Genomic DNA, 130,784 nt, shown 5'->3' with positions numbered 1-130,784 from the left:
GTCGTCATGTTGTCATAACTAACATGCCGACCACACTGCTCACGCACGCCAACGAGTGTCTGCGTTGCCAAACGCTAACACAGAAGTCAGTTCTATTTGTGACGCAAGTCCTGCCTCTCTCATCTAAAATCAAATCAAATCAAATTTATTTATATAGCCCTTCGTATATCAGCTGATATCTCAAAGTGCTGTACAGAAACCCAGCCTAAAACCCCAAACAGCAAGCAATGCAGGTGTAGAAGCACGGTGGCTAGGAAAAACACCCTAGAAAGGCCAAAACCTAGGAAGAAACCTAGAGAGGAACCAGGCTATGTGGGGTGGCCAGTCTTCTGGCTGTGCCGGGTGGAGATTATAACAGAACATGGCCAAGATGTTCAAATGTTCATAAATGACCAGCATGGTCGAATAATAATAAGGCAGAACAGTTGAAACTGGAGCAGCAGCACAGTCAGGTGGAAGTTGAAACTGGAGCAGCAGCATGGCCAGGTGGACTGGGGACAGCAAGGAGTCATCATGTCAGGTAGTCCTGGGGCATGGTCCTAGGGCTCAGGTCAGTTGAAACTGAAACAGCAGCATGGCCAGGTGGACTGGGGACAGCAATCATCTCCTCGTTGGCTTTTAGAAGCACATACCCACGTGCCATCTTGGTTATATCCATGTGGGTGATTGAAAGATGAAGAGGTCGGTCAGTCGGTCGTGGTAATACTATGAAAGTTAGATGCCAATCGCCATGCAAAGTCCAAAGAAGAAAAAGCCTGTAAGGTTAACCATTTTATGTGTTGATTAATTGTCAGAGTAGAGTACCTTGTGCACTTCAGGTAAAATAACAACTCAACATTTACATCCCAGGACAAATTAGCTAGCAACAGCAAGCTAGCTAGCTAAACTGCCATAAAAGTTTAGTGCTTTTCGACCTGTCGCCAAAATGATATAATTGGTTCAGAGTTTGTTTTGATATTTCAACCTGCGTGTTGTGATCGCGTTTGGTGTGGGGGGACAAAATCAATTTGCGCACAATGGCGCACACGCGCGTGTCCGGTCTAGACATGGTGCAACCCTCCTTCTGTACCAACACCACCACCTCCTCCTCAGCCTCAGCCTCCTCCACCACCACCTCCACCACCTCCTCTTCAGCCTCCCCCACCACCTCCTCCTCAGCCTCCTCCACCTCCTCCTCAGCAACCTCCACCACCACCTCCTCCTCACCCTCCACCACCTCCTCCTCCTCCACCACCTCTTACTCCTGCACCACCACCACCTCTTCTTCCTCCTACACAACCACCACCTCTTACTCCTCCTCCACCTTCACCACCACTTCCACCCCCACCTCCTCCTCCTCATCCTCCACCAACTCCTCCACCAACTCCTCCTCCTCCACCTCCTCCACCACCATCTCCTCCTCCACCTTCACCACCACCTCCTCCTCCACCACCACCTCTTCCTCCTCCAACACCACCTCTTCGTCCTCCACCACCACCTCCACCACCTCCTCCTCAGCCTCCTCCACCACCACCACCTCCTCACCCACCACCACCTCTTCATCCTCCTCCACCTTCACCACCAGTTCCACCCCACACACAACCACCTCCTCTTACTCCTCCTCCACCTTCACCACCACTACCACCCCCACCTCCACCTCCTCATCCTCCACCAACTCCTCCTCCTCCACCACCTCCTCCACCAACTCCTCCTCCTCCACCACTTCCTCCTCCTCCACCACCACCTCTTCCTCCTCCACCACCACCTCTTCGTCCTCCACCACCACCTCCACCACCTCCTCCTCAGCCTCCTCCACCACCACCACCTCCTCACCCTCTACCACCACCTCTTCATCCTCCTCCACCTTCACCACCACTTCCACCCCACCTCCTCCTCCTCCACCACCTCCTCCACCAACTCCTCCTCCTCCATCTTCACCTCCTCCTCCTCCTCCTCCACCACCAGCTCCTCCTCAACCACCAACATCACCACCTCCTCCACCACATCTTCCTCGTCCTCCACCACCACCACCACCTCATACTCCTCCTCCACCTTCACCACCACCTATTCCTCCTCCTCTACCACCACCACCTCTTCCTCCTCCACCTTCACCCCCTCTTCCATCTCCACAACCTACTCCTAAACCACCTCCTCCTCACTACCTTCACCACCTCCTCCTCCTCCACCACCACCTCTTCCTCCTTCTCCACCACCACATCTTCCTCTTTCTCCTCCTCAACCACCCCCACCACCACCACCTCTTCCTCCTCCTCTACCACCACCACCTCTTCCTCCTCCTCCACCTTCACCACCACCACCTCTCCCTCCTCCACCTTCACCTCCTCCACCACCACCTCCTCCTCCTCCACCTTAACCTCCTCCTCCACCTTCACCTACTCCTCCTCCACACCACCTCTTCCACCACCACCAACACCATCACGTATTCCTCTTCCTCCACCACCACCACCACCTCTTCCTCCTCCACCACCACCTCCTCCTCCACCACCTCCTCCACCTTCACCTTCACCTACTCCTCCTACACCTTCGCCTACTCCTCCTCCACCACCACCTCTTCCACAACCACCACCAACACCATCACGTATTCCTCTTCCTCCACCACCACCACCACCACCACCTCTTCCTCCTCCTCCTCCACCACCACCAACACCACCACCTCCCACACTTCTACCACCTCCTCCACCTCCCTCACCTCCTCCTGCACATTCCACCTCCTCCATTTCAACCTCCTCCACCACCACCACCACCACCACCTCTTCCTCCTTCTCCACCACAACCACCATCTCCTCCTCCTCCATCACCACTTCTTCCACCTCCTGCACCACCCCCACCACCCCCTCCTCCACCACCACCACCTCCTCCTCTTCCTCCTCCACCTCCTCTTCCACTTTCTCCTCCTCCACTTCCAGCTCCTCCTCCACCTCAACCATGTCCTCCTCCTCCACTTCCTCTTCCTCATCCACCACCTCCTCCACCACCACCACCTCTTCCTACTCCACCACCACTTCTTCCTCTTTCTCCTCTTTCTCCTTCTCAACCACCCGCACCACCACCACCTCTTCCTCCTCCTCTACCACCACCACCTCTTCCTCCTCCTCCACCACCGCCACCTCTTCCTCCTCCACCACCACCACCACCTCTTACTCCTCCTCCACCACCTCCTCCTCCACCACCACCCTTTCCTCCTCCTCCACCTTCACCACCATCTCCTCCACTTCCTCCTCCACCACTGTCTGTCTGTCTGTCTGTCTGTCTGTCTGTCTGTCTGTCTGTCTGTCTGTCTGTCTGTCTGTCTGTCTGTCTGTCTGTCTGTCTGTCTGTCTGTCTGTCTCTCTCTCTCTCTCTCTTGCTCTCTGTGTCTCTCTCTCTCTGTCTCTCTCTCTCTCTATCTCACTGTCTCACTGTCTATCTGACTGTATGTATGTACCCCTCAGAGCCTGGTTCCTCTCTACCCGGCACAGCCAGAAGAGGACGGGCCACCCCTCAGAGCCTGGTTCCTCTCTACCCGGCACAGCCAGAAGAGGACTGGCCACCCGTCAGAGCCTGATTCCTCTTTAGGTTTCTTCCTAGGTTCCTCCCTTTCTAGGGAGTTTTTGTAGCCAACATGCTTCTACGTCTGCATTGCTTGCTGTTTGGGGTTTTAGGTTGGGTTTCCTTATAGCACTTTGTGACATCAGCTGATGTAAAAATGGATTTATAAATACATTTGATTGATTGAATGATCTGCCAACCCCCATGGTCATTGATCTGGGCCTCCCCCAAGCCATATCTGCCATGTACACATAACTATTGTGGTATCTCTAATGTAAATAAATACCATACTTGTAATCCACAGGAGGATGGTGGCACCTTAATCAGGGAGGACGGGCTTGTGGTAATGGCTGGAGCAGAATAGGTGGAATGGTATCAAATACATTAAGCACATGGTTTCCATGTGTTTGATTCCATTCTTTAAAAAAAAGGATTAATAATGTATTTAACTAGGCAAGTCAACTTCTTATTTTCAATGACAGCCTAGGAACAGTGGGTTAACTGCCTTGCTCAGGAGCAGAACGACAGATTTGTACCTTGTCAGCTCAGGGATTCGATCTTGCAAACTTTCGGGTTACGAGCACAACACTCTAACCACTAGGCTACCTGCCACCCCTCCAATCTAACCACTAGGCTACCTGCCACCCCTCCAATCTAACCACTAGGCTACCTGCCACCCCTCCAATCTAACCACTAGGCTACCTGCCACCCCTCCAATCTAACCACTAGGCTACCTGCCACCCCTCCAATCTAACCACTAGGCTACCTGCCACCCCTCCAATCTAACCACTAGGCTACCTGCCACCCCTCCAATCTAACCACTAGGCTACCTGCCTCCCCTCCAATCTAACCACTAGGCTACCTGCCACCCCTCCAATCTAACCACTAGACTACCTGCCGCCCCTCCACTCTAACCACTAGGCAACCTCCACTCAACCACCAGGCTACCTGCCCCCTCCACTCTAACCACTAGGCTACCTGCCTCCCCTCCACTCTAACCACTAGGCTACCTGCCTCCCTCCACCTGGCTACCTGCCTCCACTCTAACCACTAGGCTACCTGGCTACCTGCCCCCCTCCACTCTAACCACTAGGCTACCTGCCGCCCCTCCACTCTAACCACTAGGCTACCTGCCACCCCTCCACTCTAACCACTAGGCTACCTGCCACCCCTCCAATCTAACCACTAGGCTACCTGCCACCCCTCCAATCTAACCACTAGGCTACCTGCCACCCCTCCAATCTAACCACTAGGCTACCTGCCACCCCTCCAATCTAACCACTAGGCTACCTGCCACCCCTCCAATCTAACCACTAGGCTACCTGCCACCCCTCCACTCCTAACCACTAGGCTACCTGCCTCCCCTCCAATCTAACCACTAGGCTACCTGCCACCCTCCAACTCTAACCACTAGACTACCTGCCGCCCTCCACTCTAACCACTAGGCAACCTGCCCTGCCACCCCTCCACTCTAACCACTAGGCTACCTGCCTCCCCTCCACTCTAACCACTAGGCTACCTGCCTCCACCTAACCACTGAGGCTACCTCCACTCCACTAACCACTACCTGGCTACCTGCCGCCCTAACCACTCCACTCCACTCTAACCACTAGGCTACCTGCCGCCCTCCACCACCACTCTAACCACTAGGCTACCTGCCGCCCCTCCACTCTAACCACTAGGCTACCTGCCTCCCTCCACTCTAACCACTAGGCTACCTGCCGCCCCTCCACTCTAACCACTACCTGCCACCCTCCACTCTAACCACTAGGCTACCTGCCACCCCTCCACTCTAACCACTAGGCTACCTGCCACCCCTCCACTCTAACCACTAGGCTACCTGCCACCCCTCCACTACCTAACCACTAGGCTACCTGCCACCCCTCCACTCCCACTAGGCTACCTGCCACCCTCCACCCAACCACTAGGCTACCTGCCACCCCTCCACCCAACCACTAGGCTACCTGCCACCCCTCCAATATAACCACTAGGCTACCTGCCACCCCTCCAATCTAACCACTAGGCTACCTGCCACCCCAATCCACTGGCTCCTAACCACCACTAGGCTACCTGCCACCCCTCCACCCCTCCACCTAACCACTAGGCTGCCTGCCCCCTCCACCTAACCACTAGGCTACCTGCCTCCTCCAATCTAACCACTAGGCTACCTGCCACCCTCCAATCTAACCACTAGACTACCTGCCGCCCCTCCACTCTAACCACTAGGCAACCTGCCACCCCTCCAATCCACTCTAACCACTAGGCTACCTGCCTCCCCTCCAAACCACTCTAACCACTAGGCTACCTGCTCCACTCCCACTGGCTACCTGCCCCTCCACTCCCACTATACCTGAACCACTAGGCTACCTGCCACCCCTCCAATCTAACCACTAGGCTACCTGCCACCCTACCTGCCTCCAATCTAACCACTAGGCTACCTGCCCTCCAATCTCCACTAGGCTCTAACCACTAGGCTACCTGCCACCCTCCACTCCCACTAGGCTCCTAACCACTAGGCTACCTGCCACCCCTCCAATCTAACCACTAGGCTACCTCCACTCTAACCACTAGCTACTCCCCCTCCAATCTAACCACTAGGCTACCTGCCACCCTCCCACTATCTAACCACTAGGCTACCTGCCGCCCTCCACTCTAACCACTAGGCAACCTGCCACTCTAACCACTAGGCTACCTGCCTCCCTCCACTCTAACCACTAGGCTACCTGCCTCCCTCCACTCTAACCACTAGGCTACCTGCCGCCCTCCACTCTAACCACTAGGCTACCTGCCTCCCCTCCACTCTAACCACTAGGCTACCTGCCGCCCCTCCACTCTAACCACTAGGCTACCTGCCGCCCTCCACTCTAACCACTAGGCTACCTGCCACCCCTCCACTCCACTAACCACTCCAGGCTACCTGCCTCCCCTCCACTCTAACCACTAGGCTACCTGCCGCCCTCCACTCTAACCACTAGGCTACCTGCCCCCTCCACTCTAACCACTAGGCTACCTGCCTCCCCTCCACTCTAACCACTAGGCTACCTGCCGCCCCTCCACTCTAACCACTAGGCTACCTGCCGCCCCCACCCCTCTCCACTCCACTAGGCTAACCACTAGGCTACCTGCCGCCCTGCCACCCTCCACTCCACTAACCACTAGGCTACCTGCCACCCCCCCTCCACTCTACCTAACCACTAGGCTACCTGCCGCCCCTCCACTCTAACCACTAGGCTACCTGCCTCCCCTCCACTCTAACCACTAGGCTACCTGCCTCCCTCCACTCTAACCACTAGGCTACCCTCCACTCTAACCACTAGGCCGCCCCCTCCACTCTAACCACTAGGCTACCTGCCACCCCTCCACTCTAACCACTAGGCTACCTGCCACCCCTCCAATCTAACCACTCCACTCCACCCTAACCACTAGGCTACCTGCCACCCTCCAATCTAACCACTAGGCTACCTCCACCCCTCCAATAACCACTAGGCTACCTGCCTCCCCAATCCACTAGGCTAACCACCCCTCCAGGCCCCTCCACTCTAACCACTAGGCAACCTGCCGCCCTCCACTCTAACCACTAGGCTACCTGCCTCCCCACTCCCACTCTACCTGCCTCCTCCACTCTAACCACTAGGCTACCTGCCTCCCCTCCACTCTAACCACTAGGCTACCTCCTCCACTCTAACCACTAGGCTACCTGCCACCCCACTCCACTCAACCACTAGGCTACCTGCCCACTAGGGCCCTCCACTCTAACCACTAGGCTACCTGCCACCCCTCCACCCTAACCACTAGGCTACCTGCCACCCCTCCAATCTAACCACTAGGCTACCTGCCACCCTCCACCTAACCACTAGGCTACCTGCCACCCCTCCAATCTAACCACTAGGCTACCTGCCACCCCTCCAATCTAACCACTAGGCTACCTGCCTCCCCTCCAATCTAACCACTAGGCTACCTGCCTCCCCTCCACTCTAACCACTAGGCTACCTGCCTCCCCTCCACTCTAACCACTAGGCTACCTGCCACCCCTCCACTCTAACCACTCTAACCCCTCCACTCTAACCACTAGGCTACCTGCCACCCTCCACTCTAACCACTAGGCTCCACCCCTCCACTAACCACTAGGCTACCTGCCTCCCTCCAACCACTCTAACCAACCAGGCTACCTGCCCTGCCCCCCTCCACTCTAACCACTAGGCTACCTGCCACCCTCCACTCTAACCACTAGGCTACCTGCCACCCCTCCACTCTAACCACTAGGCTACCTGCCACCCCTCCAATCTAACCACTAGGCTACCTGCCACCCCTCCAATCTAACCACTAGGCTACCTGCCACCCCTCCACCCTCTAACCACCCCTCCACCCAACCACTAGGCTACCTGCCACCCACTCCTGCCACCCTCCAATCTAACCACTAGGCTACCTGCCACCCCTCCAATCTAACCACTAGGCTACCTGCCACCCCTCCAATCTAACCACTAGGCTACCTGCCACCCCTCCAATCTAACCACTAGGCTACCTGCCACCCCACTCCACCTGCCACCCTCCAAAACCACTAGACTAACCACTAGGCTACCTGCCTCCTCCACTCTAACCACTAGGCAACCTGCCGCCCCTCCACTCTAACCACTAGGCTACCTGCCTCCCTCCACTCTAACCACTAGGCTACCTGCCTCCCTCCACTCTAACCACTAGGCTACCTGCCTCCCCTCCACTCTAACCACTAGGCTACCTGCCTCCCCTCCACTCTAACCACTAGGCTACCTGCCCTCCACTCCTCTAACCACTCCACTCTAACCACTAGGCTACCTGCCGCCCCTCCACTCTAACCACTAGGCTACCTGCCTCCCCTCCACTCTAACCACTAGGCTACCTGCCTCCCTCCACTCTAACCACTAGGCTACCTGCCACCCTCCACTCTAACCACTAGGCTACCTGCTACCCACTGGGCTACCTGCTCCACTCTAACCACTAGGCTACCTCCACCTACCTGCCACCACCACTAGGCTACCTGCCTCCACTAGGCTACCTGCCACCCTCCACTCTAACCACTAGGCTACCTGCCACCCCTCCACTCTAACCACTAGGCTACCTGCCACCCCTCCACCCACTCCCTGCCACCCCTCCAATCTAACCACTAGGCTACCCACTGGCCCTCCCCCTCCACTCTAACCACTAGGCTACCTGCCTCCTCCAATCTAACCACTAGGCTACCTGCCACCCTCCAATCCAACCACAGGCTACCTGCCACCCCTCCACTACCTGGCCCTGCCACCCTCCTCCACTAGACTCCTAACCACTAGGCTACCTGCTGCCGGCCCTGCCACCACTCTAACCACTAGGCTACCTGCCTCCCCTCCACTCTAACCACTAGGCTACCTGCCACCCCTCCACTCTAACCACTAGCTACCTGCCGCCCCTCCACTCTAACCACTAGGCTACCTGCCACCCCTCCACTCTAACCACTAGGCTACCTGCCACCCCTCCACTCTAACCACTAGGCTACCTGCCTCCCCTCCACTCTAACCACTAGGCTACCTGCCACCCCTCCACTCTAACCACTAGGCTACCTGCCTCCCCTCCACTCTAACCACTAGGCTACCTGCCTCCCCTCCACTCTAACCACTAGGCTACCTGCCACCCTCCAATCTAACCACTAGGCTACCTGCCTCCTCCAATCTAACCACTAGGCTACCTGCCTCCCTCCACTCTAACCACTAGGCTACCTGCCTCCCTCCACCCCTCTAACCACTAGGCTACCTGCCACCCCTCCAATCTAACCACTAGGCTACCTCCACCCTAACCACTAGCCCTGCCACCCCTCCAACCACTCTCCACCCTCCAATCTAACCACTAGGCTACCTGCCACCCCTCCACTCTAACCACTAGGCTACCTGCCACCCCTCCAATCTAACCACTAGGCTACCTGCCTCCCCTCCACTCCCCTCCACTCTAACCACTAGGCTACCTGCCACCCCACTCCAATATAACCACTAGGCTACCTGCCACCCCTCTACCTGCCACCCCTCCACTCTAACCACTAGGCTACCTGCCGCCCCTTTTTCAGATCTCTCCATTTGTTTATTACCAGGTATTATGAGTTGTCCGCGGGGTCTAGGAAGAGTCTTGGTGGTTCGAAACTTATTCAATTTAAGAATGATCCAGGCCACTTTCAATGCTGCAGACATTTCAGTTGTTTTTTTAATATAAATTTGCAAAGAAAATCTAAAAACCTGATTTTGCTTTTTCATTTTGGGGTATTGTGTATTAATCAGTTTTAGAATATGGCTGTAATGTAACAACAAAATGTGGAAAAGGGAAGGGGTCTGAATACTTTCTGAATGCACCGCATATTCCTCCCATGTTTGTGTATATAATATTGAGTTGTTGCTGGGTTGAATTTAAGGGTGTAAAATATAATAACATTATTCAAACGTGATAATCTATTCAACAATGTTTCCACTGTAAAGAAAGGTAAACTGGTTATGTATAAGTCTAAATGTTCGTGTGTGTCTTATGAATGAATAAATCCAATTTTAGATTTAAAACGATATCCCAGAGACTTTTCATGAAGAGCATACTGTGACTATGCATTTTTATAGCGACTTCTCTAGAGTTGTCGTCCTATCAACAGAGATTTTCACTGGAGGAAAAACAGAACGTTTAACATTCATGGAGAATTAAATTGTAAATTTGCTAAACATGGCATATTCTTCCTGATAGAATAGGATAGAATATAATAGAGAGTTGTACGCCACACCTCTTTTTGGGTCGTAACTAGTTACCACAGCCACAAAGTCATAATTACGTCTGAACCACGCTTATTTCCACCATTTATCTTCTTAAAATCTGATTTTAAACCTAATCCTAACCGTATGTGTAACCCGAATGAAGAGCAAAAAACACATGTTTGTTTTCATGAATTTTTAGGATAGCCATTTCGACTTTGTCGCTGTGGTAACTAGTGAGCACCCTCTTTAGCCACACTCAACATGGTGTGGCTATTGTAAAACAATCTACTTTACAGCAACTACGATCTACTGTCGTAAATTGCATTTGGCATCCCCATGCTATGGATACAAGCTTGCTGACAGAATTATGTGTCTACACGTGGGTAAGTTTCTTTATCAACCAATGTTTTTTTTGTATGTATCATGACACTCGTATTTAGCTAATAAGATCCAGTTTGTTTGTGATACTAACGTTAAGCTAGCTACGTTTTGTCAAGCACACTAGTTTCAAGAATGCTAGCTACCAAAACTCATGTTAGCGCCAGTTAGCTAACGTTAACTAACTCGAATTATCTAAAGTGAACTAGAGTAGTACAATCTCTCTGTCTCTGGCAGTTGTGTACCGGTGATTTACTGAAGCAATGTCATATGTTAAATATGAACACAGTAGGAACTGCATCTCAATTCGCACTGTCAATACAGTAGGAACTGCATCTCAATTCGCACTGTCAATACAGTAGGAACTGGATCTCAATTCGCACTGTCAATACCTCCTGCAACATTGCAGGGAACCAACAGCTATTGGCAGTTAGGACAGGGGCATGTTGAAGACCTGTCAGTGCCCAGGCTCGCTGATGGAGCCCTACAGATGGGACCGGTGCGCCAACTCAGTGGAGGTGGTGGGCATTCGGCTGTGGTATCTGGTGCGTGTGGCTCATGATGCCATTTTTGTTGTCATGAAGAAAGTTATCTAATATCTGCAAAGGGTTGACTTTGTCTCCCTCTGCTGGACATATGGCTTCTACTTTTGGTGTGTCAATAAAGCTATGTGAATAAAAAATTTCTGCGTATGCATTACACAGTATATACAACTAATAAGTTATTATCCTTCTCTTCTTCTACCTCCCTCATTCTCTTCCTCCTCAACCGCCTCTTCCACTTCCTCGTCCTCCTCCACGTCCCCTTCCTCCACCTCCTCTTCTTCCACCTCTTCCCCCACCGCCTCTTCCTCCTCCCTCCAGAGAAAGGAGAGCTGCTGGTGTGTGGCCAGAACCACAGAGGTCAGCTGGGACTGGGTCACTGTTTAGAGGTCACCACCTTTCAACTCTGTCCTCTCATTGGTCAGAGGGTTGCACACGTGTCCTGTGGTTGGGATTTCACCCTCGTCCTCACTGGTGAGTGGAAGAGAATGTACAGTAGTGAACTGGAGCAGCAGCTCTGACCTGGGTCGGGTCTCTGTGACATCACAACACCTTAGTTGTCAACCAGAGACCTGAATGTCTTGACATATATCTAGGTGTTCATGCTTGTCATTTTATATCAACATGTTTTGTTTCTCCTCTTTCAGATCATGGCCAGGTACTGACGTGTGGATCTAATGCATACGGCCAGTTGGGTGTCTCAGAGCCAATCCCTCATTCTGTGGTGCTGTTGCCCATTCAGTCTGTAAGGGAGCCAGTGATCAGAGTGGCAGCAGGACTCAGACATTCACTAACTGTCACTGGTAAGACATACCTGTCACTGAGAGCGTCTGCTAAATGACTTAAATGTAAAAAAATGTAATGTAAATGATAAGACATACCGTTCACTGATAAGACATACCTGTCACTGATAAGACATACCTGTCACCGATAAGACATACCTGTCACTGATAAGACATAATAAGACACCTGTCACTGATAAGACATACCTGTCACTGGTAAGACATACCTGTCACTGATAAGACATACCTGTCACTGATAAGACATACCTGTCACTGATAAGACATATCTGTTCTGTCACTGGTAAGACATACCTGTCACTGGTAAGACATACCTGTCACTGATAAGACATACCTGTCCACTGATAAGACATACCACTGATAAGACATACCTGTCACTGATAAGACATACCTGTCACTGGTAAGACATACCTGTCACTGGTAAGACATACCTGTCACTGATAAGACATACCTGTTCACTGATAAGACATACCTGTCACTGGTAAGACATACCTGTCACTGATAAGACATACCTGTTCACTGATAAGACATACCTGTCACTGATAAGACATACCTGTCACTGATAAGACATAATAAGACATACCTGTCACTGGTAAGACATACCTGTCACTGATAAGACATAATAAGACATACCTGTCACTGATAAGACATACCTGTCACTGATAAGACATACCTGTCACTGATAAGACATAATAAGACATTCCTGTCACTGATAAGACATAATAAGACATACCTGTCACTGGTAAGACATACCTGTCACTGGTAAGACATACCTGTCACTGGTAAGACATACCTGTCACTGATAAGACATACCTGTCACTGATAAGACATACCTGTCACTGATAAGACATACCTGTCACTGGTAAGACATATATGTTCACTGACTTCACAGCCACGGAGCCGCCAAATGACATTCATAAATATGTTATTCTGACTACAGATCCAATCTCTGAATTTAACTTCTACACTCACTCTGGTCTTCATTGCTGTGTGTGGTTCTGTGTAGTGTGTCCTCATTGCTTTACGTGGTTCTGTGTAGTGTGTCCTCATTGCTTTACGTGGTTTCTCCTCATTGCTGTACGTGGTTCTGTGTAGTGTGTCTCATCCACTGGTTCTGTGTAGTTGTCCTCATTGCATCCGCTTCTGACCATGGTGCCTCATTGCTGTGAGCTGTGAGGGTGTCCACCATTGCCTCCAGGCTCTGATCAGGCCCTCATTGCCAAACAAGGGCACTGTAGTGTGTCCTCATCCTGTACGTGGTTCTGTGTAGTGTGTCCTCCACTGAGGAAGTACAGTTCTGTGTAGTGTGTCCTCATTGCAAAACTGTTCGCTGCTCTGGTCCCCAATGGTGGAACAAACTCCCTCACGATTGCTGTGTGGGTTCTGTGTAGTGTGTCAATCACGTGGTTTGTGACACCTGAAACCCCATTCTTTAAGTGGTACCTGGATAGTAAAGTAATCCTCATTGCACCCCCTGTGTGTGTCCCCTGAAAAGGTTTAGATGCCTCACTGTTCCACTGTGGTTCTGTGTAGGTGAATGTCATTGCTTTGTGGTTCTGTGTAAGAGTCCTCATTGCTAAATTCTGTGTACTTAAATGTAAATGTTCTGTGTAGTGTGTCCTCATTGCTGTGTGTGGTTCTGTGTAGTGTGTCCTCATTGCTGTGTGTGGTTCTGTGTAGTGTGTCCTCATTGCTTTACGTGGTTCTGTGTAGTGTGTCCTCATTGCTTTACGTGGTTCTGTGTAGTGTGTCCTCATTGCTGTGTGTGGTTCTGTGTAGTGTGTCCTCATTGCTTTACGTGGTTCTGTGTAGTGTGTGTCATTGCTTTACGTGGTTCTGTGTAGTGTGTGTCCTCATTGCTTTATGTGGTTCTGTGTAGTGTGTGTCCTCATTGCTGTGTGTGGTTCTGTGTAGTGTGTGTCCTCATTGCTGTGTGTGGTTCTGTGTAGTGTGTGTGCTATGTAAATAGTTCAGTCTTCTTCTCAGTCACTACAGAGCAGGTGGTTAATAGTGGTTAAGAACGTCAGGCCACTAACCGAAAGGTCTCTGGTTTGAATCGCCGAGTAGGTGAGAAATCTGTCAGTCTTGAGGAATGCACTAAACCCTAATTGCTCCTGTAAGTCGCTCTGAATAAGAGTGTCTGCAGGGTAGCCTAGTGGTTAGAGCATTGGACTAGTAACCGAAAGGTTGCAAGTTCAAATCCCCGAGCTGACAAGGTACAAAATCTGTCGTTCTGCACTTGAACAGGCAGTTAACCCACTGTTCCTAGGCCGTCATTGAAAATAAGAATTTGTTCTTAACTGACTTGCCTAGTTAAATAAAAGTTAAAAATTTAAAAAATGGCTCAAATGTTAATGCTTTCTTTCTTATGGGGGCACAACAATCACCAATACGTCTTACTCCTTGTGTTGTTCTATCTCCAGCTACAGGTAGTGTTTACCAGTGGGGTATGGGTCTCTCTGGCCAGGCTAAGAGAGCTCTGAGTCCACAGCCTGTCCCAGAACACTTCACCTCCAAGGTACCTTGTCTGGTCCCAGGTCTGGAACAGGTGATTTCACACAGTGTTGCTGCAGGCTCCGCCCACTCTGTGAGCCTTACTGGTGAGTGACTGTTATTGCTCTCCAGTCTGCTGTTCTGCTAGTCTCCAGTCTGCTGTTCTGCTGTTCTGCTAGTCTCCAGTCTGCTGTTCTGCTAGTCTCCAGTCTGCTGTTCTGCTAGTCTCCAGTCTGCTGTTCTGCTGTTCTGCTAGTCTCCAGTCTGCTGTTCTGCTAGTCTCCAGTCTGCTGTTCTGCTGTTCTGCTAGTCTCCAGTCTGCTGTTCTGCTAGTCTCCAGTCTGCTGTTCTGCTAGTCTCCAGTCTGCTGTTCTGCTAGTCTCCAGTCTGCTGTTCTGCTGTTCTGCTACTCTGCTGTTCTGCTGTTCTGCTACTCTCCAGTCTGCTGTTCTGCTACTCTCCAGTCTGCTGTTCTGCTAGTCTCCAGTCTGCTGTTCTGCTAGTCTCCAGTCTGCTGTTCTGCTAGTCTCCAGTCTGCTGTTCTGCTAGTCTCCAGTCTGCTATTCTGCTAGTCTCCAGTCTGCTGTTCTGCTAGTCTCCAGTCTGCTGTTCTGCTGTTCTTCTAGTCTCCAGTCTGCTGTTCTGCCAGTCTCCAGTCTGCTGTTCTGCCAGTCTCCAGTCTGCTGTTCTGCTAGTCTCTAGTCTGCTGTTCTGCTAGTCTCCAGTCTGCTGTTCTGCTGTTCTGCTAGTCTCCAGTCTGCTGTTCTGCTAGTCTCCAGTCTGCTGTTCTGCTAGTCTCCAGTCTGCTGTTCTGCTAGTCTCCAGTCTGCTATTCTGCTAGTCTCCAGTCTGCTGTTCTGCTAGTCTCCAGTCTGCTGTTCTGCTAGTCTCCAGTCTGCTGTTCTGCTAGTCTCCAGTCTGCTGTTCTGCTGTTCTGCTAGTCTCCAGTCTGCTGTTCTGCTAGTCTCCAGTCTGCTGTTCTGCTAGTCTCCAGTCTGCTAGTCTCCAGTCTGCTCTTCTGCTAGTCTGCTGTTCTGCTAGTCTCCAGTCTGCTGTTCTGCTAGTCTGCTGTTCTGCTAGTCTCCAGTCTGCTGTTCTGCTAGTCTCCAGTCTGCTGTTCTGCTAGTCTGCTGTTCTGCTAGTCTCCAGTCTGCTGTTCTTCTAGTCTCCAGTCTGCTGTTCTGCTAGTTCCAGTCTGCTGTTCTGCTAGTCTCCAGTCTGCTGTTCTGCTAGTCTCCAGTCTGCTGTTCTGCCAGTCTGCTGTTCTGCTAGTCTCCAGTCTGCTGTTCTGCTAGTATCCAGTCTGCTGTTCTGCTAGTCTCCAGTCTGCTTTTCTGCTAGTCTCTAGTCTGCTTTTCTGCTAGTCTCCAGTCTGCTGTTCTGCTAGTCTTCAGTCTGCTGTTCTGCTAGTCTCCAGTCTGCTGTTCTGCTAGTCTCCAGTCTGCTAGTCTCCAGTCTGCTGTTCTGCTAGTCTCCAGTCTGCTGTTCTGCTAGTCTGCTGTTCTGCTAGTCTCTAGTCTGCTGTTCTGCTAGTCTCCAGTCTGCTGTTCTGCTAGTCTCTAGTCTGCTGTTCTGCTAGTCTCCAGTCTGCTGTTCTGCTAGTCTCCAGTCTGCTGTTCTGCTAGTATCCAGTCTGCTGTTCTGCCAGTCTGCTGTTCTGCTAGTCTCCAGTCTGCTGTTCTGCTAGTCTCCAGTCTGCTGTTCTGCTAGTCTCCAGTCTGCTGTTCTGCTAGTCTCCAGTCTGCTGTTCTGCTAGTCTCCAGTCTGCTGTTCTGCTGTTCTGCTAGTCTCCAGTCTGCTAGTCTCCAGTCTGCTGTTCTGCTAGTCTCCAGTCTGCTGTTCTGCTAGTCTCCAGTCTGCTGTTCTGCTAGTCTCCAGTCTGCTGTTCTGCTAGTCTCCAGTCTGCTGTTCTGCTAGTCTCCAGTCTGCTGTTCTGCTAGTCTCCAGTCTGCTGTTCTGCTGTTCTTCTAGTCTCCAGTCTGATGTTCTGCCAGTCTCCAGTCTGCTGTTCTGCTAGTCTCCAGTCTGCTGTTCTGCTAGTCTCCAGTCTGCTGTTCTGCTAGTCTCCAGTCTGCTATTCTGCTAGTCTCCAGTCTGCTGTTCTGCTGTTCTGCTAGTCTCCAGTCTGCTGTTCTGCTAGTCTCCAGTCTGCTGTTCTGCCAGTCTGCTGTTCTGCTAGTCTCCAGTCTGCTGTTCTGCTAGTATCCAGTCTGCTGTTCTGCTAGTCTCCAGTCTGCTTTTCTGCTAGTCTCCAGTCTGCTTTTCTGCTAGTCTCCAGTCTGCTGTTCTGCTAGTCTCCAGTCTGCTGTTCTGCTAGTCTCCAGTCTGCTGTTCTGCTGTTCTGCTAGTCTCCAGTCTGCTGTTCTGCTAGTCTCCAGTCTGCTGTTCTGCTAGTCTCCAGTCTGCTGTTCTGCTAGTCTCCAGTCTGCTAGTCTCCAGTCTGCTCTTCTGCTAGTCTGCTGTTCTGCTAGTCTCCAGTCTGCTGTTCTGCTAGTCTGCTGTTCTGCTAGTCTCCAGTCTGCTGTTCTGCTAGTCTGCTGTTCTGCTAGTCTCCAGTCTGCTGTTCTTCTAGTCTCCAGTCTGCTGTTCTGCTAGTCTCCAGTCTGCTGTTCTGCTAGTCTCCAGTCTGCTGTTCTGCTAGTCTCCAGTCTGCTGTTCTGCCAGTCTGCTGTTCTGCTAGTATCCAGTCTGCTGTTCTGCTAGTCTCCAGTCTGCTATTCTGCTAGTCTCCAGTCTGCTGTTCTGCTGTTCTGCTAGTCTCCAGTCTGCTGTTCTGCTAGTCTCCAGTCTGCTGTTCTGCTGTTCTGCTAGTCTCCAGTCTGCTGTTCTGCTAGTATCCAGTCTGCTGTTCTGCTAGTCTCCAGTCTGCTTTTCTGCTAGTCTCCAGTCTGCTTTTCTGCTAGTCTCCAGTCTGCTGTTCTGCTAGTCTCCAGTCTGCTGTTCTGCTAGTCTCCAGTCTGCTGTTCTGCTGTTCTGCTAGTCTCCAGTCTGCTGTTCTGCTAGTCTCCAGTCTGCTGTTCTGCTAGTCTCCAGTCTGCTGTTCTGCTAGTCTCCAGTCTGCTAGTCTCCAGTCTGCTCTTCTGCTAGTCTGTGTCTGCTAGTCTCCAGTCTGCTGTTCTGCTAGTCTGCTGTTCTGCTAGTCTCCAGTCTGCTGTTCTGCTAGTCTGCTGTTCTGCTAGTCTCCAGTCTGCTGTTCTTCTAGTCTCCAGTCTGCTGTTCTGCTAGTCTCCAGTCTGCTGTTCTGCTAGTCTCCAGTCTGCTGTCTGCTGTTCTGCCAGTCTGCTGTTCTGCTAGTCTCCAGTCTGCTGTTCTGCTAGTCTCCAGTCTGCTGTTCTGCTAGTCTCCAGTCTGCTGTTCTGCTAGTCTCCAGTCTGCTGTTCTGCTAGTCTGCTGTTCTGCTAGTCTCTAGTCTGCTGTTCTGCTAGTCTGCTGTTCTGCTAGTCTCTAGTCTGCTGTTCTGCTAGTCTCCAGTCTGCTGTTCTGCTAGTCTCTAGTCTGCTGTTCTGCTAGTCTCCAGTCTGCTGTTCTGCTAGTCTCCAGTCTGCTGTTCTGCTAGTATCCAGTCTGCTGTTCTGCCAGTCTGCTGTTCTGCTAGTCTCCAGTCTGCTGTTCTGCTAGTATCCAGTCTGCTGTTCTGCTAGTCTCCAGTCTGCTTTTCTGCTAGTCTCCAGTCTGCTTTTCTGCTAGTCTCCAGTCTGCTTTTCTGCTAGTATCCAGTCTGCTGTTCTGCCAGTCTGCTGTTCTGCTAGTATCCAGTCTGCTGTTCTGCTAGTATCCAGTCTGCTGTTCTGCTAGTATCCAGTCTGCTGTTCTGCTAGTCTCCAGTCTGCTTTTCTGCTAGTCTCCAGTCTGCTTTTCTGCTAGTCTCCAGTCTGCTGTTCTGCTAGTCTCCAGTCTGCTGTTCTGCTAGTCTCCAGTCTGCTGTTCTGCTAGTCTCCAGTCTGCTGTTCTGCTAGTCTCCAGTCTGCTAGTCTCCAGTCTGCTGTTCTGCTAGTCTCCAGTCTGCTGTTCTGCTAGTCTGCTGTTCTGCTAGTCTCTAGTCTGCTGTTCTGCTAGTCTCCAGTCTGCTGTTCTGCTAGTCTCCAGTCTGCTGTTCTGCTAGTCTCCAGTCTGCTGTTCTGCTAGTCTCCAGTCTGCTGTTCTGCTAGTCTCCAGTCTGCTGTTCTGCTAGTCTGCTGTTCTGCTAGTCTCCAGTCTGCTGTTCTGCTAGTCTCCAGTCTGCTGTTCTGCTAGTCTCCAGTCTGCTTTTCTGCTAGTCTCCAGTCTGCTTTTCTGCTAGTCTCCAGTCTGCTGTTCTGCTAGTCTCCAGTCTGCTGTTCTGCTAGTCTCCAGTCTGCTAGTCTCCAGTCTGCTGTTCTGCTAGTCTCCAGTCTGCTGTTCTGCTAGTCTCCAGTATGCTGTTCTGCTAGTCTCCAGTCTGCTGTTCTGCTAGTCTCCAGTCTGCTGTTCTGCTAGTCTCCAGTCTGCTGTTCTGCTAGTCTCCAGTCTGCTGTTCTGCTAGTCTGCTGTTCTGCTAGTCTCCAGTCTGCTGTTCTGCTAGTCTCCAGTCTGCTGTTCTGCTAGTCTCCAGTCTGCTGTTCTGCTAGTCTCCAGTCTGCTGTTCTGCTAGTCTCCAGTCTGCTGTTCTGCTAGTCTCCAGTCTGCTGTTCTGCTGTTCTGCTAGTCTCCAGTCTGCTGTTCTGCTAGTCTCCAGTCTGCTGTTCTGCTAGTCTCAGTCTGCTGTTCTGCTAGTCTGTCTGCTAGTCTCCAGTCTGCTCTTCTGCTAGTCTGCTGTTCTGCTAGTCTCCAGTCTGCTGTTCTGCTAGTCTGCTGTTCTGCTAGTCTCCAGTCTGCTGTTCTGCTAGTCTGCTGTTCTGCTAGTCTCCAGTCTGCTGTTCTGCTAGTCTCCAGTCTGCTGTTCTGCTAGTCTGCTGTTCTGCTAGTCTCCAGTCTGCTGTTCTGCTAGTCTCCAGTCTGCTGTTCTGCTTCTGTCTGCTAGTCTCCAGTCTGCTGTTCTGCTAGTCTGCTGTTCTGCTAGTCTCAGTCTGCTGTTCTGCTAGTCTCCAGTCAGTCTGCTGTTCTGCTAGTCTCCAGTCTGCTGTTCTGCTAGTCTCCAGTCTGCTGTTCTGCTAGTCTCCAGTCTGCTGTTCTGCTAGTCTCCAGTCTGCTCTTCTGCTAGTCTCCAGTCTGCTGTTCTGCTAGTCTCTAGTCTGCTGTTCTGCTAGTCTCTAGTCTGCTGTTCTGCTAGTCTCCAGTCTGCTGTTCTGCTAGTCTCCAGTCTGCCAGTCTCTAGTCTGCTATTCTGCTAGTCTCCAGTCGGCTATTCTGACTTGAGATCCACGTGCTTTACTTGAATTTTCCCATGTTCACAAATGAATGATTTAAGAGAGTGTGAATTGCGCCCACAGAAAAGCATTTTACCTCAAAACAACAGAGACCATTTGATGCTTGTGTATTTTTCTTTATTATGTAGTAGAGCAGTGAGTCCCAAACTTCTCTTTTTTTTTTTTAAATTCAAAACTCAGTCCGGCCTTCAACTTCCTCTTTTATAGTTGTAATAGTAGAAAGCACAAGGTGTGATATCTAGATTGGGTAGTACATCATCAGTTCCTCTCATCATGTTAGTCATTACAGACCTTACAGAGATATTTATAACTAGTCAGAAATGTCCAGATCAACTAGTCCCATGTCAACTAACGTTTTTTTAAGCCAATAGATTTCGTTGTAACTCTTGAGTCACTCAAATATCACATGAATACACATTAGACATGGAAAAATGTGTAGAATTGCAAGAAAATTACATTTTTAAAACTGTGTTCTCGACAACCCCATGACAACATGTGTAGAATCGCAGGAAATACTGTAAACGTTAAACCTGACAGTTTGTGTCATGAACAGTGCTTGTCCCTATAGAAAGACATGGTGGGGGGGTTGTGTGTGTGTTATATTACTCACTGTGAAAATGAATCAGCATTTACCCACCTCTTTCTACCACGACGTCACTGGTTTACATACATTCTCCATTGATTGACGCTTTCCTTGGTGATGGTCTTTATGCTTGCATTCATCTTGGCACGTTGGTCTGTGTCTCAGTGTTATGTTATAGCAGGGGGTCATGTGTTATAGCAGGGGGTCATGTGTTATAGCAGGGGTCATGTGTTATAGCAGGGGGTCATGTGTTATAGCAGGGGTCATGTGTTATAGCAGGGGTCATGTGTTATAGCAGGGGTCTGTGTTGTGTTATAGCAGGGGTCATGTGTTGTGTTATAACAGGGGGTCGTGTGTTATAACAGGGGTCATGTGTTATTGCAGGGGTCATGTGTTGTATTATAGCAGGGGTCATGTGTTATAGCACGGGGTCATGTGTTATAGCAGGGGGTCATGTGTTATAGCAGGGGTCATGTGTTATAGCAGGGGTCATGTGTTGTGTTATAACAGGGGGTCATGTGTTATAACAGGGGTCATGTGTTGTGTTATAACAGGGGGTCATGTGTTATAACAGGGGTCATGTGTTATAACAGGGGTCATGTGTTATAACAGGGGTCATGTGTTGTGTTATAACAGGGGTCATGTGTTATAACAGGGGTCATGTGTTATAACAGGGGTCATGTGTTATAGCAGGGGTCATGTGTTATTGCAGGGGGTCATGGTTATAGGGGGGTCATGTGTTATAGCAGGGGGTCATGTGTTATAACAGGGGTCATGTGTTGTGTTATAACAGGGGGTCATGTGTTATAACAGGGGTCATGTGTTATAACAGGGGGTCATGTGTTATTGCAGGGGTCATGTGTTATAGCAGGGGGTCATGTGTTATAGCAGGGGGTCATGTGTTGTGTTATAACAGGGGTCATGTGTTATAACAGGGGTCATGTGTTATAGCAGGGGTCATGTGTTGTGTTATAGCAGGGGTCATGTGTTGTGTTATAGCAAGGGTCATGTGTTATAGCAGGGGTCATGTGTTATAGCAGGGGGTCATGTGTTATAGCAGGGGGTCATGTGTTGTGTTATAACAGGGGGTCATGTGTTATAGCAGGGGGTCATGTGTTATAGCAGGGGGTCATGTGTTATAGCAGGAGGTCATGTGTTATAGCAGGGGGTCATGTGTTATAACAGGGGGTCATGTGTTATAGCAGGGGGTCATGTGTTATAGCAGGAGGTCATGTGTTATAGCAGGGGGTCATGTGTTATAACAGGGGGTCATGTGTTGTGTTATAACAGGGGGTCATGTGTTGTGTTATAGCAGGGGGTCATGTCTAGGATAGTGAGTAACACCAGTCTATCTGTATTCTGTTCTAGCTGAGGGAGATGTGTTCCTCTGGGGCAGTAATAAGCACGGCCAGCTGACCAGTAGCAGTACAGACTCCTTCCTACCCAGACCGGTCCTCCTAGACCGCTCACCACTGGGTGGAGAGAAGGTTACCCACGTTCACAGTGGCTGGACACACCTGGTGGTCCAAACAGGTGAGAGAGAGAGACACGAAGACCTGTTTTTAGTAGGGAGAAAATGTTTTGGAATGGGCAGGGACTACCTGAACGTGTCTAATGAGAAGTGATTGTTTTCAGTAGCAAAATTGTTCAAATCGCTGTGCCTTATGGGACACACATCAATCCATTTTTTGGGGGGCATTGACTCTTAACTAGAGAGTTTAAATATCAGTATTAATGGTGCTCTGGATGATACTGTTGAAAGAGGGAACTCTTGATGATACTGTTGAAAGAGGGAACTCTGGATGATACTGTTGAAAGAGGGAACGGATCCTAAAGCCTGAAGATATGATGCATTATAAATGGGCTATAATGAGAGGGAACTCTGGATGATACTGTTGAAAGAGGGAACTCTGGATGATACTGTTGAAAGAGGTAACTCTGGATGATACTGTTGAAAGAGGGAACTCTGGATGATACTGTTGAAAGAGGTAACTCTGGATGATACTGTTGAAAGAGGGAACTCTGGATGATACTGTTGAAAGAGGTAACTCTGGATGATACTGTTGAAAGAGGGAACTCTGGATGATACTGTTGAAAGAGGTAACTCTGGATGATACTGTTGAAAGAGGTAACTCTGGATGATACTGTTGAAAGAGGGAACTCTGGATGATACTGTTGAAAGAGGGAACTCTGGATGATACTGTTGAAAGAGGGAACTCTGGATGATACTGTTGAAAGAGGGAACTCTGGATGATACTGTTGAAAGAGGGAACTCTGGATGATACTGTTGAATACTGAAAGAGGTAACTCTGGATGATACTGTTGAAAGAGGGAACTCTGTTGAAAGAGGGAACTGATACTGTTGAAAGAGGGAACTCTGGATGATACTGTTGAAAGAGGGAACTCTGGATGATACTGTTGAAAGAGGTAACTCTGGATAACTCTGGATGATACTGTTGAAAGAGGTAACTCTGGATGATACTGTTGAAAGAGGTAACTCTGGATGATACTGTTGAAAGAGGGAACTCTGGATGATACTGTTGAAAGAGGGAACTCTGGATGATACTGTTGAAAGAGGGAACTCTGGATGATACTGTTGAAAGAGGGAACAGATCCTAAAGCCTGAAGATATGATGCATTATAAATGGGCTATAATGCATCGTAAGACACAGTATGACCGTGTTAGTGTCTACTGTCTATATACAGTATGACCCTGTTAGTGTCTATCTACTGTCTATATACAGTATGACCCTGTTAGTGTCTGTATACAGTATGACCCTGTTAGTGTCTGTATACAGTATGACCCTGTTAGTGTCTATATACAGTATGACCCTGTTAGTGTCTATATACAGTATGACCCTGTTAGTGTCTATCTACAGTATGACCCTGTTAGTGTCTATATACAGTATGACCCTGTTAGTGTCTATATACAGTATGACCCTGTTAGTGTCTATATACAGTATGACCCTGTTAGTGTCTATCTACAGTATGACCCTGTTAGTGTCTATATACAGTATGACCCTGTTAGTGTCTACTGTCTATGTCTATACACTATATACAGACCCTGACCAGTATGACTGTTAGTGTCTATATACAGTATGACCCTGTTAGTGTCTGTATACAGTATGACCCTGTTAGTGTCTATATACAGTATGACCCTGTTAGTGTCTATATACAGTATGACCCTGTTAGTGTCTATCTACAGTATGACCCTGTTAGTGTCTATCTACAGTATGACCCTGTTAGTGTCTATATACAGTATGACCCTGTTAGTGTCTATATACAGTATGACCCTGTTAGTGTCTATATACAGTATGACCCTGTTAGTGTCTATATACAGTATGACCCTGTTAGTGTCTATATACAGTATGACCCTGTTAGTGTCTATATACAGTATGACCCTGTTAGTGTCTATATACAGTGTCTATCTACAGTATGACCCTATCTATCTACAGACCCTGTTAGTGTCTATCTACAGTGTCTATATACACTATGACCCTGTTAGTGTCTATATACAGTATGACCCTGTTAGTGTCTATATACAGTATGACCCTGTTAGTGTCTATCTACAGTGTTATGACCCTGTTACTGTCTACAGTATGACCCTGTTAGTGTCTATATACAGTATGACCCTGTTAGTGTCTATATACAGTATGACCCTGTTAGTGTCTATATACAGTATGACCCTGTTAGTGTCTATATACAGTATGACCCTGTTAGTGTCTATATACAGTATGACCCTGTTAGTGTCTATCTACAGTATGACCCTGTTAGTGTCTATATACAATATGACCCTGTTAGTGTCTATCTACAGTATGACCCTGTTAGTGTCTACTGTCTATATACAATACGATCCTGTTAGTGTCTACTGTCTATATACAGTATGACCCTGTTAGTGTCTATATACAGTATGACCCTGTTACTGTCTATATACAGTATGACCCTGTTACTGTCTATATACAATAGGATCCTGTTAGTGTCTATATACAATAGGATCCTGTTAGTGTCTACTGTCTATATACAATGCGATCCTGTTAGTGTCTATATACAGTATGACCCTGTTAGTGTCTATATACAGTAGGACCCTGTTAGTGTCTATATACAGTATGACCCTGTTAGTGTCTATATACAGTATGACCCTGTTAGTGTCTATATACAGTAGGACCCTGTTAGTGTCTATATACAGTATGACCCTGTTAGTGTCTATATACAGTAGGACCCTGTTAGTGTCTATATACAGTATGACCCTGTTAGTGTCTTACTACCAGTTTATAATGATCCGCAACTCTCTTCCAGAGAGCGGCCGTGTCTTCACTTGGGGCAGAGGCAATTATGGACAGCTGGGGAGGACAGAACTGACCAATCAGAGTACAGATCAGCAGTCAAGTAGTGCATTGAGAGGAGCTGCCAGCCAATGGACATGTGTCCCTGCAGAAGTCAAGATCCTCTGTGGAGCCTCACAGGTGAGACGGGTCACGGGCGTCTCGGGTCACGGGTGAGACGGGTCACGGGTGAGACGGGGTCACGGGTGAGACGGGTCACGGGCGTCTCGGGTCACGGGCGTCTCGGGTCACGGGCGAGACGGGTCACGGGCGTCTCGGGTCACGGGCGAGACGGGTCACGGGCGAGACGGGTCACGGGCGTCTCGGGTCACGGGTGAGACGGGGTCACGGGCGAGACGGGGTCACGGGCGAGACGGGTCACGGGCGAGACGGGTCACGGGCGTCTCGGGTCACGGGTGAGACGGGTCACGGGCGAGACGGGTCTCGGGTCACGGGCGAGACGGGTCACGGGCGTCTCGGGTCACGGGCGTCTCGGGTCACGGGCGAGACGGGTCACGGGCGAGACGGGTCTCGAGTCACGGGCGAGACGGGTCACGGGTGTGTTTGCGACAGCAGTCGCGCTACAGAAATGAATGATCAATGATTTCACAAACCTCTTGAAGAGAACTTCGGCCCCAGTCCAGCAGCAGAAACTAAAACACGGAGTCCCTGGATATAAAGGTGGTTTTCCACAGAGTAAACGTCTTGATGTCAGGTTGGTGTACCGGTGCGTTGGTTGTTACCTGCATCACTGTCTTGATGTCAGGTTGTTGTACTACCTGCATCACTGTCTTGATGTCAGGTTGTTGGTGCATTGGTCTGTTACCTGCATCACTGTCTTGATGTCAGGTTGTTGTAAATCACTGTCTTGATGTCAGGTTGTTGTACTGGTGCGTTGGTTGTTACCTGCATCACTGTCTTGATGTCAGGTTGGTTGTACTGCATCGTTGGTTGTTACCTGCATCACTGTCTTGATGTCAGGTTGTTGTACTGGTGCGTTGGTTGTTACCTGCATCACTGTCTTGATGTCAGGTTGTTGTACTGGTGCGTTGGTAGTTACCTGCATCACTGTCTTGATGTCAGGTTGTACTGGTGCGTTGGTTGTTACCTGCATCACTGTCTTGATGTCAGGTTGTTGTACTGGTGCGTTGGTTGTTACCTGCATCACTGTCTTGATGTCAGGTTGGTTGTTACCTGCATCACTGTCTGTTACCTGCATCACTGTCTTGATGTCAGGTTGTTGTACTGGTGCGTTGGTTGTTACCTGCATCACTGTCTTGATGTCAGGTTGTTGTACTGGTGCGTTGGTTGTTACCTGCATCACTGTCTTGATGTCGGGTTGTTGTACTGGTGCGTTGGTTGTTACCTGCATCACTGTCTTGATGTCAGGTTGTTGTACTGGTGCGTTGGTTGTTACCTGCATCACTGTCTTGATGTCAGGTTGTTGTACTGGTGCGTTGGTTGTTACCTGCATCACTGTCTGTTACCTGCATCACTGTCTTGATGTCGGGTTGTTGTACTGGTGCGTTGGTTGTTACCTGCATCACTGTCTTGATGTCAGGTTGTTGTACTGGTGCGTTGGTTGTTACCTGCATCACTGTCTTGATGTCAGGTTGTACTGGTGCGTTGGTTGTTACCTGCATCACTGTCTTGATGTCGGGTTGTTGTACTGGTGCGTTGGTTGTTACCTGCATCACTGTCTTGATGTCGGGTTGTTGTACTGGTGCGTTGGTTGTTACCTGCATCACTGTCTTGATGTCTTGACTGGTGTCACGGGTTGTTGTACTGGTGCGTTGGTTGTTACCTGCATCACTGTCTTGATGTCAGGTTGTTGTACTGGTGCGTTGGTTGTTGCATCACTGTCTTGATGTCAGGTTGTACTGTCTTGATCACTGTCTTGATGTCGGGTTGTTGTACTGGTGCGTTGGTTGTTACCTGCATCACTGTCTTGATGTCGGGTTGTTGTACTGGTGCGTTGGTTGTTACCTGCATCACTGTCTTCCCTACTAACCGTGTAATAAAGGAACAGTCCAGTGAAAATCTCACTTCTTTTTAAACACTTAATTACCATTTCACTCGTATTGTGATTAATTATTGGTCAAATCTGGGAACACTGGACAGATTTATAGCGAATGAAAACACCCCAGAGACCCACACCTGTATCATCAGTCTTTTATTTAACTGGGCAAGTTAGTTAAGAACAAATTCTTATTTACAATGACGGCCTACCAGGGAACTGTGGGTTAACTGCCTTGTTCAGGGGCAGAACGACAGATTTACACACTGTTGCTGACAGGTGTATAAAATCGAGCACACAGCCATGCAATCTCCATAGACAAACATTGGCAGTAAAATGGCCCGTACTGAAGTGCTCAGTGACTTTCAATGTGGCACCGTCATAGGATGCCACCATTCCAACAAGTACGTTTGTTCAATGTCTGTCCTGCTAGAGGTGCCCCGGTCAACTGTAAGTGCTGATATTGTGAAGTGGAAACGTCTAGGAGCAACAACGGCTCAGTCGCGAAGTGGTAGGCCACACAAGCTTCACAGAACGGGACCGCCTACCAAGTTCCAAACTGCCTCTGGAAGCAACGTCAGCTCATGAACTGTTCGTCGGGATCTTCATGGAATGGGTTTCCATGGCCCGGGCAGCTGCACACAAGCCTAACTTCACCATGCTCAATGCCAATCGCCTGCTGGAGTGTAAAGTACACCGTCATTGGAGCAGTGGAAACGCGTTCTCTGGAGTGATGAATCGCGTTTCATCTGGCAGTCTGACGGACAAATCGGAATGTTGACTGTCCTTGGGGAGAGTGCGTTTCCTGTCTAGCCTACATGACCTATGTGAGGAATAGACAGGTTGACATTCAACCAATTCATATGATGTAAAGACTTCATCAGATATTTAATTTCTCTCCACAGATTGCCTGTGGATCTGAACATAACCTTGCCATCGTAGGTATGTATTTATATATTGTTCAATGCAGTCATTGAAACTACAAATTATTGGTGGTGTTATTCTACTGTATTTGGCTATAAATATACTTTCCACAAAATAATTGGATGATGAATGAATGTTAAAATGTACTCTGTCAACCCACTAAGAGGAAGCTAGGGGAGAGGAGGGGACAGGGGAGTTTGGAAAATGGGTCAGCAACTCTTTTTTAAATTTTTTTAAAAGCATGTTGTTTTCACTATACTAAGTGCAAGTGACTGAAATGGGACCGCGTCCCAAATGAGACACTATGCCCTATATAGTGCACTACTGTTGACCAGAGCCCTATGGATTGCAGCTGGCTCTTATGCGTGACTCATGTTTAGTTACTACAGTACACTGTGCTCTTACTTCCTGGTTTGGGGAACCAACCAGAATACAAAAATACATGCGAGGCTTAATGTGGCATTATGGGGGAAAATGAATATATGATGTGGTTTTCCTCGCCTTCTTCTTCTTCAATAAGTGAATGATTCTCCCGTCTAAGACAAACCTCTGGGTGGAATGTTAAAATAATTAGTGGTTGAGGGGTAAGTTTGTCTGCTGGAGACTGAGCATCAATCCCTGCATCCTCCCCACTGTTTCTTCCACTACCTGTCTCCCCTTCCGATTTCCATTCTGCCTCAATACAATGTAAAATACCTTAAGAAATGTATTGAAATTTAAATAATTAGTTAGCTATGAAACCCCCCCTTTTTTTTTTATCCAAATGTTGGTGAGGTTAATTACAGTTGACGTGACACATGTCCAAATATGGAATGGAATTGATGGATAGAATTATATGCATAGAATTCAATAGAAATCACACGTTTGATTGGACAGTGTTACGGTTTTCTTCCGGTGAAAGAGAGGAGGACCAAAATGCAGCGTCGTTATTTATAAACATCTTTAATAACGATGAAAATACGAACTATATACAAAACACAAGAAACGTGATGAACCGAAAAACAGCCATATCTGGGTGCAACAAACACAGAGACAGGAACAATCACCCACGAAATACTCAAAGAATATGGCTGCCTAAATATGGTTCCCAATCAGAGACAACGATAAACACCTGCCTCTGATTGAGAAACACTCTAGGCAACCATAGACTTACCTAGAATACTATACTAAACACAATCCCATAAACTACAAAACCCCTAGACAAAACAAACCACATAAATCACCCATGTCACACCCTGGACTAACCAACATAATAAAGACAACACAGAATACTAAGACCAGGGCGTGACAGACAGGACCTTTTTAAAGAATTAGTAAGAGAGAGAGAGATATATTATTATATTATATTACAGTTTAACATCAGGGTGAAATGTTAATTCTTTTGTTGACGCTTGAGGCGAATTCAAGGGTTTGGATTATAACTATGTCGCCCTATAGGGATTATAATCTTTGGCTACAGGAAGTAATTACTTCTAGGGAAGACTAGTATCACTGACCGAGTCTAATCACTCACACACACACACACACAGTATATGATAAGCAGAATATGTGTCACTGACAGGGTTAATTAACCAAGCTGCTCTGTGTTAATGAGAAGAGTCAAACACAAGAACAATCACACGGAAGTTTTCACTTTAGACCAGAGCCCTATAGAACCCTATTCCCTATATAGTGTACTACTTTAGACCAGAGCCCTATAGAACCCTATTCCCTATATAGTGTACTACTTTAGACCAGAGCCCTATAGAACCCTATTCCCTATACAGTGCACTACTTTAGACCAGAGCCCTATAGAACCCTATTCCCTATATAGTGCCCTACTTTAGACCAGGGCCCTATAGAACCCTATTCCCTATATAGTGCACTACTTTAGACCAGAGCCCTATAGAACCCTAATTCCCTATATAGTGCACTACTTTTGACCAGAGCCCAATGGGTCCTACTCCAAAGTAGTGTACTATATAGGGAACAGAGTGCCATTTGGGGACGCAGCCCTGTACAGTGTGTGAATAGAGTTTAAATACAGGCTGAATAGAGTTTAAATACAGGCTGAATAGAGTTTGAGTAGAGTTTAAATACAGGCTGAATAGAGTTTAAATACAGGCTGAATAGAGTTTAAATACAGGCTGAATATAGTTTAAATACAGGCTGAATATAGTTTAAATACAGGCTGAATAGAGTTTAAATACAGGCTGAATAGAGTTTAAATACAGGCTGAATAGAGTTTGAGTAGAGTTTAAATACAGGCTGAATAGAGTTTAAATACAGGCTGAATAGAGTTTGAGTAGAGTTTAAATACAGGCTGAATAGAGTTTAAATACAGGCTGAATAGAGTTTAAATACAGGCTGAATAGAGTTTAAATACAGGCTGAATAGAGTTTAAAGTTTAAATACAGGCTGAATAGAGTTTAAATACAGGCTGAATAGAGTTTAAATACAGGCTGAATAGAGTTTAAATACAGGCTGAATAGAGTTTAAATACAGGCTGAATAGAGTTTGAGTAGAGTTTAAATACAGGCTGAATAGAGTTTAAATACAGGCTGAATAGAGTTTAAATACAGGCTGAATAGAGTTTGAGTAGAGTTTAAATACAGGCTGAATAGAGTTTAAATACAGGCTGAATAGAGTTACAGGCTGAATAGAGTTTAAATACAGGCTGAATAGAGTTTAAATACAGGCTGAATAGAGTTTGAGGCTGAATAGAGTTTAAATACAGGCTGAATAGAGTTTAAAGTTTAAATACAGGCTGAATAGAGTTTAAATACAGGCTGAATAGAGTTTAAATACAGGCTGAATAGAGTTTAAATACAGGCTGAATAGAGTTTAAATACAGGCTGAATAGAGTTTAAATTTAAATACAGGCTGAATAGAGTTTAAATACTGAATAGGCTGAATAGAGTTTAAATACAGGCTGAATAGAGTTTTAAATACAGGCTGAATAGAGTTTAAATACAGGCTGAATAGAGTTTAAATACAGGCTGAATAGAGTTTAAATACAGGCTGAATAGAGTTTAAAAATACAGGCTGAATAGAGTTTAAATTTAAATACAGGCTGAATAGAGTTTAAATACAGGCTGAATAGAGTTTGAGTAGAGTTTAAATACAGGCTGAATAGAGTTTAAATACAGGCTGAATAAATACAGGCTGAATAGAGTTTAAATACAGGCTGAATAGAGTTTAAATACAGGCTGAATAGAGTTTAAATACAGGCTGAATAGAGTTTAAATACAGGCTGAATAGAGTTTAAATACAGGCTGAGTAGAGTTTGAGTAGAGTTTAAATACAGGCTGAATAGAGTTTGAGTAGAGTTTAAATACAGGCTGAATAGAGTTTAAATACAGGCTGAATAGAGTTTAAATACAGGCTGAATAGAGTTTAAATACAGGCTGAATAGAGTTTGAGTAGAGTTTAAATACAGGCTGAATAGAGTTTAAATACAGGCTGAATAGAGTTTAAATTTACAGGCTGAATAGAGTTTAAATACAGGCTGAATAGAGTTTAAATACAGGCTGAATAGAGTTTAAATACAGGCTGAATAGAGTTTTTAAATACAGGCTGAATAGAGTTTGAGTAGAGTTTAAATACAGGCTGAATAGAGTTTAAATACAGGCTGAATAGAGTTTAAATACAGGCTGAATAGAGTTTAAATACAGGCTGAATAGAGTTTAAATACAGGCTGAATAGAGTTTAAATACAGGCTGAATAGAGTTTAAATACAGGCTGAATAGAGTTTAAATACAGGCTGAATAGAGTTTGAGTTTTAAATACAGGCTGAATAGAGTTTAAATACAGGCTGAATAGAGTTTAAAGTTTAAATACAGGCTGAATAGAGTTTAAATACAGGCTGAATAGAGTTTAAATACAGGCTGAATAGAGTTTGAGTAGAGTTTAAATACAGGCTGAATAGAGTTTAAATACAGGCTGAATAGAGTTTAAATACAGGCTGAATAGAGTTTAAATACAGGCTGAATAGAGTTTAAATACAGGCTGAATAGAGTTTAAATACAGGCTGAATAGAGTTTAAATACAGGCTGAATAGAGTTTAAAGTTTAAATACAGGCTGAATAGAGTTTAAATACAGGCTGAATAGAGTTTAAATACAGGCTGAATAGAGTTTAAATACAGGCTAGAGTTTAAATACAGGCTGAATAGAGTTTAAATACAGGCTGAATAGAGTTTGAGTAGAGTTTAAATACAGGCTGAATAGAGTTTAAATACAGGCTGAATAGAGTTTAAATACAGGCTGAATAGAGTTTGAGTAGAGTTTAAATACAGGCTGAATAGAGTTTAAATACAGGCTGAATAGAGTTTAAATACAGGCTGAATAGAGTTTAAATACAGGCTGAATAGAGTTTAAATACAGGCTGAATAGAGTTTAAATACAGGCTGAATAGAGTTTAAATACAGGAATAGAAAATAGAATAGTTTAAATACAGGCTGAATAGAGTTTGAGTAGAGTTTAAATACAGGCTGAATAGTTTAAATACAGTTTAAATACAGGCTGAATAGAGTTTGAATACAGGCTGAATAGAGTTTAAATACAGGCTGAATAGAGTTTAAATACAGGCTGAATAGAGTTTAAATACAGGCTGAATAGAGTTTAAAGTTTAAATACAGGCTGAATAGAGTTTAAATACAGGCTGAATAGAGTTTAAATACAGGCTGAATAGAGTTTAAATACAGGCTGAATAGAGTTTAAATACAGGCTGAATAGAGTTTGAGTAGAGTTTAAATACAGGCTGAATAGAGTTTAAATACAGGCTGAATAGAGTTTAAATACAGGCTGAATAGAGTTTAAATACAGGCTGAATAGAGTTTAAATACAGGCTGAATAGAGTTTAAATACAGGCTGAATAGAGTTTAAATACAGGCTGAATAGAGTTTAAATACAGGCTGAATAGAGTTTAAATACAGGCTGAATAGAGTTTAAAGTTTAAATACAGGCTGAATAGAGTTTAAATACAGGCTGAATAGAGTTTAAATTAAATACAGGCTGAATAGAGTTTAAATACAGGCTGAATAGAGTTTAAATACAGGCTGAATAGAGTTTAAATACAGGCTGAATAGAGTTTAAATACAGGCTGAATAGAGTTTAAATACAGGCTGAATAGAGTTTAAATACAGGCTGAATAGAGTTTAAATACAGGCTGAATAGAGTTTAAAATACAGGCTGAATAGAGTTTAAATACAGGCTGAATAGAGTTTGAAATACAGGCTGAATAGAGTTTAAATACAGGCTGAATAGAGTTTAAATACAGGCTGAATAGAGTTTAAATACAGGCTGAATAGAGTTTAAATACAGGCTGAATAGAGTTTAAATACAGGCTGAATAGTTTAGTTTTTAAATACAGGCTGAATAGAGTTTAAATACAGGCTGAATAGAGTTTAAATACAGGCTGAATAGAGTTTAAATACAGGCTGAATAGAGTTTAAATACAGGTTTAAATACAGGCTGAATAGAGTTTAAATACAGGCTGAATAGAGTTTGAAGAGTTTAAATACAGGCTGAATAGAGTTTAAATACAGGCTGAATAGAGTTTAAATACAGGCTGAATAGAGTTTAAATACAGGCTGAATAGAGTTTAAATACAGGCTGAATAGAGTTTAAGTTTAAATACAGGCTGAATAGAGTTTGAGTAGTTTAAATACAGGCTGAATAGAGTTTAAATACAGGCTGAATAGAGTTTAAATACAGGCTGAATAGAGTTTAAATACAGGCTGAATAGAGTTTGAGTAGAGTTTAAATACAGGCTGAATAGAGTTTAAATACAGGCTGAATAGAGTTTGAGTAGAGTTTAAATACAGGCTGAATAGAGTTTAAATACAGGCTGAATAGAGTTTAAATACAGGCTGAATAGAGTTTAAATACAGGCTGAATAGAGTTTAAATACAGGCTGAATAGAGTTTGAGGCTGAGAGTTTAAATACAGGCTGAATAGAGTTTAAATACAGGCTGAATAGAGTTTAAATACAGGCTGAATAGAGTTTAAATACAGGCTGAATAGAGTTTGAGTAGAGTTTAAATACAGGCTGAATAGAGTTTAAATACAGGCTGAATAGAGTTTAAATACAGGCTGAATAGAGTTTAAATACAGGCTGAATAGAGTAGAGTTTAAATACAGGCTGAATAGAGTTTAAATACAGGCTGAATAGAGTTTAAATACAGGCTGAATAGAGTTTAAATACAGGCTGAATAGAGTTTGAATAGAGTTTAAATACAGGCTGAATAGAGTTTAAATACAGGCTGAATAGAGTTTAAATACAGGCTGAATAGAGTTTAAATACAGGCTGAAAGAGTTTAAATACAGGCTGAATAGAGTTTAAATACAGGCTGAATAGAGTTTAAATACAGGCTGAATAGAGTTTAAATACAGGCTGAATAGAGTTTAAATACAGGCTGAATAGAGTTTAAATACAGGCTGAATAGAGTTTAAATAAATACAGGCTGAATAGAGTTTAAATACAGGCTGAATAGAGTTTACAGGCTGAATAGAGTTTAAATACAGGCTGAATAGAGTTTAAATACAGGCTGAATAGAGTTTAAATACAGGCTGAATAGAGTTTAAATACAGGCTGAATAGAGTTTAAATTTACAGGCTGAATAGAGTTTAAATACAGGCTGAATAGAGTTTAAATACAGGCTGAATAGAGTTTGAGTAGAGTTTAAATACAGGCTGAATAGAGTTTAAATACAGGCTGAATAGAGTTTAAATACAGGCTGAATAGAGTTTAAATACAGGCTGAATAGAGTTTAAATACAGGCTGAATAGAGTTTGAAGAGTTTAAATACAGGCTGAATAGAGTTTAAATACAGGCTGAATAGAGTTTAAATAGAGGCTAAATACAGGCTGAATAGAGTTTAAATACAGGCTGAATAGAGTTTAAATACAGGCTGAATAGAGTTTAAATACAGGCTGAATAGAGTTTAAATACAGGCTGAATAGAGTTTAAATACAGGCTGAATAGAGTTTGAGTAGAGTTTAAATACAGGCTGAATAGAGTTTAAATACAGGCTGAATAGAGTTTAAATACAGGCTGAATAGAGTTTAAATACAGGCTGAATAGAGTTTAAGAGTTTAAATACAGGCTGAATAGAGTTTAAATACAGGCTGAATAGAGTTTAAATACAGGCTGAATAGAGTTTGAGTTTTAAATACAGGCTGAATAGAGTTTGGCTGAATAGAGTTTAAATACAGGCTGAATAGAGTTTAAATACAGGCTGAATAGAGTTTAAATACAGGCTGAATAGAGTTTGAATACAGGCTGAATAGAGTTTAAATACAGGCTGAATAGAGTTTGAGTAGAGTTTAAATACAGGCTGAATAGAGTTTAAATACAGGCTGAATAGAGTTTAAATACAGGCTGAATAGAGTTTAAATACAGGCTGAATAGAGTTTAAATAAATACAGGCTGAATAGAGTTTAAATACAGGCTGAATAGAGTTTAAATACAGGCTGAATAGAGTTTAAATACAGGCTGAATAGTTTGAGTTTTAAATACAGGCTGAATAGAGTTTAAATACAGGCTGAATAGAGTTTAAATACAGGCTGAATAGAGTTTAAATTTAAATACAGGCTGAATAGAGTTTAAATACAGGCTGAATAGAGTTTAAATACAGGCTGAATAGAGTTTAAATACAGGCTGAATAGAGTTTGAGGCTGAATAGAGTTTAAATACAGGCTGAATAGAGTTTGAAGTAGAGTTTAAATACAGGCTGAATAGAGTTTAAATACAGGCTGAATAGAGTTTAAATACAGGCTGAATAGAGTTTAAATACAGGCTGAATAGAGTTTAAATACAGGCTGAATAGAGTTTAAATACAGGCTGAATAGAGTTTAAATACAGGCTGAATAGAGTTTGAATAGAGTTTAGGCTGAATAGAGTTTGAGTAAATACAGGCTGAATAGAGTTTAAATACAGGCTGAATAGAGTTTGAGTAGAGTTTAAATACAGGCTGAATAGAGTTTAAATACAGGCTGAATAGAGTTTAAATACAGGCTGAATAGAGTTTAAATACAGGCTGAATAGAGTTTAAATACAGGCTGAATAGAGTTTAAAGTTTAAATGAATAGAGTTGAATAGAGTTTAAATACAGGCTGAATAGAGTTTAAATACAGAGCTAATAGAGTTTAAATACAGGCTGAATAGAGTTTAAATAGAGTTTAAATACAGGCTGAATAGAGTTTGAGTTTAAATACAGGCTGAATAGAGTTTGAATAGAGTTTAAATACAGGCTGAATAGAGTTTAAATAAGTTTAAATACAGGCTGAATAGAGTTTGAATAGAGTTTAAATACAGGCTGAATAGAGTTTAAATACAGGCTGAATAGAGTTTAAATACAGGCTGAATAGAGTTTAAATACAGGCTGAATAGAGTTTAAATTTAAATACAGGCTGAATAGAGTTTAAATACAGGCTGAATAGAGTTTAAATACAGGCTGAATAGAGTTTAAATACAGGCTGAATAGAGTTTAAATACAGGCTGAATAGAGTTTAAATACAGGCTGAATAGAGTTTAAATACAGGCTGAATAGAGTTTAAATACAGGCTGAATAGAGTTTAAATAAATAGGCTGAATAGAGTTTAAATACAGGCTGAATAGAGTTTAAATACAGGCTGAATAGAGTTTGAGTGAGAGTTTAAATACAGGCTGAATAGAGTTTAAATACAGGCTGAATAGAGTTTAAATTTAAATACAGGCTGAATAGAGTTTGAATACAGGCTGAGTTTAAATACAGGCTGAATAGAGTTTAAATACAGGCTGAATAGAGTTTAAATACAGGCTGAATAGAGTTTAAATACAGGCTGAATAGAGTTTAAATACAGGCTGAATAGAGTTTGAGGCTGAGAGTTTAAATACAGGCTGAATAGAGTTTAAATACAGGCTGAATAGAGTTTGAGTAGAGTTTAAATACAGGCTGAATAGAGTTTAAATACAGGCTGAATAGAGTTTAAATACAGGCTGAATAGAGTTTAAATACAGGCTGAATAGAGTTTAAATACAGGCTGAATAGAGTTTGAGTAGAGTTTAAATACAGGCTGAATAGAGTTTAAATACAGGCTGAATAGAGTTTAAATTTAAATACAGGCTGAATAGAGTTTAAATACAGGCTGAATAGAGTTTAAATACAGGCTGAATAGAGTTTGAGTAGAGTTTAAATACAGGCTGAATAGAGTTTAAATACAGGCTGAATAGAGTTTAAATACAGGCTGAATAGAGTTTAAATACAGGCTGAATAGAGTTTAAATACAGGCTAGAGTTTAAATACAGGCTGAATAGAGTTTAAATACAGGCTGAATAGAGTTTAAATACAGGCTGAATAGAGTTTAAATACAGGCTGAATAGAGTTTGAGTAGAGTTTAAATACAGGCTGAATAGAGTTTAAATACAGGCTGAATAGAGTTTAGTAGAGTTTAAATACAGGCTGAATAGAGTTTGAAATACAGGCTAGAGTTTAAATACAGGCTGAATAGAGTTTAAATACAGGCTGAATAGAGTTTAAATACAGGCTGAATAGAGTTTAAATACAGGCTGAATAGAGTTTAAATACAGGCTGAATAGAGTTTAAATACAGGCTGAATAGAGTTTGAATAGAGTTTTAAATACAGGCTGAATAGAGTTTAAATAGAGTTTAAATACAGGCTGAATAGAGTTTAAATACAGGCTGAATAGAGTTTGAAATACAGGCTGAATAGAGTTTAAATACAGGCTGAATAGAGTTTAAATACAGGCTGAATAGAGTTTGAGTAGAGTTTAAATACAGGCTGAATAGAGTTTAAATACAGGCTGAATAGAGTTTGAAATACAGTAGAGTTTAAATACAGGCTGAATAGAGTTTGAGTAGAGTTTAAATACAGGCTGAATAGAGTTTAAATACAGGCTGAATAGAGTTTAAATACAGGCTGAATAGAGTTTAAATACAGGCTGAATAGAGTTTAAATACAGGCTTTGAATAGAGTTTGAGTAGAGTTTAAATACAGGCTGAATAGAGTTTAAATACAGGCTGAATAGAGTTTAAATACAGGCTGAATAGAGTTTAAATACAGGCTGAATAGAGTTTAAATACAGGCTGAATAGAGTTTGAGTAGAGTTTAAATACAGGCTGAATAGAGTTTAAATACAGGCTGAATAGAGTTTAAATACAGGCTGAATAGAGTTTAAATACAGGCTGAATAGAGTTTGAGTAGAGTTTAAATACAGGCTGAATAGAGTTTAAATACAGGCTGAATAGAGTTTGAATACAGGCTGAATAGAGTTTAAATACAGGCTGAATAGAGTTTAAATATAGGCTGAATAGAGTTTAAATACAGGCTGAATAGAGTTTAAATACAGGCTGAATAGAGTTTAAATACAGGCTGAATAGAGTTTGAGTAGAGTTTAAATACAGGCTGAATAGAGTTTAAATACAGGCTGAATAGAGTTTAAATACAGGCTGAATAGAGTTTAAATACAGGCTGAATAGAGTTTAAATACAGGCTGAATAGAGTTTGAGTAGAGTTTAAATACAGGCTGAATAGAGTTTAAATACAGGCTGAATAGAGTTTAAATACAGGCTGAATAGAGTTTAAATACAGGCTGAATAGAGTTTAAATACAGGCTGAATAGAGTTTAAATACAGGCTGAATAGAGTTTAAATACAGGCTGAATAGAGTTTAAATACAGGCTGAATAGAGTTTGAGTAGAGTTTAAATACAGGCTGAATAGAGTTTGAGTAGAGTTTAAATACAGGCTGAATAGAGTTTAAATACAGGCTGAATAGAGTTTAAATACAGGCTGAATAGAGTTTAAATACAGGCTGAATAGAGTTTAAATACAGGCTGAATAGAGTTTGAGTAGAGTTTAAATACAGGCTGAATAGAGTTTAAATACAGGCTGAATAGAGTTTGAGTAGAGTTTAAATACAGGCTGAATAGAGTTTAAATACAGGCTGAATAGAGTTTAAATACAGGCTGAATAGAGTTTAAATACAGGCTGAATAGAGTTTGAGTAGAGTTTAAATACAGGCTGAATAGAGTTTAAATACAGGCTGAATAGAGTTTAAATACAGGCTGAATAGAGTTTAAATACAGGCTGAATAGAGTTTAAATACAGGCTGAATAGAGTTTGAATAGAGTTTAAATACAGGCTGAATAGAGTTTAAATACAGGCTGAATAGAGTTTAAATACAGGCTGAATAGAGTTTAAATACAGGCTGAATAGAGTTTAAATACAGGCTGAATAGAGTTTAAATACAGGCTGAATAGAGTTTAAATACAGGCTGAATAGAGTTTAAATACAGGCTGAATAGAGTTTAAATACAGGCTGAATAGAGTTTGAGTAGAGTTTAAATACAGGCTGAATAGAGTTTAAATACAGGCTGAATAGAGTTTGATAGAGTTTAAATACAGGCTGAATAGAGTTTAGTAGAGTTTAAATACAGGCTGAATAGAGTTTAAATACAGGCTGAATAGAGTTTAAATACAGGCTGAATAGAGTTTAAATACAGGCTGAATAGAGTTTAAATACAGGCTGAATAGAGTTTGAGTAGAGTTTAAATACAGGCTGAATAGAGTTTAAATACAGGCTGAATAGAGTTTGAGTAGAGTTTAAATACAGGCTGAATAGAGTTTAAATACAGGCTGAATAGAGTTTAAATACAGGCTGAATAGAGTTTAAATACAGGCTGAATAGAGTTTAAATACAGGCTGAATAGAGTTTGAGTAGAGTTTAAATACAGGCTGAATAGAGTTTAAATACAGGCTGAATAGAGTTTAAATACAGGCTGAATAGAGTTTAAATACAGGCTGAATAGAGTTTAAATACAGGCTGAATAGAGTTTGAGTAGAGTTTAAATACAGGCTGAATAGAGTTTAAATACAGGCTGAATAGAGTTTAAATACAGGCTGAATAGAGTTTGAGTAGAGTTTAAATACAGGCTGAATAGAGTTTAAATACAGGCTGAATAGAGTTTAAATACAGGCTGAATAGAGTTTAAATACAGGCTGAATAGAGTTTGAGTAGAGTTTAAATACAGGCTGAATAGAGTTTAAATACAGGCTGAATAGAGTTTGAGTAGAGTTTAAATACAGGCTGAATAGAGTTTGAGTAGAGTTTAAATACAGGCTGAATAGAGTTTAAATACAGGCTGAATAGAGTTTAAATACAGGCTGAATAGAGTTTAAATACAGGCTGAATAGAGTTTAAATACAGGCTGAATAGAGTTTAAATACAGGCTGAATAGAGTTTGAGTAGAGTTTAAATACAGGCTGAATAGAGTTTAAATACAGGCTGAATAGAGTTTGAGTAGAGTTTAAATACAGGCTGAATAGAGTTTAAATACAGGCTGAATAGAGTTTAAATACAGGCTGAATAGAGTTTGAGTAGAGTTTAAATACAGGCTGAATAGAGTTTAAATACAGGCTGAATAGAGTTTAAATACAGGCTGAATAGAGTTTAAATACAGGCTGAATAGAGTTTAAATACAGGCTGAATAGAGTTTAAATACAGGCTGAATAGAGTTTGAGTAGAGTTTAAATACAGGCTGAATAGAGTTTAAATACAGGCTGAATAGAGTTTGAGTAGAGTTTAAATACAGGCTGAATAGAGTTTAAATACAGGCTGAATAGAGTTTGAGTAGAGTTTAAATACAGGCTGAATAGAGTTTGAGTAGAGTTTAAATACAGGCTGAATAGAGTTTAAATACAGGCTGAATAGAGTTTAAATACAGGCTGAATAGAGTTTAAATACAGGCTGAATAGAGTTTAAATACAGGCTGAATAGAGTTTAAATACAGGCTGAATAGAGTTTAAATACAGGCTGAATAGAGTTTAAATACAGGCTGAATAGAGTTTAAATACAGGCTGAATAGAGTTTGAGTAGAGTTTAAATACAGGCTGAATAGAGTTTAAATACAGGCTGAATACAGGCTGAATAGAGTTTAAATACAGGCTGAATAGAGTTTGAGTAGAGTTTAAATACAGGCTGAATAGAGTTTAAATACAGGCTGAATAGAGTTTAAATACAGGCTGAATAGAGTTTAAATACAGGCTGAATAGAGTTTGAGTAGAGTTTAAATACAGGCTGAATAGAGTTTAAATACAGGCTGAATAGAGTTTAAATACAGGCTGAATAGAGTTTAAATACAGGCTGAATAGAGTTTAAATACAGGCTGAATAGAGTTTAAATACAGGCTGAATAGAGTTTAAATACAGGCTGAATAGAGTTTAAATACAGGCTGAATAGAGTTTAAATACAGGCTGAATAGAGTTTGAGTAGAGTTTAAATACAGGCTGAATAGAGTTTAAATACAGGCTGAATAGAGTTTGAGTAGAGTTTAAATACAGGCTGAATAGAGTTTGAGTAGAGTTTAAATACAGGCTGAATAGAGTTTAAATACAGGCTGAATAGAGTTTGAGTAGAGTTTAAATACAGGCTGAATAGAGTTTAAATACAGGCTGAATAGAGTTTAAATACAGGCTGAATAGAGTTTAAATACAGGCTGAATAGAGTTTGAGTAGAGTTTAAATACAGGCTGAATAGAGTTTAAATACAGGCTGAATAGAGTTTGAGTAGAGTTTAAATACAGGCTGAATAGAGTTTGAGTAGAGTTTAAATACAGGCTGAATAGAGTTTAAATACAGGCTGAATAGAGTTTAAATACAGGCTGAATAGAGTTTAAATACAGGCTGAATAGAGTTTAAATACAGGCTGAATAGAGTTTAAATACAGGCTGAATAGAGTTTAAATACAGGCTGAATAGAGTTTAAGAGTTTAAATACAGGCTGCATAGAGTTTAAATACAGGCTGAATAGAGTTTAAATACAGTAGAGTTTAAATACAGGCTGAATAGAGTTTAAATACAGGCTGAATAGAGTTTGAGTAGAGTTTAAATACAGGCTGAATAGAGTTTAAATACAGGCTGAATAGAGTTTAAATACAGGCTGAATAGAGTTTAAATACAGGCTGAATAGAGTTTAAATACAGGCTGAATAGAGTTTAAATACAGGCTGAATAGAGTTTAAATACAGGCTGAATAGAGTTTGAGTAGAGTTTAAATACAGGCTGAATAGAGTTTAAATACAGGCTGAATAGAGTTTAAATACAGGCTGAATAGAGTTTGAGTAGAATTTAAATACAGGCTGAATAGAGTTTAAATACAGGCTGAATAGAGTTTAAATACAGGCTGAATAGAGTTTAAATACAGGCTGAATAGAGTTTGAGTAGAGTTTAAATACAGGCTGAATAGAGTTTAAATACAGGCTGAATAGAGTTTGAGTAGAGTTTAAATACAGGCTGAATAGAGTTTGAGTAGAGTTTAAATACAGGCTGAATAGAGTTTAAATACAGGCTGAATAGAGTTTAAATACAGGCTGAATAGAGTTTAAATACAGGCTGAATAGAGTTTAAATACAGGCTGAATAGAGTTTAAATACAGGCTGAATAGAGTTTGAGTAGAGTTTGAGTAGAGTTTAAATACAGGCTGAATAGAGTTTAAATACAGGCTGAATAGAGTTTAAATACAGGCTGAATAGAGTTTAAATACAGGCTGAATAGAGTTTAAATACAGGCTGAATAGAGTTTGAGTAGAGTTTAAATACAGGCTGAATAGAGTTTAAATACAGGCTGAATAGAGTTTAAATACAGGCTGAATAGAGTTTAAATACAGGCTGAATAGAGTTTAAATACAGGCTGAATAGAGTTTGAGTAGAGTTTAAATACAGGCTGAATAGAGTTTGAGTAGAGTTTAAATACAGGCTGAATAGAGTTTAAATACAGGCTGAATAGAGTTTGAGTAGAGTTTAAATACAGGCTGAATAGAGTTTAAATACAGGCTGAATAGAGTTTAAATACAGGCTGAGTAGAGTTTAAATACAGGCTGAATAGAGTTTAAATACAGGCTGAATAGAGTTTAAATACAGGCTGAGTAGAGTTTAAATACAGGCTGAGTAGAGTTTAAATACAGGCTGAGTAGAGTTTATATACAGGCTGAATAGAGTTTAAATACAGGCTGAATAGAGTTTAAATACAGGCTGAATAGAGTTTAAATACAGGCTGAATAGAGTTTTAATACAGGCTGAATAGAGTTTGAGTAGAGTTTAAATACAGGTTGAATAGAGTTTGTCGAATGTAAATAGATTGTTTACAGTAGAGCCTATTAAAGTGGAATTTACAGCATTTGAACTACTTTGCAGATATGCAACAGACAATCATAATATTAGTTAAATGTCAAATTCTCAGTTTATGCAACAACTTTATAACAACTTTTTTAATTATAAGTTATATTCGACTCACAATTCTATTACGTGAAGTAAGGCATTGTTGTCCGAATAGATGGATGCAGTTCAATGCATGATAACTATAATTCACCAATACATTTCTTGGTAGTCCCCCCCAAAAAATGATCACAAGTCAGTCATAATGTGGCTAATAGGCTAACTTATTTATTTATGAAGCTATTTATGTAGCAAGCTAAAACCAACCGAGCCTAACGTAAGCTAGCTAGCTGCTGGGATGATGTCATGGCAACATTGAATCATTTTTTTTCAATGGCCTCAGTTAGACGCAGGTGTCGTTTGGTTAGCAGGAAATGTAAATCGCTTTGCTAGCTAGTTATGCAGAACTGGAACGACTGTAATCCATCTCTTGTGCAGTGGCGTAAAAATACTTTAAAGTACTACTTAAGTAGTGTTTTGGGGGTATCTGTACTTTACTATTTATATGTTTGACAACTTTTAGTTTTACTTTACATTATCTTTCCCCCCCAAAATAATGTACTTTTTACTCCATAAAATGTATGACACCCAAAAGTAGTCGTTACATTTTGAATGCTTAGCAGGACAAGAAAATGGTCCAATTCACACACTTCCATGTATCAAGAGAACCTCCCTGGTCATCCCTACTGCCTCTGACCTGGCATGTATCAAGAGAACCTCCCTGGTCATCCCTACTGCCTCTGATCTGGCATGTATCAAGAGAACCTCCCTGGTCATCCCTACTGCCTCTGACCTGGCATGTATCAAGAGAACCTCCCTGGTCATCCCTACTGCCTCTGATCTGGCATGTATCAAGAGAACCTCCCTGGTCATCCCTACTGCCTCTGACCTGGCATGTATCAAGAGAACCTCCCTGGTCATCCCTACTGCCTCTGACCTGGCATGTACCAAGAGAACCTCCCTGGTCATCCCTACTGCCTCTGATCTGGCATGTATCAAGAGAACCTCCCTGGTCACCCCTACTGCCTCTGACCTGGCATGTATCAAGAGAACTTCCCTGGTCATCCCTACTGCCTCTGACCTGGCATGGATGAAGAGAACCTCCCTGGTCATCCCTACTGCCTCTGACTTGGCATGGATGAAGAGAAGCTCCCTGGTCATCCCTACTGCCTCTGACTTGGCATGTATCAAGAGAACTTCCCTGGTCATCCCTACTGCCTCTGACTTGGCATGGATGAAGAGAACCTCCCTGGTCATCCCTACTGCCTCGGCCTTGGCATGGATGAAGAGAACCTCCCTGGTCATCCCTACTGCCTCTGATCTGGCATGTATCAAGAGAACTTCCCTGGTCATCCCTACTGCCTCTGACCTGGCATGTATCAAGAGAACCTCCCTGGTCATCCCTACTGCCTCTGATCTGGCATGTATCAAGAGAACCTCCCTGGTCATCCCTACTGCCTCTGACCTGGCATGTATCAAGAGAACCTCCCTGGTCATCCCTACTGCCTCTGACCTGGCATGTACCAAGAGAACCTCCCTGGTCACCCCTACTGCCTCTGACCTGGCATGTATCAAGAGAACTTCCCTGGTCATCCCTACTGCCTCTGACCTGGCATGGATGAAGAGAACCTCCCTGGTCATCCCTACTGCCTCTGACTTGGCATGTATCAAGAGAACTTCCCTGGTCATCCCTACTGCCTCTGACCTGGCATGGATGAAGAGAACCTCCCTGGTCATCCCTACTGCCTCTGACTTGGCATGGATGAAGAGAACCTCCCTGGTCATCCCTACTGCCTCTGACTTGGCATGTATCAAGAGAACTTCCCTGGTCATCCCTACTGCCTCTGACTTGGCATGGATGAGAGAACCTCCCTGGTCATCCCTACTGCCTCTGACTTGGCATGGATGAAGAGAACCTCCCTGGTCATCCCTACTGCCTCTGATCTGGCATGTATCAAGAGAACTTCCCTGGTCATCCCTACTGCCTCTGACTTGGCATGGATGAGAGAACCTCCCTGGTCATCCCTACTGCCTCTGACTTGGCATGGATGAAGAGAACCTCCCTGGTCATCCCTACTGCCTCTGATCTGGCATGTATCAAGAGAACTTCCCTGGTCATCCCTACTGCCTCTGACCTGGCATGTATCAAGAGAACCTCCCTGGTCATCCCTACTGCCTCTGATCTGGCATGTATCAAGAGAACCTCCCTGGTCATCTCTACTGCCTCTGACCTGGCATGTATCAAGAGAACCTCCCTGGTCACCCCTACTGCCTCTGATCTGGCATGTATCAAGAGAACCTCCCTGGTCATCCCTACTGCCTCTGACCTGGCATGTATCAAGAGAACCTCCCTGGTCACCCCTACTGCCTCTGATCTGGCATGTATCAAGAGAACCTCCCTGGTCACCCCTACTGCCTCTGATCTGGCATGTATCAAGAGAACCTCCCTGGTCATCCCTACTGCCTCTGATCTGGCATGGATCAAGAGAACATTCCTGTGGCAAATGCCTTATTTGCTTAAAGGCCTGCTGTAGTTATGATTGGCTATGGAGCAGTCATGGAAGAGACAGATGTTTTTTAGGTTGAATTAATTTACTGCAGTGTCTATTTTCACAAACGCCTTACGCCCAAACCGGGCGCGCGTAAATTGATTTTGACCCCACACACCAAACGCGATCACGACACTCAGGTTGAAATATCAAAACAAACTCTGAACCAATTATTTAAATTTGGGGACAGGTCGAAAAGCATTAAACATTTATGGCAATTTAGCTAGTTAGCTTGTAGTTGCTAGCTAATTTGTCCCGGGATATGTTATTTTACCTGACATGCACACACAAAACAGTCAACCGAGTCGTTTCTAGTCATCTCTCCTCCCAGGACTTTTCTTCTTTGGACTTTTATATTGCGATTGGCAACTAACTTTCATAAGGTGTATTACCACCACAACCTCAGTTAATCTTTCAATCAATGGGCAAATGCTTCTAAAAGCCAATGAGGAGATGAGAGAGGCAGGACTTGCAGCGTGGTCTGCGCAACAAATAGTAGAAACTTCTATTTTAGCGCCTGGCAACGCAAGACGCTCATTGGCTCGCGCGATCAGTGTGGTTGAATAACATGTATGTGTATATTCATTTTGCACGTGACGCGAATGTTGTGGTCAGCATGTTTAGTATACGTAATTCGCAAACATTAAGAATTCATGAAAACGTGAAAATGAACATATCTAAGTGCTCATCAACAAAAAGTATCATTCTTCATGAATAAGATTGAATGTTTCTAAAAAATGCCGTCAGTTCCACTTTAATATCATGTTCAAATACACCTGTTGTTTTGGCTCTGTACTCCAGCAGTACTTTGGATTTGAAATTATACACTTATGAGGTTTAACGTGGAGACTGTCAGCTTTAATTTGAGGGTATTTTCATCCATGTTGGGTGAACCGTTAATAAATTACAGCACTTTTTTTTTGTAAATAGTCTCCTGATTTTTAGGGGACCAACTGTATTGGGAGAAATTCACTTATGTTTATTAAAGTAGTGCAAAGTTTACTATTTGTTTGCTGCTGTTCTGGTTGTTTTTCAGATTATTTTGTGCCCAATCGAATAATACCAAAGTAGCTGTTACCATGTTTTACGGATAATCCTAAATTAATTGTGAATAATGATGAGTGAGAAAAGTTACAGACAGACCAATATCATACCCCCAAGAGATGCTAACCTCTCATCATTATAATCACATGGGAGGTTAGCATTTTATATCATACCCCCAAGACACGCTAACCTCTCACCATTACAATGACATGGGAGGTTAGCATTTTATATCATACCCCCAAGACATGCTAACCTCTCACCATTACAATGACAGGGGAGGTTAGCATTTTATATCATACCCCCAAGACTTGCTAACCTCTCACCATTACAATGACATGGGAGGTTAGCATTTTATATCATACCCCCAAGACATGCTAACCTCTCACCATTACAATGACAGGGGAGGTTAGCATTTTATATCATACCCCCAAGACTTGCTAACCTCTCACCATTACAATGACAGGGGAGGTTAGCATTTTATATCATACCCCCAAGACACGCTAACCTCTCACCATTACAATGACATGGGAGGTTAGCATTTTATATCATACCCCCAAGACATGCTAACCTCTCACCATTACAATGACAGGGGAGGTTAGCATTTTATATCATACCCCCAAGACTTGCTAACCTCTCACCATTACAATAACAGGGGAGGTTAGCATTTTTAGAGGGTATGATATTTGTGCGTCGTATTCACAGCGTACATTCTGAAAGTATTCAGACCCCTTTACTGTCTTTGTTACGTTACATCCTTATTCTAAAATGGATTCAAATGGGGGGGTTTCCCCCCTCAATTTACACACAATACCCCATAATGACAAAGCAAAATCATGTATTTATTTTTTCGCTCATTTATTACAAATACAAAAAACAGAAATCACATTTACAAAAGTATTCAGACCCATTACTCAGTATTTTTTGTTGTTGTTTATTGTATTAAATGTTTTCTTGAATATCCAAAACGCATACAATATAGCTGCAGTGAAGCCGCTCAACCACTACATCATTACCAGTCATCCAACACCAACAGACTCCCATTCAGAGCCACGCACCGTAGCATCCAGGGTCAATGCCTCCACAGTCCCCCAATAGCGCAACCATTCGAGACCCCTCCCACAGCCCCCCCCCCCCCAGAAAAAATAAAATAAAATAATAAAAATACAATTTAATTCCATTCCCCACCCCAAGACCCCCCCCGCCAATGCATCGGGGCGGCAGGGTAGCCTAGTGGTTAGAGCGTTGGACTAGTAACCGAAAGGTTGCAAGTTCAAACCCCCGAGCTGACAAGGTACAAAATCTGTCGTTCTGCCCCTGAACAGGCAGTTAACCCCACTGTTCCTAGACCAGTTAACCCACTGTTCCTAGACCAGTTAACCCACTGTTCCTAGACCAGTTAACCCACTGTTCCTAGACCAGTTAACCCACTGTTCCTAGACCAGTTAACCCACTGTTCCTAGACCAGTTAACCCACTGTTCCTAGACCAGTTAACCCACTGTTCCTAGACCAGTTAACCCACTGTTCCTAGACCAGTTAACCCACTGTTCCTAGGCCGTCATTGAAAATAAGAATTTGTTCTTAACTGACTTGCCTAGTAAAATAAAGGTAAAAAAAAAAAAATGTTTTTGTTTTTTTTAAACACAAAAACAGAATGAACTAAAGAGAAAAAAAGAAAACAGAAAAACAACAATGCAATAAAAAAAACCACGACATCAAGGACAACTAAAATCATAACAGCCTACTATATATGTTTGTGTGCATGTCTGGCACTATTACATGTATGTGTGTGTTCTTGTATGTGTTTATTTTAATGAGAGTGTGTACAAACCCCTGCACGGCATCAGCCTCAGGCAAACCGACATTAGCTGTAAAAAACACTGCCCCTCAGTGTCATTCAAACATACTTTTAATTATGTTTTTATTTGACTTTTATTTTCTGCTTTTATCTTTGACCATCATTCTGTCTCCCGCACAGCAACTCCCCTCCCACTGTCTCCCACACAGTAACTCCCCTCCCACTGTCTCCCACACAGCAACTCCCCTCCCACACAGCAACTCCCCTCCCACACAGCAACTCCCCTCCCACTGTCTCCCACACCGCAACTCCCCTCCCACTGTCTCCCACACAGTAACTCCCCTCCCACACAGTAACTCCCCTCCCACACAGTAACTCCCCTCCCACTGTCTCCCACACAGCAACTCCCCTCCCACACAGTAACTCCCCTCCCACACAGTAACTCCCCTCCCACTGTCTCCCACACAGCAACCCCACTCCCACTGTCTCCCACACAGTAACTCCACTCCCACTGTCTCCCGCACAGCAACTCCACTCCCACTGTCTCCCACACAGTAACTCCACTCCCACTGTCTCCCACACAGCAACTCCCCTCCCACTGTCTCCAACCCTCAGCCCATCCCATCTATCTCTGCTGGCCACCCTCAGCCCATCCCATCTATCTCTGCTGGCCACCCTCATCCCATCCCATCTATCTCTGCTGGTCACCCTCAGCCCATCCCATCTATCTCTCCTGGCCACCCTCAGCCCATCCCATCTATCTCTGCTGGCCACCCTCAGCCCATCCCATCTATCTCTGCTGGCCACCCTCAGACCATCCCATCTATCTCTGCTGGCCACCCTCAGCCCATCCCATCTATCTCTGCTGGTCACCCTCAGACCATCCCATCTATCTCTGCTGGCCACCCTCAGCCCCTCCCATCTATCTCTGCTGGCCACCCTCAGCCCATCCCATCTATCTCTGCTGGCCACCCTCAGCCCATCCCATCTATCTCTGCTGGCCACCCTCATCCCATCCCATCTATCTCTGCTGGCCACCCTCAGCCCATCCCATCTATCTCTGCTGGACACCCTCAGCCCATCCCATCTATCTCTGCTGGACACCCTCAGCCCATCCCATCTATCTCTGCTGGACACCCTCAGCCCATCCCATCTATGTCTGCTGGACACCCTCAGACCATCCCATCTATCTCTGTTGGACACCCTCAGACCATCCCATCTATCTCTGCTGGCCACCCTCAGCCCATCCCATCTATGTCTGCTGGACACCCTCAGACCATCCCATCTATCTCTGTTGGACACCCTCAGACCATCCCATCTATCTCTGCTGGCCACCCTCAGCCCATCCCATCTATCTCTGCTGGCCACCCTCAGCCCATCCCATCTATCTCTGCTGGCCACCCTCATCCCATCCCATCTATCTCTGCTGGTCACCCTCAGACCATCCCATCTATCTCTGCTGGCCACCCTCAGCCCATCCCATCTATCTCTGCTGGCCACCCTCATCCCATCCCATCTATCTCTGCTGGCCACCCTCAGCCCATCCCATCTATCTCTCCTGGCCACCCTCATCCCATCCCATCTATCTCTGCTGGTCACCCTCAGCCCATCCCATCTATCTCTGCTGGCCACCCTCAGCCCATCCCATCTATCTCTGCTGGCCACCCTCAGCCCATCCCATCTATCTCTGCTGGCCACCCTCAGCCCATCCCATCTATCTCTCCTGGCCACCCTCAGCCCATCCCATCTATCTCTCCTGGCCACCCTCAGCCCATCCCATCTATCTCTCCTGGCCACCCCCTTCTGATTTCTACGCAACATCTTTCAACTATGCTGTGATGTTTAACGTACAATTTCACTCTCTCTAATCGAATAGAATCCACAGATTGCGAGTTAAAGATAAATACTTTTACTAAGAGTATTAGTATATTAGTAATTGACTGACCAGGTCTCTCCAGATCTCCTAACTATTTCTAGGGTCAATTTTAGATCAATGCGTTTTCAGCCATTCCTGAACTTGAGACCAGAAATGGGTTACCGTAGGGCAATTCTGTATCGTCACAACAGAATCTGCAGAGCTTTGACGATTTTATGCCCCAAATATTCAACATTTTGTTGGTGGCAAGAATTCTATATGATCATTTTAGCTGAAAAGCACGAAGTCTTGAATCTTGCGTTTTATATATCAACTCATACATCCTGTACCATGGAATCGGTACATCAAAAATCTCTTCCCTCCTATTTTGCAATCTGTATGGCTCATATGTCAACATCCTGGTCCTCAAATGAAACTGGTATAACTTTCCTAAATATGCTATTTACATTCCTCCTCCAGTATTGATCCTTTATATTGGGCAGACAGACCAGTTCCCTACCTCCTCCAGTATTGATCCTTTAAATTGGGCAGACAGACCAGTTCCCTACCTCCTCCAGTATTGATCCTTTATATTGGGCAGACAGACCAGTTCCCTACCTCCTCCAGTATTGATCCTTTATATTGGGCAGACAGACCAGTTCCCTACCTCATCCAGTATTGATCCTTTATATTGGGCAGACAGACCAGTTCCCTACCTCCTCCAGTATTGATCCTTTAAATTGGGCAGACAGACCAGTTCCCTACCTCCTCCAGTATTGATCCTTTATATTGGGCAGACAGACCAGTTCCCTACCTCCTCCCACCTGCCTCCTCCAGTATTGATCCTTTATATTGGGCAGACAGACCAGTTCCCTACCTCCTCCAGTATTGATCCTTTATATTGGGCAGACAGACCAGTTCCCTACCTCCTCCCGCTGCCACCTGCCTCCTCCAGTTTTGGGGTAATGCTGTAATCAATTGGTTGTACTCTTGGATTGAGCAGACCTTCCCATACAGTTCTGATAACTCCATGAAGAACATAACTCTACCAGTACAATTTACAATATAATTTAAGAACAAAATACCCTTTTCAAAAATCTTTCCCATAAATACAGGTATTTTATCATCCAGCCCAGTTGAGTTCAGCCACAATATTTGTTGTAATATTTGTTCTATCTTTTCAGGGGGATGAAATTGAAATTGTAGCCAGCTCTGCAATGCTCGTTTAAAAAAGAGAGAGACTTTTTTTCAAAGCATCATTTTCAAGTAATCGAAAATGAGACATGGCAATCTGCACAAAGGTTAAAAGGCCTTTTTTGTTTTTAAATGGATGAGCTTTTCTTAGTAATCTACTTGAGGCTCTTTACTCAGTACTTTGTTGAAGCTCCTTTGGCAACGATGACCGCCTCGAGTCATCTTGGGTATGACGCTACAAGCTTGGCACACCTGTATTTGGGGAGTTTTTCCCATTCTTCTCTGCAGAGTCTCTCCAGAGATGTTTGATCGGGTTCTAGCTGGGCCACTCAAGGGTTCTGGCTGGCTGGGCCACTCAAGGACATTCAGAGACTTGTCATTGTTCTGTTGGAAGGTGAACCTTCGCCCCAGTCTCGGTTCCTGAGAGCTCTGAAGCATCAAGGATCTCTCTGTACTTTGCTCTGTTAATCTTTCCCTCGATCTCATTTCTCCCAGTCCCAGCCTCTGAAAAACATCCTAAAAGCATTATGCTGTCACCGTAGGGATGTTGCCACCACCATGCTTCACCGTAGGGATGTTGCCAGGTTTCTTCCAGACGTGATGCTTGGCATTCAGGCCAAAGAGTTAAATTTGGGTTTCGTCAGACCATAGAATCTTGTTTCTCATGGTCTGTGTCCTTTAGATCCTTTTTTGGCAAACTCCAAATGAGCTGACGTGCTTTTTACTGAGGAGTGGCATCCGTCTGGAGTGCTGGGTGTAAGTGTTGCAGAGATGGTTGTCCTTCTGGAAGGTTCTCCCATCTCCACAGAGGAACTCTGGAGATCTGTCATCTCATTTCTGTCCTCCCTCCTCTTTGTCTAATATTTATCCTAGTCGCTCATCCCATACGCACCACCAGCCCAGACAGAGACAGAGGCTAAACGCTTTTGAAAGCAGAACATTCCTTCGGCATTAACGTTCTTCTGCCTCTGTGTTGGTACCAGAGTGTACTAGGGAAACATGGACTCTGATTGGTCGCTTTCCTCCTGAAGTGTTCATTGTGTTGGTACCAGAGTGTACTAGGGAAACATGGACTCTGATTGGTCGCTTTCCTCCTGAAGTGTTCATTGTGTTGGTACCAGAGTGTACTAGGGAAACATGGACTCTGATTGGTCGCTTTCCTCCTGAAGTGTTCATTGTGTTGGTACCAGAGTGTACTAGGGAAACATGGACTCTGATTGGTCGCTTTCCTCCTGAAGTGTTCATTGTGTTGGTACCAGAGTGTACTAGGGAAACATGGACTCTGATTGGTCGCTTTCCTCCTGAAGTGTTCATTGTGTTGGTACCAGAGTGTACTAGGGAAACATGGACTCTGATTGGTCGCTTTCCTCCTGAAGTGTTCATTGTGTTGGTACCAGAGTGTACTAGGGAAACATGGACTCTGATTGGTCGCTTTCCTCCTGAAGTGTTCATTGTGTTGGTACCAGAGTGTACTAGGGAAACATGGACTCTGATTGGTCGCTTTCCTCCTGAAGTGTTCATTGTGTTGGTACCAGAGTGTACTAGGGAAAACATGGACTCTGATTGGTCGCTTTCCTCCTGAAGTGTTCATTGTGTTGGTACCAGAGTGTACTAGGGAGGAAACATGGACTCTGATTGGTCGCTTTCCTCCTGAAGTGTTCATTGTGTTGGTACCAGAGTGTACTAGGGAGGGGAAACATGGACTCTGATTGGTCGCTTTCCTCCTGAAGTGTTCATTGTGTTGGTACCAGAGTGTACTAGGGAAACATGGACTCTGATTGGTCGCTTTCCTCCTGAAGTGTTCATTGTGTTGGTACCAGAGTGTACTAGGGAGGAAACATGGACTCTGATTGGTCGCTTTCCTCCTGAAGTGTTCACTGTGTTGGTACCAGAGTGTACTAGGGAGGGGAAACATGGACTCTGATTGGTCGCTTTCCTCCTGAAGTGTTGGTACCAGAGTGTACTAGGGAGGGGAAACATGGACTCTGATTGGTCGCTTTCCTCCTGAAGTGTTCATTGTGTTGGTACCAGAGTGTACTAGGGAGGGGAAACATGGACTCTGATTGGTCGCTTTCCTCCTGAAGTGTTCATTGTGTTGGTACCAGAGTGTACTAGGGAGGGGAAACATGGACTCTGATTGGTCGCTTTCCTCCTGAAGTGTTCATTGTGTTGGTACCAGAGTGTACTAGGGAAACATGGACTCTGATTGGTCGCTTTCCTCCTGAAGTGTTCATTGTGTTGGTACCAGAGTGTACTAGGGAGGGGAAACATGGACTCTGATTGGTCGCTTTCCTCCTGAAGTGTTCACTGTGTTGGTACCAGAGTGTACTAGGGAGGGGAAACATGGACTCTGATTGGTCGCTTTCCTCCTGAAGTGTTGGTACCAGAGTGTACTAGGGAGGGGAAACATGGACTCTGATTGGTCGCTTTCCTCCTGAAGTGTTCATTGTGTTGGTACCAGAGTGTACTAGGGAAACATGGACTCTGATTGGTCGCTTTCCTCCTGAAGTGTTCATTGTGTTGGTACCAGAGTGTACTAGGGAGGGAAACATGGACTCTGATTGGTCGCTTTCCTCCTGAAGTGTTCATTGTGTTGGTACCAGAGTGTACTAGGGAGGGGAAACATGGACTCTGATTGGTCGCTTTCCTCCTGAAGTGTTCATTGTGTTGGTACCAGAGTGTACTAGGGAGGGGAAACATGGACTCTGATTGGTCGCTTTCCTCCTGAAGTGTTCATTGTGTTGGTACCAGAGTGTACTAGGGAAACATGGACTCTGATTGGTCGCTTTCCTCCTGAAGTGTTCATTGTGTTGGTACCAGAGTGTACTAGGGAGGGGAAACATGGACTCTGATTGGTCGCTTTCCTCCTGAAGTGTTCACTGTGTTGGTACCAGAGTGTACTAGGGAGGGGAAACATGGACTCTGATTGGTCGCTTTCCTCCTGAAGTGTTGGTACCAGAGTGTACTAGGGAGGGGAAACATGGACTCTGATTGGTCGCTTTCCTCCTGAAGTGTTCATTGTGTTGGTACCAGAGTGTACTAGGGAAACATGGACTCTGATTGGTCGCTTTCCTCCTGAAGTGTTCATTGTGTTGGTACCAGAGTGTACTAGGGAAACATGGACTCTGATTGGTCGCTTTCCTCCTGAAGTGTTCATTGTGTTGGTACCAGAGTGTACTAGGGAGGGGAAACATGGACTCTGATTGGTCGCTTTCCTCCTGAAGTGTTCATTGTGTTGGTACCAGAGTGTACTAGGGAGGGGAAACATGGACTCTGATTGGTCGCTTTCCTCCTGAAGTGTTCATTGTGTTGGTACCAGAGTGTACTAGGGAGGGGAAACATGGACTCTGATTGGTCGCTTTCCTCCTGAAGTGTTCATTGTGTTGGTACCAGAGTGTACTAGGGAGGAAACATGGACTCTGATTGGTCGCTTTCCTCCTGAAGTGTTCATTGTGTTGGTACCAGAGTGTACTAGGGAGGGGAAACATGGACTCTGATTGGTCGCTTTCCTCCTGAAGTGTTCATTGTGTTGGTACCAGAGTGTACTAGGGAGGGGAAACATGGACTCTGATTGGTCGCTTTCCTCCTGAAGTGCTCACTGTGTTGGTACCAGAGTGTACTAGGGAGGGGAAACATGGACTCTGATTGGTCGCTTTCCTCCTGAAGTGTTCATTGTGTTGGTACCAGAGTGTACTAGGGAGGGGAAACATGGACTCTGATTGGTCGCTTTCCTCCTGAAGTGTTCATTGTGTTGGTACCAGAGTGTACTAGGGAGGGGAAACATGGACTCTGATTGGTCGCTTTCCTCCTGAAGTGCTCACTGTGTTGGTACCAGAGTGTACTAGGGAGGGGAAACATGGACTCTGATTGGTCGCTTTCCTCCTGAAGTGCTCACTCGTCCGTTACTCCACACAAATTTAAAAGCATTTTGGATCGGTGGAAACAACATGGGCTAGACTAGAGGGAGGTTCCACCACATTGGATCGGTGGAAACAACATGGGCTAGACTAGAGGGAGGTTCCATCATATTTCAGTTCCTTTCAAGTCTGTGAAGGGAAGTGAACAAGTGCACATTTTGGGAGATGGGAGAGATATTTGAGACGTAGACTTAGGTTTGGGAGCATCAGCCGCGTCCTATTAGAGAGATGTTAGTTGGAGAGAGAACCATAGGGATCCTATTAGAGAGATGTTAGTTGGAGAGAGAACCATAGGGATCCTATTAGAGAGGAGATGTTAGTCGGAGAGAGAACCATAGGGATCCTAATAGAGAGGAGATGTTAGTTGGAGAGAGAACCATAGGGATCCTAATAGAGAGGAGATGTTAGTTGGAGAGAGAACCATAGGGATCCTATTAGAGAGGAGATGTTAGTTGGAGAGAGAACCATAGGGATCCTATTAGAGAGGAGATGTTAGTTAGAGAGAGAACCATAGGGATCCTATTAGAGAGGAGATGTTAGTTGGAGAGAGAACCATAGGGATCCTATTAGAGAGGAGATGTTAGTTGGAGAGAGAACCATAGGGATCCTAATAGAGAGATGTTAGTTGGAGAGAGAACCATAGGGATCCTATTAGAGAGGAGATGTTAGTTGGAGAGAGAACCATAGGGATCCTATTAGAGAGATGTTAGTTGGAGAGAGAACCATAGGGATCCTATTAGAGAGGAGATGTTAGTTGGAGAGAGAACCATAGGGATCCTATTAGAGAGGAGATGTTAGTTGGAGAGAGAACCATAGGGATCCTATTAGAGAGGAGATGTTAGTTGGAGAGAGAACCATAGGGATCCTATTAGAGAGGAGATGTTAGTTGGAGAGAGAACCATAGGGATCCTAATAGAGAGGAGATGTTAGTTGGAGAGAGAACCATAGGGATCCTATTAGAGAGGAGATGTTAGTTGGAGAGAGAACCATAGGGATCCTAATAGAGAGGAGATGTTAGTTGGAGAGAGAACCATAGGGATCCTAATAGAGAGGAGATGTTAGTTGGAGAGAGAACCATAGGGATCCTATTAGAGAGGAGATGTTAGTTGGAGAGAGAACCATAGGGATCCTATTAGAGAGATGTTAGTCGGAGAGAGAACCATAGGGATCCTATTAGAGAGATGTTAGTTGGAGAGAGAACCATAGGGATCCTATTAGAGAGGAGATGTTAGTCGGAGAGAGAACCATAGGGATCCTATTAGAGAGGAGATGTTAGTTGGAGAGAGAACCATAGGGATCCTAATTGTTAGTTGGAGAGAGAACCATAGGGATCCTATTAGAGAGAGATGTTAGTTGGAGAGAGAACCATAGGGATCCTATTAGAGAGATGTTAGTTGGAGAGAGAACCATAGGGATCCTATTAGTGTTAGAGAGAGAACCATAGGGATCCTAATAGAGAGGAGATGTTAGTTGGAGAGAGAACCATAGGGATCCTAATAGAGAGGAGATGTTAGTTGGAGAGAGAACCATAGGGATCCTAATAGAGAGGAGATGTTAGTTGGAGAGAGAACCATAGGGATCCTAATAGAGAGGAGATGTTAGTTGGAGAGAGAACCATAGGGATCCTAATAGAGAGGAGATGTTAGTTGGAGAGAGAACCAACCTATTAGGATGTTAGTTGGAGAGAGAACCCTATTAGAGAGATGTTAGTTGGAGAGAGAACCATAGGGATCCTAATAGAGAGATGTTAGTTGGAGAGAGATGTTGTTAGTTGGAGAGAGAACCATAGGGATCCTATTAGAGAGGAGATGTTAGTTGGAGAGAGAACCATAGGGATCCTATTAGAGAGGAGATGTTAGTTGGAGAGAGAACCATAGGGATCCTAATAGAGATGAGATGTTAGTCGGAGAGAGAACCATAGGGATCCTATTAGAGAGGAGATGTTAGTTGGAGAGAGAACCATAGGGATCCTAATAGAGAGATGTTAGTTGGAGAGAGAACCATAGGGATCCTATTAGAGAGGAGATGTTAGTCGGAGAGAGAACCATAGGGATCCTAATAGAGAGGAGATGTTAGTTGGAGAGAGAACCATAGGGATCCTATTAGAGAGGAGATGTTAGTCGGAGAGACAACCATAGGGATCCTAATAGAGAGGAGATGTTAGTTGGAGAGAGAACCATAGGGATCCTATTAGAGAGGAGATGTTAGTCGGAGAGAGAACCATAGGGATCCTATTAGAGAGGAGATGTTAGTCGGAGAGAGAACCATAGGGATCCTAATAGAGAGGAGATGTTAGTTGGAGAGAGAACCATAGGGATCCTATTAGAGAGATGTTAGTTGGAGAGAGAACCATAGGGATCCTATTAGAGAGATGTTAGTTGGAGAGAGAACCATAGGGATCCTAATAGAGAGATGTTAGTTGGAGAGAGAACCATAGGGATCCTATTAGAGAGATGTTAGTTGGAGAGAGAACCATAGGGATCCTATTAGAGAGGAGATGTTAGTTGGAGAGAGAACCATAGGGATCCTATTAGAGAGGAGATGTTAGTTGGAGAGAGAACCATAGGGATCCTAATAGAGATGAGATGTTAGTTGGAGAGAGAACCATAGGGATCCTATTAGAGAGGAGATGTTAGTTGGAGAGAGAACCATAGGGATCCTAATAGAGAGATGTTAGTTGGAGAGAGAACCATAGGGATCCTATTAGAGAGGAGATGTTAGTCGGAGAGAGAACCATAGGGATCCTAATAGAGAGGAGATGTTAGTTGGAGAGAGAACCATAGGGATCCTAATTAGAGAGGGATCCTAATAGAGAGGAGATGTTAGTTGGAGAGAGAACCATGTTAGTTGAGAGGAGATGAAGAGAGAACCATAGGGATCCTATTAGAGAGGAGATGTTAGTTGGAGAGAGAACCATAGGGATCCTATTAGAGAGGAGATGTTAGTTGGAGAGAGAACCATAGGGATCCTATTAGAGAGATGTTAGTTGGAGAGAGAATCATAGGGATCCTATTAGAGAGATGTTAGTTGGAGAGAGAACCATAGGGATCCTAATAGAGAGGAGATGTTAGTTGGAGAGAGAACCATAGGGATCCTATTAGAGAGGAGATGTTAGTTGGAGAGAGAACCATAGGGATCCTATTAGAGAGGAGATGTTATTTGGAGAGAGAACCATAGGGATCCTAATAAGAGAGGAGATGTTAGTTGGAGAGAGAACCATAGGGATCCTAATAGAGAGATGTTAGTTGGAGAGACAACGGAAACTACAATCACCCATACAAGCCTTGTGCCCAATACAATTCAATACAACTTTATTTGTCCGGCGTTACATTAACAATGTGTGTTCTGCTCCGCTGTCCTCTCAACCCGCCGTTCAGCCCCCTCTGTTGTCCGTGGATTATCAATGGCTGTCTCCTCTAAACCCGCCTTTCAGCCCCCTCTGTTGTCAGTGGATTATCAATGGCTGTCTCCTCTAAACCTGCCTTTCAGCCCCCTCTGTTGTCAGTGGATTATCAATGGCTGTCTCCTCTAAACCCGCCTTTCAGCCCCCTCTGTTGTCAGTGGATTATCAATGGCTGTCTCCTCTAAACCCGCCTTTCAGCCCCCTCTGTTGTCAGTGGATTATCAATGGCTGTCTCCTCTAAACCTGCCTTTCAGCCCCCTGTTGTCAGTGGATTATCAATGGCTGTCTCCTCTAAACCCGCCTTTCAGCCCCCTCTGTTGTCAGTGGATTATCAATGGCTGTCTCCTCTAAACCCGCCTTTCAGCCCCCTCTGTTGTCAGTGGATTAGCAATGGCTGTCTCCTCTAAACCCGCCTTTCAGCCCCCTCTGTTGTCAGTGAATTATCAATGGCTGTCTCCTCTAAACCCGCCTTTCAGCCCCCTCTGTTGTCAGTGGATTATCAATGGCTGTCTCCTCTAAACCCGCCTTTCAGCCCCCTCTGTTGTCAGTGGATTATCAATGGCTGTCTCCTCTAAACCCGCCTTTCAGCCCCCTCTGTTGTCAGTGGATTATCAATGGCTGTCTTCGTTCATCCACCTCTGGCCTGCTCGCCTCCCTACCACTGAGGAAGTACAGTTCCCGCTCAGCCCAGTCAAAACTGTTCGCTGCTCTGGCCCCCCAATGGTGGAACAAACTCCCTCACGACGCCAGGACAGCGGCTCAATCACCACCTTCCGGAGACACCTGAAACCCCACCTCTTTAAGGAATACCTAGGATAGGATAAAGTAATCCCTCTCTGAAAAGATTTAGATCAGTTCCACTGGAGGTCATAAGGTGAATGCACCAATTTGTAAGTCGCTCTGGATAAGAGCGTCTGCTAAATGACTTAAATGTAAAATGTAAATGTCTCCTCTAAACCCGCCTTTCAGCCCCCTCTGTTGTCAGTGGATTAGCAATGGCTGTCTCCCAAATGGTAAACTGTTCCTGTTTATATAGTGTACTACAGTACTTTTGCCCGGAGCCCCATGGTTCCTGGTGAAATGTAGCGCTCAAAATGTGGAGTATGGTGCCATATTGGGACGTAGCTAATGATATTACAGAGCTTCTCCTCACGGTTGCCAGCAGCATACCACCCTGCATCTCACTGCTGGCTTGCTTCTGAAGCTAAGCAGGGTTGGTCCTAGTCGGCAGCATACCACCCTGCATCTCACTGCTGGCTTGCTTCTGAAGCTAAGCAGGGTTGGTCGTGGTCAGTTCCTGGATGGGAGACCAGATGCTGCTGGAAGTGGTGTTGGAGGGCCAGTAGGAGGCACTCTTTCCTCTGGTCTAAAAAAATTATATCCCAATGCCCCAGGACAGTGATTGGGGACATTGCCCTGTGTAAGATGCAGTGTTTAGGATGGAACATTAAACGGGACTCCTGGTTCTGGTCACTAAAGATCCCATGGCACTTATTGTTAGAGTAGGGGTATTAAACCTGGTTTCCTGGCAACATTCCCAATTTGGCCCTCATACCATCACGGTCACCTACTCATCCCCAGCTTCCAATTGGCTCATTCATCCCCCCCTCCTATCCCCTTTAACTATTCCCCATGTCGTTGCTGTAAATGAGAATGTGTTCTCAGTCAATTTATACATTTAATCTGGTAAAATTAGGGTTAAATGCTTTAGAAACACTGTCACTGCCAGGGATTAGAGAGGAAACTAGAAGAAGAACCGGGATTAGAGAGGAAACTAGAAGAAGAACAGGGATTAGAGAGGAAACTAGAAGAAGAACAGGGATTAGAGAGGAAACTAGAAGAAGACCTGGGATTAGAGAGGAAACTAGAAGAAGAACCGGGATTAGAGAGGAAACTAGAAGAAGACCTGGGATTAGAGAGGAAACTAGAAGAAGAACAGGGATTAGAGAGGAAACTAGAAGAAGAACCGGGATTAGAGAGGAAACTAGAAGAAGAACAGGGATTAGAGAGGAAACTAGAAGAAGAACCGGGATTAGAGAGGAAACTAGAAGAAGAACCGGGATTAGAGAGGAAACTAGAAGAAGAACAGGGATTGCAGAGGAAACTAGAAGAAGAACAGGGATTGCAGAGGAAACTAGAAGAACAGGGATTAGAGAGGAAACTAGAAGAACAGGGATTAGAGAGGAAACTAGAAGAAGAACAGGGATTACAGAGGAAACTAGAAGAAGAACAGGGATTAGAGAGGAAACTAGAAGAACATGGATTGGAGAGGAAACTAGAAGAACAGGGATTAGAGAGGAAACTAGAAGAAGACCTGGGATTAGAGAGGAAACTAGAAGAAGAACCGGGATTAGAGAGGAAACTAGAAGAAGACCTGGGATTAGAGAGGAAACTAGAAGAAGAACAGGGATTAGAGAGGAAACTAGAAGAAGAACCGGGATTAGAGAGGAAACTAGAAGAAGAACAGGGATTAGAGAGGAAACTAGAAGAAGAACAGGGATTAGAGAGGAAACTAGAAGAAGAACCGGGATTAGAGAGGAAACTACAATAACATTTCCTGAAGAAAATGTGTATGTTTGCGTTGGCTAACAAATGGATGGATGAAGGGAGACTAGAGAGGTGAAGGGAGACTAGAGAGGTGAAGGGAGACTAGAGAGGTGAAGGGAGACTAGAGAGGTGAAGGGAGACTAGAGAGGTGAAGGGAGACTAGAGAGGTGGAGGGAGACTAGAGAGGTGGAGGGAGACTAGAGAGGTGGAGGGAGGTTAGAGAGGTGGAGGGAGACTAGAGAGGTGAAGGGAGACTAGAGAGGTGAAGGGAGACTAGAGGTGGAGGGAGGTTAGAGGTGGAGGGAGACTAGAGAGGTGAAGGGAGACTAGAGGTGGAGGGAGACTAGAGAGATGGAGAGAGACTAGAGAGATGGAGGGAGGTCCACCAGCCCTTACCGTTGACACCACCTCCACCAGCCCTTACCGTTGACACCACCTCCACCAGCCCTTACCGTTGACACCACCACACCACCTCCACCAGCCTGTACCGTTGACACCACCTCCACCAGCCCGTACCGTTGACACCACCTCCACCATCCCGTACCGTTGACACCACCTCCACCATCCCGTACCGTTGACACCACCTCCACCAGCCCTTACCGTTGACACCACCTCCACCAGCCCGTACCGTTGACACCACCTCCACCAGCCCTTATCGTTGACACCACCACACCACCTCCACCAGCCTGTACCGTTGACACCACCTCCACCAGCCCTTACCGTTGACACCACTTCCACCAGCCCGTACCGTTGACACCACCTCCACCAGCCCTTATCGTTGACACCACCACACCACCTCCACCAGCCTGTACCGTTGACACCACCTCCACCAGCCTGTACTGTTGACACCACCTCCACCAGCCCATACCGTTAACACCACCTCCACCAGCCCGTACCGTTAACACCACCTCCACCAGAGCCCGTACCGTTGACACCACCTCCACCAGCTTGTACCGTTGCCCACACCACCTCCACCAGCCCGTACTGTTGACACCATCTCCACCAGCTTGTACCGTTGACACCACCTCCACCAGCCTGTACCCACCTCCACCAGCTTGTAGTTGACACCACCTCCACCAGCCTGTACCGTTGACACCACCTCCACCAGCCTGTACCGTTGACACCACCTCCACCAGCCTGTACCGTTGACACCACCTCCACCAGCCCTTACCGTTAACACCACCTCCACCAGCCCATACCGTTAACACCACCTCCACCAGCCCGTACCGTTAACACCACCTCCACCAGAGCCCGTACCGTTGACACCACCTCCACCAGCTTGTACCGTTGACACCACCTCCACCAGCCCGTACTGTTGACACCACCTCCACCAGCTTGTACCGTTGACACCACCTCCACCAGCCTGTACCGTTGACACCACCTCCACCAGCCTGTACCGTTGACACCACCTCCACCAGCCTGTACCGTTGACACCACCTCCACCAGCCTGTACCGTTGACACCACCTTCACCAGCCCTTACCGTTAACACCACCTCCACCAGCCCTTACTGTTGACACCACCTCCACCAGCCTGTACCGTTGACACCACCTCCACCAGCCCTTACCGTTAACACCACCTCCACCAGCCCGTACCGTTAACACCACCTCCACCAGAGCCCGTACCGTTGACACCACCTCCACCAGCTTGTACCGTTGACACCACCTCCACCAGCCCGTACTGTTGACACCACCTCCACCAGCTTGTACCGTTGACACCACCTCCACCAGCCTGTACCGTTGACACCACCTCCACCAGCCTGTACCGTTGACACCACCTCCACCAGCCGCTGTACCAGCCTTGACACCACCTCCACCAGCCTGTACCGTTGACACCACCTCCACCAGCTTGTACCGTTGACACCACCTCCACCAGCCTGTACCGTTGACACCACCTCCACCAGCCTGTACCGTTGACACCACCTTCACCAGCCTGTACCGTTGACACCACCTTCACCAGCCCTACCGTTAACACCACCTCCACCAGCCCTTACTGTTGACACCACCACACCACCGTCACCATCCCTTACTGTTGACACCACCTCCACCAGCCTGTACCGTTGACACCACCTCCACCAGCCCGTACCGTTAACACCACCTTCACCATCCCTTACTGTTGACACCACCTTCACCAGCCTGTACCGTTGACACCACCACACCATCCCTTACTGTTGACACCACCTCCACCAGCCTGTACCGTTGACACCACCTCCACCAGCCTGTACCGTTGACACCACCTCCACCAGCCTGTACCGTTGACACCACCTCCACCAGCCTGTACCGTTGACACCACCTCCACCAGCCTGTACCGTTGACACCACCTCCACCAGCCTGTACCGTTGACACCACCTCCACCAGCCCGTACCGTTGACACCACCTCCACCAGCATGTACCGTTGACACCACCTCCACCAGCCCTTACCGTTAACACCACCTCCACCAGCCCGTACCGTTAACACCACCTCCACCAGCCCGTACCGTTAACACCACCTCCACCAGAGCCCGTACCGTTGACACCACCTCCACCAGCTTGTACCGTTGACACCACCTCCACCAGCCCGTACTGTTGACACCACCTCCACCAGCTTGTACCGTTGACACCACCTCCACCAGCCTGTACCGTTGACACCACCTCCACCAGCCTGTACCGTTGACACCACCTCCACCAGCTTGTACCGTTGACACCACCTCCACCAGCCTGTACCGTTGACACCACCTCCACCAGCCTGTACCGTTGACACCACCTTCACCAGCCCTTACCGTTAACACCACCTCCACCAGCCCTTACTGTTGACACCACCACACCACCGTCACCATCCCTTACTGTTGACACCACCTCCACCAGCCTGTATCGTTGACACCACCTTCACCAGCCCTTACCGTTAACACCACCTCCACCAGCCCGTACCGTTAACACCACCTTCACCATCCCTTACTGTTGACACCACCTTCACCAGCCTGTACCGTTGACACCACCACACCATCCCTTACTGTTGACACCACCTTCACCAGCCTGTACCGTTGACACCACCTTCACCAGCTTGTACCGTTGACACCACCTCCACCAGCCCGTACCGTTGACACCACCTCCACCAGCCTGTACCGTTGACACCACCTCCACCAGCCCGTACCGTTGACACCACCTCCACCATCCCGTACCGTTGACACCACCTCCACCAGCCTGTACCGTTGACACATTACATTACATTTACATTTAAGTCATTTAGCAGACGCTCTTATCCAGAGCGACTTACAAATTGGTGCATTCACCTTATGACATCCAGTGGAACAGTGGTGCATCTAAATCTTTTAAGGGGGGTGAGAGGGATTACTTTATCCTATCCTAGGTATTCCTTAAAGAGGTGGGGTTTCAGGTGTCTCCGGAAGGTGGTGATTGACTCCGCTGTCCTGGCGTCGTGAGGGAGTTTGTTCCACCATTGGGGGGCCAGAGCAGCGAACAGTTTTGACTGGGCTGAGCGGGAACTGTACTTCCTCAGTGGTAGGGAGGCGAGCAGGCCAGAGGTGGATGAACGCAGTGCCCTTGTTTGGGTGTAGGGCCTGATCAGAGCCTGGAGGTACTGAGGTGCCGTTCCCCTCACAGCTCCGTAGGCAAGCACCATGGTCTTGTAGTGGATGCGAGCTTCAACTGGAAGCCAGTGGAGAGAGCGGAGGAGCGGGGTGACGTGAGAGAACTTGGGAAGGTTGAACACCAGACGGGCTGCGGCGTTCTGGATGAGTTGTAGGGGTTTAATGGCACAGGCAGGGAGCCCAGCCAACAGCGAGTTGCAGTAATCCAGACGGGAGATGACGAGTGCCTGGATTAGGACCTGCGCCGCTTCCTGTGTGAGGCAGGGTCGTACTCTGCGGATGTTGTAGAGCATGAACCTACAGGAACGGGCCACCGCCTTGATGTTAGTTGAGAACGACAGGGTGTTGTCCAGGATCACGCCAAGGTTCTTAGCGCTCTGGGAGGAGGACACAATGGAGTTGTCAACCGTGATGGCGAGATCATGGAACGGGCAGTCCTTCCCCGGGAGGAAGAGCAGCTCCGTCTTGCCGAGGTTCAGCTTGAGGTGGTGATCCGTCATCCACACTGATATGTCTGCCAGACATGCAGAGATGCGATTCGCCACCTGATCATCAGAAGGGGGAAAGGAGAAGATTAATTGTGTGTCGTCTGCATAGCAATGATAGGAGAGACCATGTGAGGTTATGACAGAGCCAAGTGACTTGGTGTATAGCGAGAATAGGAGAGGGCCTAGAACAGAGCCCTGGGGGACACCAGTGGTGAGAGCACGTGGTGTGGAGACGGATTCTCGCCACGCCACCTGGTAGGAGCGACCTGTCAGGTTGGACGCAATCCAAGCGTGGGCCGCGCCGGAGATGCCCAACTCGGAGAGGGTGGAGAGGAGGATCTGATGGTTCACAGTATCGAAGGCAGCCGATAGGTCTAGAAGGATGAGAGCAGAGGAGAGAGAGTTAGCTTTAGCAGTGCGGAGCGCCTCCGTGATACAGAGAAGAGCAGTCTCAGTTGAATGACTAGTCTTGAAACCTGACTGAATTGGATCAAGAAGGTCATTCTGAGAGAGATAGCGGGAGAGCTGGCCAAGGACGGCACGTTCAAGAGTTTTGGAGAGAAAAGAAAGAAGGGATACTGGTCTGTAGTTGTTGACATCGGAGGGATCGAGTGTAGGTTTTTTCAGAAGGGGTGCAACTCTCGCTCTCTTGAAGACGGAAGGGACGTAGCCAGCGGTCAGGGATGAGTTGATGAGCGAGGTGAGGTAAGGGAGAAGGTCTCCGGAAATGGTCTGGAGAAGAGAGGAGGGGATAGGGTCAAGCGGGCAGGTTGTTGGGCGGCCGGCCGTCACAAGACGCGAGATTTCATCTGGAGAGAGGGGGAGAAAGAGGTCAGAGCACAGGGTAGGGCAGTGTGAGCAGAACCAGCGGTGTCGTTTGACTTAGCAAACGAGGATCGGATGTCGTCGACCTTCTTTTCAAAATGGTTGACGAAGTCATCTGCAGAGAGGGAGGAGGGGGAGGGGGAGGAGGATTCAGGAGGGAGGAGAAGGTTGCAAAGAGCTTCCTAGGGTTAGAGGCAGATGCTTGGAATTTAGAGTGGTAGAAAGTGGCTTTAGCAGCAGAGAGAGAAGAGGAAAATGTAGAGAGGAGGGAGTGAAAGGATGTCAGGTCCGCAGGGAGGCGAGTTTTCCTCCATTTCCGCTCGGCTGCCCGGAGCCCTGTTCTGTGAGCTCGCAATGAGTCGTTGAGCCACGGAGCGGGAGGGGAGGACCGAGCCGGCCTGGAGGATAGGGGACATAGAGAGTCAAAGGATGCAGAAAGGGAGGAGAGGAGGGTTGAGGAGGCAGAATCAGGAGATAGGTTGGAGAAGGTTTGAGCAGAGGGAAGAGATGATAGGATGGAAGAGGAGAGAGTAGCGGGGAGAGAGAGCGAAGGTTGGGACGGCGCGATACCATCCGAGTAGGGGCAGTGTGGGAAGTGTTGGATGAGAGCGAGAGGGAGAAGGATACAAGGTAGTGGTCGGAGACTTGGAGGGAAGTTGCAATGAGGTTAGTGGAAGAACAGCATCTAGTAAAGATGAGGTCGAGCGTATTTCCTGCCTTGTGAGTAGGGGGGAAGGTGAGAGGGTGAGGTCAAAAGAGGAGAGGAGTGGAAAGAAGGAGGCAGAGAGGAATGAGTCAAAGGTAGACGTGGGGAGGTTAAAGTCGCCCAGAACTGTGAGAGGTGAGCCGTCCTCAGGAAAGGAGCTTATCAAGGCATCAAGCTCATTGATGAACTCTCCGAGGGAACCTGGAGGGCGATAAATGATAAGGATGTTAAGCTTGAAAGGGCTGGTAACTGTGACAGCATGGAATTCAAAGGAGGCGATAGACAGATGGGTAAGGGGAGAAAGAGAGAATGACCACTTGGGAGAGATGAGGATCCCGGTGCCACCACCCCGCTGACCAGAAGCTCTCGGGGTGTGCGAGAACACGTGGGCAGACGAAGAGAGAGCAGTAGGAGTAGCAGTGTTGTCTGTGGTGATCCATGTTTCCGTCAGTGCCAAGAAGTCGAGGACTGGAGGGAGGCATAGGCTGAGATGAACTCTGCCTTGTTGGCCGCAGATCGGCAGTTCCAGAGGCTACCGGAGACCTGGAACTCCACGTGGGTCGTGCGCGCTGGGACCACCAGATTAGGGTGGCCGCGGCCACGCGGTGTGGAGCGTTTGTATGGTCTGTGCAGAGAGGAGAGAACAGGGATAGACAGACACATAGTTGACAGGCTACACAAGAGGCTACGCTAATGCAAAGGAGATTGGAATGACAAGTGGACTACACGTCTCGAGTGTTCAGAAAGTTAAGCTTACGTAGCAAGAATCTTATTGACTAAAATGATTAAAATGATACAGTACTGCTGAAGTAGGCTAGCTGGCAGAGGCTGCGTTGTTGACTATGTAGGCTAGCTGGCAGTGTCTGCGTTGACACTACACTAATCAAGTCGTTCCGTTGAGTGTAATGGTTTCTACTGTGCTACTGTGCTGCTATTCGGGGCTAGCTGGCTAGCTAGCAGTGTTGATTTACGTTACGATGCGTTAAAAGAACGACAATAGCTGGCTAGCTAACCTAGGAAATCGCTCAAGACTACACAATTATCTTTGATACAAAGACGGCTATGTAGCTAGCAAGAACAGCTCAAATAAGCAAAGAGAAACGACAGTCCATCATTACTTTAAGACATGAAGGTCCGTCAATCTGGAAAATTTGTGCAGTTGCAAAAACCATCAAGCGCTATGATGAAACTGGCTCTCATGAGATCCGCCACAAGAAAGGAAGACCCAGAGTTACCTCTGCTGCAGAGGATAAGTTCATTAGAGTTACCATCCTCAGAAATTGCAGCCCAAATAAATGCTTCACAGAGTTCAAGTAACAGACACATCTCAACATCAACTGTTCAGAGGAGACTGATGTCCAAACTTTTGACTGCTACTGTATAATCGTGATAATCACAATACATATCGTATTGACACCTAAGTATGTTGATTATATGGTACGGTGAGGTCTCAGCCCTAGTTGTCATATCACACTGGCATAAGCTGCCTGCTGGGAGATATCTTGGTCTGGGAGACATCTTGGTCTGTGACATATCTTGGTCTGGGAGACATCTTGGTCTGGGAGACATCTTGGTCTGGGACATATCTTGGTCTGGGAGATATCTTGGTCTGGGAGACATCTTGGTCTGGGAGACATCTTGGTCTGTGACATATCTTGGTCTGGGAGATATCTTGGTCTGGGAGACATCTTGGTCTGTGACATATCTTGGTCTGGGAGACATCTTGGTCTGGGAGATATCTTGGTCTGGGAGATATCTTGGTCTGGGAGACATCTTGGTCTGGGAGACATCTTGGTCTGGGAGACATCTTGGTCTGGGAGACCGAGACAACTTGTTTTATCTGTTCTCTCTGCTGACACAGAACCCAGAGGCTTTTGATCCATTGGTCAGAAAAAATAAGAGGGAGATGGAGAGATAAAGGGATTCAGTCGATGAAAGGAGGGAGAGAGAGAAATGGGGGAAGAAACAGAAAACAGACAGAACATTGGGATGGGTAGAATGAACGCTCGTTGAAGATGTGAGCTGTGTTGCCATGACAACGGGGCCTATTAGTTAACCGAACTGTGTTGCCATGGCACGTGTCTCCACGGCGATGCAGCCCTGTCCGGACCACACCCACTAAACCAACAAGCTCCTTTACCAGCTGTCTGAGAGGAAACAGAGAAGAAGAGGAAAGGTGCAGAGACTGTCTGGAGCTGAATGGCAGTGTGTGTTTAACTTTGGTTGAGCCAGTGTGTGTGTGTGTGTGTGTGTGTGTGTGTGTGTGTGTGTGTGTGTGTGTGTGTGTGTGTGTGTGTGTGTGTTCGCCTATTTGAATCTACACAGACTACTTTGAAGTCATCTGATTTTTATACCCAAAACCATTTTTCCTATTCTAGTTGAGCAAATGTGTCATCCTCATTGCCTGGCCATGCAACATCTGAGAAACGACTGATGTATTCCCAACTAGTTAGTGTTGTATTACCAACTAGTGATGTATAACCAACTAACAACTAGTGCTGTATAACCAACTAGTGCTGTATAACCAACTAGTGATGTATAACCAGCTAACAACTAGTGATGTATAACCAACTACCAACTAGTGCTGTATAACCAACTAGTGATGTATAACCAGCTACCAACTAGTGCTGTATAACTAACTAGTGATGTATAACCAGCTACCAACTAGTGCTGTATAACTAACTAGTGATGTAAAACCAACTACCAACTAGTGCTATACAGCCAACTAGTGTTGTATAACCAACTAGTGATGTATAACCAACTACCAACTAGTGCTGTATAACCAACTAGTGATGTATGACCAACTAACAACTAGTGTTGTATAACCATCTAGTAATGTATAACCAACTAGTGTTGTATTACCAACTAGTGATGTATAACCAACTAGTGATGATTAAACAAACTAGTGATGTATAACCAACTAGTGATGTATAACCAGCTAGTAATGTATAACCAACTACCAACTAGTGCTGTATAACCAGATAGTGATGATTAAACAACTAGTGTTGTATAACCAACTACCAACTAGTGATGTATAACCAACTAGTGCTCATTAACCAACTAATGCTGAATAACCAACTAGTTAGTGCTGTAAAAACCAACTAGTGTATAACCAACTAGTGCTGTATAACCAACTAGTTAGTGCTGTAAAACCAACTAGTGATGTATAACCAACTACCAACTAGTGATGTCTAACCAATGACTAACTAGTGTTGTATAACCAACTACCAACTAGTGATGTATAACCAACTACCAACTAGTGATGTCTAACCAATGACTAACTAGTGTTGTATAACCAACTAGTGTTGTATAACCAACTACCAACTAGTGTTGTATAACCAACTACCAACTAGTGTTGTATAACCAACTACCAACTAGTGATGTCTAACCAATGACCAACTAGTGATGTCTAATCAATGACCAACAAGTGTTGTATAACCAACTACCAACTAGTGTTGTATAACCAACTACCAACTAGTGATGTCTAACCAATGACTAACTAGTGTTGTATAACCAACTACCAACTAGTGTTGTATAACCAACTACCAACTAGTGATGTCTGACCAATGACTAACTAGTGTTGTATAACCAACTACCAACTAGTGATGTCTAACCAATGACCAACTAGTGATGTCTAACCAATGACCAACTAGTGATGTATAACCAACTACCAACTAGTGATGTCTGACCAATGACTAACTAGTGTTGTATAACCAACTACCAACTAGTGATGTCTAACCAATGACCAACTAGTGATGTCTAACCAATGACCAACTAGTGATGTCTGACCAATGACTAACTAGTGATGTCTAACCAATGACCAACTAGTGTTGTATAACCAACTACCAACTTTTGATGTCTAACCAATGACCAACTAGTGATGTCTGACCAATGACTAACTAGTGTTGTATAACCAACTACCAACTAGTGTTGTATAACCAACTAGTGATGTCTAACCAATGACCAACTAGTGATGTCTAACCAATGACCAACTAGTGCTGTATAACCAATGTGTTGTATAACCAACTCCTATAGTCGATGTCATGTCAGGCTAGTTGTCCTGTATATATCTGGTCCAACTGACCAGTATATATCTGGTCCAACTGACCAGTCTATGATGTCAGGTCCAACTGACCAGTATATGATGTCAGGTCCAACTGACCAGTATATGATGTCAGGTCCAACTGACCAGTCCAGACCAGTCTATGATGTCAACTGACCAGTCTAATGTCTCCAACTGACCAGTATGATGATGTCAGATGTCCAACTGACCAGTATATGATGTCAGGTCCAACTGACCAGTATATGATGTCAGGTCCAACTGACCAGTCTATGATGTCAGGTCCAACTGACCAGTCTATGATGTCAGGTCCAACTGACCAGTATATGATGTCAGGTCCAACTGACCAGTATATGATGTCAGGTCCAACTGACCAGTCTATGATGTCAGGTCCAACTGACCAGTCTATGATGTCAGGTCCAACTGACCAGTCTATGATGTCTCCAACTGACCAGTCTATGATGTCAAACTGAACTGACAGTATATGATGTCTGGTCCAACTGACCAGTATATGATGTCAGGTCCAACTGACCAGTATATGATGTCAGGTCCAACTGACCAGTATATGATGTCTGGTCCAACTGACCAGTCTATGATGTCTGGTCCAACTGACCAGTCTATGATGTCAGGTCCAACTGACCAGTATATGATGTCAGGTCCAACTGACCAGTATATGATGTCAGGTCCAACTGACCAGTCTATGATGTCAGGTCCAACTGACCAGTCTATGATGTCTGGTCCAACTGACCAGTATATATCAGGTCCAACTGACCAGTATATGATGTCAGGTCCAACTGACCAGTCTATGATGTCTGGTCCAACTGACCAGTCTATGATGTCTGGTCCAACTGACCAGTCTATGATGTCAGGTCCAACTGACCAGTATATATCAGGTCCAACTGACCAGTCTATGATGTCTGGTCCAACTGACCAGTATATGTCTGGTCCAACTGACCAGTATATGATGTCAGGTCCAACTGACCAGTCTGATGTCAGGTCCAACTGACCAGTCTATGATGTCAGGTCCAACTGACCAGTCTATGATGTCAGGTCCAACTGACCAGTATATGATGATCAGGTCCAACTGACCAGTCTATGATGTCAGGTCCAACTGACCAGTCTATGATGTCAGGTCCAACTGACCAGTCTATGATGTCAGGTCCAACTGACCAGTCTATAATGTCAGGTCCAACTGACCAGTATATATCAGGTCCAACTGACCAGTCTATGATGTCAGGTCCAACTGACCAGTCTATGATCCAACTGACCAGTATCAGGTCCAACTGACCAGTCTATGATGTCAACTGGATGTCCCAACTGACCAGTGATGTCCAACTGACCAGTCTATGATGTCAGGTCCAACTGACCAGTCCAACTGACCAGTCTATGATGTCAGGTCCAACTGACCAGTATATATCTGGTCCAACTGACCAGTCTATGATGTCAGGTCCAACTGACCAGTATATGATGTCAGGTCCAACTAACCAGTTCAGTATATGATGTCAAAATAGTGTCAGGTCCAACTGAAGTGTCAGGTTTTGATGTCACCAACTCCAACTGACCAGTTTTGTCACCAACTGACCAGTCTCCAACTGTTGGTGATCTCTCCAGCCTGGTCAGGTCCAACTGACCAGTCTATGATGTCAGGTCAACTGACCACTGACAGTTTGTGTTGTCTTCTCTCAGCCTGGTCACCAACCAGATCAGTTTGTGCTGTCTTCATCTCAGCCTGGTCACACCAACTGATCAGTTTGTCAGCTGTCTTCTCTCAGCCTGGTCATGATGTCAGGTCCAACTGACCAGTCTAGATCAGTTTGTGCTGTCTTCTCTCAGCCTGGTCACACCAGATCAGTTTGTGCTGTCTTCATCTCAGCCTGGTCACACCAGATCAGTTTGTGCTGTCTTCTCTCAGCCTGGTCACACCAGATCAGTTTGTGCTGTCTTCATCTCAGCCTGGTCACACCAGATCAGTTTGTGCTGTCTTCTCTCAGCCTGGTCACACCAGATCAGTTTGTGTTGTCTTCTCTCAGCCTGGTCACACCAGATCAGTTTGTGCTATCTTGCCAACTCCTATGATCATTGTCATGCCAAACATGTACAGATCTGGGATCAGGGTAGTAATCTGCTGTTTGTTATCTCTAACTGACCAGTGTCCTCTACCCTCCTCTCCTCATCTCTCCTCTCCAGGGGGTCGCCTGCTCTCTTGGGGGTGGAACGAACATGGGATGTGTGGGGACGGTTCCGAGACAGATGTCAGCGAACCACAGCCCATTCCTGCCCTCCGGCCTCTTGTGATTGGCTGTGGCGCTGGCCACTCTATGGCACTGTGTGCTGTGAGGACAGGTGAAGAGGAGTCTACAGAGACATGGAGATAGAACAAGCTACACTATAGTTTGAAACTAGCATGTTTGAGCTAACTTATCAGGACTGTACCTGGGTAAGATCGCGGACCGCTTGTGCCGCTGATTTGAAGCTCAATGTCTATTGTTTTATCTCTATGGCAGAGGACACCCGGCTCACTGTGGGCGTGAGAGTAACATGATAGGGTATGAATCATGATCACCCAGTCTATGGGGAATGAGCCTCAGGGGAAGATCTGGGAGGAGGACATTCTGAAGGGTGTAAAGTATGTGGGTGTGTCTGTCTGAGCAAAATAGCCAAACCCCGTTATGATTGCTTTGTTATTGGCCAAGGTAAAGGCACGTGTAAGTTCAGTAATGACCGGTACATTCTAACTGCCTTCGTAATGTCTTTTTTATTTCCATCTATTGACACATGAACCTTTTCTGTTCCAAGAGGCCATAACTCACAAAGCCTGTCAGAGTAGGAGGGGCAGATCTAGGATCAATTCTATTTCTATTCTAATCCATTCAGAATGTAAACCACATTTCCAAATGTTCCTAACTGAAAATCATTGAATTTAAATTGAAATTTTAATGCACATCCTGAATTGACTGGAATTAAACATTGGAATTGATCCTAAAACCTACAGTTGATGTAATCGTATTCTTGTAGTCATTTTAAAAGACGAAACCCATCCTAAACCGATCAGCACACACTTGATACATACGGCCCCAGATCTGTATTCAAACTGTAAGACGGCAAAATAAATATTGTTTCTGTTTCTGGCGTTAGAGACGGGTGAGTTATGTGTGATCATTCAGAGGCTGTCATTCCTCGAGCCCAGTCCAGATATGATTGAGGGTCAGGGAGATGGATACACAAGGGTTTTTCTATATATTTTTTTACATCAAAACTATGAAATAACACATTGTAGTTCCATCTCTCCAAGTCTGTCACTGGCCCCCTTTTTTTATTGCAGTGATCTTGACTGACAGAAAGCACTCAAATCTCCTGGACTCCCTCACTCACCTCTGTGTCCCAAATGGCGCCCCTAATTCCCTTTTGTAGGGCACATGTCTCATAGGGCTCTGGTCAAAAAGAGTGTACTTTTTAAGGAATAGGGTTCAGGTCAAAAGTAGTGCACTATATAGAGGGAATAGGGTTCTATGGGGTTCTGGTCAAAAATAGTGCACTATATAGAGAATAGGGTTCTATAGGGCTCTGGTCTAAAGTAGTGCACTATATAGGGAATAGGGTTCTATAGGGCTCTGGTCTAAAGTAGTGCACTATATAGAGGGAATAGGGTTCTATAGGGCTCTGGTCTAAAGTAGTGCACTATATAGGGAATAGGGTTCTATAGGACTCTGGTCTAAAGTAGTGCACTATATAGGGAATAGGGTTCTATAGGGCTCTGGTCTAAAGTAGTGCACTATATAGGGAATAGGGTTCTATAGGGCTCTGCTCTAAAGTAGTGCATTATATAGGGAATAGGGTTCTATAGGGCTCTGGTCTAAAGTAGTGCACTATATAGGGAGTAGGGTTCTATAGGGCTCTGGTCTAAAGTAGTGCACTATATAGGGAATAGGGTTCTATAGGGCTCTGGTCTAAAGTAGTGCACTATATAGGGAGTAGGGTGCCATTTGGGACACATCTCAGGCTATGCTGTTATACAGTATCCGCTGGCCCCGTAGAATGCTATGTGTGTACCAGTCCCATTTAAAGGTTATAGGGGTCATATTTGTCATAATTACTGATGTTAAAGAGGTGATATAAGGATGACCGTTACATGTCTTCACTGTATGTTATGGGGTTATGTTTACATTGAAATACTGCAGGTGTTCTGTCAAATCCTGTCTTGTTTCCAATTTGAATGGCCCTTAACACCTCTGATGGTGTCTGTCTGTCTGTCTGTCTGTCTGTCTGTCTGTCTGTCTGTCTGTCTCTGTCTGTCTCTGTCTGTCTCTGTCTGTCTGTCTGTCTGTCTGTCTGTCTGTCTGTCTGTCTGTCTGTCTGTCTGTCTGTCTGTGTCTGTTTGTCTGTCTGTCTGTCTGTGTGTCTTCTGATAAGCGATCGTACAGTTTGCAGAATATATTACAATGTCGTGTATGTTTATCTATGCAAAGAAATATATGATATGGGATTGGGCGGCAGCCTGAAAACATTAATCTCACTGAAATATGAAATTGTGATGAAAAAATGAATATAAAAAAGACGACATAAAATGTAGATAGACCAATGAATTACTATCTTTGACTTTCTTCAAAAAATAAATCAACACTCATTGAAAAATAATCGTATGTGTTTTAAAATGTTTATTTTTTTTTTCCACTATTTAAATGTACACTCTGACTCTGAACTGTTTCAGAACTTTTCAGGAAGAAATACACAGAAATCCCTAAATAACAAACCAGTTGAAACGATCACTGAAGGGAACGAACACCCTGCAAATAACTAGACACACAGAATGTACACTGTTCAAACCAAACACTGTTCGAGTTTCACAAAAAACCGACCACAATAGTTTCCTGTTTGTTTGGGTTAATGATTGTTATAAAGGATTACTGCTGGGTCGTATTCATTAGGAGGTGGAACGGAAAACGTTTCAAAAATGTTTTAAAAATGTGTTACTTATTGGATTAATTTCAAGAAGTCCCTCCCTTGTTTCAGTCCGTTTACTTCCGTTTTGCTGCCTAATGAACATGACCCTGTTGTTTGTTCCATGTTGGACACCATAGTTTCCTCCCATTGTGCTCAGTGAGTTCCATTGGCAGCCATTGGTCCAGCTGTGTTCTGTCAGGAAGCACATCGACCTCTCCGTAAGCTGTCAGTCAGTAGGCAGTGTGTTTTTGTAGTTGGTTTCATAAACATGTTGGTCCCTTAATAACAGTAATTACCATATTTAATATTACAAATGATGTAAACTGGGGAATAACCCTTGACTTAAAGCCTGCAGGTATAATGAATTATTAGACTTAATACAGCGTTGTCTCAGTATCATCTCATTGTGACCAAATAACAGTCCTTTAGAGCCATTTTAAAGGTGGGGTTGTACATTTTACACAGAAACATAGCATATTATAAACCTTATAACGAGACATTATAAAGATATATATATACATGCTTTATAACAAGTAATAAAACATAATACCTGCAAGCTAAAAGGGATACCAAATGATGCTTTTACAACCAATCACACTGCTTGGACAAAACATTAGGAACACCTGCTCTTTCTATGACAGACTGACCAGGTGAATCCAGGTGAAAGCTACGATCCCTTATTGATGTCACTTGTTAAATCCACTTCAATCAGTGTAGATGAAGGAGAGGATTGTGTGTGTGTGCCATTCTGAGGATGATAAAATATTGAAGTGCCTTTGAACAGGGGTATGGTAGTAGGTTCCAGGCGCACCAGTTTGTGTGAAGAACTGCAACGCTTCTGGGTTTTTCACGCTCATCAGTTTCTCCCGTGTGTATCAAGACTGGTCCACCACCCAAAGGACATCCAGACAACTGGACACAACTGTGGGCATCATTAGAGTCAACATGGGCCAGCATCCCTGTGGAACGCTTTCGACACCTTGTAGAATCCGTCGTGCCCTGAAGAATTGAGGCTGTTCTGTGGGCAATATTAGGAAGGTGTTCCTAATGTTTTGTACTCTTTTTGTATTTTCATCTTTTTGGAACTGATATCCACTATGCATTTTGGGGGTTTGTTATACTGCCTTGCCTGCCTAAGCTTTCAGATGTTCTACTACTGATTATTGATTTGACTGACAGCTGAACGACTACACTGACTAGTCTTTCATGTTCGTTTAAACAAATTCCCCCTGGTATGATTCAGTAAATTAGAGGCACTTTTCCACTATGATGAAGTGACAGTGTTCTGGCTATGATTTTATTTACAGTAGGTTGCTTCACCTATTAAGTGCCCTCACAAAAAAAAAAAAAAAAACATGCTGAGAGTTTAAAAAAAAATTAAATTAAAAAAATGTTGGTTGGAAAATATAGGTATTGGCTAATTGGTATTTTACACCTACAACCATGACATTGAATAGGAAAGATATACACATTGTTGTTCAACTGCAATCTTGTGTTGATACTTGATAGGCTAAATGTGTGTGTGACATTTCTATCAGGAAGTGGAATTTGTTTAAACAACACAGTTGTAGTTTTTTAACTGACCGCTTTGTAATAGCAAATCTGGTAGTTGTAATGCCTTGGCTTAGTGATCAACAGCAAAGACATTACTGGTGTGTTTTAGAAATAATTATATTGCACTTTTTTTGTTGTGTGTTTGGTCTCCTATGTGGACAAACAGTATTTAAATCCTAACTTTATCTCGGAAAGTATAATGAAAGGATGTGTTTTAATTCACAGGTGCAAACAGTCCAAAAGGCTAATAATAATAATAATAATAATTATTATTATTATTATGTGACAATGACAGTGCAACTTTACTATGTAAAGACTAACTCAGTTTCGTCTGGCTGACATAAGTGATAATCTTTTCGGGAAAGTGGGTGATAGAACCGTAGGTACAGAGATAATCTGTTGGGGAAAGAGGGTGATAGAACCGCAGGAACAGAGATAATCTGTTGGAGAAAGGGGGTGATAGAACCGTAGGAACAGAGATAATCTGTTGGAGAAAGGGGGTGATAGAACCGTAGGAACAGAGATAATCTGTTGGGGAAAGGGGGTGATAGAACCGTAGGAACAGAGATAATCTGTTGGAGAAAGGGTTGATAGAACCGTAGGAACAGAGATAATCTGTTGGGGAATAGAACCGTAGGAACAGAGATAATCTGTTGGAGAAAGGGTTGATAGAACCGTAGGAACAGAGATAATCTGTTGGAGAAAGGGTTGATAGAACCGTAGGAACAGAGATAATCTGTTGGGGAATAGAACCGTAGGAACAGAGATAATCTGTTGGGGAATAGAACCGTAGGAACAGAGATAATCTGTTGGAGAAAGGGGGTGATAGAACCATAGGAACAGAGATAATCTGTTGGGGAAAGGGGGTGATAGAACTGTAGGAACAGAGATAATCTGTTGGGGAAAGGGGGTGATAGAACCGTAGGAACAGAGATAATCTGTTGGAGAAAGGGGGTGATAGAACCATAGGAACAGAGATAATCTGTTGGGGGAGGGGTTATAGAACCGTAGGAACAGAGATAATCTGTTGCGGAAAGAGGGTGATAGAACCGTAGGAACAGAGATAATCTGTTGGGGGAGGGGTTATAGAACCGTAGGAACAGAGATAATCTGTTGCGGAAAGAGGGTGATAGAACCGTAGGAACAGAGATAATCTGTTGGAGAAAGGGGGTGATAGAACCATAGGAACAGAGATAATCTGTTGGGGAAAGGGGGTGATAGAACCGTAGGAACAGAGATAGTCTGTTGGAGAAAGGGGGTGATAGTACCGTAGGAACAGAGATAGTCTGTTGGAGAAAGGGGGTGATAGAACCGTAGGAACAGTGATAATCTGTTGGGGAGGGGTGATAGAACCATAGGAACAGAGATAATCTGTTGGAGAAAGGGGGTGATAGAACCGTAGGAACAGAGATAATCTGTTGGAGATAGGGGGTGATAGAACCGTAGGAACAGAAATAATCTGTTGGAGAAAGGGGGTGATAGAACCATAGGAACAGAGATAATCTGTTGGGGAAAGGGGGTGATAGAACCGTAGGAACAGAGATAGTCTGTTGGGGAGGGGGTGATAGAACCATAGGAACAGAGATAATCTGTTGGAGAAAGGGGGTGATAGAACCGTAGGAACAGAGATAATCTGTTGGAGAAAGGGGGTGATAGAACCATAGGAACAGAGATAATCTGTTGGGGAAAGGGGGTGATAGAACCATAGGAACAGAGATAATCTGTTGGAGAAAGGGGGTGATAGAACCATAGGAACAGAGATAATCTGTTGGGGAAAGGGGGTGATAGAACCGTAGGAACAGAGATAATCTGTTGGGGGAGGGGTTATAGAACCTTAGGAACAGAGATAATCTGTTGGGGGAGGGGTTATAGAACCGCAGGAACAGAGATAATCTGTTGGGGAAAGGGGGTGATAGAACCATAGGAACAGAGATAATCTGTTGGAGAAAGGGGGTGATAGAACCGTAGGAGCAGAGATAATTTGTTGGGGAAAGAGGGTGATAGAACCGTAGGAACAGAGATAATCTGTTGCGGAAAGAGGGTGATAGAACCGTAGGAACAGAGATAATCTGTTGCGGAAAGAGGGTTATAGAACCGCAGGAACAGAGATAATCTGTTGGGGAAAGGGGGTGATAGAACCATAGGAACAGAGATAATCTGTTGGAGAAAGGGGGTGATAGAACTGTAGGAGCAGAGATAATTTGTTGGGGAAAGAGGGTGATAGAACCGTAGGAACAGAGATAATCTGTTGCGGAAAGAGGGTGATAGAACCGTAGAAACAGAGATAATCTGTTGGGGAAAGAGGGTGATAGAACCGTAGAAACAGAGATAATCTGTTGCGGAAAGAGGGTGATAGAACCGTAGGAACAGAGATAATCTGTTGCGGAAAGAGGGTGATAGAACCGTAGGAACAGAGATAATCTGTTGGGGAATAGAACCGTAGGAACAGAGATAATCTGTTGGAGAAAGGGGGTGATAGAATTTATCTGAGTAACAGTTTTATTATTATTATTTTAAAACAGAAGCAGCACACAAATATTTGATAATCACTCAAAATAAACATTTAGGAGTTCTAACACACAATTTTTGCACACACAAGTGTATATACAGGTACTAGGCACAAACACACCAACAATAGGCACAGAACATTACAGTACGTTACAGCACAATAACCAGTGACAGATACTGACCTACATGAGGCTTGACAACAACACTCCCTATGCTGAGTTAGGATGCATCTTAAAACCAAATGGCACCCTATTCCCCATGTAGTGCACTACTTTAGACCAGAGCCCTATGGCACCCTATTCCCTATATAGTGCACTACTTTAGTCCATAGCCCTATGGCACCCTATTCCCTATATAGTGCACTACTTTAGACCAGAGCCCTATAGAACCCTATTCCCTATATAGTGCACTACTTTATACCAGAGCCCTATGGCACCCTATTCCCTAATTAGGTGTGCACTAATTTTGATCAGGTGTGGTTACTAAAATGGATTAGGATGCCATTTAGTCTGTGAGGTACAGGTTGCCACTGTAACACCCAATTATTTCAAACTAATTTTACACACACAACAAACGAGGCTAATGTATTATCAGGTGGGGGGTTGGTGTTGCGGTGAGGGGGTCTTATTATGGGACAGACATATCGTGGTGGGAACACCATGGTTCATTACACAAACTGAGTCTGATGCTGCTGGTCTGCTCCGAGGCTGTCGCTGGCTGGTCTCTACAAACATATCAAAAACAAAACAACACAGACAGTTATTACAACAAATGATGTATGAGGGATAGGAGGAAATGATGCTGACGATGGATAGGTTGACTAGGATACCTCTACTAGAACAGTGTAGGGGGCTAGGATAACTCTGCTATGATAGGCTACCTCTACTAGAACAGTGTAGGAGGCTAGGATACCTCTACCATAACAGTGTAGGGGGCTAGGATACCTCTACTATAACAGTGTAGGGGGCTAGGATACCTCTACTATAACAGTGTAGGGGGCTAGGATACCTCTACTGTAACAGTGTAGGGGGCTAGAATACCTCTACTGTAACAGTGTAGGGGGCTAGGATACCTCTCTATAACAGTGTAGGAGGCTAGGATACCTCTACTATAACAGTGTAGTAGGCTAGAATACCTCTACTATAACAGTGTAGGGGGCTAGGATACCTCTCTATAACAGTGTAGGAGGCTAGGATACCTCTACTAGAACAGTGTAGGGGGCTAGAATACCTCTACTATAACAGTGTAGGGGCTAGAATACCTCTACTATAACAGTGTAGGAGGCTAGAATACCTCTACTATAACAGTGTAGGAGGCTAGGATACCTCTCTATAACAGTGTAGGGGGCTAGAATACCTCTCTATAACAGCGTAGGGGGCTAGAATACCTCTCTATAACAGTGTAGGAGGCTAAAATACCTCTACTATAACACTTTTGGGGACAGTTGGATATGCTAGGCTACCTCTACTGTAACAGTGTAGGGGTCTAGAATACCTCTACTGTAACATTGTAGGGTGCAGGTGGCTATGATAGGCTACGTCTACTATAACAGTGTAGTAGGCTAGAATACCTCTACTATAACAGTGTAGGAGGCTAGAATACCCCTCTATAACAGTGTAGGAGACTAGAATACCTCTCTATAACAGTGTAGGAGACTAGAATACCTCTCTATAACAGTGTAGGAGGCTAGAATACCTCTACTATAACAGTGTAGGAGGCTAGAATACATCTACTATAACAGTGTAGGAGGCTAGAATACATCTACTATAACAGTGTAGGAGGCTAGAATACCTCTCTATAACAGTGTAGGAGGCTAGGATACCTCTACTATAACAGTGTTGGAGTCTAGAATACCTCTACTGTAACAGTGTAGGGTGCAGGTGGCTATGATAGGCTACGTCTACTATAACAGTGTAGGAGGCTAGGATACCTCTACTATAACAGTGTAGGAGGCTAGGATACCTCTACTATAACAGTGTAGTAGGCTAGAATACCTCTACTATAACAGTGTAGGGGGCTAGGATACCTCTCTATAACAGTGTAGGAGGCTAGGATACCTCTACTATAACAGTGTAGTAGGCTAGAATACCTCTACTATAACAGTGTAGGGGGCTAGGATACCTCTACTAGAACAGTGTAGGGGGCTAGAATACCTCTACTATAACAGTGTAGGGGCTAGAATACCTCTACTATAACAGTGTAGGAGGCTAGAATACCTCTACTATAACAGTGTAGGAGGCTAGGATACCTCTCTATAACAGTGTAGGAGGCTAGGATACCTCTACTATAACAGTGTAGGAGGCTAGGATACCTCTCTATAACAGTGTAGGAGGCTAGGATACCTCTACTATAACAGTGTAGGAGGCTAGGATACCTCTACTAGAACAGTGTAGGGGCTAGGATACCTCTACTATAACAGTGTAGGAGGCTAGAATACCTCTCTATAACAGTGTAGAAGGCTAGAATACCTCTCTATAACAGTGTAGCAGGCTAGAATACCTCTACTAGAACAGTGTAGGAGGCTAGAATACCTCTACTATAACAGTGTAGGAGGCTAGAATACCTCTCTATAACAGTGTAGGAGGCTAGAATACCTCTACTATAACAGTGTAGGAGGCTAGAATACCTCTCTATAACAATGTAGGAGGCTAGAATACCTCTATATAACAGTGTAGGGGCTAGGATACCTCTACTATAACAGTGTAGGAGGCTAGAATACCTCTCTATAACAGTGTAGGAGGCTAGAATACCTCTCTATAACAGTGTAGCAGGCTAGAATACCTCTACTAGAACAGTGTAGGAGGCTAGAATACCTCTACTATAACAGTGTAGGAGGCTAGAATACCTCTCTATAACAGTGTAGGAGGCTAGAATACCTCTATATAACAGTGTAGGAGGCTAGAATCCCTCTCTATAACAATGTAGGAGGCTAGAATACCTCTATATAACAGTGTAGGAGGCTAGAATACCTCTCTATAACAGTGTAGGAGGCTAGGATACCTCTCTATAACAGTGTAGGAGGCTAGAATACCTCTCTATAACAGTGTAGGAGGCTAGAATACCTCTCTATAACAGTGTAGAAGGCTAGAATACCTCTCTATAACAGTGTAGCAGGCTAGAATACCTCTACTAGAACAGTGTAGGAGGCTAGAATACCTCTACTATAACAGTGTAGGAGGCTAGAATACCTCTCTATAACAGTGTAGGAGGCTAGAATACCTCTACTATAACAGTGTAGGAGGCTAGAATACCTCTCTATAACAATGTAGGAGGCTAGAATACCTCTATATAACAGTGTAGGGGCTAGGATACCTCTACTATAACAGTGTAGGAGGCTAGAATACCTCTCTATAACAGTGTAGGAGGCTAGAATACCTCTCTATAACAGTGTAGGGGGCTAGAGTACCTCTACTGTAGCAGTGTAGGGGGCTAGAATACCTCTCTATAACAGCGTAGGGGGCTAGAATACCTCTCTATAACAGTGTAGGAGGCTAAAATACCTCTACTATAACACTTTTGGGGGCAGTTGGATATGCTAGGCTACCTCTACTGTAACAGTGTAGGGGTCTAGAATACCTCTACTGTAACATTGTAGGGTGCAGGTGGCTATGATAGGCTACGTCTACTATAACAGTGTAGTAGGCTAGAATACCTCTACTATAACAGTGTAGGAGGCTAGAATACCCCTCTATAACAGTGTAGGAGACTAGACTACCTCTCTATAACAGTGTAGGAGACTAGAATACCTCTCTATAACAGTGTAGGAGGCTAGAATACCTCTACTATAACAGTGTAGGAGGCTAGAATACATCTACTATAACAGTGTAGGAGGCTAGGATACCTCTACTATAACAGTGTTGGAGTCTAGAATACCTCTAATGTAACAGTGTAGGGTGCAGGTGGCTATGATAGGCTACGTCTACTATAACAGTGTAGGAGGCTAGGATACCTCTACTATAACAGTGTAGGGGGCTAGAATACCTCTACTAGAACAGTGTAGGGGGCTAGAATACCTCTACTATAACAGTGTAGGAGGCTAGAATACCTCTCTATAACAGTGTAGGAGGCTAGAATATCTCTACTAGAGGTTTAGGGGGCAGGTGACTATGCTAGGCTACGTCTACTATAACAGTGTAGTAGGCTAGAATACCTCTACTATAACAGTGTAGGAGGCTAGAATACCCCTCTATAACAGTGTAGGAGACTAGAATACCTCTCTATAACAGTGTAGGAGACTAGAATACCTCTCTATAACAGTGTAGGAGGCTAGAATACCTCTACTATAACAGTGTAGGAGGCTAGAATACATCTACTATAACAGTGTAGGAGGCTAGAATACATCTACTATAACAGTGTAGGAGGCTAGAATACCTCTCTATAACAGTGTAGGAAGCTAGGATACCTCTACTATAACAGTGTTGGAGTCTAGAATACCTCTAATGTAACAGTGTAGGGTGCAGGTGGCTATGATAGGCTACGTCTACTATAACAGTGTAGGAGGCTAGGATACCTCTACTATAACAGTGTAGGGGGCTAGAATACCTCTACTAGAACAGTGTAGGGGGCTAGAATACCTCTACTATAACAGTGTAGGAGGCTAGGATACCTCTACTATAACAGTGTAGGGGGCTAGAATACCTCTACTAGAACAGTGTAGGGGGCTAGAATACCTCTACTATAACAGTGTAGGAGGCTAGAATACCTCTCTATAACAGTGTAGGAGGCTAGAATATCTCTACTAGAGGTTTAGGGGGCAGGTGACTATGCTAGGCTACCTCTAGTATAACACTTTTGGGGGCAGTTTGCTATGCTAGGCTACCTCTACTATGCTGGGCTACCTCTACAGAACAGTGCAGTGAGACAGGTGGCTAGGCTAAGCTAACTCTACAGAATAGTGCAGTGGGGCAGGTGGCTAGGCTAGGCTACCTCTACAGAACAGTGATGTGGGGCAGGTGGCTATGCTAGGCTAGGCTAACTCTACAGAACAGTGGGGCAGGTGGCTAGGCTAGGCTAACTACTATTCTGGGCTACCTCTACAGAACAGTGCAGTGAGACAGGTGGCTAGGCTAAGCTAACTCTACAGAATAGTGCAGTGGGGCAGGTGGCTAGGCTAGGCTTACTCTACTATGCTGGGCTACCTCTACAGAACAGTGCAGTGAGACAGGTGGCTAGGCTAAGATAACTCTACAGAACAGTGCAGAGGGTAGGTGGCTAGGCTAGGCTACCTCTGCAGAACAGTGCAGAGGGGAGGTGGCTAGGCTACCTCTACAGAACAGTGCAGAGGGGAGGTGGCTAGGCTAGGCTAGGCTACCTCTACATAACAGTGCAGGTTGCTAGGCTAAGCTAACTCTACAGAATAGTGCAGTGGGGCAGGTGGCTAGGCTAGGCTACCTCTACAGAACAGTGCTGTGGGGCAGGTGGCTATGCTAGGCTAGGCTAACTCTACAGAACAGTGGGGCAGGTGGTTAGGCTAGGCTAACTCTACTATTCTGGGCTACCTCTACAGAACAGTGCAGTGAGACAGGTGGCTAGGCTAAGCTAACTCTACAGAATAGTGCAGTGGGGCAGGTGGCTAGGCTAGGCTACCTCTACAGAACAGTGCTGTGGGGCAGGTGGCTATGCTAGGCTACCTCTACAGAACAGTGCTGTGGGGCAGGTGGCTATGCTAGGCTAGGCTAACTCTACAGAACAGTGGGGCAGGTGGCTAGGCTAGGCTAACTCTACTATGCTGGGCTACCTCTACAGAACAGTGCAGTGAGACAGGTGGCTAGTTTAAGCTAACTCTACAGAACAGTGCAGAGGGTAGGTGGCTAGGCTAGGCTACCTCTGCAGAACAGTGCAGAGGGGAGGTGGCTAGGCTAGGCTACCTCTACAGAACAGTGCAGAGGGGAGGTGGCTAGGCTAGGCTACCTCTACATAACAGTGCAGGTGGCTAGGCTAGGCTACCTCTACAGAACAGTGCAGAGGGGAGGTGGCAGGTGGATAGGCTAGGCTACCTCTACAGAACAGTGCAGAGGGCAGGTGGATAGGCTAGGCTACCTCTACAGAACAGTGGGGAGGGCAGGTGGCTAGGCTAGGCTACCTCTACAGAACAGTGCAGAGGGCAGGTGGATAGGCTAGGCTACCTCTACAGAACAGTGGGGAGGGCAGGTGGCTAGGCTAGGCTACCTCTACAGAACAGTGCAGAGGGGAGGTGGCTAGGCTAGGCTACCTCTACAGAACAGTGCAGAGGGGAGGTGGCTAGGCTAGGCTACCTCTACAGAACAGTGCAGAGGGCAGGTGGCTAGGCTAGGCTGCCTCTACAGAACAGTGCAGAGGGGAGGTGGCTAGGCTAGGCTACCTCTACAGAACAGTGCAGAGGGCAGGTGGCTAGGCTAGGCTGCCTCTACAGAACAGTGCAGAGGGGAGGTGGCTAGGCTAGGCTAGGCTACCTCTACAGAACAGTGCAGGTGGCTAGGCTAGGCTACCTCTACAGAACAGTGCAGAGGGGAGGTGGCTAGGCTAGGCTACCTCTACAGAACAGTGCAGAGGGGAGGTGGCTAGGCTAGGCTAGGCTACCTCTACAGAACAGTGCAGAGGGGAGGTGGCTAGGCTAGGCTACCTCTACAGAACAGTGCAGAGGGCAGGTGGCTAGGCTAGGCTGCCTCTACAGAACAGTGCAGAGGGGAGGTGGCTAGGCTAGGCTAGGCTACCTCTACAGAACAGTGCAGGTGGCTAGGCTAGGCTACCTCTACAGAACAGTGCAGGGGGGAGGTGGCTAGGCTAGGCTACCTCTACACAACAGTGCAGAGGGGAGGTGGCTAGGCTAGGCTACCTCTACAGAACAGTGCAGTGAGGCAGGTGGTAGAATGATATTAAAGAAAATGTGCCCTGTTAGTTTCTCATCATGGTAAAGGTGACTGTTTTACCATGTATTTCCCATGCTTATAGCCAAGGCAAAGACAACATTTGCATTCTTAAGAAGGATATTATTCATGCCCACATCATGCTTTTGTTGTACAAGTTGCATGTACAGAGGTTCAGTCAGTAGTTGTCATGGTTTATGTCATGCTCCCATCGTCCCAACTCATGGAAGCACTCATTGACCCCACAAATATGTACAACATGTTTTAAAAGCTGTTGGCTTTACAACTGGGCCAAAGAACTACACTGTCTGCAAGAGATAAAGTATAAAACATGAATGCATGTTTTGCCTGTTAAATAAAAACAGAGTCTAAAATACTGTTGTATGCAACATTTATTTCATGCAAGACCTTTTTAGTTTACATCTCGTATTTGAATACTTTAATTTGTGCATAATGTAAAATACATGCATTTACTTTTCCCCAATAATCTCCCAAACCCCATTACTGTTCTGTACTGAAACCTTAGAATTTTTCTTTACTGAAATCTTATTTACATACGAGCATATAGTTCACCTGTAGTTGTTTTCGACATGTAATCTTCACAAAAGGGGTCTAACAGTTCAAATCAAACACCACCATCACAGCAGAGACACGATCAGACAAAAGGAAATGGAAAACTTTGCCCAAATAAAACAGGATTATATTTTATTTGACTTGCTATATATATATATATTTTACAAGGATTAATGTTACTGATAAATAAGTCAACTAAAGGCTTGTTAAAGTATCTTCTTGACTTATACGTAAGTATTAGAGCTGTAAAACAACAACAACAACAACAACAACACATTCCTTACAGATATAAACAATATGTTGTTTCGGTGTGTATCCTTATGTATCGGTAAACAAAATGAAAACAGCTCATATTATCTCAGTAAGTACGGGGTTTTTTTTTTTCATTTAAAATGTGGTATATTAATTAAGTTAAGTTTGGTGTACTTAGTGAAGTTCACTTAAAATGTGGTATATTAATTAAGTTAAGTTTGGTGTACTTAGTGAAGTGTTACTCTTTTGAAAGGAGGTCCCTGTATAATTTTTTTTCCTAAAACCAGGGGTTGGAACCGGTTCCGGGGGAACGAAAACGATCTACGCTGATCCCGAACAGAACTGCTATTTTAAAAGCTTGGGAACTGGTTAATAACGTTTCTTTTTAACATTCCAGGCCTTTTTTTTACAGTCCCGTAAAAAACGTAACAATAAAGTGCCTATGCAAAGCCCTCATTCTGTCACTTGGAAAGTTATTCCAGCATCTTCCTGCCAGTTGAAGATCTTTGTGTGTCTAGGCTACTTGCCCCTCCCCCTCCAAAGCATAGGCTACTTGACCCTCCCCCTCCAAAGCATAGGCTACTGAAAACCCTCCACCTCCTAAGGATAGGTTACTGTAGACCCTCCCCTTCTGAAGCATGGGCTACTGTAGCCCCTCCCCCTCCAAAGCAAAGGCTACTGTAGACCCTCCCCCTCCGAAGCATAGGCTACTGTAGCCCCTCCCCCTCCGAAGCATAGGCTACTGTAGCCCCTCCCTCTCCGAAGCATAGGCTACTGTAGCCCATCCCCTCCGAAGAATAGGCTACTGTAGCCCCTCCCCTCCGAAGCTAGGCTACTGTAGCCCCTCCCCTCCGAAGCTAGGCTACTGTAGCCCCTCCCCCTCCGAAGCATAGGCTACTGTAGCCCCTCCCCTCCGAAGCTAGGCTACTGTAGCCCCTCCCCTCCGAAGCATAGGCTACTGTAGCCCCTCCCCTCCGAAGCTAGGCTACTGTAGCCCCTCCCCCTCCGAAGCTAGGCTACTGTAGCCCCTCCCCCTCCGAAGCATAGGCTACTGTAGTTTACTGATGTTCCAGGCCTAATTCAGAAATTAGGGAGAGAGATTTTTCATTAGAGAAGAATGGATTCACTTTTCCAATGCTAGTTAAGGATAGAATAATCCAAGTTTCACATTGGATTTATTAACTACAAAAAGGTAAGGCCCCCCCACAGACTGTACCATTTTAGCCATCTTATGCCACGAAAAATGTTTAAGTCTTGGACAAATTCCTAGGTCGTAAACGATTGTCGGACGTCTTGGCTCCTCGTTCAATGAGACAGGGTCTAGGTCTGCTGATTCAGTACCACTACGTCTTGGCTGGTTCAGTGTGACAGGGTCTAGGTCTGCTGGTTCAGCACCACTACGTCTTGGCTGGTTCAGTGAGACAGGGTCTAGGTCTGCTGATTCAGTACCACTAGGTCTTGGCTGGTTCAGTGTTACAGGGTCTAGGTCTGCTGATTCAGTACCACTACGTCTTGGCTGGTTCAGTGTGACAGGGTCTAGGTCTGCTGGTTCAGCACCACTACGTCTTGGCTGGTTCAGTGAGACAGGGTCTAGGTCTGCTGATTCAGTACCACTAGGTCTTGGCTGGTTCAGTGTTACAGGGTCTAGGTCTGCTGATTCAGTACCACTACGTCTTGGCTGGTTCAGTGTTACAGGGTCTAGGTCTGCTGATTCAGCACCACTACGTCTTGGCTGGTTCAGTGAGACAGGGTCTAGGTCTGCTGATTCAGTACCACTAGGTCTTGGCTGGTTCAGTGAGACAGGGTCTAGGTCTGCTGATTCAGTACCACTACGTCTTGGCTGGTTCAGTGAGACAGGGTCTAGGTCTGCTGATTCAGTACCACTAGGTCTTGGCTGGTTCAGTGAGACATGGTCTAGGTCTGCTGGTTCAGTACCACTACGTTTTGGCTGGTTCAGTGAGACAGGGTCTAGGTCTGCTGATTCAGTACCACTAGGTCTTGGCTGGTTCAGTGAGACAGGGTCTAGGTCTGCTGATTCAGTACCACTACTTGCGGTCGTAGGCTCAGACAAAGTTATGGCAGTGTCAGATTGGTTTTAGCCTTTATCATGAATTTTGTCTCGTGTTTGCGAGCCGATCCCGGTGACTGACAAATAGGAACCCGGCCGGCACAGAATTAAAGCGCTTACATCCTTTGCCAGAACGATTTCCAGAACGATTTCCCTAATAATCTTGTTTACATGACATCTGAAATCAGGTTACCTGATAGCATTTTGATAAATGCACAAAATCACCAATCCCCCCCCCCCCTATTTGATTCTGAGTTTTGACATATAACGTTTGTATGTGAAAACTATTTTCTGTTTTTCCAAACTCAATTAACTCTCTCATAAGGGTAGAGATGGGCTTGCATTGCTGGTGCTGTCATAAGGGCAGATCAAACACAACGCTGCAGTTGACGTAGACTACGTCGGTCGACGTAGCCTCTCAAGTTGATTGCAGAATGTGACGACAAAACTGAAGCAAATCTTGCCATCTGGCCAGGTAGATGTCAAGATTTTAATTTGGTAACATCGCACAATGTGACGTTGATGATCTCACAATGTGGCGTGATGATCTCACAATGTGGCGTGATGATGTCACAATGTGACGTTGATGATCGCACAATGTGACGTTGATGATCTCACAATGTGACGTTGATGATCTCACAATGTGACGTTGATGATCTCACAATGTGACGTTGATGATCGCACAATGTGACGTTGATGATCTCACAATGTGACGTTGATGATCGCACAATGTGACGTTGATGATCGCACAATGTGACGTTGATGATCGCACAATGTGACGTTGATGATCTCACAATGTGACGTTGATGATCTCACAATGTGGCGTGATGATGTCACAATGTGGCGTGATGATCTCACAATGTGACGTTGATGACCGCACAATGTGACGTTGATGATCTCACAATGTGACGTTGATGATCTCACAATGTGGCGTGATGATCTCACAATGTGGCGTGATGATCTCACAATGTGACGTTGATGATCTCACAATGTGACGTTGATGATCGCAAAAGACTGAATCCGACATACAGTCAGCAAAGGCCTTAAATACTTTTTATTTATTTATTTATATTTGAATTATGGTGCCGCTGTTAACACACAAGCTTGTTAGCTAGTTTAGAACGAAACAATTGGACAATAATTTTGGTTCCAACCCCTGCCTAAAACCATACAGTGAGTTAACAATACCTGAATTTGGGAAAGGGAAAATGTGTCAGCTACATAAAACCTTTCTACTAAGAGTCTCTTGCTATAGAATAAGCTGATTTCAAGTGTGCATAATAAAAAAATAAGCTTTTGAAAGAAAACAATGTTTTTCTTACATGTGATAGTTAGCTTCTTGTGTTGAACACAATATCTCATGCAACACATGCAAATGAAACCACAGTTTAGTTTCTGTTGACAACAAAATATCATCGCTAGTATAAAAAAAGAATCGTCACCATTTCCTCGTTCTAGAATCTTCAGCATTCTAGATCTCTATTCATTCCATATTTTTTTTGGGGGGGTGGATCTGAACTGCCACTCTCAGAGTTTACAAAGTCTTTGTCAAGTCTCATATTTTAGAACTGATCAACTTTGCAACAAATAAATACATCACGGGAAATACTCAACAACGGGACTGTGGGACTCCCAAAATGGCACCCTATTACCTATAAAGTGCACGACATTGGACCAGGGTCTTTAGAGCTCTGATCAAAAGTGATGCACTATGTAGGGAATATGGTGCCATTGAGCCACAGCCAACAGCTGGGAGCCGAACACTCCCAATAAGTCAAACCATAGCTTCAGCATCATAAACATTGTAAAGCAGGGGTTAAATACATCTTATGAAATTGTCTTTCTTTCACAAGTTTTTTGTTTTAAAAAAGCAGAGGGAAAGTTATTAATATAGAACGAAAAATCTAAAGTATGAGAAATCAAAAGCAACAGGCAATTATAGAATGGAAAAACGTATAGACAATAGGGGATAATATCCTGTATCAGACTAGTATATATCATCAATGCTTTACTGGAGCTATCTCTGCAGCTGAACTGGGTAATCAATGCAAAGAGGCCCGTATGGCAGTACTGAATATGAACTGGAGCTGATGACACGCCCAAGACAAGAAGAAAGGACAGCAGGATGAAAGGACAGCAGGAAGGAATGGAAAACAGGAAGAAAGGACAGCAGGAAGGAATGGAAAACATGAAGAAAGGACAGCAGGATGAAAGGACAGCAGGAAGGAATGGAAAACAGGAAGAAAGGACAGCAGGAAGAAAGGACAGCAGGAAGAAAGGACAGCAGGATGAAAGGACAGCAGGAAGAAAGGACAGCAGGAAGGAATGGAAAACAGGAAGAAAGGACAGCAGGATGAAAGGACAGCAGGAAGAAAGGACAGCAGGTAGAAAGGACAGCAGGAAGGAATGGAAAACAGGAAGAAAGGACAGCAGGAAGGAATGGGAAACAGGAAGAAAGGACAGCAGGATGAAAGGACAGCAGGAAGAAAGGACAGCAGGAAGGAATGGAAAACAGGAAGGACAGCAGGAAGGAATGGAAAACAGGAAGAAAGGACAGCAGGAAGGAATGGAAAACAGGAAGAAAGGACAGCAGGAAGAAAGGACAGCAGGATGAAAGGACAGCAGGAAGGAATGGAAAACAGGAAGAAAGGACAGCAGGAAGGAATGGAAAACAGGAAGAAAGGACAGCAGGAAGGAATGGAAAACAGGAAGAAAGGACAGCAGGAAGGAATGGAAAACAGGAAGAAAGGACAGCAGGATGAAAGGACAGCAGGAAGAAAGGACAGCAGGATGAAAGGACAGCAGGAAGAAAGGAAAACAGGAAGAAAGGACAGCAGGAAGAAAGGACAGCAGGAAGGAATGGAAAACAGGAAGAAAGGACAGTGTAAAACTAAATCTGTGAAGAAAGAAGAGAGGAGAGAGGGGGAGAAGAGAGGAGAGAGCAGTAGAGAGGAGAGATGAGAGATGAGGAGAGAGCAAGTCACATAGTGATAGGATTTGTCCAGAAACAACCTCTAGCCACTTGCTTTTCTGAGAGGTTTGGAGAGGCTTAAGCATTATGGTGACAACTCCACCTTGCCCTCCGATAGGCTAGGTGGAGCTATCACCATATTGCCTACACTTATCCAATCCTCTCAGATCTTCACGTGTCTAGTGAGTAGGGGCTACCGTTAGGGGTTGAGTATGGACAAGCCCAAAGTGTCCTGGTGAACCATGCTAGAGTTAAGAGAATGGATGGGATGTGGGAAGGAGAGTGCTGGAGGAGACAGTATGGATTTGGGGGAGGAAACGCAGGACGACGACACTGCAGAGGCATCATGGCCGCTCATGCCAGACATGCTGTTTAGGAAGCTCCAAGGCTTGTCATAACCTTCAGTTGGAAAACAGAGTGTTTTGAGTACTGTGCAGAGTGTTTCGAGTGCAGTACAAGACAATACCAGGGCAGCAGTTGGATGATGGACCCATGTCAACCTGGTCTGTCTCTATGATGGACCCATGTCAGCCTGGTCTGTCTCTATGATGGACCCATGTCAGCCTGGTCTGTCTCTATGATGGACCCATGTCAGCCTGGTCTGTCTCTATGATGGAACCATGTCAGCCTGGTCTGTCTCTATGATGGACCCATGTCAGCCTGGTCTGTCTCTATGATGGACCCATGTCAGCCTGGTCTGTCTCTGTATTTCTTACAACCTGTTGCTGTCTTGTTTTTTGTTTTCTCCAAACACAAATGTCAACAGACAGTCAGTGAGGTCAACAACAGTGGTATTCTCCATGCATTGAGTGTGTCAGTAGTATGTATTGTGTGTCAGTAGTATGCATTGAGTGTGTCAGTAGTATGCATTGAGTGCATCAGATGTAGTAGCAGCTAGTTCAACAACATGCATGCACAGGGTGGTACTGGAATGGTTTAAAGGAGCAGACATGTTGACATTCAACTAGGCCACCTGAATGGCTAGTGTATATTAGAGAATACGTTGGCAGTATGCTACAGTATATTAGAGAATACGTTGGCAGTCTGCTACAGTATATTGGAGAATATGTTGGCAGTCTGCTACAGTATATTAGAGAATATGTTGGCAGTCTGCTAGAGTATATTGGAGAATATGTTGGCAGTCTGCTACAGTATATTAGAGAATATGTTGGCAGTCTGCTAGAGTATATTGGAGAATATGTTGGCAGTCTGCTACAGTATATTGGAGAATACGTTGGCAGTCTGCTACAGTATATTAGAGAATATGTTGGCAGTCTGTTACAGTATATTGGAGAATATGTTGGCAGTCTGCTACAGTATATTGGAGAATATGTTGGCAGTCTGCTACAGTATGTTGGAGAATATGTTGGCAGTCTGCTACAGTATATTAGAGAATATGTTGGCAGTCTGCTACAGTATATTGGAGAATATGTTGGCAGTCTGCTACAGTATATTGGAGAATATGTTGGCAGTCTGCTACAGTATACTGGAGAATATGTTGGCAGTCTGCTACAGTATACTGGAGAATATGTTGGCAGTCTGCTACAGTATATTGGAGAATATGTTGGCAGTCTGCTACAGTATATTAGAGAATATGTTGGCAGTCTGCTACAGTATATTGGAGAATATGTTGGCAGTCTGCTACAGTATATTGGAGAATATGTTGGCAGTCTGCTACAGTATATTGGAGAATATGTTGGCAGTCTGCTACAGTATATTGGAGAATATGTTGGCAGTCTGCTACAGTATACTGGAGAATATGTTGGCAGTCTGCTAGAGTATATTGGAGAATATGATGGCAGTCTGCTACAGTATATTGGAGAATATGTTGGCAGTCTGCTACAGTATATTAGAGAATATGTTGGCAGTCTGCTACAGTATATTGGAGAATATGTTGGCAGTCTGCTACAGTATATTGGAGAATATGTTGGCAGTCTGCTACAGTATGTTGGAGAATATGTTGGCAGTCTGCTACTTATGTTAGAGAATATGTTGGCAGTCTGCTACAGTATATTAGAGAATATGTTGGCAGTCTGCTACAGTATATTGGAGAATATGTTGGCAGTCTGCTACAGTATATTGGAGAATATGTTGGCAGTCTGCTACAGTATATTGGAGAATATGTTGGCAGTCTGCTACAGTATATTAGAGAATATGTTGGCAGTCTGCTACAGTATATTGGAGAATATGTTGGCAGTCTGCTACAGTATATTAGAGAATATGTTGGCAGTCTGCTACAGTATATTGGAGAATATGTTGGCAGTCTGCTACAGTATATTGGAGAATATGTTGGCAGTCTGCTACAGTATATTAGAGAATATGTTGGCAGTCTGCTACAGTATATTGGAGAATATGTTGGCAGTCTGCTACAGTATATTGGAGAATATGTTGGCAGTCTGCTACAGTATACTGGAGAATATGTTGGCAGTCTGTTACAGTATATTGGAGAATATGTTGGCAGTCTGCTACAGTATATTGGAGAATATGTTGGCAGTCTGCTACAGTATGTTGGAGAATATGTTGGCAGTCTGCTACAGTATATTAGAGAATATGTTGGCAGTCTGCTACAGTATATTGGAGAATATGTTGGCAGTCTGCTACAGTATATTGGAGAATATGTTGGCAGTCTGCTACAGTATACTGGAGAATATGTTGGCAGTCTGCTAGAGTATATTGGAGAATATGATGGCAGTCTGCTACAGTATATTGGAGAATATGTTGGCAGTCTGCTACAGTATATTGGAGAATACGTTGGCAGTCTGCTACAGTATACTGGAGAATATGTTGGCAGTCTGCTACAGTATACTGGAGAATATGTTGGCAGTCTGCTACAGTATATTGGAGAATATGTTGGCAGTCTGCTACAGTATATTAGAGAATATGTTGGCAGTCTGCTACAGTATATTGGAGAATATGTTGGCAGTCTGCTACAGTATATTGGAGAATATGTTGGCAGTCTGCTACAGTATACTGGAGAATATGTTGGCAGTCTGCTAGAGTATATTGGAGAATATGATGGCAGTCTGCTACAGTATATTGGAGAATATGTTGGCAGTCTGCTACAGTATATTAGAGAATATGTTGGCAGTCTGCTACAGTATATTGGAGAATATGTTGGCAGTCTGCTACAGTATGTTGGAGAATATGTTGGCAGTCTGCTACTTATATTAGAGAATATGTTGGCAGTCTGCTACAGTATATTGGAGAATATGTTGGCAGTCTGCTACAGTATATTAGAGAATACGTTGGCAGTCTGCTACAGTATATTGGAGAATATGTTTTCAGTCTGCTACAGTATACTGGAGAATATGTTGGCAGTCTGCTACAGTATATTAGAGAATACGTTGGCAGTCTGCTGTAGTATACTGGAGAATACGTTGGCAGTCTGCTACAGTATACTGGAGAATATGTTGGCAGTCTGCTACAGTATACTGGAGAATATGTTGGCAGTCTGCTACAGTATACTGGATAATATGTTGGCAGTCTGCTACAGTATATTGGAGAATATGTTGGCAGTCTGCTACAGTATATTGGAGAATATGTTGGCAGTCTGCTACAGTATATTGGAGAATATGTTGGCAGTCTGTACAGTATATTGGAAAATATGTTGGCAGTCTGCTACAGTATATTGGAGAATATGTTGGCAGTCTGCTACAGTATATTGGAGAATATGTTGGCAGTCTGCTACAGTATATTGGAGAATATGTTGGCAGTCTGCTACAGTATATTGGAGAATATGTTGGCAGTCTGCTACAGTATATTGGAGAATATGAAGGCAGTCTGCTACAGTATATTGGAGAATATGTTGGCAGTCTGCTACAGTATATTGGAGAATATGTTGGCAGTCTGCTACAGTATACTGGAGAATATGTTGGCAGTCTGCTACAGTATATTGGAGAATATGTTGGCAGTCTGCTACAGTATATTGGAGAATATGTTGGCAGTCTGCTACAGTATATTGGAGAATATGTTGGCAGTCTGCTACAGTATACTGGAGAATATGTTGGCAGTCTGCTACAGTATATTGGAGAACATGTTGGCAGTCTGCTACAGTATATTAGAGAATATGTTGGCAGTCTGCTACAGTATATTAGGGAATATGTTGGCAGTCTGCTACAGTATATTGGAGAATATGTTGGCAGTCTGCTACAGTATATTGGAGAATATGTTGGCAGTCTGCTACAGTATACTGGAGAATATGTTGGCAGTCTGCTACAGTATATTGGAGAATATGTTGGCAGTCTGCTACAGTATATTGGAGAATATGTTGGCAGTCTGCTACAGTATATTGGAGAATATGTTGGCAGTCTGTACAGTATATTGGATAATATGTTGGCAGTCTGCTACAGTATATTGGAGAATATGTTGGCAGTCTGCTACAGTATATTGGAGAATATGTTGGCAGTCTGCTACAGTATATTAGAGAATACGTTGGCAGTCTGCTACAGTATACTGGAGAATACGTTGGCAGTCTGCTACAGTATATTGGAGAATATGTTGGCAGTCTGCTACAGTATATTGGAGAATATGTTGGCAGTATGCTACAGTATACTGGAGAATATGTTGGCAGTCTGCTACAGTATATTGGAGAATATGGTGGCAGTCTGTACAGTATATTGGAGAATATGTTGGCAGTCTGCTACAGTATACTGGAGAATATGTTGGCAGTCTGCTACAGTATACTGGAGAATATGTTGGCAGTCTGCTACAGTATATTAGAGAATATGTTGGCAGTCTGCTACAGTATATTAGGGAATATGTTGGCAGTCTGCTACAGTATATTCGAGAATATGTTGGCAGTCTGCTACAGTATATTGGAGAATATGTTGGCAGTCTGCTACAGTATACTGGAGAATATGTTGGCAGTCTGCTACAGTATATTGGAGAATATGTTGGCAGTCTGCTACAGTATATTGGAGAATATGTTGGCAGTCTGCTACAGTATATTGGAGAATATGTTGGCAGTCTGCTACAGTATATTGGAGAATATGTTGGCAGTCTGCTACAGTATATTGGAGAATATGTTGGCAGTCTGCTACAGTATATTGGAGAATATATTGGCAGTCTGCTACAGTATATTGGAGAATATGTTGGCAGTCGCATTCTGCTACAGTATACTGGAGAATATGTTGGCAGTCTGCTACAGTATATTGGAGAATATGTTGGCAGTCTGCTACAGTATACTGGAGAATATGTTGGCAGTCTGCTACAGTATATTGGAGAATATGTTGGCAGTCTGCTACAGTATATTGGAGAATATGTTGGCAGTCTGCTACAGTATATTGGAGAATATGTTGGCAGTCTGCTACAGTATACTGGAGAATATGTTGGCAGTCTGCTACAGTATATTGGAGAACATGTTGGCAGTCTGCTACAGTATATTAGAGAAAATGTTGGCAGTCTGCTACAGTATATTAGGGAATATGTTGGCAGTCTGCTACAGTATATTGGAGAATATGTTGGCAGTCTGCTACAGTATATTGGAGAATATGTTGGCAGTCTGCTACAGTATACTGGAGAATATGTTGGCAGTCTGCTACAGTATATTGGAGAATATGTTGGCAGTCTGCTACAGTATATTGGAGAATATGTTGGCAGTCTGCTACAGTATATTGGATAATATGTTGGCAGTCTGCTACAGTATATTGGAGAATATGCCGGCAGTCTGCTACAGTATATTGGAGAATATGTTGGCAGTCTGCCACAGTATATTGGAGAATATGTTGGCAGTCTGCTACAGTATATTGGAGAATATGTTGGCAGTCTGCTACAGTATATTGGAGAATATGTTGGCAGTCTGTTACAGTATATTGGAGAATATGTTGGCAGTATGCTACAGTATACTGGAGAATATGTTGGCAGTCTGCTACAGTATATTAGAGAATACGTTGGCAGTCTGCTGCAGTATACTGGAGAATACGTTGGCAGTCTGCTACAGTATATTGGAGAATATGTTGGCAGTCTGTACAGTATATTGGAGAATATGTTGGCAGTCTGCTACAGTATATTGGAGAATATGTTGGCAGTCTGCTACAGTATATTGGAGAATATGTTGGCAGTCTGCTACAGTATATTAGAGAATACGTTGGCAGTCTGCTACAGTATACTGGAGAATACGTTGGCAGTCTGCTACAGTATATTGGAGAATATGTTGGCAGTCTGCTACAGTATATTGGAGAATATGTTGGCAGTATGCTACAGTATACTGGATAATATGTTGGCAGTCTGCTACAGTATATTGGAGAATATGTTGGCAGTCTGTACAGTATATTGGAGAATATGTTGGCAGTCTGCTACAGTATACTGGAGAATATGTTGGCAGTCTGCTACAGTATACTGGAGAATATGTTGGCAGTCTGCTACAGTATATTGGAGAATATGTTGGCAGTCTGCTACAGTATACTGGAGAATATGTTGGCAGTCTGCTACAGTATATTGGAGAATATGTTGGCAGTCTGCTACAGTATATTGGAGAATATGTTGGCAGTCTGCTACAGTATATTGGAGAATATGTTGGCAGTCTGCTACAGTATATTGGAGAATATGTTGGCAGTTTGCTACAGTATATTGGAGAATATGTTGGCAGTCTGCTACAGTATATTGGAGAATATATTGGCAGTCTGCTACAGTATATTGGAGAATATGTTGGCAGTCTGCTACAGTATACTGGAGAATATGTTGGCAGTCTGCTACAGTATATTGGAGAATATGTTGGCAGTCTGCTACAGTATACTGGAGAATATGTTGGCAGTCTGCTACAGTATATTGGAGAATATGTTGGCAGTCTGCTACAGTATATTGGAGAATATGTTGGCAGTCTGCTACAGTATATTGGAGAATATGTTGGCAGTCTGCTACTGTATATTGGAGAATATGTTGGCAGTCTGCTACAGTATATTGGAGAATATGTCGACAGTCTGGTACAGTATATTGGAGAATATGTTGGCAGTCTGCTACAGTATATTTGGGAATATGATGGCAGTCTGCTACAGTATATTGGAGAATATGTTGGCAGTCTGCTACAGTATATTGGAGAATATGTTGGCATTCTGCTACAGTATATTGGAGAATATGTTGGCAGTCTGCTAAAGTATATTGGAGAATATGTTGGCAGTTTGCTACAGTATATTGGATAATATGTTGGCAGTCTGCTACAGTATATTGGAGAATATGTTGGCAGTCTGCTACAGTATATTGGAGAATATGTTGGCAGTCTGCTACAGTATATTGGAGAATATGTTGGCAGTCTGCTACAGTATATTGGAGAATATGTTGGCAGTCTGCTACAGTATATTGGAGAATATGTTGGCAGTCTGCTACAGTATATTGGAGAATATGTTGGCAGTCTGCTACAGTATATTGGAGAATATGTTGGCAGTCTGCTACAGTATATTGGAGAATATGTTGGCAGTCTGCTACTGTATATTGGAGAATATGTTGGCAGTCTGCTACAGTATATTGGAGAATATGTCGACAGTCTGCTACAGTATATTGGAGAATATGTTGGCAGTCTGCTACAGTATATTTGGGAATATGATGGCAGTCTGCTACAGTATATTAGAGAATATGTTGGCAGTTTGCTACAGTATATTGGAGAATATGTTGGCAGTCTGCTACAGTATATTGGAGAATATATTGGCAGTCTGCTACAGTATATTGGAGAATATGTTGGCAGTCTGCTACAGTATACTGGAGAATATGTTGGCAGTCTGCTACAGTATATTGGAGAATATGTTGGCAGTCTGCTACAGTATACTGGAGAATATGTTGGCAGTCTGCTACAGTATATTGGAGAATATGTTGGCAGTCTGCTACAGTATATTGGAGAATATGTTGGCAGTCTGCTACAGTATATTGGAGAATATGTTGGCAGTCTGCTACTGTATATTGGAGAATATGTTGGCAGTCTGCTACAGTATATTGGAGAATATGTTGGCAGTCTGCTACAGTATATTGGAGAATATGTTGGCAGTCTGCTACAGTATATTTGGGAATATGATGGCAGTCTGCTACAGTATATTGGAGAATATGTTGGCAGTCTGCTACAGTATATTGGAGAATATGTTGGCATTCTGCTACAGTATATTGGAGAATATGTTGGCAGTCTGCTAAAGTATATTGGAGAATATGTTGGCAGTTTGCTACAGTATATTGGATAATATGTTGGCAGTCTGCTACAGTATATTGGAGAATATGTTGGCAGTCTGCTACAGTATATTGGAGAATATGTTGGCAGTCTGCTACAGTATACTGGAGAATATGTTGGCAGTCTGCTACAGTATATTGGAGAATATGTTGGCAGTCTGCTACAGTATATTGGAGAATATGTTGGCAGTCTGCTACAGTATATTGGAGAATATGTTGGCAGTCTGCTACAGTATATTGGAGAATATGTTGGCAGTCTGCTACAGTATATTGGAGAATATGTTGGCAGTCTGCTACTGTATATTGGAGAATATGTTGGCAGTCTGCTACAGTATATTGGAGAATATGTTGACAGTCTGCTACAGTATATTGGAGAATATGTTGGCAGTCTGCTACAGTATATTTGGGAATATGATGGCAGTCTGCTACAGTATATTGGAGAATATGTTGGCAGTCTGCTACAGTATATTGGAGAATATGTTGGCATTCTGCTACAGTATATTGGAGAATATGTTGGCAGTCTGCTACAGTATACTGGAGAATATGTTGGCAGTCTGCTAAAGTATATTGGAGAATATGTTGGCAGTTTGCTACAGTATATTGGATAATATGTTGGCAGTCTGCTACAGTATATTGGAGAATATGTTGGCAGTCTGCTACAGTATATTGGAGAATATGTTGGCAGTCTGCTACAGTATACTGGAGAATATGTTGGCAGTCTGCTACAGTATATTGGAGAATATGTTGGCAGTCTGCTACAGTATATTGGAGAATATGTTGGCAGTCTGCTACAGTATATTGAGAATATGTTGGCAGTCTGCTACAGTATATTAGGAATATGTTGGCAGTCTGCTACAGTATATTGGAGAATATGTTGGCAGTCTGCTACAGTATATTGGAGAATGTGTTGGCAGTCTGCTACAGTATATTGGAGAATATGTTGGCAGTCTGCTACAGTATATTAGAGAATATGTTGGCAGTCTGCTACAGTATATTGGAGAATATGTTGGCAGTCTGCTACAGTATATTGGAGAATATGTTGGCAGTCTGCTACAGTATATTGGAGAATATGTTGGCAGTCTGCTACAGTATATTAGAGAATATGTTGGCAGTCTGCTACAGTATATTAGAGAATATGTTGGCAGTCTGCTACAGTATATTGGAGAATATGTTGGCAGTCTGCTACAGTATATTGGAGAATATGTTGGCAGTCTGCTACAGTATATTGGAGAATATGTTGGCAGTCTGCTACAGTATATTAGAGAATATGTTGGCAGTCTGCTACAGTATATTAGGGAATATGTTGGCAGTCTGCTACAGTATATTGGAGAATATGTTGGCAGTCTGCTACAGTATATTGGAGAATATGTTGGCAGTCTGCTACAGTATACTGGAGAATATGTTGGCAGTCTGCTACAGTATATTGGAGAATATGTTGGCAGTCTGCTACAGTATATTGGAGAATATGTTGGCAGTCTGCTACAGTATACTGGAGAATATGTTGGCAGTCTGCTACAGTATATTGGAGAATATGCCGGCAGTCTGCTACAGTATACTGGAGAATATGTTGGAAGTCTGCTACTGTATATTAGAGAATATGTTGGCAGTCTGCTACAGTATATTAGAGAATATGTTGGCAGTCTGCCACAGTTTGTAAGTCGCTCTGGATAAGAGCGTCTGCTAAATGACTTAAATGTAATGTAATGTAATGTATATTGGAGAATATGTTGGCAGTCTGTACAGTATATTGGAGAATACGTTGGCAGTCTGCTACAGTATATTGGAGAATATGTTGGCAGTCTGCTACAGTATATTGGAGAATATGTTGGCAGTCTGCTACAGTATATTGGAGAATATGTTGGCAGTCTGCTACAGTATATTGGAGAATATGTTGGCAGTCTGCTACAGTATATTGGAGAATATGTTGGCAGTCTGCTACAGTATATTGGAGAATATGATGGCAGTCTGCTACAGTATATTGGAGAATATGATGGCAGTCTGCTACAGTATATTGGATAATATGTTGGCAGTCTTCTACAGTATATTGGAGAATATGTTGGCAGTCTGCTACAGTATACTGGAGAATATGTTGGAAGTCTGCTACACTTTTTACCGATTCTCCCTGTAGATTTTGGGATTCTGTCCTGTGTTCCCTTTAACTGAAAGCCAAGGGCTGAATCCCCCAACTTGAGAAACGTAATGAGGTTTTGAGGTTTTGCATACACTAGGCATCGATGGCAGTAAGAGATTTGTTAGGTCACTGTTGGCTCAAGCCCCAATAGAACAATAGCTTTGTGCTTTTAGATACCAGTTAAAACACAGACTGGATTAGAGTTGGCGTAGTCATGAATTATATATTTTTTAAAGACAGACATTTAAAAGTATAATCTTTTTTTTTTTTACAGTGTTTGTTGTTTTACAAATTTAGGGTTGGGCATTTCATTTTCCTCTGTCATGAGGCAACTTCACATAGCCCCTCATAACGCCACAGGACTTCATAAACCATAGGACTTCATAACGCCATAGTCAGATATTATCTATTAGCGTTGGGCTCTAACACCACACTAATTACACCCATCAGCAAGACAGGGCGATCATGATGATCGTCAATAGCGTCAGATTCCTAATCATCAGCAGGGTTCCTCATCAATAGCATCAGTACAACAAACACACCAGGTAGCTGCATACATGATAAAACAACAAACAAAACATACATCAAGGCTTTCTTCACAAGCACATTGTATTTCATATAATAACATCTCAAATTGGTTGTTTTGTTTGTATAACATATAGGAACATTATGTATGTTGTGTGTACATAAAATAGTCACTTCATCATTTTTTTTTTTTTAAGTCAGAATTCATCTAAGATAAATCAAGAAATCTGTCATTCATTTAGACGTTTTTTTTTTGCTGAGGAATATCTTCGTTGCTCAATGTTACATCTAGCTAAGGTGTTTGGTGCAGTATTTCTAAATTTAAAAAATGTGCCTGAAAAACTGGCCAGTGCACTGCATTCAGTGTATCGAGTCGGGAAAGTCTGGCTGTGCTCAGAGGACTGATTTCTGAGAACTATAACCTGTCTACAACTTCATCATCCGCAAGCTGTCAAACTAAATAAAGCACAAGCTAAATGCTGTTTATCAGCCCCCCCCCCCCCCCCCCAAAAGAATTGCTATTTGGCTAAGTTCCAACTCTATGTTTGTCAATGAAGCTAGCAGTCACATTGAGCAACCAGGCCACAATTTAATTACATTTTTTAAATTTAACTAGGCAAGTCAGTTAAGAACAAATTCTTATTTACAATGACGGCCTACCCCGGCCAAACCCGGAGAACTCTGGGCCAATTGTGCCCTGCCCTATGGGGCTCCCAATCAACTAATCAAATCAAATTGTATTTGTCATGTGATCCTAATCCATATCTACCCATCCTGTATGTCGTGACAAACTCACTTACAAAACGTAGTTTTGGACGAGACTGACTTTATGGCCAAAATTATCCTATTTACACTTTGTAGTCAATTTTGACACTATAATCAATGTTTCTGACTCATTCCCAGCTAGCACAGTGGATCTGGGCCGATTCCGGCTGAGTCGGGGCACTCGGCCAAGAGTCAGGTGTGAGTTATCTGGCCCAAATGTATTACTTGGGCCTCGGGCCGATTGGGGCTACTCTCTGGCAGATGATTACAAGGGCTGCTTTATTTAATTAACATATAATTATTTATTTTTCCATATTTTCTCATTGTTTCTGTGATCAAAAAATACAAATAACATTTAAACTAAATTCTTTAAGAGTACTGTGTAGTATTTTAGTATTTTGATACTTTGTGCAAGGCAATTGATAGGCATTAAAAACGTTGTGGATGGAGCCTCCCGAGTGTATGTATAAAATGTATAATAGTGATATTTAAAATTACTAAATTGGGTAGTTTTGTATACATTCATACAAATTTGGATCGGGTCGCTTCTGGGGGATTCTGGTGAGATGCTGGCAAAGTCGGCTGAATTCCAGTAGATGGAAACGGGCCGATGTACTTGGGCCGGGTCTGAGCAGTCGTTAATTTTGATTCCGGGCTGATTCAATCAGTTCCGGCCTCCCAGAAGATGGCCGCTTCTGGGCCAGATTCCTCATTGCTAGCTGGGTATCGATGCCACATAGGCTGTTTAAAACCAGAGAAGTTGGTTCTAAAGGAAAAGGATCATTGGAATACGTCTGATTACATCTTATAGTACTTACTGCATCCCAAATGACACTCTATCCCAAATATACGGCCCTGATCAACAGTAGTACGCTATATAGGGAATAGGGTACCATTTGCGACGCAGACCCTAGTCCCTTTGCACTATTTCAATCTGATGATGTCATGGGCTCTCCAGTAATGTCCAGTAATGTCCTGTAATGTCCAGTAATGTCCTGTAATGTCTTGTAATGTCCAGTAATGTCAAGTAATGTCCAGTAATGTCCAGTAATGTCCAGAAAGGTCCTGTAATGTCCAGTAATGTCCTGTAATGTCCAGTAATGTCAAGTAATGTCCAGTAATGTCCTGTAATGTCCAGTAATGTCCTGTAATGTCAAGTAATGTCCAATAATGTCCTGTCATGTCCAGTAATGTCCTGTAATGTCCAGTAATGTCCTGTAATGTCAAGTAATGTCCAATAATGTCCTGTCATGTCCAGTAATGTCCAGTAATGTCCTGTAATGTACAGTAATGTCCAGTAATGTCCTGTAATGTCCAGTAATGTCCAGTAATGTCCTGTAATGTCAAGTAATGTCCAGTAATATCCTGTCATGTCCTGTAATGTCCAGTAATGTCCAGTAATGTACAGTAATATCCAGTAATGTCCAGTAATGTCCTGTAATGTCCAGTAATGTCAAGTAATGTCCAGTAATGTCCAGTAATGTCCAGAAATGTCCAGTAATGTCCAGTAATGTCCTGTAATGTCCAGTAATGTCCAGTAATGTCCAGAAATGTCCTGTAATGTCCAGTAATGTCCTGTAGTGTCCAGTAATGTCAAGTAATGTCCTGTAATGTCCTGTAATGTCCTGTAATGTCCAGTGCTGTACAGTAATGTCCTGTAATGTCCAGTAATGTCCTGTCATGTCCTGTAATGTCCAGTAATGTCAAGTAATGTCCTGTAATGTCCAGTAATGTCCTGTAATGTCAAGTAATGTCCAGTAATGTCCTGTCATGTCCAGTAATGTCAAGTAATGTCCAGCAATGTCCTGTAATGTCCTGTAATGTCCTGTAATGTCCAGTAATGTCAAGTAATGTCCTGTAATGTCCAGTAATGTCCTGTAATGTCAAGTAATGTCCAGTAATGTCCTGTCATGTCCAGTAATGTCCAGTAATGTCCAGCAATGTCCTGTAATGTACAGTAATGTCCTGTAATGTCCTGTAATGTCCAGAAATGTCCTGTCATGTCCAGTAATGTCCTGTAATGTCCTGTAATGTCCAGTAATGTCCTGTAATGTCCAGTAATGTCCAGTAATGTCCTGTAATGTCCAGTAATGTCCTGTAATGTCCAGTAATGTCCTGCAATGTACAGTAATGTCCTGTAATGTCCAGTAATGTCCTGTAATGTCAAGTAATGTCCAGTAATATCCTGTCATGTCCTGTAATGTCCAGTAATGTCCAGTAATGTCCAGTAATGTCCAGTAATGTACTGTAATGTCAAGTAATGTCCAGTAATGTCCTGTCATGTCCTGTAATGTCCAGTAATGTCCAGTAATGTCCAGTAATGTCCTGTAATGTATTGTAATGTCCTGTAATGTCCAGAAATGTCCTGTAATGTCCAGTAATGTCCTGTAATGTCCTGTAATGTCCAGTAATGTCCTGTAATGTCCAGTAATGTCAAGTAATGTCCTGTAATGTCCAGAAATGTCCTGTAATGTCCATAATGTCCTGTAATGTCTAGTAATGTCCTGTAATGTCCAGTAATGTCAAGTAATGTTCTGTAATGTCCTGTAATGTCCTGTAATGTCCAGAAATGTCCAGTAATGTCCTGTAATGTCCAGTAATGTCCAGTAATGTCCTGCAATGTACAGTAATGTCCTGTAATGTCCAGTAATGTCCAGTAATGTCCTGTAATGTCCAGTAATGTCCTGTCATGTCCTGTAATGTCCAGTAATGTCATGTAATGTCAAGTAATGTCCAGTAATGTCCTGTAATGTCCAGTAATGTCCAATAATGTCCTGTCATGTCCAGTAATGTCCTGCAATGTACAGTAATGTCCTGTAATGTACAGTAATGTCCTGTCATGTCCAGTAATGTCCTGCAATGTACAGTAATGTCCTGTAATGTCCTGTAACGTCCTGTAATGTCCAGTAATGTCCTGTAATGTACAGTAATGTCCAGTAATGTCCTGTAATGTCCAGTAATGTCCAGTAATGTCCTGTAATGTCAAGTAATGTCCAGTAATATCCTGTCATGTCCTGTAATGTCCAGTAATGTCCTGTAATGTACAGTAATGTCCTGTAATGTCCAGTAATGTCCTGTAATGTCCAGTAATGTCAAGTAATGTCCTGTAATGTCCAGTAATGTCAAGTAATGTCCAGTAATGTCCAGAAATGTCCTGTAATGTCCAGTAATGTCCTGTAATGTCCAGTAATGTCAAGTAATGTCCTGTAATGTCCAGTAATGTCCTGTAATGTCAAGTAATGTCCAGTAATGTCCTGTCATGTCCAGTAATGTCCAGTAATGTCCAGCAATGTCCTGTAATGTACAGTAATGTCCAGAAATGTCCTGTAATGTCCAGTAATGTCCTGCAATGTACAGTAATGTCCTGTAATGTCCTGTAATGTCCAGTAATGTCCTGTAATGTCCAGTAATGTCCAGTAATGTCCTGTAATGTCCAGTAATGTCCTGTAATGTCCAGTAATGTCAAGTAATATCCTGTAATGTCCAGAAATGTCCTGTAATGTCCATAATGTCCTGTAATGTCTAGTAATGTCCTGTAATGTCCAGTAATGTCAAGTAATGTCCTGTAATGTCCTGTAATGTCCTGTAATGTCCAGAAATGTCCAGTAATGTCCTGTAATGTCCAGTAATGTCCTGTAATGTCCAGTAATGTCCAGTAATGTCCTGCAATGTACAGTAATGTCCTGTAATGTCCAGTAATGTCCAGTAATGTCCTGTAATGTCCAGTAATGTCCTGTCATGTCCTGTAATGTCCAGTAATGTCATGTAATGTCAAGTAATGTCCAGTAATGTCCTGTAATGTCCAGTAATGTCCTGTAATGTCTTGTAATGTCCTGTAATGTCCAGTAATGTCAAGTAATGTCCAGTAATGTCCAGAAAGGTCCTGTAATGTCCAGTAATGTCCTGTAATGTCCAGTAATGTCAAGTAATGTCCAGTAATGTCTTGTAATGTCAAGTAATGTCCAATAATGTCCTGTCATGTCCAGTAATGTCCTGCAATGTACAGTAATGTCCTGTAATGTCCTGTAACGTCCTGTAATGACCAGTAATGTCCTGTAATGTACAGTAATGTCCAGTAATGTCCTGTAATGTCCAGTAATGTCCAGTAATGTCCTGTAATGTCCAGTAATGTCCAGTAATGTCCTGTAATGTCAAGTAATGTCCAGTAATATCCTGTCATGTCCTGTAATGTCCAGTAATGTCCTGTAATGTACAGTAATGTCCTGTAATGTCCAGTAATGTCCTGTAATGTCCAGTAATGTCAAGTAATGTCCTGTAATGTCCAGTAATGTCCAGTAATGTCCAGAAATGTCCTGTAATGTCCAGTAATGTCCTGTAATGTCCAGTAATGTCAAGTAATGTCCTGTAATGTCCAGTAATGTCCTGTAATGTCAAGTAATGTCCAGTAATGTCCTGTCATGTCCAGTAATGTCCAGTAATGTCCAGCAATGTCCTGTAATGTACAGTAATGTCCTGTAATGTCCTGTAATGTCCAGAAATGTCCTGTAATGTCCAGTAATGTCCTGTAATGTCCAGTAATGTCATGTAATGTCCAGTAATGTCCTGTAATGTCCAGTAATGTCCTTCAATGTACAGTAATGTCCTGTAATGTCCTGTAATGTCCAGTAATGTCCTGTAATGTCAAGTAATGTCCAGTAATATCCTGTCATGTCCTGTAATGTCCAGTAATGTCCAGTAATGTCCTGTAATGTACAGTAATGTCCAGTAATGTCCTGTAATGTCCAGTAATGTCCTGTCATGTCCTGTAATGTCCAGTAATGTCCAGTAATGTCCAGTAATGTCCTGTAATGTATTGTAATGTCCTGTAATGTCCAGAAATGTCCTGTAATGTCCAGTAATGTCCTGTAATGTCCTGTAATGTCCAGTAATGTCCTGTAATGTCAAGTAATGTCCAGTAATGTCCTGTCATGTCCAGTAATGTCCAGTAATGTCCTGTAATGTCCAGTAATGTCCTGTAATGTCCTGTAATGTCCAGTAATGTCCTGTAATGTCCAGTAATGTCAAGTAATGTCCAGTAATGTCCTGTCATGTCCTGTAATGTCCAGTAATGTCAGTAATGTCCTGTAATGTACAGTAATGTCCAGTAATGTCCTGTAATGTCCAGTAATGTCCAGTAATGTCCTGTAATGTCAAGTAATGTCCTGTCATGTCCAGTAATGTCCTGTAATGTCCAGTAATGTCCTGTAATGTCCAGTAATGTCCTGTAATGTCCAGTAATGTCCTGTCATGTCCTGTAATGTCCAGTAATGTCCTGTAATGTACAGTAATGTCCAGTAATGTCCTGTAATATCCAGTAATGTCCAGTAATGTCCTGTAATGTCAAGTAACGTCCAGTAATGTCCTGTCATGTCCTGTAATGTCCAGTAATGTCCAGTAATGTCCTGTAATGTACAGTAATGTCCTGTAATGTCCTGTAATGTCCAGAAATGTCCTGTAATGTCCAGTAATGTCCTGTAATGTCCTGTAATGTCCATTAATGTCCTGTAATGTCCAGTAATGTCAAGTAATGTCCAGTAATGTCCTGTAATGTCCATTAATGTCCAGAAATGTCCTGTAATGTCCAGTAATGTCCTGTAATGTCCAGTAATGTCCTGTAATGTACAGTAATGTCCTGTAATGTCCAGTAATGTCCTGTAATGTCCAGTAATGTCCTGTAATGTACAGTAATGTCCAGTAATGTCCTGTAATGTACAGTAATGTCCTTTAATGTCCTGTAATGTCCAGTAATGTCCAGTAATGTCCAGTAATGTCAAGTAATGTCCAGTAATGTCCTGTAATGTCCAGTAATGTCCAGAAATGTCCTGTAATGTCCAGAAATGTCCTGTAATGTCCAGTAATGTCAAGTAATGTCCAGTAATGTCCTATAATATCCTGTAATGTCCTGACCTTGATTTTTTTGCAGAAGTATTTTTAGAACTCAGACTTTCGAAGATGAGTCAAAAAAACAAAACAACAACAAAAAAACATCTGCTTAAGTGGTTAGGTACATTACTGTATTTACTTATTGTTTTTCAATGGGAAAGGCTCCAAACTAGCTGAATCTGGAGGGCGTCTTTAATGACCCGTCATGTTCTATGGAGTTCAGAGCACTTCTCTACAGAGCTACGGTAGCTACAAGTATCATCTACAAAGACATATCAAAAACACATTGGTCAAAAGAAAGACAAAACCGAATGTAAAGTGACCGCTGTCTATTGTTAGGAGGAGGAGAGGTCAAACCAGAATGCAGATCTATAAGATGACAGTTAGGGGGTAGAGCAAAGGCTTGGATAACAACCTTGTGTGTGTGTGTGTGTGTGTGTGTGTGTGTGTGTGTGTGCGTGTGCGTGCGCGTGCGTGTGTGTGTGGTGTGTGTGTGTGTGTGTGCGCGTGCGTGTGCGTCATATTTTATTTATTTATTTATTTCACCTTTATTTAACCAGGTAGGCAAGTTGAGAACAAGTTCTCAATATATGCGTCACATGCGTGTGCACATGCGTGTTGGCCCACAGGTTGAAATTGTGTACTGTATGTATGATTATGAGAAATCAGGTTGTAGGGAAAGCAACCCGTTTAATAGCTGCCTATGTTTGGCTGTTACAGTACATAACTCTCCTCCCTCCTCCCCCTGTGTGGTTGGACTGTGTTTGGCTGTTACTGTAGGTGTACGTACCCCTCCTGACTCTACACCCTTTGTGGTTGGGTCGTTCTGCAGCTGTGGTGATGAGACAACAAGGCCGTTCTCTCTCACTGGGGCTGAAAATCTCCTCTGGCGAGATGGCCTGGTCTATATGAGGACAGTCTTCATTGGCTAGAGCTGCGTTGGCCGCCTCCCCATTCAGCTTGGAATCTTCAGACAGACACACAGGAGATTCCATGGAAATAGAATTAGAACAGGAGATTCCATAGAAACAGAATTAGAACAGGAGATTCCATAGAAACAGAATTAGAACAGGAGATTCCATGGAAATAGAATTAGAACAGGAGATTCCATAGAAACAGAATTAGAACAGGAGATTCCATAGAAACAGAATTAGAACAGGAGATTCCATTGAAATATAATTAGAACAGGAGATTCCATAGAAACAGAATTAGAACAGGAGATTCCATAGAAACAGAATTAGAACAGGAGATTCCATGGAAATATAATTAGAACAGGAGATTCCATAGAAACAGAATTAGAACAGGAGATTCCATAGAAACAGAATTAGAACAGGAGATTCCATGGAAATATAATTAGAACAGGAGATTCCATAGAAACAGAATTAGAACAGGAGATTCCATGGAAATATAATTAGAACAGGAGATTCCATAGAAACAGAATTAGAACAGGAGATTCCATGGAAATATAATTAGAACAGGAGATTCCATAGAAACAGAATTAGAACAGGAGATTCCATGGAAATAGAATTAGAACAGGAGATTCCATAGAAACAGAATTAGAACAGGAGATTCCATAGAAATAGAATTAGAACAGGAGATTCCATAGAAACAGAATTAAAACAGGAGATTCCATATACAGTGGGGCAAAAAAGTATTTAGTCAGCCACCAATTGCGCAAGTTCTCCCACTTAAAAGATGAGAGAGGCCTGTCATTTTGTCTGTCATAGTTGAAGTGTACCTATGATGAAAATTGCAGGCCTCTCATCTTTTTAAGTGGGAGAACTTGCACAATTGGTGGCTGACTAAATACTTTTTTTGCCCCACTGTAAATATAATTAGAACAGGAGATTCCATAGAAATAGAATTAGAACAGGAGATTCCATAGAAATAGAATTAGAACAGGAGATTCTATAGAAACAGAATTAGAAAAGGATATTCCATAGAAACAGAATTAGAATAGGACATTCCATAGAAACAGAATTAGAATATGAGATTCCATAGAAACAGAATTAGATCAGGAGATTCAGGACATTCCATAGAAGTAAAATTAGAATATAATTTCTCCAGGAGATACAGACAACAAGGTCAAACACTCTGATCAAATAAAAGATTTCAATGCTTCTTGTCCAACTGCCAAACAAGAGACCAGAGCAGAGAACTGCAACAATTAGATAAATGGGCATCCCAATTCAATTCAATACAACTTCATTCCTTCCCTCAGAGGCTAACCTCCCTTTAATCAGTGCTGAAGTCTGTCAAAAGTTAATCATATAATGTTTAGTAACAAACAATTACCAGCTTAAAGGAGCTACATATAGAATTTTTTTTAACAACAAAAACATAATTTCAAGAAAATATCCATAATATAGCTGCAGTAATAGGGTGATATTGTTTTAAAGTGCTACTTACCCGCCAGTGTTGTGCTTGGCTGTGATATTCGCCTATTGATTTCTGCCACTGGAGAGGCATCTGTTGTCAAAATGGGAAAGCTGTTTTGACTTTGTGGCTGTGTTATCTAGTGGAAGTAGGGTCAAGTGACCAATATAGAAAAATCATAATTTCCTGGTTACTAAAATTCGACACTGTTAGCTCTATTTCGGGTTTATGTGAGGAAACAAGCATTGAACAACGTAGGGAATTATTGAGCTATCTAAATCGCTGTGAAATATCTTTTAACCAAAATCAAAAGTGAAAAACGTAAGTCTCCGTTATGTTACAGGGAAATTGGATACGGGGGGGGTATGTTTTGAATGGAGCATAGTGCTGTTGCAATTCACCTATCTTACATTGTCTTTTAAATGTATTTAACTTTGATTTAACTAGGAAAGTTAAACAACAAATTCTTATTTACAATGACGGCCTACCCCGGCCAAACCAGGACGACCCTGGGGCAATTGTGCACCGCCCCATGGGACTCCCAATCACGGCTGGATGTGACACAGCCTGGATTCGAACCAGGCACTGCAGTGACGCGTCTTGCACTGAAATGCTGTCCCACTCGGAAGCCCACATAGGGGAGAAGGTCTGAGGTGCAGCACCTTTGATTAGAAGATGAGGTATGAAAGCTTTATGTTGCGTGCTACATTCTGTATTGCACACATCCCAGCATGATTCAAATAAAATATTACTGACTGTTTAACCTCTCCTGTGTAGGGGGCAGTATTTTCACTTCCGGATGAAAATCGTGCCCAAAGTAAACTGCCTGTTATTCAGGCCCAGAAGCTAGGATATGCATATAATTGGTAGATTTAGATAGAAAACACAGATCATGGCTGTGAGTATAACAGAACTGATATGGCAGACAAACCCCCCACCCCTACCACTATTTTCAATGGCTGTCACTTTTATTATAAGGCGAAGTCCTCCCTGATTGCAGTTCCTTGAGCTTCCACTAGATGTCAACAGTCTTTAGAAAGAGTTTCAGGCTGATTTTTGGAAACATTTGCCCGAAATTGTAGTTTTTCTAGGTGGTTCCCATTTTGGCTGTAGTGTTTCCAAGCGCGTGGACGAGAGTGCGTTCTTTGTTATTTTTCTCCGGTAAAGACAACAATGATTCTCTGTCTTAAATTTTATTTATTTATTTACATATTAGGGTACCTAAGGTTTCATTATTAACATTGTTTGACTTGTTTGGAATAGTTTATTAGTAACGTTTGGGATTCATTTTTTATGCATTTTGATGGAGGGAAACTGGGTGGATTATTGACTGAAGCGCGCCAGCTAAACAGAGTTTTATGGGTATAAAGAAGGACATTATCGAACAAATGGACCATTTGTGATGTAACTGGGACCTGTTGGAGTGCCAACAGAAGAAGATCATCAAAGGTAAGTCGTTTTCTATGTCGCTATTTCTGACTTTCGTGTCGCACCTGCCTTGTTGAAATATGTTTTTCATGGTTTTGTATGCGGGTCGCTGTCCTCAGATAATCGCATTGTTTGCTTTCGTCGTAAAGCCTTTTTGAAATCTGAGAGAGTGGCTGAGACTGGATTAACAAGAAGTTAAGCTTTATTTTGATGTGTTACACTTGTGATTTTATGAAAGTTAAATATTTATAATACTGTAGTTTGAATTTCACGCTCTGCAATTTCACCGGATGTTGGCCAGGTGGGACGCCCATAAGAAGTTAAATAAATTATACTAGCACTGCCTCGGACAGTCAACAGCAGGATTTGAAGCAAGCTACAGAAGGATATTACAGTGTGTACAGTAGTAGTGGTGGTGATGGTGTCTGGACTCAGATGGTTAGTGGGTTTAGTGGCGGGTGCATTTTAGTATGAGTATGAGTAGCAGCCTAGTACCTCGGTAGTGCATGTTAGTCGCCTGCATTCAATGATCAGCACAAGTTAATGTGTGCCATGCTTGTCCAGTACTTAACTTGATGAGATTGTCCTTTATAGGAATACCTAGGATAGGATAAAGTAATCCTTCTCACCCCCCCCCCCTTAAAAGATTTAGATGCACTATTGTAAAGTGGCTGCTCCACTGGATGTCATAAGGTGAACGCACCAATTTGTAAGTCGCTCTGGATAAGAGCGTCTGCTAAATGACTTAAATGTAAATGTTATATGCCTAAAATTAACACTGAACTTTAAATTGCTCTTTCTTTTATAGTAAAGCTGTTGTAGTTACAATAGTAACAACATTTCTGTTATTGATGCCAAATTACTACACAACAACAATCGCTAACTTCATACGGGTTTTTAGTTTTACAGAATCTTTTACATATCTTTTCATTGCCTTGATGTAAGCCCCTTACACATATATGAATCTTCATTTCATAATTATTACTATATAGGTGTGTGTGACACAGATGCAGACGCCAGCCTGGCTGTGAGAGTGCTAGGAAGGTGGCAAATGAGAGATGAATTTGAGTTACCTGGTTGAGCCACTGGGTGTAGAGGGAGGGCGTCTACAGATAAACAGTGAGACAGACAGTGAGAGAGACAGTGAGACAGACAGCGAGACAGACAGTGAGAGAGACAGTGAGAGAGACAGTCAGACAGACAGCGAGACAGACAGCGAGACAGACAGCGAGACAGACAGCGAGACAGACAGCGAGACAGACAGTGAGAGAGACAGTGAGAGAGACAGTGAGACAGACAGTGAGAGAGACAGTGAGACAGACAGAGAGAGAGACAGTGAGACAGACAGTGAGAGAGACAGTGAGACAGACAGTGAAACAGACAGCGAGAGAGACAGTGAGACAGACAGTGAGACAGACAGCGAGACAGACAGCGAGACAGACAGCGAGAGAGACAGTGAGAGAGACAGTGAGACAGACAGTGAGACAGACAGTGAGACAGACAGTGAGACAAATAGTGAGACAGACAGTGAGACAGACAGTGAGACAAATAGTGAGAGAGACAGTGAGACAGACAGCGAGACAGACAGCGAGACAAACGGCGAGACAAATAGTGAGACAGACAGTGAGACAGACAGTGAGACAGACAGTGAGACAAATAGTGAGAGAGACAGTGAGACAGACAGCGAGACAGACAGTGAGACAAACAGCGAGACAAATAGTGAGACAGACAGCGAGACAGACAGTGAGAGAGACAGTGAGACAGACAGCGAGACAAACAGCGAGACAAATAGTGAGACAGACAGTGAGACAGACAGTGAGAGAGACAGTGAGAGAGACAGTGAGACAGACAGTGAGACAGACAGTGAGACAAACAGCGAGACAAATAGTGAGACAGACAGTGAGACAGACAGTGAGACAAATAGTGAGAGAGACAGTGAGACAGACAGTGAGACAGACAGTGAGACAGACAGCGAGACAGACAGCGAGACAAACAGCGAGACAAATAGTGAGACAGACAGCGAGACAGACAGTGAGAGCGACAGTGAGACAGATAGCGAGACAAACAGCGAGACAAATAGTGAGACAGACAGTGAGACAGACAGTGAGAGAGACAGTGAGAGAGACAGCGAGACAGACAGCGAGAGAGACAGCGAGAGAGACAGCGAGAGAGACAGCGAGACAGACAGCGAGACAGACAGTGAGACAGACAGTGAGACAGACAGTGAGAGAGACAGCGAGACAGACAGTGAGAGAGACAGTGAGACAGACAGTGAGAGAGACAGTGAGACAGACAGCGAGACAGACAGTGAGACAGACAGTGAGAGAGACAGCGAGACAGACAGTGAGACAGACAGTGAGACAGACAGTGAGACAGACAGTGAGACAGACAGCGAGACAGACAGCGAGACAGACAGCGAGACAGACAGCGAGACAGACAGTGAGAGAGACAGTGAGACAGACAGCGAGACAGACAGCGAGACAGACAGTGAGACAGACAATGAGAGAGACAGTGAGACAGACAGTGAGAGAGACAGTGAGACAGACAGCGAGACAGACAGCGAGACAGACAGTGAGAGAGACAGCGAGACAGACAGTGAGACAGACAGCGAGACAGACAGCGAGACAGACAGTGAGACAGACAGCGAGACAGACAGCGAGACAGACAGTGAGACAGACAGTGAGAGAGACAGTGAGACAGACAGCGAGACAGACAGCGAGACAGACAGCGAGACAGACAGTGAGAGAGACAGTGAGACAGACAGCGAGACAGACAGTGAGACAGACAGTGAGAGAGACAGTGAGAGAGACAGTGAGAGAGACAGTGAGACAGACAGCGAGACAGACAGCGAAACAGACAGCGAGACAGACAGTGAGAGAGACAGTGAGAGAGACAGTGAGACAGACAGCGAGACAAACAGCGAGACAAATAGTGAGACAGACAGTGAGACAGACAGCGAGACAGACAGTGAGACAGACAGTGAGACAGACAGCGAGACAGACAGCGAGACAGACAGCGAGACAGACAGTGAGAGAGACAGTGAGAGAGACAGTGAGACAGACAGCGAGACAAACAGCGAGACAAATAGTGAGACAGACAGCGAGACAAATAGTGAGACAGACAGCGAGACAAACAGCTGAACAATAGGATGTGGCAGGAGGGTTTGACTACAGAGAAGAGAAGAAATTAAGAGGGAAGGAGAGGAGAGAAAAGAAGAGATTTCTCACCTGGAAACTTTACTTTGAAGACGTCATCGTGTGTCATAGTAATGTTTTGAGCCAGTGCCAAAACGGGGTGGACTAATTTCGGGCTATCAGGAAGGAGCGGTGCTTTATGGGGCGTTGGAGGAGAGTTGATGCTGGACTTATAGTAGTTGGGTGATCCTGGTTGGGGTGCTCGTGGGATATGCTTGTTCTTCTTCTTTGGTAGCTTCTGCTTCGCCATGGCCAAGGAGTAATACATTCCAAAGTTGTTGACGATCACGGGGACGGGCATGGCGATGGTCAGTACACCCGACAGGGCGCACAGCGCTCCGACAAGCATGCCAGACCACGTCTGGGGGTACATGTCGCCGTAACCAAGGGTCGTCATGGTAACGACGGCCCACCAGAATCCGATGGGGATGTTCTTGAAGTGCGTGTGCTCGCTGGCGCGCGGGTCGGTCGGGTCCGCACCCATCCGTTCGGCGTAGTAGATCATCGTGGCGAAGATGAGGACTCCGAGTGCGAGGAAGATGATGAGGAGTAGGAACTCATTGGTGCTTGCTCGTAACGTGTGACCCAGAACCCTCAGGCCCACGAAGTGACGGGTCAGCTTGAAGATACGCAGGATCCTGACGAACCTCACCACCCTCAGGAACCCCAGAACATCCTTAGCCGCTTTAGACGACAGCCCACTCAGCCCGACCTCCAGGTAGAACGGTAAGATAGCCACGAAGTCGATAACGTTGAGAGCTTTCTTCATGAACTCCATCTTGTCCGGACAGAATATGACTCTCATCATGAACTCAAAGGTAAACCAGACCACGCAGACGCCCTCGATATAGGTGAGATAGACCACCGTCTCCGTCTCCTGGTACACATGCTCCACCGTCACGTTGTCCACCAGCTCAAGCTCGGTGCGGTTCACGATGGGGTTGAAGAACTCGTGGGTCTCCAGGCAGAAGGTGGAGATGGACACGAGGATGAAGAACAGAGAGGCCAGGGCTATCCACTGTGGAGGGAGAGAGGGGAGGAGAGAGAGGAGGGAAATGGAGAGGAGGACAGAGAGAAAGAGAGAGAGAGAGTGAAAAGGGGAGAGAGTAATGGGGGAGGGAGAGATTGGGATAGGGAGAGGGGAGAGGGTAGGAGTGGGGAGAGGAGGGGAGAGGGTAGGAGTGGATAGAGGGGAGAGGAGGGAAATGGAGAGGAAGACAGAGAGAAAGAGAGCGAGAGAGTGAAAAGGGGAGAGTGTAATGGGGGAGGGAGGGAGTGGGATAGGGAGAGGGGAGAGGGTAGGAGTGGGGAGAGGAGGGGAGAGGGGAGGAGTGGATAGAGGGGAGAGGAGGAGAGAGGAGGGAAATGGAGAGGAAGACAGAGAGAAAAGAGAGAGAGTGAAAAGGGGAGAGAGTAATGGGGAGGGAGAGAGTGGGATAGGGAGAGGGGAGAGGGTAGGAGTGGGGAGAGGGGAGGAGTGGATAGAGGGGAGAGGAGGAGAGAGGGGAGTGGAGAGAGGGGAGGAGAGGGGAGGAGAGGGGTATGGGAGAGCAAAGGAGTGGAGAGAGGAGGAGAGGGGAGGAGTGGGGAGAAGGGAGGGGAGGAGAGAGTTTGGGATTTAGTGAATGATTTGACCCAAATACAATGCTTTTAGTTTTTTAAATATTTAGGACTAACATTTCTTGCCACCCATTCTGAAACTGAGTCGTTGCTGAGTAGCTGCTGCCTTGACAGGAACTAATGGGGATCCATAATAAACCCCAGGAAGAGTAGCTGCTGCCTTGGTAGGAACTAATGGGGATCCATAATAAACCCCAGGATGAGTAGCTGGCTGCCTTGACAGGAACTAATGGGGATCCATAATAAACCCCAGGAAGAGTAGCTGCTGCCTTGGCAGGAACTAATGGGGATCCATAATAAACCCCAGGAAGAGTAGCTGGCTGCCTTGACAGGAACTAATGGGGATCCATAATAAACCCCAGGAAGGGTAGCTGCTGCCTTGGCAGGAAGTAATGGGGATCCATAATAAACCCCAGGAAGAGTAGCTGCTGCTATGGCAGGAACTAATGGGGATCCATTATAAACCCCAGGAAGAGTAGCTGCTGCCTTGACAGGAACTAATGGGGATCCATAATAAACCCCAGGAAGAGTAGCTGCAGCCTTGACAGGAACTAATGGGGATCCATAATAAACCCCAGGAAGAGTAGCTGCTGCCTTGACAGGAACTAATGGGGATCCATAATAAACCCCAGGAAGATTAGCTGCTGCCTTGGCAGGAACTAATGGGTATCCATAATAAACCCCAGGAAGAGTAGCTGCTGCCTTGGCAGGAACTAATGGGGATCCATAATAAACCCCAGGAAGAGTAGCTGCTGCCTTGGCAGGAACTAATGGGGATCCATAATAAACCCCAGGAAGAGTAGCTGCTGCCTTGGCAGGAACTAATGGGGATCCATAATAAACCCCAGGAAGAGTAGCTGCTGCCTTGACAGGAACTAATGGGGATCCATAATAAACCCTAGGAAGAGTAGCTGCTGCCTTGGCAGGAACTAATGGGGATCCATAATAAACCCCAGGAAGAGTAGCTGCTGCCTTGGCAGGAACTAATGGGGACCCATAATAAACCCCAGGAAGAGTAGCTGCTGACTTGGCAGGAACTAATGGGGATCCATAATAAACCCCAGGAAGAGTAGCTGCTGACTTGGCAGGAACTAATGGGGATCCATAATAAACCCCAGGAAGAGTAGCTGCTGCCTTGGCAGGAACTAATGGGGATCCATAATAAACCCCAGGAAGAGTAGCTGCTGCCTTGGCAGGAAGTAATGGGGATCCATAATAAACCCCAGGAAGAGTAGCTGCTGCCTTGGCAGGAACTAATGGGAATCCATAATAAACCCCAGGAAGAGTAGCTGGCTGACTTGACAGGAACTAATGGGGATCCATAATAAACCCCAGGAAGAGTAGCTGCTGCCTTGGCAGGAACTAATGGGGATCCATAATAAACCCCAGGAAGAGTAGCTGCTGCCTTGACAGGAACTAATGGGTATCCATGATAAACCCCAGGAAGAGTAGCTGCTGCCTTGACAGGAACTAATGTGGATCCATAATAAACCCCAGGAAGAGTAGCTGCTGCCTTGGCAGGAACTAATGGGGATCCATAATAAACCCCAGGAAGAGTAGCTGCTGCCTTGACAGGAACTAATGGGGATCCATGATAAATATAAATACAGGATATTTTGTGTGAAGTGACAATGTAGAGCTCTTTCTAGGTTTATTAGCACCCTTTCCATTTTTACGACCCATGATCCATCATCTAACTGATGAAAGAGTCGTTGCAGGTCTCTTTGCTGATGTCACATTTGACTTTGAATGGTAGTTTGCGTGACCTCAGCTCAGCCTATCACAAAACCAATATCGGCACATCTTGGTAGGGGGCCCGGCCGTTGCCCACTGATCAGCCAAAGGCCCATTATAGATTAGTATAACAAATTGCACAAAAAAAAAAAAAAAATCTCTCTCTTTTTTTTTTTTTATCTTAAAATGTTCATGGGCCCCCGGCCCGAACTTAGTCTCTGACATTCGCCAGAATTGCCAGATGGCTCATACACCCCTGATTTTGACCAGAGGCTGATGGGAGTCCCGATGGGCCCTAGTCGATGGGCCCTGGTCGATGGGCCCTAGTCGATGGGCCCTGGTCGATGGGCCCTGGTCGATGGGCCCTGGCCGATGGGCCCTGGTCGATGGGCCCTGGCCGATAGGCCCTGGTCGATGGGCCCTGGCCGATAGGCCCTGGTCGATGGGCCCTGGCCGATAGGCCCTAGTTAAAAGTAACTATAAAAGGCAATAAAGTGCCATTTGGGATTCAGATGTAGAGGTTTACTATGATGGTATAAACAGCCTATTAGTATGGGCAGAGTGATCTTCTACAGTAGCATGGCCCCTCCATGTCCACAGTACAGTGGAGCCCAAGGTCACAGTGATGTCTGGTGTCGGGAACAGCAGTCAGACGACACACAGTAGGACTGAAAATACTCCATCTAAGTCACAACAATAGACAAACACAGTCTGCTTAAACTAATAACACGCAAACAATTATACGTTTTCATGTCTTTATTAAACACACCGTGTAAACATTCATAGTGCAGGGTGGGAAAAGTATGTGAACCCTTGGATTTAATAACTGGTTGACCCTCCTTTGGCAGCAATAACCTCAACGGATCCGAACTGCACAACGGTCAGGAGGAATTTTGGACCATTCCTCTTTACCAAACTGTTTCATTTCAGCAATATTCTTGTGATGTCTGGTGTGAACTGCTCTCTTGAGGTCATGCCACAGCATCTCAATCAGGTTGAGGTCAGGACTCTGACTGGGCCACTCCAGAAGGTCAGGACTCTGACTGGGCCACTACAGAAGGTCAGGACTCTGACTGGGCCACTCCAGAAGGTCAGGACTCTGACTGGGCCACTCCAGAAGACGTATTTTCTTCTGTTGAAGCCATTCTGTTGTTGATTTACTTCTGTGTTTTGGGTTGTTTTCCTGTTGCGTCACACAACATCTGTTGAGCTTCAATTGGCAGACAGATAGCCTTATATTCTCCTGCAAAAAGTCTTGATAAACTTGGGAATTCATTTTTCCGTCGATGATAGCAAGCTGTCCAAACCCTCAGGCAGCAAAGCAGCCCCAAACCATGATGCTCCCTCCACCATACTTTACAGCTGGGATGAGGTTTTGATGTCGGTGTGCTGTGCCTTTTTTTCATAGTGATGCGTGTTCCTTCCAAACGACTCAACTTTAGTTTCATCTGTCCACAGTCATCTTTGCAGGACGGCCACTCCTAGGGAGAGTAGCAACAGCGCTGAACTTTAGAGACAATTTGTCTTACTGTGGACTGATGAACGTCAAGGCTATTAGAGATACTTATGTAATCCTTTCCAGCTTTATGCAAGTTAACAATTCTTAATCTTAGGTCTTCTGAGATCTCTTTTGTTCGAGGCATTGGTTCTCATCAGGCAATGCTTCCTGTGAACAGCAAACTAACATTCTGAGAGTGTTTTTTATACGGCAAGGTAGCTCTAACCAACATCTCCAATCTCGTCTCATTGGTTGGACTCCAGGTTAGCTGACTCCTGACTCCAATTAGCTTTTGGAGAAGTCATTAGCCTTGGGGGTTCACATACTTTTCCCAACCTACACTGTGAATTGTTTAATGATGTATTCAATATAAACAGGAATAATACAATAATTTGTGTGATAATAGTTTAAGCAGACTGTGTTTGTCTATTGTTGTGACTTAGATGAAGGTCAGATCAAATGTTATGACCCAATTTATGCAGAAATCCAGGTAATTCCAAAGGGTTCACATACTGTTTCTTGCCACTGTGTGTCTCCTCCTCACTAGGCTACCTGCCGCCCCGTGCTATGGGGTGGCAGGAAGCCTAGTGGTTAGAGCGTTGGGCTAGTAACCGAAAGGTTGCTAGATCGAATCCCCGAGCTGACAAGATAAAAAAATCTGTCGTTTTGTCCCTCGAACAAGGCAGTTAAACCCACTGTTCCTAGGCCGCCATTGTAAATAAGAATTTGTTCTTAACTGACTTGCCTGGTTAAAATGAAAAAAAAGGTCTCCTCCTCACCTGTTTCATCTGTCTGTTAATAAATCTAATATGGAAGGAGAGTGACACTCCACTGCTGAAAAGAAAGACACTAAGAATGAGGTTGTTGTTACAGTAGAACCCAAACACAGGCATCATCGTGAGGAGACAGAGTAGCTCTCAGGTTGTCATCTTGATAGCACGACCTTGCCGCCAAGGACTCTGTTAGACGGGGTAAGTGGGGAGAACCCACTGCTAAATAAATTAGTTAGGTTCTCAAGGGTTTTGACTAGAGTGTTGACAACTACTGACGTTAGTGACTTTTTCATACCAGCTTAGTAGAACAAAAGGTTAGGAGAATTAGGTTAAGGTTAGGTTAAGGTTACCTAAAATTCTCTTCCTCCTAACCTTCTACAAAAGTCACTTCTGTTCATAGCTGTGCTCCATCTAGTCACAACCGTTTTCTAGTACAGTACCTACGGAGCTGTGAGGGGAACGGCACCTCACTACCTCCAGGCTCTGATCAGGCCCTACACCCAAACAAGGGCACTGCGTTCATCCACCTCTGGCCTGCTCGCCTCCCTACCACTGAGGAAGTACAGTTCCCGCTCAGCCCAGTCAAAACTGTTCGCTGCTCTGGCCCCCCAATGGTGGAACAAACTCCCTCACGACGCCAGGACAGCGGAGTCAATCACCACCTCCCGGAGACACCTGAAACCCCACCTCTTTAAGGAATACCTAGGATAGGATAAAGTAATCCTTCTCCCCTCCCCCCCTTAAAAGACCTAGATGCACTATTGTAAAGTGGCTGTTCCACTGGATGTCATAAGGTGAAAGCACCAATTTGTAAGTCGCTCTGGATAAGAGCGTCTGCTAAATGACTTAAATGTAAATGTAAATGCAGTAGTTAGTCTCACGTCACCACACTGCCAAGTTTAGTTCATTAACTCGTGCAAGCCAGCCAGCTAGAATCAAAGCTATAGATTCTTCTAAGATTGTATTTTTCAAGCCGGAGAGTGAGGTTACAAAATCCAATTCTTACAAGAGCAACAGAAAATGATTTATACACTATAAGCCAGGTGTTTTACACAGTGAGCTGTAGAAGTACATTCATCCTTTGTACCCGTAAGATATGGGTTCAAGTACTGTTTGGAAAAAAATATATATATTTTAGCCGAGCTCGATTGAGTATGTGTAAAGGAACTAATAGAACAGTCACAAAAGTGCAAACTCCTCCCATCTGGTACTCCAGACAGGCTAAAGCAAGCGTTCAATGTCTTTGAAAGACTTCAGATAGATAGTATTTGAACCCACACCTAGTACTCACAGAGACATGTCTATGCTTGTACCAACCAGCCAGTCAGGCAGACTAATGGAATGAATTATACATCTGGGAGGGGTGGGGGGTGTGTGTGTGTGTGTGTGTGTGTGTGTGTGTGTGTGTGTGTGTGTGTGTGTGTGCTAAGTGAGAGAAGTCTGGGTATGATTGAAGCTGAGGGCTTCTTGATACTCCAGTGAGTTAATGCAACACACACACACATACTGTACACACACACATACTGTACACACACACACACACACACACACACACTACACACACACACACACACACATACTGTACACACACACATACTGTACACACACACACACACACACACACACATGGTACACACACAAACATACTGTACACACACACACACATGGTACACACACAAACATACTGTACACACACACACATACATTTACATTTACATTTAAGTCATTTAGCAGACGCTCTTATCCAGAGCGACTTACAAATTGGTGCATTCACCTTATGACATACTGTACACACACACACACACATACTGTACACACACAAACATACTGTACACACACACACACACACACATGGTACACACACACAAACATACTGTACACACACACACATACTGTACACACACACACACACACACACACACACACACACACACACACACACACACACATACTGTACACACACATACTGTACACACACACACACATACTGTACACACACACACAAACATACTGTACACACACACACATACTGTACACACACACACAAACATACTGTACACACACACACATACTGTACACACACACACAAACATACTGTACACACAGGTACATGACTGTAAAGATACAACTCTGTCATCAGGCATTGTATTTGACTGTTGAAAGATAGGTGTCTAGAAGAATTGCTTTAAGAGGAGAAGAGGTGAAGAGGAGAAGAGGAGAAGAGGGGAAACCAGCCGGATCCCTCATCAACTTATCTTTGCACCAACAGTCAAGTTAGTACTCAATCACAACATCAGCTAAAATGAAGCCCCCTGAACAACTGAAGCCCTCTTCATTACCGTAGATTACATTTTCAGTTCTGATTAATGTGTAACTCCATGTATCTGCTATTTGTGTTTCCAGATAAGACCCGTCATATGTTCCCTGATTTAAGAACTCTCCTCCTGACATGAACTGAAGCCATGTTCTGTGTGCCCTCATCCATTGGAGCATTGCATAGCTTCCTCTTCAAGCACTGTGAGTAGCCCAGCCAATGTTATTTCATTACTGTGTCAACGGTCAATGAAAATTCACTAAAACACAATCACATTATTACACATCAATGAGACTCCCTGCTTGGACTAAATCATTCATTCATAGCTGTGTTGTCTAACTGTGTTGGGTATTGGTGTTTTTGTTTTTGTTGTGTTTCCAGTGAAATCCTGTCCTGACCTCAGCGGAAGATTTGAGCTCTTCAGCAACACCCTCCAGCCACGATGAGCCTGTCATGTCCTGAAGTCAAGCCCACATCACTATAGCCTGAGTACCGTGGATGGTTTACATCACTATAGTCTGAGTACCGTGCTTCACTTCAACAGCTAATGAACATAGAAATACAATAACCTGCATTCCAAAAGTCAACCTATTCCCTATATAGTGCACTACCCTATTCCCTATATAGTGTACTACTTTAGACCAGAACCCTATAGAACCCTATTCCCTATATAGTACACTACTTTAGACCAGAGCCCTATAGAACCCTATTCCCTATATAGTACACTACTTTAGACCAGAGCCCTGTAGAACCCTATTCCCTATATAGTACACTACTTTAGACCAGAGCCCTGTAAAACCCTATTCCCTATATAGTACACTACTTTAGACCAGAGCCCTGTAGAACCCTATTCCCTATATAGTGCACTACCCTATTCCCAAATAGTGCACTACTTTAGACCAGATTTGACTGGAATGGCCCACCATCAGAACTGACACATATCAGCCAGGCCCACCATCAGAACTGAAACAAATCAGCCAGGCCCACCATCAGAACTGAAACAAATCAGCCAGGCCCACCATCAGAACTGAAACATATCAGCCAGGCCCACCATCAGAACTGAAACATATCAGCCAGGCCCACCATCAGAACTGAAACATATCAGCCAGGCCCACCATCAGAACTGAAACATATCAGCCAGACCCACCATCAGAACTGAAACATATCAGCCAGGCCCACCATCAGAACTGAAACAAATCAGCCAGGCCCACCATCAGAACTGAAACATATCAGCCAGGCCCACCATCAGAACTGAAACATATCAGCCAGGCCCACCATCAGAACTGAAACATATCAGCCAGGCCCACCATCAGAACTGAAACAAATCAGCCAGGCCCACCATCAGAACTGAAACAAATCAGCCAGGCCCACCATCAGAACTGAAAAATCAATGCGTCTCCCCGACAATTGTCAAAGATATCAGTCACCCCCCCCCCCCTCCCCCAAGAGACAAAGTACAATTTCAATCCTGAAACAGTCAACCACACACTTCGTCGTCTGAAAGAAATGAGAAACAAACCATTAAAAACCTTTTTGTTGACAAACATGTCACTCTGTGAAAGTGAACCCCTTTGGATCTGTACTGTGGTTCAAAGGCTGTTTCAATTTAAAGCGGGCCGTGCTCCTGTTTCTGAACAGTGGACTGGGTACAGCATAACCTGTAACACTATCCGTCCAATGAGATCAAGGCTTCTTTCATCAGCCGCTTTCATTGTAGCAGACTTCAGTTACATCCAAAATGGCAAACTATTCCCTATATATTGCACTCCTTTTCACCAGGGCTCGGTTCAAAAGTAGTGCACTATATGGGGAATAGTGTGCTACAGTATTTGGGACAAGCCCTCATTCCCTGTGAAGTCCTCCTGCCTCTCTGCCACAGCCACAGAGGCTCAGTGCTAGCCCTCATTCTGCCACAGCCACAGAGGTTCAGTGCTAGCCCTCATTCTGCCACAGCCACAGAGGTTCAGTGCTAACAGAGGCTCAGTGCTAGCCCTCATTCTGCCACAGCCACAGAGGCTCAGTGCTAGCCCTCATTCTGCCACAGCCACAGAGGTTCAGTGCTAGCCCTTATTCTGCCACAGCCACAGAGGTTCAGTGCTAGCCCTCATTCTGCCACAGCCACAGAGGTTCAGTGCTAACAGAGGCTCAGTGCTAGCCCTCATTCTGCCACAGCCACAGAGGCTCAGTGCTAGCCCTCATTCTGCCACAGCCACAGAGGTTCAGTGCTAGCCCTCATTCTGCCATAGCCACAGAGGTTCAGTGCTAACAGAGGCTCAGTGCTAACAGAGGCTCAGTGCTAGCCCTCATTCTGCCACAGCCACAGAAGCTCATTGCTAACAGAGGCTCAGTGCTAACAGAGGCTCAGTGCTAGCCCTCATTCTGCCACAGCCACAGAAGCTCATTGCTAACAAAGGCTCAGTGCTAACAGAGGCTCAGTGCTAGCCCTCATTCTGCCACAGCCACAGAGGTTCAGTGCTAACAGAGGCTCAGTGCTAGCCCTCATTCTGCCACAGCCACAGAAGCTCATTGCTAACAGAGGCTCAGTGCTAACAGAGGCTCAGTGCTAGCCTTCATTCTGCCGCAGCCACAGAGGCTCAGTGCTAACCCATATAGTTTATCAGCTCGTAGACACATACAACCCCCTATGGATTTATTTGGGCAGTGAAGCTAAAACGTTTAATTTGGCATTTTGGATTTTTATATGAACCGACTAACTGCACAGAATGTCATCTTTTATCCGAGGGTATTTTCATACATATATTCATACAAATCTGTTTGAGCGTTTACAATTGAAAGCACTTTATGTATCTAGTCCTCCCCCCAACATCTCATTCCAAAATCATGGGCATTATGGGCACTCTTCTGGGAAGGCTTTCCACTAGAAGTAGGAACATTGCTGCTATAACAGCCTCCACTCTTCTGGGAAGGCTTTCCACTAGATGTTGGAACATTGCTGCTATAACAGCCTCCTCTCTTCTGGGAAGGCTTTCCACTAGATGTAGGAACATCACTGCTATAACAGCCTCCACTCTTCTGGGAAGGCTTTCCACTAGATGTAGGAACATTGCTTCTATAACAGCCTCCACTCTTCTGGGAAGGCTTTCCACTAGATGTTGGAATATTGGGGAGGTCGAACACTGATGTTGGGCGATGAGGCCTGGCTCGCAGTTGGCGTTCCATTTAATCCCAAAGGTGTTCGCATGGGGTTGAGGTGCACGGGGGGGAGGCATTGTCAAGCAGAAACAGGAAACGGTTTTCCTCAAACTGTTTCCACAAAGTCGGAAGCACAGAATTGTCTAGAATCTCATTGTATGCAAGGGGTCCAAACCATGAAAAACAGCCTCACACCATTTTTAGTCCTCCACCAAACTTTACCGTTGTCACTAAGCATTGTGGTAGGTTTCGTTCTCCTGGCATCCGCCAAACCCAGATTCGTCCGTCGGACTAACAGATGGTGAAGCGTGATTCATCACAACAGAGAACGTGTTTCTACTGCTTCAGAGTCCAATGGCGGCGAGCTTTATTCCACTCCAGCCGACGCTTGGCATTGCGCATGTTGATCTTAGGCGTGTGTGCGGCTGCTTGGCCACGGAAACACATTTCACAAACAGTTCTTGTGCTGACGTTGCTTTCCAGGGGCAGTTTGGAACTCTGCAAAGCTTCGGCACTCGGCAGTCCCGTTCTGTGAAGCTTGTGTGGCCTACCACTTCGTGGCTGAGCCGTTGTTGCTCCTAGACGTTTCCACTTCACAATACCAGCACTTACACCTATGATGGTGCCACTTTGAAAGTCACTGAACTCTTTCGTATGGGCCATTCTACTGCCAATGTTTGTCAATGGAGATTGCCTGGAGATTGCCTGGAGATGCCTGGAGATGTCTGGAGATGTCTGTGGGCTCGATTTTTAGACACCTGTCAGTTGTTTTGTCCACTATAGTGATGATCAGGGTTGATCAGGGTTGTTTTGTCCTCTATAGTGACGATCAGGGTTGATCAGGGTTGTTTTGTCCTCTATGGTGACGATCAGGGTTGATCAGGGTTGTTTTGTCCTCTATGGTGACGTCCAGGGTTGATCAGGGTTGTTTTGTCCTCTATGGTGACGTCCAGGGTTGATCAGGGTTGTTTTGTCCACTATAGTGACGATCAGGGTTGATCAGGGTTGTTTTGTCCTCTATAGTGACGTCCAGGGTTGATCAGGGTTGTTTTGTCCTCTATGGTGACGATCAGGGTTGTTTTGTCCTCTATAGTGACGTCCAGGGTTGATCAGGGTTGTTTTGTCCACTATAGTGACGATCAGGGTTGATCAGGGTTGTTTTGTCCACTATAGTGACGTCCAGGGTTGATCAGGGTTGTTTTGTCCTCTATAGTGGATCAGGGACGTCCAGTTTCTGTACAGCACTTTGAGATATCAGCTGATGTACGAAGGGCTATATAAATAAATTTGATTTGATTTGATTTGATTTAGTGACGATCAGGGTTGATCAGGGTTGTTTTGTCCTCTATGGTGACGATCAGGGTTGATCAGGGTTGTTTTGTCCTCTATAGTGACGTCCAGGGTTGATCAGGGTGGTTTTGTCCTCTATGGTGACGATCAGGGTTGATCAGGGTTGTTTTGTCCACTATAGTGACGATCAGGGTGGTTTTGTCCTCTATAGCGACGTCCAGGGTTGATCAGGGTTGTTTTGTCCACTATAGTGACGATCAGGATTGATCAGGGTTGTTTTGTCCACTATAGTGACGTCCAGGGTTGATCAGGGTTGTTTTGTCCTCTATAGTGACGATCAGGGTTGATTAGGGTTGTTTTGTCCTCTATGGTGACGATCAGGGTTGTTTTGTCCTCTATAGTGACGATCAGGGTTGATCAGGGTTGTTTTGTCCTCTATAGTGACGATCAGGGTTGATCAGGGTTGTTTTGTCCTCTATAGTGACGTCCAGGGTTGATCAGGGTTGTTTTGTCCTCTATGGTGACGATCAGGGTTGTTTTGTCCTCTATAGTGACGATCAGGGTTGTTTTGTCCACTATAGCGACGTCCAGGGTTGATCAGGGTTGTTTTGTCCACTATAGTGACGATCAGGATTGATCAGGGTTGTTTTGTCCACTATAGTGACGTCCAGGGTTGATCAGGGTTGTTTTGTCCTCTATAGTGACGATCAGGGTTGATCAGGGTTGTTTTGTCCACTATAGTGACGTCCAGGGTTGATCAGGGTTGTTTTGTCCTCTATAGTGACGTCCAGGGTTGATCAGGGTTGTTTTGTCCTCTATAGTGACGATCAGGGTTGATCAGGGTTGTTTTGTCCTCAATGGTGACGATCAGGGTTGTTTTGTCCTCTATGGTGACGATCAGGGTTGTTTTGTCCTTTATAGTGACGTCCAGGGTTGATCAGGGTTGTTTTGTCCTCTATAGTGACGATCAGGGTTGATCAGGGTTGTTTTGTCCTCTATAGTGACGGTCAGGGTTGATCAGGGTTGTTTTGTCCTCTATAGTGATGATCAGGGTTGATCAGGGTTGTTTTGTCCTCTATAGTGACGATCAGGGTTGATCAGGGTTGTTTTGTCCTCTATAGTGACGATCAGGGTTGATCAGGGTTGTTTTGTCCTCTATGGTGACGATCAGGGTTGTTTTGTCCTCTATGGTGACGATCAGGGTTGTTTTGTCCTCTATAGTGACGATCAGGGTTGTTTTGTCCTCTATGGTGACGATCAGGGTTGTTTTGTCCTATATAGTGATGATCAGGGTTGATCAGGGTTGTTTTGTCCTCTATAGTGACGTCCAGGGTTGATCAGGGTTGTTTTGTCCTCTATAGTGACGATCAGGGTTGATCAGGGTTGTTTTGTCCTCTATAGTGACGATCAGGGTTGTTTTGTCCTCTATGGTGACGATCA

The 130,784-nt window shown here is 44.4% G+C and overlaps 2 protein-coding genes across 4 annotated transcripts in view; one reads left to right on the top strand and one right to left on the bottom strand.

Annotated features, from left to right (window-relative positions):
- The first annotated feature begins 10,586 nt into the window (after nucleotides 1-10,586).
- sergef (secretion regulating guanine nucleotide exchange factor) lies at nucleotides 10,587-75,438 on the top strand. Of its 3 annotated transcripts, XM_065022234.1 has the most exons (9): nucleotides 10,587-10,645; nucleotides 11,050-11,185; nucleotides 11,504-11,656; nucleotides 11,830-11,985; nucleotides 14,406-14,582; nucleotides 21,751-21,915; nucleotides 24,679-24,845; nucleotides 27,627-27,663; nucleotides 72,991-75,438. In XM_065022234.1, exons 1-9 carry the CDS (start codon nucleotides 10,604-10,606, stop codon nucleotides 73,176-73,178), a joined length of 1,221 nt encoding a protein of 406 aa, XP_064878306.1. In that variant the 5' UTR covers nucleotides 10,587-10,603; the 3' UTR covers nucleotides 73,179-75,438. The 3 variants fall into 3 exon arrangements, with proteins under 3 accessions (XP_064878306.1, XP_064878309.1, XP_064878307.1); XM_065022237.1 differs by lacking the exon at nucleotides 21,751-21,915; XM_065022235.1 differs by lacking the exon at nucleotides 27,627-27,663.
- A 4,943-nt stretch (nucleotides 75,439-80,381) lies between these two features.
- Nucleotides 80,382-130,784, bottom strand: part of LOC115123449 (potassium voltage-gated channel subfamily C member 1-like) — an 81,686-nt gene continuing 31,283 nt past the window's right edge. The window contains exons 2-6 of the mRNA XM_065022244.1: nucleotides 116,996-117,980; nucleotides 114,842-114,874; nucleotides 112,374-112,433; nucleotides 110,755-110,931; nucleotides 80,382-80,530 (exon numbers count right to left, since the gene is read on the bottom strand). Coding sequence (XP_064878316.1) covers nucleotides 80,397-80,530; nucleotides 110,755-110,931; nucleotides 112,374-112,433; nucleotides 114,842-114,874; nucleotides 116,996-117,980 — 1,389 coding nt within the window. The 3' untranslated portion in view covers nucleotides 80,382-80,396. The remainder of the gene's footprint in view (nucleotides 80,531-110,754; nucleotides 110,932-112,373; nucleotides 112,434-114,841; nucleotides 114,875-116,995; nucleotides 117,981-130,784) is intronic.

This window comes from Oncorhynchus nerka, linkage group LG9a, assembly GCF_034236695.1.
Source record: "Oncorhynchus nerka isolate Pitt River linkage group LG9a, Oner_Uvic_2.0, whole genome shotgun sequence".
In the NCBI taxonomy this organism is placed as follows: Eukaryota; Metazoa; Chordata; class Actinopteri; order Salmoniformes; family Salmonidae; genus Oncorhynchus; species Oncorhynchus nerka.
The sequence above is the reverse complement of the archived record's forward strand: the minus strand, read 5'-3'. Positions and strand labels throughout refer to the sequence as shown.

What these genes read in the sequence shown, in the direction of transcription:
- sergef (XM_065022234.1), top strand. Translation starts at nt 10,604, where the DNA reads ATGGATACAAGCTTGCTGACAGAATTATGTGTCTACACGTGG. An exon ending in TCCTCTGTGGAGCCTCACAG is followed by an intron (nt 24,846 to 27,626) that starts GTGAGACGGGTC and finishes TTCTCTCCACAG; the next exon opens with ATTGCCTGTGGATCTGAACA. An exon ending in ACATAACCTTGCCATCGTAG is followed by an intron (nt 27,664 to 72,990) that starts GTATGTATTTAT and finishes TCTCCTCTCCAG; the next exon opens with GGGGTCGCCTGCTCTCTTGG.